Source organism: Thermobia domestica, chromosome 9 (assembly GCF_964235325.1).
Source record: "Thermobia domestica chromosome 9, izTheDome1.hap1.1, whole genome shotgun sequence".
NCBI lineage: Eukaryota > Metazoa > Arthropoda > Insecta > Zygentoma > Lepismatidae > Thermobia > Thermobia domestica.
The window spans coordinates 260,986,840-261,101,867 of NC_137462.1; the positions used below are offsets into that span (position 1 = coordinate 260,986,840).

At 36.1% G+C, this 115,028-nt stretch overlaps 1 protein-coding gene and 1 long non-coding RNA gene across 2 annotated transcripts; one reads left to right on the forward strand and one right to left on the reverse strand.

The window, feature by feature from the left end:
• Positions 1-51,379: 51,379 nt before the first annotated feature.
• On the reverse strand, positions 51,380-62,421 carry LOC145694256 (uncharacterized). The gene is made up of 2 exons (XR_014132982.1): positions 62,256-62,421; positions 51,380-52,481 (listed from the first exon to the last, which is right to left on the reverse strand). It is a non-coding gene; the product is annotated as an uncharacterized LOC145694256 (long non-coding RNA).
• Positions 62,422-66,585: 4,164 nt separating this feature from the next.
• Positions 66,586-114,420, forward strand: LOC145660666 (damage-control phosphatase 1-like). The gene is made up of 6 exons (XM_081725987.1): positions 66,586-66,900; positions 72,836-72,941; positions 79,757-79,995; positions 86,643-86,808; positions 92,577-92,754; positions 110,244-114,420. The coding sequence occupies exons 1-6, from the start codon at positions 66,830-66,832 to the stop codon at positions 110,834-110,836; spliced, it is 1,353 nt and encodes a 450-aa protein (XP_081582113.1). The 5' UTR covers positions 66,586-66,829; the 3' UTR covers positions 110,837-114,420.
• The last annotated feature ends 608 nt before the right edge of the window (positions 114,421-115,028 follow it).

Here is a 115,028-nt window from a genome sequence, read left to right on the forward strand (position 1 = left end):
TATTCAACTTCTGTATCCCTACACTTGAACAAAGGCGAAATGTAACAGAATGTGATTTTTCTCCATAAAATAGTACAAAACGAGTTTAATTGTACGGATCTCATATCAACACTAAATTTTCATGTCCCGACACTTAAAACTCATGTTGAAAACTCTGGCCTGTTCTATTGCAAAAAAGCAAGGACCAATGTATTATTGAAATCACCAATCTCGAGAATGAGCTCTACTTATAACAAAATATGTATCAAACACAAAGAAATTGACATATGTAATATGAACTCTATGTTTAAGAAAACTATTGTAAATATACTATGTACTACACCATCACTATAATTGGATTTATACCTCTTGTGTTGATGGCAAATAAATAAATAAATACAACATTTTAAACAGTATATCAAATTTTGTCATTTTTTTATATTTATAAAGTTTTTTTCTGAACCCTTGGAAAAAGAAGTTTTCAATTCATTGAACGTTGTTTTTACTTGTTTAAACTACGTCATATGATTACCGCAGTATTCGACATTAAGGTACTTTGAGAGTCCATTACACTACCTGTATCACTTACGTTATTACTGTTATAGAACCGTACAAAACTTGGTTGTTCTTCGATGTTTGTGATACTGTAGTGTAATTAGTTTGCAAAACTATATGAGAAGTGAGGTATTTTCCTTTTAGTTCTAGATTTGAACACGATTAGTTACCAAGGAACGATTCATGCAAATTAAGTTTATCGACACTAACAATGTTGTTTCAATGATGATTCTAGGTGGTGAACTAGATGCAAATTCCCTTGCTGTGAAATCCTCCCCTGGGACATATTTCCTATTATACTCTGGTATGGATTACCAATATTTTCAAACTACTAGTTTTCACCTCCCAGTGTACCGAAAGTCTCCCCTAAGGCAATCATCTAAAAATTGATGCTCTCACTAATTACTAACAAGCTAAACATTGCTTCGAATTTAGGTTCACAAAATCCTGGAATCTACAAAATAAACAGAATTTCCAGTCAGCCAAATTTCCTGGAAGTATTATTCAAAAATTGGTGAAACTATAAATCACTATGGAAACTAGTGTCAATATGATCAGGGTAGTCATGCCTACTAGCGCATCGTTGCTTGCTAAAAAGAACTGTCTGCTAGAAATGATTTATGCGAATCAAGAAAGAAGGACTTCTTGATTTGATTTGAGTTTCAGTATAGTGTATCTTTCAGCAGCGAGGCTGTACGGGATGTGAACCTGCAGCTTAAAGTGGGGTCAAAACCTCGCACGCTAAGGGCACGTACGCCAACCACTTAGCTATGAGGAAGCTCAAAGAAATACTTTTTTATAAACTATTAGAATAAGGAACTTGAAAACTGTGAAAAAGCATTACGCAATTCTTAATATGTTTATTTGTTCCTAATATTTATTTGAGAACTCTATTTCCGATATTGTTCTTTCATTTTGAAGAACTAATATATGAATACTAATATTGAGAAATTACTTTGTTACGTTGCATTACGTCAACACTTCCACATATAGTACATATTAGAAAACAATCGTTTGTATGTCTTGTAACTTTTTATGCTAAAGTTATATGGTTATCAAAATAATGCCAACCCCTAGTTTGGGATAGGTCAGATGTATAGAGTGGCAACACTTGAATACATGTATAACGTATGGCCATTGTTAATTATATATTACGTGATCAATTATAGTACGTCAAGTGTAGTGGAATGTAGACATGTGCTGGAGCGGGAAGACAGTGACTGTGAAACTTACTCAACTAATATTGGAAGAGGCTATTATGGCAATCACAGACTATTGCAAACTGCATAATCGGAATATCCGCGGACGAGTATTAATTTAAAAACCCTTTATCATCAGCAAAAGGGCTTTGGTGTGACGAATCCTGACACTTCAATAATATTGATCACCAGCGATAAGATTTGGAGCTCAGTATGCAAAGCAGATATTCTTCTTCATACTTGCTAACAGAACTGTATGTTGTACTCTACGACGAATGATACAAGCTTCTGAAAACATTTATTCCTTAAATAACTCCATTCTACGACGAATCAGAACTGTTCTGTAGGTTAACGGTGATCCCTTGCAGACAAGTAGCATTTACTTCAGGTGTTTCCATTTTATTGATAACTATCTGTATGTGATAACTGAAACATAAAGTATACTCTAGTGGAGACGAAATGGTATTTCAATTCATATAAAAGTTGTATCACAGATTGTGTGTATACACACGGCATACTGATCTTTATATCGTCTCCGTATTCTACTAGTCTACGTTCGCTAGTAGGAAGAGCGTACTACCACTTGATTGATTGATTGATTGATTGATTTTAGTTTAGCGTCCCTTTCAGCAGCGAGGCTATATGAGACGTGGACCTACTGATTAACGTGGAATCCAAACCACATGAGCTCCCGCCGGGAATCGAACCCGGGTCTCCCACGCCAAAGGCGCGTACGCTAACCGCTTAGCCACGAGAGCGTACTACCACGCCTTGTAAATTATCGTACTATACAAATGTAGTTCACACGAGCGAACGTTTATTCTGTAACTTCGAGAGTGGAATATAGTAGAACAGGAAGCAGCCAACCTCTTTAAGAGGATTGTCAGTCACGAGATCGTGACGTGTCAGTGTTACGTAACATAATCTAGAAACTAAAGGAACCATAAAGTTTTCACAAGTCGTACGTCATGAATAGACTCGTAAAGCAAAACAAGTTTCTGGAAAAAATGATCATTTGGGCCAATCTGAAAAGGTGACAACTACCAGTTCAATCAGGACTATCTTGACTCCTATGTGAACGCAGGACACTAAACATAAACAATCGATTCTAGAAATTCATTCTCTTTTTCGGCTATTCTCTCCTGTGATTAATCCTGCTATCTGCTTATCTCAAAGAAAATCTATGGGCTTGGGGCAGACTTCAGTGGCGAGTCGTTGATATTCAGCGACAAGACGTGTTTGTGACTTTGACACAGTAGACGTGTAGATGAGAATGAAAGTCGACCGTTTGTTCATACTGCCCATACAGGACACATATTTGGGTTTCTTGTAAGGAAGCAATAAACTAAAAACTCTACTTGCCTCTAGTCTCCATTAAGCAAACTATGACTATTAGTACATTCATGGTGTTATCAATACTGTTCGCAGACCTTATGTGGATATATCTATTGAACCTCGTTTTTCAGTAACATGGTGCACGTTCCCATATATTCAGGGTAACCCGATATGTTCTACTCTGTGTATGCTTTATGCCTTAGACTCCTATGTTTCCAAATCCACACTATCGAGCCCTTGGCAAAACGATAGTGCGATGCCTGAGCGCCAATAGCTTTTCGGTAACAATAATCACATAACTACGTCACATAAGCGAGCATCAGAACTACACCAAACAGACATTTAGCATATGTGCAATTGGTTGCCTACTCGAACTTCTTTATGCATAATTAGGTATTAGAAACGTGTTATATATTAGCACATTATTAGTTCTCTTAGATGTAAACAGAGGTATAGTACATTTCAAATGAGGACATAACTACATTTATGTATATGTAGATCAGATCTAATGCCACGCCTGAAACGTTCGACCGTCAGGAGTGCAAGAAACCAGTTATTAAAATCTGCCAATGATAGCACAGCAGTAAGGATCAGTAAGGAACGTATAGTGACATTTTCATAGATCGACAATGTAATGACGTATCTCCGAAAGCAAGTCTCTGCTAACGAAGCTACAAATAATACAGATATGCAATTCAGCTACTGTTATGTACAACGAATAACAACTCCTTTGGAACCATGTCGAATTTTCCGATGAAAACTGATTTTGGTAATTCTCGCACAACGGTCGACAGTAGATATAGAAGTGATCAATAGGCTATAAATCACTCAAATGCAACCATTCTGGTGAGGTACAGTGCCGTGTCACGATGTGGAATGCAATTTGAAAGGGTTCCATAATAACCTATTTTATTGCGATAAATACACCAATGCTGGACTAGATATTGTGAGTTGGATTGCTAGGTCACAAGGCACCATGTCGTAGGAAAGATGTAAAACATTGTTCAAACTCTGTTGTGACTTGGAAGTGAATATTGAATAAAATATGTGGCGTCTTCTCAACAAAAATTTAAAAAATACAACACAGACCCGCGAAACATAATAATAAAAATAGTGTTTGAGACGTTGTGTTGAATGTTTCCACCTATAATAGGATGTTATCGATGACTTTCCGAATATTATGCCACGTAAAATTGAAGTGCTGCCAAATGTGACTCAAATCAAATGGTAACTCCAGCAGCATCAGTAATAGTTTCTCCTGTGCACTCATATGTAGCTATAGCCATAGGCTCGCTTTTGGTGTTGCTACGGCAGAATATCCTCTTTCACCTCTTTGTTGCGGCTCTTTATGACGCCCAAGAAGAATACTTGCAACATCAGTTTAAGTGGAATAAAAAATGTTATTAAAAAGTACAAGGGCAATACATGAGTATGGGTTTTTTGTCAATTTGTGTGGCAGTTGTGACTATTTCTGCATGTGGGAGTTTTGTCCATTTGTGTGGGGGTTTTGTCCATTTATGTGGGGATTGTGACCGTTTCTATGTGTGGCTGTTTTGTCCATTTGTGTGGGAGTTATGACCGTTGGAGGTTATGACCGACTACCAGTGTGGGGGTTTTGGCTGTGGGGGTTATGACCGTTCGTGTATTTGGGAGATTTGTCCATTTGTGTGGGGGTTATGACCGATCGTGTGGACGTTTTGACATTTCTTGAGTGTGGGAGTTTTGACCGTTTGTGCGTTTGGGAGATTTGTCCATTTGTGTGGGGGTTATGACCGTTTGTGTGGGCGTTTTGACATTTCTTGAGTGTGGGGGTTTTGGCTGTGGGGGTTTTGACCGGTTCCCTAGCGTACATATACATAAAATTTCCGATTTCTTACGTCTCATACCTCTTATGTCATGGATGGCACCTACTTCTTTTACAAAAGAACACGAACATAGATTTATTTTCTTCTCAAATGTACAAAGTAACCAAAAGATGTTCTTGCCGTTTCTGACTTCCCAATAATTATGCACTTACAGAGAAAACGAAATAACGCTCTTGCTTGCCAAGCTACCCGATTTTCAGCAATACAAGCATGTTGCACATATACAGCAGTCATAGCTCTTCAGTGTCGAAGAGAAATGGAGGTGTCGAAGCAGCTTGTTTGCGTATGCTTGTTGTACGACTAAAGTAGGCCTGACAGCTGCTACATCAAGTCTTCGCATATCCCAGGCATTTGTGTAGAATGCTGTGAATGAACGTACTGTCATACATTGGTTCCTGAAATTCCGTTTTGGAGATGTGAGCCTTTCGGATGATTGTCACAGTGGACGACCACATGTGTTGGATGACTAGACCTTGAAAGCAGCCACCGAGGAGAACAGTGATCTAACGTGTGATGAAATTGCAGAAAAGTTCCGTGTTTCCACTGAAACGGTCAGACTGCATCTGCATGGGATAGGGAAGTCATACAAATTAAGCAAATTGGTACCTCACACATTGTTGGCAGACAACAAGGAACAATGAGTTACAACCTATTTGTCTTGCTCGCTCGGAAGCTGAATATATCCATCTTCGATCATTTACTCATTGGTGACGAAAAGTACGTGCTCTGTGACACGTGTAAGTGTACCAGACATTGGTTTCCGCCACGTGACCCTGTTCTTCACAAATCAAGATACTTCTGAACCTATGAAAGGTTATGTTCTCTGGTGGATTGTCGGCAAATGGTGCATTACGAGCTTCTTCCAACTGGTCAGACCATTAATGTTGACCCTTACTCACATCAATTCTAAATGGTGCACCATGTATTGCGGTGAAAGAAACCAGAATTGGCAATTTGCAAGAGTATGTTGTTTCTGCACGACAATGTCAAGCCACATATGGCAAATAGGATCAGAGAAACCCTTCAGTAACTTATCCGGGAGACCCTGTGGCATGCACCATATTCATCGAATCTTATGCTAAAAGATTACCATATGTTTCGTTCTCTCAATAACCAAATGAGGGAGAGAACCAAATGAGATCCTTCGCAAATGAGGGAGATCTACGGAATGCACTAACTGGCGTCGATGCATCAACGACCCTGAGTTTTATCACCAGAGTATTGTGCTATACGGAAACGTTGGCAAAAGGTGTTGGATGGTGATGGAGATTACTTCGAAACTTAAATATATGATGTCCACTGTATTGGAAAAGCTAGAACTTTTTCAGTTATCTTGTACTAAAGTTAATAGCAGGAGTTATCAAGAGCTATTCCCTGGAAACACCTTTTCATTTACACCGAAAGAATAAGGGAATAAACCGGTGGCTTTTCTAGTGTTGTACAATAGATAAGTCACATTAACAATGACGGTGAAACTGGTTTTGAACCCTCTCCTAGTCGCAAAATCTTCCCTGGTTCTAAAAGTGTTTCACTTTGATAGATTCTTTAAATTCTGATACGATATTTTAAATATTGCAGGGAGAAATTGAAACTGTAACCATATATCGAACGTATATCTTATACAGAACTACGATATTTTAAATATTGCAGGGAGAAATTGAAACTGTATAACCATATATCAAACGTATATCTTATACAGAACTATTTAACTTAACTTCAGCATAAAAAAATTCAAATAACTCAAGAAATGCAAAATTTCTGTTGCCAACCCTATTCGACCTTTTTAAATTGCATTTTCTCAATTGATTCTGTCTATGAAATGTAATTCACGGTTCATTCCACTACTCTATACGCTGAAACAGACCCAAGAATTAGTGAAAATGAATTATGAAATAGTTGGTGGAATGAAAATATGGGAGGAAGCGAGAGAGACCGGAGAGAAAACCAACACACACTATATTCTTCACCACAAACTCGCATGGGGGAGGACCAAACCAGGGCTTCGCGTGACAGAGATAACTGCTCTATCACTGAGCCACCGTGTCCCCTTTCCAATCAATTCTGTAAACCTTTTTCGGTTATATACCCAGTAACACAAATAGTAAGAGAGATACAGAGTTACATGGAAACTTAGTGGTGCTACAGACATTATCACACTTATAATTATTGCAATAGTCATACCACGTTAACGTCTTTTGGGAGCGTACATTAATGAAAGTTTTCACCTTATTTGTTATAAGAAGTCAGGGTAACCTGTGAGCAGTGGCGGCGGTTGGACGTTAAAAGTGAGGGGGCAAGACATGATCTGAATATTTGTATATAAATGTTAGTTTTCCTGGTTGTTTCTAACATTTTGTTTGACGAAAGGTTGTATAACTAATAGGATACTATATTTTCAGTTAAAATACCGTATATCGTATATAATAGTTTATTAAGTAAATTGAGAAGAACAACGCAAGTAGATACTAGCAGTTTGTACTCTTAAACAACGAAAGTGTAAGAAGAGATTTGATTCCTTGCTCATGAACATCTTAAAATTCTGTCTGGAAAATTGTGTGATCAGATTATTTAATAAATTTGCAAAACAAATAAATAGAAAGGATAATATTAATCATAGTAATGAATAATGATGCTTGTTTTGCAAAAGTTATATTGAAACTGAGGATTAATGAAAAACTTAATATTTAATTCCACACATGCTATTAAATGTATGTTATTACTCTTAGAAAATGAAAGACAGTAAATACTAGAAGCATATGCTACGACATTTAAAGAAATATTTGCTTTTGCAACTTCTTGAAATATGTTCGTTGCCATTAGGTTCAGATTTCACTTTCTTGGAACACATCAAAACACAACAATACTTACAATCCACACTTAAGTTATACAAAATAAACTTAAAACCTAGAATTATGTTCAATTTACTAAATTTTATTGTATATAAGTAGGGGAGATATGTATGTTTTGCCCCACTTTGCCCCCTCTACCCCCTAACTGCCCCCAAACATATATGAAGCCGCCACTGACCATTGAACTTTAACACAGAAGGATACCCCCAAGTGAGACTGAATATGCTTTTATGACATTTAAAATCATAAAAACTTACATCTAAAAACTTATAACTTATAGGGCTGTCTTTGATTGAAAAAATAGTTTTTGTTTGATCGAAATCGGTTCAGAAATAGCTGAATTATAAGAAGATAAAGGTTAGTATGTCGCATAGGCTTTTATGACATTTTAAATAAATTTTCAAAGTAAAAAGCAGCAAAACCTGTGCACAGGTGGACCTGAGAGGACTTACGCCTTTCTCTTATTTGTTTGTTCGGTTTGCTTTTGGCTGCCTCTCAGGCTCCTTTTTCTGTTTGTTTCTCTTTCTGCTGCTGCTTCTCTTGTGCCTCCGTTTTCTTTTTGTTGCTGCTTCTCTTGTGCCTCCGTTTTCTTTTCCCGACTAGCGCTAGTCTCCATTCACGTCAACTCAATCTGATTTGCTGCTTATAGATTAGAGAGTGAAAATCCTTCTTCTGGCTTGGAGGCGACTCGAACCTGCGACGTCCACGCCGATAACTACTTACAGCTGGCCAGACTGCAAGCGAGCGAGCTCGGCTAACACTACGCTCAAGAAATCAAGTGAAAATCGGGCCTTATATATGAACAAATACTTCTACAAGCAACGCCATCTATTAGCGAATTGATAAACTAAGTGATATGTAACGCCATCTATTGAGTAGGTGAGTAACTGCTTGAATATGTTCACCTGCCCGGCAAATTTAAAACGAAAAATTAGAAAATTGTGGATATCTTGGTTCCTATAAGAGATAGAGGGTTGATATTTAATTTTTGGCAATTAGTGTTTGGCTGACCCATAAGTGTTGCCAACCTATAAAATTAAAAAATCACTAAGTCTAGTAACAAATTTGGTCCTAAGTTTGCAACACTGCAAAAAATAAAATTCATAAATTTGAAAAATAAAAAATACTAGCATAATCTACATAAAATTCTAAGACTTTTTTAAAGAATGACATTTTCCCGAAAACTCAAAAATAAACCCGTAAAAAATTCCCGAAATTTTGAATTGGCTGTAACATTGTCAAATATTAACCGATTTTCAAAATTCAAACGTCAATCAATAGAGAAATAAATTGAAATTTTTTGAATGTGTTGTAGGTTGCATAACTCTAAGGATATAATTACAAAAAACTCAAATAAATCTCTTATTTATACATGTATCTTTAAAATTCGAATGACATTCAAAAGTACTGCTTCTCCTTACGCATTGTGTATATCCAAAGATCTCAGTTTTATGGCTTTATTACCATAAAACACTTAGAACATACCTAAAATTACAAGTTCGGATACTGATAATGGAATCTTCTGTTAACCTCGTTCTCAATAGGAAACAATGACTTCTTAAACTCTGTCCAAGCTGAATAGACAGCCGTTAATATCAAAAACTACTTGAACTTCGGTTTGCACATTTTTCACAATTACATTGAAGTTATTAGTAAGAATAAACTTCTTTTGGGGATCCATTTCTAAACCCTCCATTTTTTACTTCTGACAACATATTTTCGTTCATTTTCATTCACTTTTGGATTTACATACAGAACTCAACAGTTGGATAGTTTTCTTTTAGACCAGTGTATTTGATTTTTATTCCATCTTTAACGATCTCATCAATCATTTTATCTGTTAAGTGTTTTGTAAATCTAGGTGGAAGAAATATCTTAAACTCTTCACATTCAACTAAAATGCTCTTCCCAAACTTAGTTTTAATCTTTTCCATTTTCACAATCTTATATTCCGTATTTAATTCTAATTCTCTTAATCCAATAACCTTTTTTTGTTCAAGACTTCCAAGGTTGTTTAAAAAATCAACGTGTTTTGCCATCGTATTTATTATATAGAAAATCAATCTTCAATTTTTATCTTCATTAAAAAAATATTTAATCATTTTCGTCAATTTCGTTTGATGGAAAAACTTCCATAAAACAATCGTTAATGAAAACAGTTTGAGGGTATCTTTTCGATACCCTTTAAAGTCGCTTATGGTTAACTGATAAAGGGCCAGTGATACTGACTCTTAGATTCTTGAACCGTGGGGTGAGCAAAACGCTCACTCTTAACATCTCTATATGTCCGTTGATATTTTGCTAACTATCTAAAACTCTTCTACTACTTTCTCATTCTTAGGATCATATGTGAAGTTCTTTCGCCCAATTAAAATCGCATAACATATAGTATCAGCAGCCACAGCTTCTGCAAAGTCTACAACAATCTTTATGTTTGTTCTCTCATTTACCGATACATTCTTCCTCTTACTACAATTAATCACATACATTGGTCTGTTATCTATAAACTCTTTAGGGTCATAGTACATTTCGGTGTTGCCACATGTTATTCTCTTAAATGCAGTATAATCTTCATACATCTTGAAATAATCCTTGTTAGCAATATCTAAGTTTCTTGATTCTTTTGGAAATACCTCATTCCTCCCATTCTTAAGATAGATGTTCTTTACCTTACAATGATCGAACTTACTTGCATCTGCTGTTTGTTTACCACTTCTATCAGTTTGGAACATTACAACTACGAAATCAGGCATATCAAATTGTCTAGAATTAAATTGAGTAGTAACATCAAACTCCAAGAAAGAACCTACAAGTCTTCTGAACACATTGATAAGTATGGAATGAAAACATGATTTTAGGTTCTTTAAGAATATTCAACCTTAACTTGTTTTCATAATTAGACTCGTATTCAACAATAGGCATTCTTATCTCCATACTTTTTATTGTCATTTTTCCATCATGAGGAGCTGCTCCCGATCCAGTCCATTTGTACAAAACATCATTATTGTTGTTAGCTTTCGTAAATGTTATTCTCAATCCACCTTTCCACATAACCTCTTTGTAATCACTTAAGAAGCCTGGAATTAATCTTAATGGGTACAAAACACTAAAGTCCTTTCTTAGACCAAGTTTATCATCTGTTTCAAATCCTGCTTGTTTTAAATATTCAACTTCTGGCTTGGAAATCTTTAATGTTCCGACAGCTGTAGATGTTATCCCTGGTAGTTCGATCTTATCTATAACAACTCCATGCTTTCTAACCTCAATTTGAGAAAAGAAGAATGGGAAGAAGTTATCTACAAGTTTTATAGTATCGTTTGCACCAAATGTTCCTCCAACTGATGCACCAACAACTTCAAAAGTCATATGACCATCTGCTTTGTGTGGATGTACGAACCCATCGCCCACGTTGAAATCAAACTCAATATCTTTGTTAGCTTCATTCAAATTATTACATGTTCTTGTGTTAGCTTTAAAACTCTGTAACTCGTAACTTTCAACACTATCCATTTATTATAAAGAAAATCTTGAAACAACGCTTTGATGGGATATACCCATAAAAGACTCATACATAATAACAATCAAAAAAACTTATAATCCCCATCCCAACTTAACCTTAGCATTCATAGCAGTACCAACTCCAAAAGCAGCTAATCGTTCACCAATTGGCGCATCACTACTAAATGCTCTTTTCCATGCTTTAGTTTCCAGTTCCTTATCTGCAATATGTCTCGATTCTGTATCTTTATTGTCTCTGTAGTATATATCGTGTTCTTTACAAGCCTCATCTAATGGGTTAATACCTTCATCACCTCTCTCTAACCTTTCTTGAAGCTTAGTCCCAGGCCCGCAAAATCTGAAACCTGGAATATGTAATTCAAATGGGAGCTTATTAATCAAATCATTTACTAATCCTTTTCCAAGCTTCTCATCATTCCAGAATCGTGGTGGTAACGTATTTAAGATCTTAATCAAATACCCTATGCCTTTTGGATAATTAGGATTAAATTGTGAAAGCTTATTATTAATCATACTCACTATACCTACTTTCTCATTGTAAAAGTTATGATTACCAGCCCTTTCTTCTCCATCTTTAACAATTAGCCTATCTATAAGCTTTCTCACGTCATCCATCCATACATATTCTTTAGGTATCTCTGTATATTGTTTAATTCCTTCACCAGTCCTTTTAGGTGTCGTGTTCTTTTTAGGAGTTGGGGGTAAAGTTGGTTTAATATAATTATCCCAAATAGGCTTGATAATATTAATGTACTTTGAACCTCTACTAGATGCTACCTTTTTATCTCGATTATATTTTTGGAAGGCAGCATCTGAGTCTATTATTATTTCCTTGTACTGTTCAAAATCATCATCATCATAATCTTCAATGGTTTTACTAGTATTCGTCGTTAACAATTCCCATAGACCTTCTGTTCCTTTATAAATTTTACCATTAATTATCAAATCATCACCATTCACTTTAACTTCCAAATTTCCTATCTTGTTTATTATTTTTCCATCTTCTACAGTTCTTATTCCAAACACAGTATCATTTCTTTTACTATAATTTTTCGTTGCAATCTTACCAAATGACTGTGCTGTTGTTAAAGGTTCTACTCCTTCCACTTTGTCTTTAATTTGTTTTCTCATTTGTTTTATTTCTCCCGTTATAGGCGTATCACTACTACTTGGGGAACTATCATAAGCTATCTTTTTAGGTGTTTCTAGTAGACTGGGATCTATTGAAGCCGTCTTATGTGCAACTGGAACAAGTTCAGTTATTAGATTATTATTTTGTTCTGCTACTTCTTTGATCTCACTTCCCAAGTTTTGAATAGCATCAATTACAGGTTGCTCTTGTGTCTTAAATTTATCGTATATACCTGCTCTTTCTTTCTTCCAAGATTTGAATCCCTTTATCAAGAACTCCTTCAGCTTAATATTCTTATCAATTTCTTTCTCATCCATTTATTGTATAGCAAACGAACGAACGTCAATAATCGTCAAAGAACGTCAATAAACGTCAATAAACGTCAAGGAACGTCAAACGTTAAAACGTCAAACGTCAATAAACATCAAACGTTCAAGAAGTGTTTTATCTTGTTCCTATACTTACCATTGTTTACCTTCCTTGTCATATCAATTACTATGAAACCATAATCTTCTTGCCAACATTTTGAACACATCTCTTTAAATTTATCATAAGACATATCTCCTCCAACAAACTCATTATACACATGCTTAAGATTAGTATCATCTTGTCTGAATATGCATAGGAAGTTGACGTTATCTCTTATAAGCTGTTTAGGTATTTTTGAATATGTTTGTGCAAGATAGATACAGTCTAAATGTCTATGCCTACCTCTTGTAAAGTAATTTCTAACAGTATCTTGATTCTCCAAAATGTAATCATCAAACACAACAACAGAGTATTTTTCACATTCATCAATAGGCACAATAGAATCATTACCGCTTAAGAACGTTGCTATTTGCTTCTTAAACTTTAGTTCTGCTTTCTCAAATCGATCTTTTAACTGCTCATACTTTGGCTGATTCATGCTTTTAGAATATATGTAGAAGTAATTATTGTTTAACCAACCTGGCTGTAATAAGAAGTTAAATAGCAAAAACGTTTTACCACACGCCGAGGGACCCACGATAAGACAACGAACATCATCAGGTATAAGCTCTCCATTTCTTTTCTTAGCTGTTGTTTCTTTTATCATCTCTTTTACATCCCAATTAATAGTTTTCTTACTCATTTATTATAGAGAAAATCAGGGTCCACCAGTACTGGACCCCCTTTCAAACAGTTTGAGGATGAACTGTAAGGCGAGCGTTTTGCTCACACTTTCAGGCCCTACACATGTGAAGGGCCAAGGATTAGAGTTCTTTATACAAACACGAAACATTTTGGACCTCCGAATATAGCGGGGCAAATTTTATGATCTTATATCTTTAAGTTGTTCTCTGATCTTAAGCAACGTATCTTTTATATATTCGCCATCCACTTCGCCATTTAATGTTATTATCATCTCTAACTGTTCTTTAAATGAGTTAATACAAGTGACAATGGTTTTATATTCGTCTTTTCTTTTGCTTATGTTTAACTTCGAAGACAAACCTGTTATTATAGCACTTCCAGTTGCAAGAGACGTTGTTAATATTGAGTAAATTGTTACAGGTATAAAAATATTAATAAACCCAGTTGTTGCAGAAAGAATAACCGACAACGTGATCAAAGTGTAGTATGCATATTTAACAATTCGTAGTTTTCTCTTTTTCTTCTTTAAACTGCATTCTAACTTTCGAATGACATCTTCTATTAACTTGATTACTTTCTCTCTTGGAATATCTCTAGGTAAATCAAACTCGTTCATTTATTATATAATAAATGGCTAAGGTATTTAAGCTAACGAGTGATACTTCTGTTTTAAAGAAGAAGCTCCATTACGAATTAGACAACAGGAGCAACTATTTAAGTATAGGACTAGTTGGGTTTTACAGTACATATCTAACTCCGAACATAACAACAGAAAAAAACAGTTTCTCATATGGTGATAGACAAGTTTTTATACCAGAAGGGCAATACAGCTTAAACAGTCTTAATGAATATTTAAAATCTCAATCCATTAACATAACATTATCAGAAGATCATTTAAGAAATAGAGTTAAAATTGAAACTGATAGTAATGATATTACAATTGGGAGTATAGGCACTGTCCTCGGGTTTAATGTTTTTGAAGTTTTAGAAAAGAACAAAACACATATTGGAAGTAAGTTGCCAAAGTTTCATCCGTTTGATACTATAAATGTTCACTGTAATATAGCAGATGGCATGTTTGTTAAAGATACAGAATACACACATAGAGAAACAGGGATCATAGCATCATTCAAAACAGATGCCGAGTTCAAACATAGTATTATTTACGAGCCTACTTATCCATTATTTTTCCCTGTATCCAAAGACAAGGTTGATAATTTTGAGATAAGGATAACAGATGAGAATGATTCCTTAATTGATTTTGGTGGAGCAACAACAACTGTACTTTTGCAAACCAAGATTTTCTCTTAAATAAATAGGAAGATGTGTTCTATTAAAGGTTGTATGTTTAGTGTTCCTTATAACGAACTAAAGGATCTAAATATTGATCATGTATTAACAAAGAAACAACTTAACGATAAAGCCAAGAAAATTAAAGAAGGTAAAGAAATGGATTTAACTTTAACTACTGCACAAATGAAAAAGATTAAGAAAGAGCATATTGGCGGTTTTATCTTTACAATTCCAGCCATTCTAGCAGCTTTAGGAGCAGTTGGCTCATTAGCAGGTGGTGCAGCAGCGATTACTAAAACTGTATTGGATGCTAAGAAGAATAAACAAGAACTTGAAGAACAAAAAAGACACAATATGGCTATGGAAGAAAAGCAGGGAGCAGGTAAACCAAAGAAGTCAAAAAACTAAAACCATTGACCAACTTCGATATAGAGAGGTTGGCTAAAGAATTAAAGATAAAACGATTTAGAGGTGTATTTATGAGTGATGAACTTCCACAAAAACCTTATATAAATGAGTGTGGTATAGTTAACCTTGATAAATCAGAAAACATTGGTACTCATTGGATATGCTATTGGAAAGATAACAACATAAAGTACGTGTTTGATTCTTATGGTGGTGTTCCTCCTAAACAACTGGTACAATATCTTGGTACTGAAAACTTACTTTACAATGACGAACGAATACAAGACTTTAACTCAGTTATATGTGGTCATCTTTGTGTTAAGGTTTTAAATCTTCTAAATCAAGGGTATTCTTTTAGCGACGTTATGTATATGATTAAAAATGATTAAATGCTTTTATGGTTTTGTATCTATAAAAGTTTTGCTTTAAGATAAATATGGAAGCTATACACAATAGATTTTTAGATTATTTTGAGAAGCATGAGGATGAACTAGATGCGCTAGATAGATATAATTTTTATCAGTATTTTCAGGATGTTAGCGAGATAGACTTAAAAGATAGAAACAACGTATACAATGTTATTGATTTTTGGAGAATGTTTATACCAAAAGTTTTGTACACAGAAGAAGAGTTGGAAAAGTTACGTCCAATAACTACCTTAAAGGACTTGATGTCGAATTATAGCTCTAGACCATTACAATGCAGTTATTGTGGTAGTAAGTCATTAACAAAAGGTATGAGTGGATACATTTGTGACGATTGTTCTGTAGAGAGTGGTTGGGTTTACAGTACTTGTGAAGAAACGAAAGCTGCTTGCGTACGAAAACCATGGTATGATACTATAAAAAGATTTAAGTTACAGTTATCTCGTTTGCAAGCTTTACAGGATAGAATTATTCCCGAAGAGGTGCTCAAGATGTTAAATGATGAACTTAGAGATATACCAAGAGATTTAATATCAACAAAAGATGTTCTAGAAGTACTAAAGAAAAACAAATACACAAAATATTATGATGATGTCTATTTAATACACTATCACCTTACCGATCAAAAACCATTAAAATTACAACATATGCAGGAAACACTTATAAACGACTTCGAAAACTTACACGAGGTCTTTAGGGAGCTGTATCCGGAAAGAGCATTGTTTATTAACTTGAAATGTGTATTGTACCATCTGTTGAAAAAGCACGATGTTCATGTTGATATTGATTTTAAACGGTCACCTAGACAAATAGAGATGTTAAAGAAATGTTTTGAAAAATTAGGATGGGCATTTTCTGTATATTAAATGAGTATGGATATATTTGGTAATGTTAAAGATAGAAAAGGTGATGTCGATATTAGTGAAGAAAAATTAAAATTGTTGGAGAATTTAAATGATGTTGTTAGCGTAAGTCAACTTAGATCAATAGAAGCCCAATTAGAGAACGATAGAAAACGATTTGCATTAGAAACGTTACAAGACACATACATAAAGAAAGAAGATTTTCAAAAGATTAGGATGGATACTACTAAACTGGTTATGCAGAAAGAAACCATGCCTCTACTATATCGATTAAGAGCTAAAAACGTTAAGGAGCCAATCTTTAGAATATTTAATCTCTCTAACGGTTACAAATTTCTCTATAATGGGAAAATAATGCACATGGACTTAAGTTTGGATAAATACTTTCTAGATATATATTTGGGTGATACTTTGATTAAAGAGATACCTTTTGACTTTAAGAAGAACGATATAATTACGATTAAACCAAATAAAAATTCTGCTATGGAAGAAGGACAATTATTGTTTGTTGTAATGTACATAGAGAGAGAGCTTTCCTAAAGACGTTTGCTATATAATAAATATGGATATCTTTGGTAGTGTTAAAATGATATCAGAGTTAGATAATACAGTTGTGAGAAAAGATATTGCTATGTTGAAAGAAGAGCTTAACTTCATCAAACGGAGTTATGTTATAGAGCTTCATAGTCGATTGATATCAGAAAATGTTAAAACTCCGCTCTTTTTAATACATAATCTCTCTATCACATACAAATTTCTTTATAAAGGTAGGATAATGCATATAGAGTCATCTTACAATACGTATTATATAGATCTATATTTAAATGATTCTCTAGTTGAAACTTTTCCATTGCACTTTAATACAAATGATAATTTGGCAATTAGACCTTCTAAAGATTCTGGCCTGAAACATGGTAAATTACTATTGCTTCTTATGCATGTAGAAAGAGAAGACAAAGATAGTGATGATGATGGTGAGAATGTTGATAGCGTAATATTAAACAGCGATAGTTATTGATTTTCTATATAATAAACAGGATGTATTGTGTTAAGTGTAAGAAATCGACAGATACGAAGAAAGATACTATTAGAATTGAACAAACAAAGAATGGACGATATCTAAAGAAAGGTATTTGTTCTGTATGTGGTGTTACTAAAACCCAATTCGTTAAAAAGCCTGATTGACTAGAAGAAGGTAAAGGTGTTAGAGAAGACATTGTAGAAGAAATTCACAAACCATCTAGAAAAAACTTTGACAGATTAAGCGTAGTTATAAAAGGTATCGATGATCTTTGGCAGGCTGATCTTGTAGAAATGGATAGCGGAGTATTAAAAGGCGTTTTCAAAATCAATAAAGGTTATAAGTATTTGCTAACGATTATAGATGTGTTCTCGAAATATGCGTTTGCTGTTCCTGTTAAAGATAAGAGTGGGAAAAATGTTACAGAAGCATTCGAATCCATATTAAGAACGAGAAAACCTAGTAACTTACAAACAGATCAAGGTAAAGAGTTTTACAATAAAGAGTTTAAGAAGTTGATGGATGAAAATAAGATTAATCACTACTCAACCTATAGTGGCAAGAAAGCTTCTGTGGTTGAAAGATTCAATAGAACGCTTAAGCAGAACATGTGGAAAAGGTTCACGACACAAGGGAATTACAAATGGATAGAGATATTACCAACACTAGTTAAAGAGTATAATCATCAAATTCATAGAACAATTGGTTTAAAACCCATAGAAGTTAGCAAGAAGAATGAGCAAACAATATTGGAGAAAGTGTATCAAAAAGAATATAAGCGTGTTAAGCCCAAATACAAGTTAGGTGATCATGTTCGTATAAGTAAGTCGAAAGGGTTATTTGAGAAGGGATATACACCTAATTGGTCAACAGAAGTATTTGTTATTAGTGAAGTTATTCCATCCAATCCACCTACATATAGAATTAAAGATTTGGAAGAAGAGGATGTGCAAGGTAGATTTTACGAACCAGAACTATTAAAGACGAGGCATAAAGATGAATACTTGGTGGAAAAGGTGTTGAGAAAGAAAGGTGACAAAGTATATGTTAAATGGCTAGGGTTTGATGATTCGCATAATAGTTGGATAGATAAGAGTAATGTTGTAGTGTAAATATAAATGTTTGTCTTTTATGGTTATTATGCCATAAAAGGTTGGTTTAAATGAGATAAGGGGTAACGAAACGATACCCCCATAACATATATTTCCAGCGCTCGTATTCCAGCTGTGGAAATTATCAAAAAAATAAGCGACTCATATACGAGGGGTCGCTCCAAGACAAAGTTACATACAAACGAATATAAAGTCATCACAACGAATTCGTGGGGATGACTTTAAGATTAGTAAGAAGTAAGAAAATACTTGAATATTATGATAACAATTAGCTAGCCTACATCCAAGCTAGCAAAACTAATTCGGGGGAGCAATGGAGCACCCGCGTTTAACAAAGAAACATAAACAAACTCCCGAACGGAAGATTTTCCGGTTGCAAAATACACCATCATGACACAAGACCACTTCAAAGAAACGACGTATGCATGTTTGAAAGGGGTCCAGTGCTGGTGGACCCCACGAAAATGAAGTTAAAAATAAAGATTTTCTATATAATAAATATGGGTACTATGGATAGTCCTCTTAGTTTAAATGATATTTACTATGAACAGATCAAAGATAACTATTGGTATGGCATCTTCGGTGATTTCAAGTTGATTATAGATAAGAGTACAGGATACTTCAATGCGACCAAGATGTGTAAGGCTGGCGGAAAAGAACTTAAGCATTGGTTAGAAAACACTAGATCTAAGAGGCGAATGGAGTACTACAAGAAAAAAATTAACGGTCGGCTTCCCGACCGTTTCAAACAAGCATCATATGAAGTCAAACTAGCAGGCAGCAAGATCAATAACACCATATCAGGTACATACGTTTACAAGAAGATAATACTAGACATCGCCAATTGGTTATCAGATGATTTTTACGACAAGTGCTATGACATTATCGAAAGTTACTTCCTTCAAGACTTTCAACAATATCGTGACAACAACGAATTACTCCAAATACAAATGCAAAAAATACAACAACAAATGGATGAATTACGTTTGGACAATCAAGAACTAGAAAATGAGGTTGAGTATTTTAAAACAATTGCAGCACCGTATACAGAAGATCCAGGAAAGATACATAGGCTATTCATTATCAAGAAAAACCTTAGTAAAGAACAACTTGAGAATATACTCTTTTACTATGACGAAGAAGAACGAGATCAAAAAGAAAGAATAGAACGATACAAGTATTGGGTCGGAAGAGTACAAACATGCAATTACGAAAGTAGGATTAAACAACTCAAACTTAAGTATCCAAATATGAGTATTCTGCTTAACGTCGACGATCCAAACTCTGTCAACTTATACAACAGAGCTAAAGAAAGATATGATGATAGAATAACTTGGCACTGTTCGCATATGAACACAGATTTAAGCGATATAGATCTTGTTGACAGGTTTATTCAGTTAAGAGACATTTAAGTACGAGAAACTGAATATACCATTGCTTTTATGGCTTAAACCATCAAAGTACAATTTAAGTGTTATGCATTAACCCTCTGCTGCAACAGCGAATGCTACATTCAACATATCGCCTAAATTGGGATTATTATGATATTTTCTTATTATAGTTCTCCAATCTACGTAATGTCTAAATGAATATATAAAGTCTATAGATAGGTCTTGATAAGTTGAAATGTTACGCCAATGAACTCTACCTTCGAACTCTGCAATAAATTCTTCTGTTAAATTTTGAGTCATTGAAATCATTTCCCAATCTACTTTGTCAGCGTAATCTCTTATAAGGTTTTCTGATAATTGTTTAGTTCCAGATATGTACCACCAATTAACTCTATCTGCATGTTCTCGTATAAAGGCTTCAGAGAGTTCGTTTTTGTAAGATATAGCATCAAAATCAACTTTATCTATAAACTCATTAATAAATTCTTCAGATAGCTTTTGGTGATACGATACTTCTTTCCAATCAACTCTATCTGCAAATTCTCTGATAAAGTCTTCTGATAAGTCTCTTCCTGAAATAATCTCCCAGTCAACTTTATCAGCTAATTCTCTTATAAACTCTTCCGATAAATTTTTCCATAAACATATTTCACTCAAATTAACTTTCTGCAGATATTTACGTATGAAGTCTTCTGTAATGTGATCATAGTTATATTCCTCCTCATAATCATCATGGCCTATAGATAGCCATTGTTCATCAGTCAGTGAATCTAATATTTCATCTGACAAGTTCATAACGTTCGCATAGAGAATGTTTTGTGTAAGAAATGAGTTGTTTTCTTTAGTGGCTTTCTTGAACAAATGATCTAACATACCTATGGACACGCTAAAATTTATTTTGTCTTCATCGTTATAACCACCAATATCTAAATATTTACATACACAATCAAATATAGGTTTGTAGGATAATATTTCCTTAGCACTAGTCATGTTTGTTTTTATTCTTAGATTTTTAAAATTTATTTCATTTTTGTTGGTATATTTTTGGTAGCATCGATCAGAGCTCCCTATCTGTTAAGTATTTTTTCACATCTAAAGGGGAGCGTTGAATCAATGCCCCCGCGTTAATCCACAACCACATTTTTGTTGGTTTTCTATATAACAAATATGGAAGCACATTTTGATTTATTACATGATAGACTTGAACTAATTCATCAAGATCTTAAACTCTTAGCAACACTACTAGAGAAGCAAATACTGTTAAAGGAAAAAGAGTTATTAGTAATGCAACAAAAAACATCTGATTTGAGTAGTGATGATGAATACAAATGTGGTAGTGATGATTATGATTATGATGATGATGATGATGATGATGATGATGATGAGTAAGCTTACAAAAATGATTCAGTTTTAAATGTGTATATGTGACTTTGATGGGTTAATCCCATAAAAGCCGTGTTCTAATACAACGCGTAATATGTAGACAATAGCAGGGGTGTACAATGTTAAGCGTTGTGCTAGGACAAATGAAAATGAACTGAAATAACCCGGTGAAAAGTACTAACGAAGATTTTCTATATAATAAATAGGATGAGTAATTACAATAAGTTTACTGTAATAGAGTTAAGACGACAATGTAAAGAGCGGGGAATCAGAAGATATTCCCGATTAAGAAAAGCAGAATTGATAGACCTTCTTAAACAACATGACGATGAACAAAGCAGAAGGCAGATTAGAGATATATTCCCATTTAAACAAGAAGTAATTGAAGAGCCGAAGCCAGCACGTATACCCATCAAAGTTGAATTAGAAGAAACAGCACTCAAGAAGCGTTTACAAACCATTAAAGTCGAAAACACAGGCGGATATAAAGACCCAATAAAATTTTTAGATACAAGTGGAAGAGTTGCTATTAACAAAATCAAAGAGGAATTAAAATTTCACCCTGTTAAAGTTAACCTTGTTTTCATTTGTGACTATATTAAAGATAAAGAAATACAAGAGCACAATTTCAAAACATCAAACGAGAGAATATTAGAATCAACTGACTTAAGTGAATATATACATCATGCAAAACAAAAACTTCGTAGAGAAATGGAAGAGTTTGAAGGTAGAGGATCAGGTTGGACATTACACCAAATTAAATACTTACAAATCAGATTAAACAAGTATGTGCCATTAAGAGCTTCTTCCTATATAGAACTTCCAAAGCAAATTAAAGATAAGAAAGCAGTAATAAATATTCAAAATAAAGATAATAAATGTTTCTTATATTCTATTGCAAGTTATTTAAAACCTATTGATAGAACCGTTTCAAAAAATCCTCAAAGATCCTCTCATTATAAACAACTTGTTAATGAACTACAAAAGAAATATTGTGATGGTATTGAGTTTCCTGTACAGTTAAAAGATATTCCAAAATTTGAAAGAAGAAGTAATATCTCCATCAATGTTTACGGCTATGACAAGAACTATAATGTATATCCACTTCAAATCACAAAAAATAAGCAGGAAACTCATATCAATTTATTATATATAAAAGATGAAAAGAACAGTCATTTTTGCTGGATAAAAGACTTATCGCGATTAATAAGAAGTCAAGTGACAAAACATACTGAGAAGTTATACTTTTGTGATAGATGTTTAACAAGACACTTTCGAAATGAGAAGCAGTTGCAAAACCATGAGCTGTATTGTAAAGAGCATGAGGCTGTTAGAATAGAACTTCCTAAACCATATGACAATCAAATAAAGTTTCAAAACTATAATCGATCATTAAGAGTTCCATTTACGATAATTGCTGACTTTGAATGTATCTTATGTAAGTTAAAAATAGAGCACAATTGTAGTAAAACAGTAAAATATCAAAAGCATAAACCAATGAGTTTTTGTTACTATGTCAAGTATTCAAATGGAGACTACAAAGCCCCTGTTAGTTATATAGGTCCAGATGCTGCGAAAGTATTTATTGAAATGTTACAAAAAGAAGCAATAGAAATTATGAAAATATATAAAAGGGTAGTTAATATGATCCCGCTTAGTGAGGAGGAAATAGAAGTTTATAACAGTTCGGATACTTGTCATATATGTGAGAAAAACTTGAATGACTTACCACCAGCTGTTGAGAAAAAAATAAATATATTGAAGAAAAAAATACAGTTCTACAAGGATAAAGATGATATGAGTGAAAAAGTAGAAGAATGGAAGCATGAGTTAAGAAAATGTCTATATAAGATAACTAAAAACAAAGCTAAGGTGAGAGATCATGATCATTTAACTGGAAAGTTTAGAGGTGCAGCTCACAGTTATTGCAATTTAAACTATAAAAATCCCAACTTTGTTCCTGTATTTCTTCACAACTTAACTGGCTATGATACGCATTTGTTTATTAAGGAGTTAACTTATGATACACAGAAAATTAAACTGATCGCTAATAATGAGGAAAGGTACATAACATATGAAAAATATGTAAAAGCAGGATCAGAAAAAGATGGAATAAATTTAAGATTTGTTGATTCATTTAGATTTATGTCAAAGAGTTTAGCAGAGCTAACAAAGAATTTAAAGCCAGAACAATTTCGAGAAACATTAAAGTTTTTTCCAATTGATAAGCTTGATCTAGTTACTACAAAGGGCGATTATCCATTTGATTATGTTGATTCATTTGAAAAATTGAAAGAACCTGTTCCATTATCTCCAGACAAATTTACAAACAGATTAACAGGAGAAAAAATGAGCCCTGAACGTCATAAGCTTCATGTGCGAGTTTGTAAAGAATTCAATCTAGAGTTATTGGAGGACTTAACTGAACATTATAACAAAACAGATGTCCTTCAATTAACAGATATATTTGAAAACTTTAGAGATGTGTGTTTAAAGGCATATGGATTAGATCCTGCTTGGTATTATACAGCACCAGGTCTATCGTGGGATGCAATGTTAAAGATGACTAAGATTAATTTGGAATTGTTAACTGATTATGATAAAATACTAATGTTAGAAAAGGGTATAAGAGGAGGAATCTCACAGTGTAGTAAAAGATATGTAAAAGCTAACAACAAATATATGCAAGATTATAATAAAGATGAGTGTTCAACATACCTAGCGTATCTAGACGCAAACAACTTATATGGATGGGCGATGAGTCAATACATGCCTTATAAAGACTTTAAGTGGGTTAAACCATACATAGATATAAAGAACATTCCAGATGACTCAGAAACTGGCTACATATTAGAAGTAGATTTAGAATATCCAAAGCATTTACATAACAAGCATTCTGATTTACCATTAGCTCCAGAGAACATGTGTCCACCCGGCTCAAAACAATCGAAATTATTAACAACGCTTTATAATAAGGAAAGATATGTAATTCACTATAGAAACTTAAAACTTTATATGTCACTCGGAATGAGGTTGAAGAAAGTGCATAGAGTATTAGAGTTTAAACAATCAAACTGGCTAAAGAAATACATTGATTTAAATACCGAGATGAGAACACAAGCTAAAAATGAGTTCGAAAAAGATTTTTATAAGCTCATGAATAACTCGGTATTCGGAAAAACAATGGAAAATATTAGAAAGAGACAGCCCATACAATTAGAATGTGATCCTAAGAGGGTAGAAGCATTAATTGCTAAACCTAACTTTGATTACAGAACAATATTTAGTGAGAATTTGTGTGCTATACATATGAAAAAAGAGCGATTAACGTTTAATAAGCCAATATATGTTGGTATGAGTGTATTAGAACTATCAAAACTGCTAATGTATGATTTTCATTATAACACGATGAAGCCGAAATATGGAAACAATATAGATTTATGTTATATGGACACCGATAGCTTTATATATGAGATTGAGACTGAAGACTTTTACAAAGATATAGCAGAAATAATTGACCAGTTTGACACGAGTGAATACAAGGAAAATAACATATATGGACTACCACTAATAAACAAAAAAGTATTAGGTAAGATGAAAGATGAGAATAAAGGTAAGATAATGACAGAGTTTATTGGATTGAGATCAAAGATGTATGCTTATAGAGTAGAAAATAAAGAAAAGAAAAAAGCTAAAGGAGTAACTAAATGCGTAGTTGTCAAGGAGTTGCAGTTTGATGATTATAAAGAAAGCTTATTTAAAAATGTTAAAACGTATAAGGATATAAACCTCATTAGAAGTTATAAGCACGATATATATAGCATAACCGTTCATAAGCTGGCACTAGATTCCTCGGACGATAAAAGATATATAGCGCGAGATGGCGTAAATACGCTAGCTTGGGGACATTATAAGATAGAAGAGGAGTAGATGTAATTATATGTAGTGTAGTTTTAGTTATAAGTTTTTAGATGTAAGTTTTTATGATTTTAAATGTCATAAAAGCATATTCAGTCTCACTTGGGGGTATCCTTCTGTGTTAAAGTTCAATGGTCAGTGGCGGCTTCATATATGTTTGGGGGCAGTTAGGGGGTAGAGGGGGCAAAGTGGGGCAAAACATACATATCTCCCCTACTTATATACACTCGTACATCCTTAAACACAACACTTCACTCGTATATTACACTACAAAACAATGGAAAAGGTAGAAGTTGTTTCTTATCACGCTCTTTTTAATCGATATTCCTTACTTTAGAAAGAAGAAAAGACATTTTAGGAACTGTCAATTTTTGTGTAATTAAAGAATAACTTCTGAAATAGGCCCTACTTTTTTGCATAATGTTCTTTCGATTAGCTTCAAAGCGGCTCACTAACATATAGAGCCCTTGTAAGAAGAAATGAAAGTATGCTGAAATTGTGCTCCAATAGGTTATTTTTTGGGGTTAATTTCTGTGGCGATTAAAACGCAATTACTGTAGCTTTCTTTACTCCACGGGAAGACAACCAATACGTATTCACGCAACAGCAAATATTATATGGCAGCATTTTTTCCTATTAATCAGTAACACATACAAAATCGTTACCTTTCCAAATGAAACTATATACATTAATTGGTTCCTTAAAAAAGTGCGGGGGCAACTGCCCCCCTTTGCCCCCCTAATCGCCGCCCATGCCTGTGAGACTTAACTGCGACTAGAATCAATATAGTAGAAGTACTACCAATAAGCCAGGTAACAGCATTATTTCGTTTTGGAGGAAAACCAATGATAATCAGATAAAATAATAACTCTGGTCAGCATGGGTTCGGTTGTCTCGAAGGTAATAGCTGTTTCCTTATAATTTTGACATGCTCATTCCGAAAATGAAGACTGTTTGTTTCTATCACGTACAGTTTTTGTATAAAGCTACAGTTTATTACTTTCCTTAATTTAAGAGAAGTATGTGTTTTTTTTTTCAGATGTAGTCAATAGATGGTACCATGTAAACGTATACAAAATACATGTACTCTTATGCTACAAATAGTTAATTTTGTAACTGAATATGAGTAAAAAATAATATAAACACTTCTTTTGTACTGTGTTGAAATGCTGTTGTTAAACTATTTTGACTTTGGGTACTTAACGCCTATTTATTTATAAATATCCATAGTAGTACTGAAAATATGTTGTTTTATATAAGTTATCGCGGTGCATGTAGTTCGAAGCACACAATTCTCAGATCATATAACCACTCACACCACTGGCATTCTACACATTCCTCCGACTCCTACTAGACCTGTATCAAATACCACCCCTGACATTGCTATCACTTCAAATACACGTGCTGCTAAGATCGCCCTTACAGTCCTGGACCTACTCGGTAGTGATCATGCCCCGATCAAGCTCTCATATCGTATGGACAATGCTCGACCTCACGATGCACCTCCGCCAATTCGAACTCCACGTTTCGACAAAGCTGATTGGGATCATTACCGCGACTATCTTACCACTGCCGTAGCTCATTTGCAACCTCCCACTACATCAGACGAGCTTTACACACATATTGAAACGATCACCTCAGAAATCACCCATGCATCCGAACTGTATATTCCTACCACCAGTTCCACCAATTATCAGCCTAAATTACCTCCGCATTACCTCACACACATCAAACTTTCCCGGCAAGCTTATCGAGAATACATAAGAACACAAAACCCCGAAGCTCTTCAACTTCACCATCAACTGCAACGTTCAGTCAAAAACTACATTCAAGCATACAAACGCCGTAAATGGATCAAAGCCTATAATAACCTTGCTGACACCGCACACCCTTCACGTTATTGGAAACGTCTCAACGCACTCTGTGGCAAGTACAGCAAAACCCCATACCCTCTCATCATCGACAACAATCACGCACCATCTGATCAAGCTAAAACAAACGCCTTTGCTGACTATCTACAAGACATCTTCACACCATCCCGTCATGACCACATTTTTGCTCATCCAGTCGATCATGTCAACACCGCACATCCTATCCTTCAACCAAATCTCAATCATATTTTGCCGCAGCATGAACTCACAGCTCGAATCACTGTTACAGACATCACAACAGTCGTGCAACATAAACGAAACTCTGCTCCTGGTTTTGATTCCATCACATACCGTCATATCAAAGAAAGTCCTATTTCTCTGCTTCTTCTTCCAACCACTATTTACACTTTTATTCTCAGAACTGGCTTTTTCCCCGCTGAATGGAAGATGCCCAAAACCCTCATGTTTCCGAAACCAAACAAACCTCCTAGCGCAGCCTCTTCCTACCGACCTATACAACTTACTTCCACTTTCAGCAAAATTCTTGAGCGCATCCTTGTCAACAGACTTCATCCATACCTCCACACACGTCATCTCATTCCTTCTTTTCAAGCCGGATTCCGCCCGTCTTATTCCATTAACGATCAGCTTCAACGTCTAACCACTCTCATTACAAATCACTATAATTCCGTTCGTCCATCCTGCCTTGTTCTGTTCGACCTAGAAAAAGCATTCGATAAAGTCTGGCACCTTGCACTTATTTTCAAACTCATCAAGCTTAAATTACCCATGTCTTACATTCGCTTAATTTTTCACTTTTTGGCATTCCGTATCACATATGTTCATATCAACAATCATCTCTCACATCCTATCTTCCTAAATTCTGGTGTCCCACAAAGCTCAGCTCTGTCCCCTTTGCTGTATTTACTGTTTGTTTCCGATTTTCCTTCTCTTCCAGACGACGTGTATACTTTCCAGTATGCAGATGATACAGCCTTCCTTGCCCTTGGTCGCACCATCAGCCATATCAACCTCATCTATGAATCGCTTTTCGCGCTGGTGTCATAAATGGCACCTCACCATAAATGCTTTGAAAACACAGGCCATAGTATTTCTGCCGCCACGCAAACGCTCCAAGACCCACAGAAATCCATCACTTCTTTCTCTAAAAATTCAAGATACAGCGCTCCGTCCATCAAAAACTGTTACTTACCTTGGTATTGTTTTCGACCACCATCTCACCTGGCTTCCTCATCTTAACTACATCAAAACCAAAGTATATAATCGTCTGAATCTCCTTAAACGTCTCACTGGCACTACCTGGGGCCCCACCTCAACCATGGTTCTCAACACATATAAAGCATTTCTCCGCCCTGTCCTTACATACGCTTTCACCGCTTGGCTATCAGCTCCTGCCTCGTACTACTACAAACTTGCAACATTTGAACGTTATGCCTTCCGCATTGCCTACCGCATTTCTCTTCCCAGTCCGACTAGATACATATATTCACTCATTACTTTCCCTACATTACTTTACCACCTCGAATCTCTTCGCCTCAAGTTCATCACTGTCCGATATATGCAGCAGCAACCACTTCTACTCGCCACTATGCACTACCTTGCCAATTCATCTGCTCGCCCTCGATATTACCATCTCCCTCTAAATTTGCTGTTTACATTGTACTGTTATACCTTGCCGCCAAACCATACCGACCTAGAACTATTTCAAGATCATCGATTGCATGTCCATCTTCCACATATTTTTCCATCGCATCAAGCACAGTGATTATCTTCTGTATCTAACAGGGCTTCCCTTGTCTTCATTGGCCTAGCGTCGCCCCTAGGCAGAAGATAACCCGCATTTGTTCTGCTAACATTCCCTACGTGTTGTGGCGTCATCTGCACTCATTCCATCCCTCATGATCATCTCTCCAAATAAAATACTTTTAATCAACTTGTTCTGTAATATATAATGTATGTATGGTATGTATTTTCCTATGTCTTGTGTACCCTTGCCTCACTGATGATTATGGTCGCAAAGACCATAATTTCCTGACATCTGTTGTAATTGTTAAATAAAGAGTCTCATAGCCCAACGCCCGTCATTCCACATTCGTATAATTCCTATGCAACCCTTCCCTTAAAGAGGGTGTAGCCCTCTACAGGGTAGCTAGCCTGCGGGCTAGCATTAAATAAAAAAAACATGTAGTTCGAACTGGCCACCTGGAATCTCTAACCAGGTAAAAAAAATAGGGTATCCGTAGCTGGCGGAGACAAATAAGCAAGTCCCTTAGTGTGTCCATCCCCACTAGTGAACTGAAATTGCGATCTTCTCATATACGGCTGGATTACTTGCCTCTTTGAGGTTGAGAAAACAACCGTCGAATTGATTATAATCCTCCACGGAGGTAAACAGACGTACTTGATTCTGAGTTGACGACCTTGCTATTTCTTTGGTTTTTCGATTTACTTGATTCTCTCCTCTTAGGAGGCGGAGCTACTAGAAATCAGTTTTGTGCTGTTTATCGCTTTATCTTCTAACCGCTTATTATTACTCAATTTTCGACAAGGCAGTACTTAAGTAGTTTCTTTAATGCCGGGTTCTGATCTGCCGGACCGTCGAGTTGAAAGACATAAACTACCACCAACTGTTATGGGTCCACCAATAGACCGCCCACGGGTGCGTGCACGTACAGCATCTCACTCATCTACCTCTAGCCTCTCACCAACTCGCGAACCAAACAGAGACCGTTCACGCTCACCTAAAAAGCTTAGATATACTGATGCTTTGCGCAGTCCTCCTAGAACCAGTACAGTCAGCATCCAACTTCAATCTACGCCATCTACTTCAGAAGATACTATGGACATTGTTCCTACTCTAATTTTTACAATTCTATTTACTAATCTTCCTGCTGAGCTCATGGACATCAAAAAGTTTTATCAAAAACTAATTCGATACTGTTCTAGACTGGATCTCCAACAATTAAACAAGAACTCTAACGGAATCATCCTAAAAACCAAAAAACCCCGATCTTTATAAGCATCTCATCTATAAAGTGGGACCAGCAATGTTTGGCGTTAACACGAAAATTCAACTCCTTAAAACTCCTCATATCAAAACACCACCTCCGCCTCGGCGTACTCCATTACTCTCTGTAGTTATCCGGGCAGTTGATCCTACCTATACCGAACAAGACACTAGAGGAACTAAAGCAAGATGGGATTCAACCTACTAGAGCTCTCCGTATTAAGAATGCTAATGGCCCTACATTCATGTCAGACTACTAACAGATGATCCAGCACTGGTAGACAATCTTCTAAATATCGGTGTCTACATCTACCGTTGCCACCATCGGGTGGAGCCTTCGCGCACACCCCTGCCTCTCTCATTACGGTGAGAAAATTGCTTAACTTATAATGCGCATCCAACGAACAAATGCACAAATCCTTCCGTCTGCTCCCACTGCAAAGGAGATCATAAAATAAAGGAGTGTCCTAAGCTCAACGAACCCTCCAGATGCAACACTTGCGACGGGGAACATCCAACTTACTCCTACAAGTATAAAGGCAAACCTAAACCACTTCCAGATAAGCCCGAGACTGTTGTACCTCCACGCATCCATGTGTCATCACGTCCGACTAGTACCACAGCGACCACACAAACATCTTACTTATCACCACCTACTGTGGAAAGTATTTTGAAGTTCATCACTATCGTTCTTCAAAATGCCTTTCCCTTCCAGCGTGAGGCTATTCTACATCATGCAACAAAAGCCGCCTTCGATATATTCCAGCTCCACATGGCAGCTACATATTCCGGCCTGTCTACCTACTTCCATTTTCATACAGACACCCATCATGAATAGTACAGGTCAGAGAAGGAAAACTATTACATTGCTATTCTGCAATATTCGTTCGCTACCTACCAACCGAGTTCTCCTAGAAACTTTAGCAACTCAGCACAATGCAGATAGCATCCTTCTTAATTAAACCTTTCTAAAACAATCTGACCGCTTCTATCTTCCACGTTATCATCTTATACGCTCTGATCTGCCACAAAACATCGCACATGGTGGTGCAGCAATAGCCGTTAAGCATTCTATTCCACGGCGACATATCATACCATCTTCTCCCGAGCAATATCCCGAACACGTCATACAGACGCTCTATTTTCCAGCTACTACTATTACCATCGCCATCATCTATGTTCGATCTACACAGCCACTTCCGTATCGTTTTCTGACGTACTTAGATCTCAACTTTAAAACATACATCTTCTTAGCAGACATCAACTACAATTCTCGTACTGCAGCTCAGAAACAACGCTTTCATGATTTCCTCCAAACTACTCATAGTTCTTCACTGCAGCTTCCGCATCCTACTCGTCCGGAAAGCGACACTAGTCCCGACGTGGCAACCATCTCCAATAATCTGTTACCACTTACTACTATAGATGTCCTTGGTTCCATAGGTAGTGATCATCTCCCAATACTTCTCTCTATAACTCCACGTCCGAAATACACTGCATCTGCATCACCACGCACACCCAGGTATAACTTTAGCAAAGCTCGGTGGGATCAGTACAGCACTTATATTACCGAAAATCTGCCGGCTCCTGCACCTACTCTCACAACAGTTGCATCTATTGAAACACTCGCACATACTCTGACTGACATAGTCTCTCACGCTACGGATTCCGCAGTTCCAAAATGTGCCAACAAATTCTCTAGACCTCGTTTACCAGCACGCGCCCTCGATCTTCTTCGGCGCTCACACGAGTATTTAACAGAGTTTCGTCGCACACATGACCGCCGATTTCTTCTTCTGCATCGTCAATTCCAACGAACGGTACAGAGCTACATAGTAGCCCGCAAACGACTAAACTGGCGTGCCTCATGTAATGCTTTGCGCCAAGAAACAAATCCTACTAAATTCTGGAATACCTTTAAACGTCTAACATTTCAGAAACGGGGCCCACAATACCCCATCATTTGTGCTGGCCAAGTACGAACGACGGATGCAGAAAAGGCAACTGCTTTAGCAACATATCTTGAGGGAGTCTTCACACTACACCCTTGTTCACTTGTCCTACAGATACTTATATCTCACACGCTGGTTCTCTAGTGCAGCCATCATTTCAACCTGAATTCAACTACCACCTTGATCCCACAAATCAACTCAATGTTCCAATAACATCAGATGATATTACAGCTGTTCTTAAATGCCGTCGCAACACAGCTCCGGGGGCAGACTCAATTACATATCAACTGCTTAGGGCACCTGTGGCGTTTCTAGTCTTACTTGCTCCTTTGTATACAACTATTTTATCTACAGGCTACTTTCCAACTACATGGAAACTTGCTAAAATTGTGGTGTTTCTAAAACCTCGCAAAGATCCAACTGCTGTGTCATCCTACCGACTCATTAGCCTTACTAACGTGTTTAGCATTATGGTAAAACGGCTACATCACTATCTACACCTCACGAACAAACTATCAACTATTCAAGCTGGATTCCGTCCACTCTATAGCACTGCTGACCAATTACTCAAACTTTCTACACCACTAGTCAACCATTTTAATAAGCGTTTACCATCTGTTTTGATCTCCTTTGATATTGAACGGGCTTTCGATACTGTTTGGCATGAGGGGTTAATTTATAAACTCAAACGTCTGCTTCCTCACAGCTATGTCCGATTAATAGCCAATTTTCTACATCACTGCCAGGCTTTCGTTCAGATCAACAGGGCAAAATCACACATCTTTCAACTCCGCGCCGGTGTGCCCCAAGGATCTGTTTTATCTCCTCTATTATATATTCTTTATGTAGCCGACATGCCTCAACCTCAACCCCTACTATATGCCTTACAATTTGCTGATGATACCGCTTATGTAGCATTGGGATCTTCTGTGGATCGCATTAATCAACTCCTACAACCAGCTTTGGACAAACTAGTTACATGGTGCCTGAAATGGAAGCTCAAGCTGAATTGAACTAAGACTCAAATGACTCTCTTTGGGCTTAAACGCAATAAATACTGTAACAGTCGCAACCCGGAACGTCTACATTTAATCCTTTTTAACTCTCCAATCCCAATTCAAAACAGTCTCAAATATTTGGGTGTAATATTCGACAAACATCTCACTTGGAAGCCACATCTGAAACAATTAGAAGCTAATATCCGGCGCCGTTTGAACCTTTTACGAAACCTTAAAGGCACCAATTGGGGTCTTAATACAAAACTACTACTGCTAACATATAAAGTCTTTGTACGCAAAGCACTCACGTATGGACATCTTGCCTGGTTATCAGCAGCACCAACTTACTATGAGCGTCTGAAAGTTCTCGAAAGACATGCCTTACGTCTGGCCTACTCTCTCGCTTTGGATACTCCCACTGCTGAAATATATCGTCGTGCGCAATTTCCAACCATTTTGCCACACCTCCACCATCTACGCCAACGCTATATAGCGACACGAATCCAATGGGCACATCCCATCGTCCATGAGCTCTTAGACCAAGTTCCTGCTGTACCACGCTATGCCTACCCACCACTGGATCATCTCTTAGCAATATACGAAAGTACCGAAGCCATAGATCAGTATAATCCTGACCGCCGTATCTACCACGAAAATCAACATATATATTGCCCATAACCTCCGTACATGTGCTCAAGAAACATTTTACCACAATAGCCAACTCTGACACATTCTCATCAACTTGATTTTGCTATTAGTTCCCTACTTCAATCCACATTGATATATAGCCTGAAATCATTCTCCATGTCCTATAAATCAAAAAGTTGAAAATATCTCTGGCCACAGAGAAGGTGTTGCCTTCTACGGCCCGCCCATCCTTTGGATGGCAATGAAACTCTTGTTTAAAAAAAACATGTAGTTATCATCATCATGCTTAACCAAGAAGCCTAGCCTCTCTTGTGTTTGTTACTGTGTCAGCAAGGACGAAGTATTGCAAAACTTACTTGCGAGCATAACACAATTACGGGATTGACGAAAGTTTTCACTTTCGGAGGGCGCTTGTTTTTTGAATTTCATCTATCATCCTTCTTTTCATTTTCATCTTCATTTGGGCTTCGGCCCTAGGATCCTTACATATCATGACGGATCTTTGCAACGCTTCTGGCTCATCGCATCTTGGTCTACAAACTCCAGCCAGTATAGGGCCAAACGGTCGGCAGAAGACTCAACCCCGGATTGTAACCGGAACGCTACGGTCAGGACTTACCACCACTGTCTCTGCTAGTTACGCTGACTGCATCAGTAAAGGGCAGCGCATTCGCTCTCGATCTCTCTCGAATTGTGAACAATCCATAGATCCGAAAAAACAGCAAGTTACACCTATCATTGATCCAAGTATGAGCAACACCATGGACTGGGCGTCTAATTCAGTCGATAACTCCAATACACATCACCAACCAGAACCTACATATAACTTCCTGCTGACGGATTATGATCAAAAGTATAACACCGTTAGAGTAGTTTTTAATTAGTTGATTAAATATGTGCCTCGTCCTGAGACACACAAAATCGTCAGAACTCGCAGAGGCATTATACTAAAGTCTACCAACTCAAATTTTCAATCGCATGTGCGAAACAAGACCACTTTTGAGATTTTTGGACCAAAGGTTAAACTATCCGCCCTCACTCCAAGTGCACGCAAAACTCCTCCTCCTAGGCGATTGCCAATGCTATCCGTTTTTATACGCGGAGTAGAACCAGATCTCACCGATGAAGAAATCTATGAGGAATTACATCAGGAAGAATTTCCTGTAAAGCGATGTATCCGGATAAAGAACAATAACGGTGCAATATATCTTGTACGGGTACTCACCGATCAACCACAGTTGGTAGTCCAACGTTTGGCCACTGGTGCTTACATTTACCGACGACGTTATACAGTCGAACCCTCTCGCACACCTCCTCCTACACCGTTACGATGCGAGCGATGTCAACTATATAATGTACATCCAACATCCGAGTGTACTAATGATATTAAATGTGGGTATTGTTCATTACAACATGCTACGAAGGATTGCCCCAATCAAAAGTTGCCACCTCAGTGTAGTACGTGTCCTGACAAGGAAACTTTCCGAAAATGATAGTTGCAGTGAAAGATGTGACCTATGCCAATTGAAAGAGCTGTAACAGAGATGAGCATTCCCAAAAAAATTAGCTGCCCATAGCAATAGGTTCAAGAAATATAAGGGGTGGAAGTTCGGGAAACAGCAAGGTTGGACAAGGGGGAAAAGTGCAAATTCCGCATAAAAGGGGGGCACGGCAAAATACAATGCTGACAAGTAATGTATAGTAAGAGACTTGCCACAATAGGGAACAAACGAAGGCCACCAGTGGGGTTAACATTGTTGCCAACTGCAATGAAAAGTACATGTTTTGCAAAGAGCACTATATGAAGTGAGTGCAATATTCAGTGTCAACCTGTCATGTAGAACATAAGATATGACGTGTATAATCAGTGGTACAATCTAACAAAAGAAAATAGAAAAACAAAAGTACGAAAAATACGGAAAAGACGGAGTTGGTCATAATGCGCCACATTTGATCACAAGCTGTGCATATTAGAATGAACAAAACAAGAAAGCACCAACTATGAAGGAAACCGGCGTACCTAGAGTCGAAAAGAAAGAGTTCCAAAGTCGGCAACACTGGCCATGAAAATCCAAACAATTCTAATATAAAGAGGACACTCGCTTCACAAAAGGAAAATTCCGGCAACAGGCATTAGCCTTCGCATCATTTGTGCATGCTCGTCAACATTGTACGTGCAATTGTTCGATGAGACAATGGTCCAAACAGAAGATATATTTGCAGTGAGCACAGCGGAATACTGCCAATCCGTCACACATGGTACAATGATCGCCTGTGAATGTCTCGAAACAGTACTTTAGAGGAGTCGGAACCTTTGGTGGTCTTTCTATCACATATCCACACCTATAGAAACCAAACATAATCAAAGGCTTGAATAAACATGCCGTAAACTGGTAATGGGTTAAGGCTTTCAAGTTTCAGAAAATTCTCTCGGGACGTTATAGAGCTTCTGTTATCAGATACTCATTTTAACATTTGGTCCCGCAAGAATTTTCTGAAACTTGAAGCCTTAACCCATTACCAGTTTACGGCATGTTTATTCAAGCCTTTGATTATGTTTGGTTTCTACAGGTGTGGATATGTGATAGAAAGACCACCAAAGGTTCCGACACCTCTAGAGTACTGTTTGAAGACATTCACAGGCGATCATTGTACCATGTGTGACGGATTGGCAGTATTCCGCTGTACTCACTGCAAATATATCTTCTGTTTGGACCATTGTCTCATCGAACAATTGCACGTGCAATGTTGACGAGCATGCACAAATGATGCGAAGGCTAATGCCTGTTGCCGGAATTTTCCTTTTGTGAAGCGAGTGTCCTAATTATATTAGAATTGTCTGGATTTTCATGTCCAGTGTTGCCAACTTTGGAACTCTTTCTTTTCGACTCTAGGTACATTGGTTTCCTTCATAGTTGGTACTTTCTTGTTTTGTTCATTCTAATATGCACAGCTCGTGATCAAATGTGGCGCATTATGGCCAACTCCGTCTTTTCCGTATTTTTCGTACTTTTGTTTTTCTATTTTCTTTTGTTAGATTGTACCACTGATTATACACGTCATATCTTATGTTCTACATGACAGGTTGACACTGAATATTGCACTCACTTCATATAGTGCTCTTTGCAAAACATGTACTTTTCGTTGCAGTTGGCAACAATGTTAACCCCACGGTGGCCTTCATTTGTTCCTTATTGTGGCAAGTCTCTTTCTATACATTACTTGTCAGCATTGTATTTTGCCGTGCCCCCCTTTTATGCGGAATTTGCACTTTTCCCCCTTGTCCAACCTTGCTGTTTCCCGAACTTCCACCCCTTATATTTCTTGAACCTATTGCTATGGGCAGCTAATTTTTTTGGGAATGCTCATCTCTGTTACAGCTCTTTCAATTGGCATAGGTCACATCTTTCACTGCAACTATCATTTTCGGAAGGTTCCCTTGTGAGAAACATCCAACATATAGTTACAGGTGCAAAGCCAAGCCACAACCTGAACCTTCGAAACCAGAACTTCTTGCACCCATATGGTCTGCTGACCGTTCCACTCCACCTGCTAATTCTTTACTGCACTCTGTTACTGTTGAAGATTTGCTCCGCTTCCTCACGATTAGTTTACAGAATATTCATCCGTTTCTTCGCACTCACACTCTCAACCAAATCATTCATGCAGCTAAAATCCTATTCAATCTTCAGCTCCATGCAACCTATTCTGGGCCTACAGTTAATTTCCTTTCCAACTATCTATGTTCGTCCAGGAAAGATTCTCAACCATGACTTCTTTCGTTTCATTGATACACAATCTCGGCATTAAATTATCATGGCAGACTTGAATTTCCATAGAAGATCACAGCGCGAAAAACAACAATTTGTTGATTTTATACAAACTTTCACTACAGGAGAATTTCACATCTTGCCACAACCTACGAAAACAGCTAGCAACACAACGCCTGACATTGTAATAACCTCGTCTTCTCTACCTCCTTTTATCAACATTACTGTACTAGATTCAATCGGCAGCAAACATGTTCCTATTAAACTAGAACTGCAATGTACAGTGAAGTCGTCAAATCCCTTACCAGCTAAGGAAATTTATCTATATCATAAAGCTAATTGGGATCAGTATCGATCCACAATCGACAACGCCATTAGTACACTCACTATACCTACCTCGCAGTATAGTCTTTATCAAGTCATCACTGACCTTACTGCAGCAGTTCAAGGTGGCACGGAACATTGCATTCCTTCTACTCATGTCCAACAGCATACACCTATCTTACCACCATGATATCTAGCACTAATTTCTGCTTCACGCCGAGCTTATCATGAGTACCGAACCAGTGGCAACTTGGAGGCGCTACGCTTACATCGCCAATACCTCCGAATAACACATAACTACATTGTAGCATGCAAAAAAAGACAGTGGATTCTAACGTGTAATACACTTACTACAGAAACCTCATCCCAGCAAATATTGGCGTAGATTCAACCAACTTACTGGAAAAACGTCTCGTATCCCCTATCCTCTAATTCACAATCATCAAGCTCTTAATACTGACATCAACAAGGCGAACCTTTTTGCTACATTTTTCCAAGAAGTCTTCACTCCTCTTTCTGAACGGCACACACCGCACCACCTTCAATCTTCGATCAACTGTCACGCCGATCCGACCGCTCCTCATCTCCAGCCATCTGACCACCATATTATGGAACCTAATAATCCTCTTACTCAGGCTATAGATCCACTTGAGATCCGGGCTATTTTAGCAACCAAACGCAGTACGGCACCTGGATTCGACTCCATCTCTCATGCTCTCATCAAACAGGCACCTCCTTCTTTCATTCTGATTCTAAGCCATATTTATACTTTCATCCTGCCCATTGACTTCTTTCCGCTCGATTGGAAGTATTCTAAAGTTCTTTTATTTCCTAAGCCTAAGAAACCACCATCAGACGTAAAATCGTATCGCCCGATGCATTTAACAAGTCGTGTTTGCAAATTGTTAGAACGTATACTCGTTCGACGGCTTCACGCCCACCTCCTCATGCATTATTTTCTGCCGATTCATCAAGCTGGGTTCCGACCGCACTTCAGTACACTCGATCAACTCTTCAGACTCGCCATTGCTATTTATAACCAATACAACAAGGGATTTCCTTCTTGTTTAGTAACGTGTGATTTGGAAAAGGCATTTGATAAGGTTGATTTATAAATTACATAACTGTATGCTGCCCATATCTTACATACGATTAAACAATACTTTCTTAACAGGTCGTCTTGCACATGTTTCTATTAACAACGCTTTATCACACCCCATATTCTTACATTCTGGCGTAACTCAAGGTTCTTCTCTGTTTCCTTTGTTATATTTACTATATGTTGCTGATCTCAGAGTCACTCCTCACGTCCAAGTCTATCAGTCCGCTGACAACATAGCATTTCTCACAACAGCTCCCACTATCCAGCGTATTAATAGAATCATGCAGCCAGCGATCGACACATTTGTCCGTTGGTGTCAAGTCTGGAGACTCAGTATTAACTCAGCAAAAACACAATCTGTCGTCTTTCTACCACCACGCTGACGATCCAGAGTGTTTCGCAATCCGAACTTACATATTCACGTGGAAAACATGCCAGTTCCTCTTACATCGTCTCTTACTTACCTTGGGGTGATATTTGACACAAAGCTTACGTGGACTCCGCATTTTAAGAAAATTGTTACTCAAGCTAGGAACTGGTTAAATATCCTTAAACTTTAGTTGGCAACAGCTGGGGTTTACGACCACCTACTGCCCTTCACACCTACAAAGCTACTTGTGAGGACTACTTTAACCTATGGCCATACAGCTTGGGCCGCAGCTCCCGACAAATTTTATAAACAGTTGTTTATAATGGAACGCCATGCTTTTAGATTCGCCTTTCGAATTCAGTTACCAAGCCCAGCCAGACTTCTCTACGATCTCATCGACTTTCCACCATTGCTCACCCATCTAGAACAGCTTCGCATTCGTTACATTACGAAACGTTTTGTTTTACGACACCCCATGCTTCAGGATATACTGCGCTATGACTTAGACAATGATGCACCGCCACGATATGCCGACGCTCCGCTTCAACACTACCTCACACTGTACCACTTGCAAATGGATTCTGCCAATCGAGACCCAGAAGTATTTGCCATATATCATCAACGCCATCTGTCATCTTCCATCTATCCATCATATGCACAGTAATTACCCACTAACATGGGCCTCCTCTGTCTTCATCAGTTCCTGAGTAGTCCCAGGAACAGAAGATAACTGCATCTGTCCGCTAACAGAACCTCGTGTTGTGGCGTCCAGTACATTTCATCCTCATTTCATTTCCTGATCATTTAAATAATTTTTGCTTCGAATTATTATTCCTGTTAATGTTTCTTATTATTATGCTCAAGCACTTAGCCTTCATACACTAGCACATTCATTTTTGTTCTTGTTCCATATTTCTACTTGCCTCCATGCACACGCACATATTATCTTTGTTATTATTATTTTGTTAATTTATGTATGCCACTTGTTCTATCTTGTGTCTATTGTGTATATATGTTAATTATTTGAAAATGATGAATAAAGGAAAAGTCCCTTAGACCAACTACCAATTTTACAGCATCTGAAATAATGCTAAAACACTTTCCCGAAGAAAGGACGCAACCCTTTAAACGGCTAGACGACAAAAAAAGCATGTAGTTATTCCGAGGCCTTCCTTCCTGTTTAGTAACGTTTGACCACGAGAAAGCATTTGATAAAGTTTGGCATCCTGGACTTATTTATAAACTACATCAATATATGTTACCTATTTCCTACATACGCTTCATAAATTCCTTCTTAGCGGGACGTCTGGCATAAATATCCATAAACAGCGCTCTTTCTCATCCGACCTTCTTACAATCTGGAGTTCCTCAAGGTTTGTCTTTGTCGCTTCTTCTCTATCTCTTATACGTTGATGATCTGAGATTCCAAGACAACATCCAAATCTATCAGTTTGCTGACGACACAGCTTTTCTTGCAACAGCCCGTAATATTCAGCAAATTAATCGACTTATGCAACCTGCTATTGATAGATTTGTCGACTGGTGCAATGTATGGAGATTGAGTATTAACTCTGCGAAGACACATTCAATTGTATTTTTGCCACCAGGACGGCGCTCCAGAGTGTACCGAAACCCAAATTTACTTCGTCTCCATGTAGAACATACACCAGTTCCGGTTCATTAGACTCTGACTTACCTTGGCACCGTCTTTCACAGTAAACTATCTTGGATCCCACATCTTAAGAAGGTTGTCGCTCATGCCCAAAATAGACTCAATTTGCTTAAACGGCTAGTTGGTACAAGTTGGGGCTTAAATCCATCTACGGTCCTCCATACCTACAAAGCCTTCATGAGAGATACCTTAACTTATGGTCATACGGCTAGGATCTCTGCTTGTGACAAATATTATCAAAAGTTGTGTATCATGGAGAGTCATGCCTTACGGCTAGCATATCGAATCAGGTTACCAAGTCCAACTAGGCTCCTGTACAACCTTATTGATTTTCCGTCTTTACTCTTTACTCCCACATTTGGAACGACTTCGAATCCGCTACATCACTACACGTTTTGAGTTACACAATGGTAATGCTACAGGACATCCTACTCTACGATTGAGACAAAGATGCACCACCACGATACTTGGACTCTCCGCTGCAACATTACATTACACTGTATCACCTCTAGTTGGATGCTGCCAACAGAGATCCTGCTGTATTTGCCATTTATCATCCACGTCATCTATCACCTCATGTTTATCCATCATAGAAGATAACTTCATCTGTTTGCTAACAAAACCTAGTGATGTGGCGTCTAGTACAATTCATTCATTATCATTTTATCATGTCATTCTTTTCATTTTATATATTATGTTTTCTATTCGTTACTTGCATTCTTTCTGTTTATTAGCCTTCATGCACATATATTAGTATTGTTCTTTTCACTTATATACTCGTCTACGGCACATCTCACCTTTTGTTATTTTTGTTATTGTTCATTTATAGTTCCTTAGATTTATATTATTGTTGATTGTATGTTTGAATTATTTAATAATTAATGAATAAAGACAAATCACTCAGACCCACTACAATATTATGACATCGAAAATGTTCATGCATCACTCCCCCGAAGAAAGGGCAAAACCCTTTAACCGGGTAAACAAAAAGAAGCATGTAGTTATTTTGCGAGTGCTGTATTGTTCTTTGATGGGCTGAAAAAATAAAAAAAAAAGTATTTATTTGAGCACAGTTTGGTGTTTCTGGTTGATGGGCATTGACTGAAGCTAGCTAATTTAACAAGAAGTCCCTATTGTTCTTATTTTGCGTGTTGTATTGTTCTAATTAATGTGTAGTGACATAAACTAGTTAACAAATATATTTTAATGTGCTTATCTCAGCAATGTTGTGTCTTCTTGGATAACTTGCGGTGACCCAAGTTAGTATTTAAAAATATTTTAATGTGTTGGTACTTATTTTGGTGGTGTTGTTTCTTCCTGGTAAGTGCAGTGACACAATTGTTAGAAAATGACATCGCGTAAATGTTTGAATGACCCTGATATTTTCTGTTGTGTATGTGGCAGTTACACTGTGTTCAAACAGAGACTCCCTGTTACAAGATTCATAAAGAAAGATGTACTTGGCTTATTTTGGTATCAAATTAGGCGATCAAGATAAATCGTGAGCACCTCACAGTGTGTGAAGAATATGTGTAGAGACAGTGAGATCCTGGGCAAACGGTAAAACGAAAGGAATGCAGTTCGGAATATCTATGGTGTGGAGTTAGGTTCGAAACCATCATGATGACTGTTATTTATGTACAATAAATGTTAAAGGATACAATGGAAAGAACAAGAAGGGTATTCTGTATCTGGATAATATAGCTTCAGCAATTCGGTCCATTCCTTATGGTGAAAATCTACCGATTCCCAATCCGCCAGCCTCTATGGATGTTTTATATCATCTAGTAGTAGTAGAGCAGGTGTTCCAAGCGAGGATGATAGCAACTACCCTAGAACGATTCCGCTGCAGTTTACACAATCACAACTTAATGATCTTGTTCGAGATTTAAATCTACCAAAGGAGAGTGTAGAAGTTCTTGGGTCTAGACTTTGTTCAAAAAACCTTTTGGCCAGTGGGACGCATTACTCATGGTATAGACACCGAGAGAGAGAATGTCTTCCTTATTTCTCTGAAGAAGACGGGTTAGTGTTCTGCAACAATATTCCAGCTGTTGTGGATGCATTGGGTGCTTCTTATAACGCATCCGATTGGAGACTCTTTATAGATGCTTCGAAATCCAGCCTAAAAGGACTTCTTGTGCATAATGGAAACAAACTTGGATCAATTCCCGTAGCATACTCTATTACATGCACAGAAACGTACAATACCTTGAAATTAATACTTTCTAAGTTAAAATATGAAGAACGTGGTTGGTCTCTTTGCGGGGACTTGAAATTCATAAAACTTCTAATAGCAATGCAACCAGGATATGCAAAATACCAATGCTTTTTATGTGATTGGGATAGCAGGGCCAGAGAGAAGCACTGGAATGTGAGAGAGTGGCCTCAGCGCTGTGATTCGTCTGCAGGTAAGAAAAGTGTCATTCACACTACACTAATTGATTGCAATAAAGTGCTACTTTCACACTGAAGCTGTGACTTATGAAGCAATTTGTGAAAACTGTGGACAAGAATGAGCAGTGTTTTCTATATACATCTAAACCGTTTTCCTCACTGAATGCAGCAAACTTAGTGGAAGGTATTTTTACAGGGCCTCAAATTAGAAAGCTGTTAGTAGATGACACATTTGAAAATTCAATTACCGAATTGGAAAAAAACGCCTGGTTAAGTTTCAAAAATGTTATAGGTAACTTTCTCGGAAACAAGAAACACCCTGACTATTTAACAATTGTAGAAGATAAGTTGACCAATTTTCGCGCACTTGGATGTAACATGAACCTCAAGATACATTTTCTACATTTTCGACTCTACTTTTTCCCTGCCAATCTTGGTGAGGGCAGCGAAGAGGAAGGGGAAAGATTTCAGAAACATTTCTGAAATGGAGAGCAGATATCAAAGCAAATAGAATATCTCAATGTTGGCAGACTACTGTTGGATGATGAAGAGGGATCGTGACAGTTACGACATAAGTGGTAGGAAAACGAAGAGACGTGCATTAAAAAGGAATAAATAGCTTCTCAGTGAATTTGAGAACCAGCGCAAGTAAGTGTATTCAATATTATATCGTAGGAAATAAAGTTTATGATAGTATTATGTATGTATAACATTGTTTAGTGTAACCAAAGCAATCTGTTTATTTGTTTAAATTGTTTAACTGAATTGTTCTGCAATATTATTCGTGCCATCCGAAATTATGTTGTAAACCTTTATCCCATATAGGTATAGGTAGAGCGTTAATAGAAAGAGTGCCCGGAATCGACTCTCACTACCGACTTTTATTATAAAAATTCTCACTATAAAAGTATTCTTACGAAATACTGTACAAATAATTTCTCTAGTATACAAGGTTAGTTATAGGTAGTCTTTGATCTTAAGGTCGAAGACAGGATCTCTACAGAACCCCGTAGCAGGCTAAGCAGAAGGGTATCAAGGATCCAATGCTCCGTAGCAAGCAGAAGAGGGTTAAGTGGCCAACATAGCCCCGTAGCAGGCTAAGCGGCGGAGGTTAGGATTCCCAGACAGAGCCCCGTAGCATGTTAAGCCAGGAGATAGGATAGGCGTAGTCCCGTAGCAGACTAGAGGCCTGGAGTTAAGTTACTCCTAATGTTCCGAAGCAAACAATAGGAGGGTCACCAGAAAATTCGTATAGAATTGCCTTTGTCCATCCAATTTATAGCGTTCCTTGGGCGGCGGTGACGCTGCTGCTCCGATGTCGTATTCTGCTCCGTGGAAGGGGCCAGAAGCCGTCGTCTGCAAGTGATTCTAGATTCATGTGGTGTGAAATCCTCTTGCCAAACCACGTGGTGGTGTTGTAAACACTGACATGTGGGATTATTTGTTGTTTCACATCGCGCAGGACATTACAATATAATACTATATATGTATATTGAAATGATGATAGTGTTGGAAATAAAGAGTTCAAATTGTAAGAAAACCTGACGTGATAGGCATAAATGGATGTCATTTCTGTAATCAGCACCCAAAAAATAATTTGGGATCACCTATTACATTGTAAACAACCGAAACTTTTTTCAAAATGCTGACCAGGGTAATAGCAAGGGTAAAGTGGTATGGAGATCTCAAAAGTACGATAGGAAGAAGTGTACATAGTCTTAACCATACAGACAACATTAGTTGGAAAGTGGTGCATCGATGGAGAATGGTATCGGGTTGGCCATATTCAGAACACGCTTTTTGAGGTGGGTGATTGATGTCGTACAAAGGCTGGTTAGTACTAAACATATCATCAACAACACTAAAGCCTAAGCTACATACAGAAGTCGGAAGAAAGTTTCAGCGTGTACTACACTATATGTGATTCCAGTTAAAGTATTAAGTATTTACTTTATTCATATCGAAGTTGTACTAGAAGTCTTTTCAAAAAATATAGATAAAGCTACGCGAACAAATATCACTCACCTAGTGCTCTCAACGGGTCGGGTCGGGTCGGGTTGAAGACCGACCCGACCCATGACCCGAATTGACTGACCCGACCCGACCCGTGATCCGATCCGATTGACCTGACCCGACCCGACGCGGGGGATTTGTATATGCATCTTAATGAATATTTGGCACTTTTGAGGTTTGATTATTTCTTTTTATACCCGATGCCAATGTCCGACGTGGGAGAAATTTATTTTTTTATTTTATTTTATTTTATATTTATTTATTTATTTATTTATTGCTTTAGTTCTATGTGACGAAATTTTTATTCAAGGTCAGTGTTCTCACCTGTTCGGACGGCAGGGGGTCTTCTCGGAAGGCAGTAGCAAGAGTCTCTTCGCGGAGACAAAAGGAAATCGTTTAACTACAATGATAAGGGTTGAGGAAACGGGAGAACACCTGTGATTTTTTCCAACCCTTCAACTTTCATTTCAAAATAGGTTCTTATGATTCCGGGACCCGCGCCACTTTGACTTTTCTTTCTCGGTAATTAAAACGTATTTTACAGTATATATAGTTGCACGTAAGAATATACATAATATGAATTTTGTAATTTAAAATTTAAAAATACAGTATGATAATTAATTATAAAGTACTAATTTTATTTCATCACTTTCAGTTCAAGAAATGAAATTCAAACAATTCGCACTCTGGGTCTTGGTTATCAATACTACGTCTTATTCTTTGCCTTGCACAGTCAAGTCTTGGTCCTGCATTTCGTAGTCTTGGTGGTCTTTCATGCTATACAAGAATGCTCGCCTCATCGGCACAAATGAAGACCAAGTGTGATTTTGATTATGGTCTTTCGTACTAGACGGAAAGCAAGAAAATATGCTCATCGCTACTTCGTGATCACCAAAACAAGGCTAAAAGCAAGATTACTATACACTTCGTATTGCATATCCAATCTTTATCTTATTCTTGTATCGATGTTCTTGGGCTTGGTGAAATAACATGAAATATTCAGTTTAAGGTCCCTCAATTCTGCACCGTGGCTAAGGGATATGCTGACCATGAGAAATGAATGCAATGGTGGAATGAAGAAAGTGGGAGGAAACAGGAGAACCTCGAGAAAACCCACTACACGGCGTTTCTCCACCACAAAGCCCACTTAGCACAAGCTGAGATCGAGCCATGGACACCATGCACCAGAGATGAATTCTCTACCACTGAGCCACCGCGGGCCTGCTTGGGCTTGGTCGTCCATATCCAATCTTCCTTTTGGCTTTGCTTAAACAACTTCTAGTTTTGTTCTAAATCCAGACTCCATATTGACATAGATATTAATATTGCAGTAGATTGGTACAATCAACCTTCCCCATTTAAAAATTAAAGTACACACAAGTACAAAAATAAGCATTTACCATAAAAACGCTAGCTGCAAGTGTTCAAAATAGATTTATGGTTTCTATAAATCAATTGAAAATTGCTATTTTTAATTAGGCAGCTAGTGAAAAACAGCAGCTTTCGACTCCAGCCGAGTTTAAGCTCAACCTAAACTCAGTTGTCGAAAGTGAACTGAACCGACCCGAGCTAACCCAATTGACCCGACCCGACCCGAGTAGCCTGACCCACGGGTCGGGTCGGGTCATGGGTCGGGTCGGGTCAAACCGACCCTTTTGAGAGCACTACACTCACCACATCTGGTAAAGATACATAACTCCAGCCTATTAAAAATTCATGAGTATGCTTGCTGAAGGTAAGGAACATTGGGAGAATTTGGAGTAGGGAAGGCGTCAAACGATGTAGCCATTGATGGGTATTAGGATGGGCCGATTTTATGTTTTTTAAGTCGCTATAGCGCGGAAAAGTTGCCTTTGGTACTTATTAGAAAAATTACGAAAAAAATTGAAATTGGTTAACATCTTCCGTTCGCGCATCGCAGTTAAAGTTTACCAAAAATGACGAAAATCTTGTGATTTTAATTTCTTCTGTCTTATAAATAAATAATAGTTAATCGATTCTATGATTCATTTTCTGTGATATAAATTGTATTAAACTGTAAAAATAGTTATTGTATTTTTTAAACTCACAACGTAACTGAAAATTATTTTCGAAAAAATAACATTTTTTATTTGTATAACATAGTTTGGATTATTTCAGTTAAATGACTGGTTTAAAAAGCAAAATGAACATTGTAAAACCGTTCATACAACTTTTTTTTATTTTTTAAAATTCAACTTAAAATTTAAATAGTTTCATATGCAGCTCTTCGCCCATTCGTAAACAGGAATGACCCAGAACTCACTCCGAGGAGGTGACTGCAGTTCGAGTTCCACCCACACCCTTCCCAACCAACCATCCAATGCAAGTGTGTTTTACATATTTTTAGTTAATCCTCGATTTTTGTGGATTTTTTCACTTGTTTTAGCAATGAGGATTCATTTTGAAATGAGATTTGTGGCTGAATTGTGGCATAATAGCTCTGGATTGCAGAGTTGCCCTCATATATCCATCTCTTGACTGAATACCACATACTGTGCCAGCCGCTTCTCTTACCAGTTTTACATGTCTCTCGACAGCTTGTGTGTGGCAAGGGAATCCTCTTACAACTTCCCAGTCGGGTACCATGCCACTCTGTATAAGGAGTTTGATTTCATCATCATTAATTCGACGCAACAATAGAGGAGAAGATACTTTGCAGGTCGACCAGTCAATCATTTCAGTATCATCTTTACCACCAAATTTAAGATTGGGTGGTATGAAATTCCTGATTGTCTTTCCTTTAGTTTTTTTCCTGTCTTGCCTTTGTTATTCGACTAAGAGCAAGTTCTCTAATATATTTCCTTTCGTCCGTTATCATCGCCAAGAGTAAGTTTTCTGGATGGGCAAAAAATGCGTTTCTCTTAATTACAGGCTCTACCACTTGCCGAAGAGTTTCAGGGAGGTGTCTTGTTGTAGCAATTGCTTCAAAAAGATGTTTCGAACCATCTGAAAAAGAATGGCTTGTTTTGATTTTAAACCACAAAGGCACGTACGAATGCAATATAAAAAGTACCAATTCTTTAAGACCTTCTGAGGGATTTTCAGTACTGATGTACAACCTAAGAATTATGTTTGCGGTTGTTAGCCATCTTGGGTGCGACATAGGGCCAGGGTCTCGATAGGACAAATCTTTTTGACATTCTCCTGCATTTACTGATCTTGAAATATCCAAAAGTTACTGCTGGTCTTGGCTGAGAATTTGACGGTCTACTTCAGGGATTATGCAGTCAACTCTTTCAAATTCAACTACAGGTAATCTTTCACAGCCATTAAGCAGTTGACTGATCGGCCCACTAAAGGTTTTAGGACCTGTTGTTTCCCCATCAACGTCTTGAAATAAGTGGCGGAGAGGCAACTCATTAAAATGGAGAAGGCATATAGCCCACTGCAATGGTCTACCTATATGAAGTTCAATTTGCCGAATGACACCATTCCTCCACCCTGTATTGGTAACAGTACCATCACAGCCAACAATATCTAATTCGTCCAAAGAAATGTCAATTTAGTCAAGTAGGAAATTATGCTGGAAGCGATATCAGTAGAAGATCCCGATGATGGAGAAACGTGGCCAATATATGTCGACCCAGGTTCTTGAATGATAGTGTAGTGCTCCTCTTTTTGAAGTCTACGAAATAACTTAGAATCACGTTCTTCACTACCAAGGTATCATCTTTGCGCCCATCAAAGTATAGACCACGAAGCAAAGTATTAGGTTTACACTGCAAAGATCTCCTGATATTACTTTTCTCTCCGTATTTTATTTTTATCGACCGCGTGAGAAGATGTTAACCGATTTCATTTTTTTTTCTTAATTTTTCTAATCAGTACCAAAGGCAAAACCAAAGGCAACTTAAAAAAATAAAAAGTTTTTCTTGGCCCACCCTAGGGTACATAGTTACCACAAGCAGAAAAACAACAAATAGCTCTTATTGATTTTCCTCGCTCTCTAGATGATACTTTTCCAATAACTTTCTTACAGTGCGCAGGAACAACCTTGGGAATTTTATTAGGCACCGTTGTGATGCTAGTCTCGTCCACATTGAAAATATGACTTCTTGGATACTGACGCTCTCTCATAATAGTTTCCATGTTATCCAAAAAGATACTTGTTTGAACTTTATTAAACGCAGTCATTCGATCTAAACTTGTCTTCTGAGGTGCTCATAATGAAAGTCTGTGGTCGTGTCCAAAAGTGCATAGTGCATACTTCGTCAAATTAGCTTTTGATCCACACTTGTTTACAGCGCCTCATCGTGGTGGAATATGGAACATTGATAACAAAACAAAGGAGAATTTTTTTTTTTTTTTGGATGAATGACTTTCCAGTTATATTAAAGATAGATATATCGTACAGATTGACAATATGGGTAACCATAAAATGACTTGAGTTTCTTTCATGTATGCTAAGAGCTTCACCTTTGCCGTATCTGCAAATATTTATCACCATAAAAACCACTAAACTATTGGTGATGTTCTATTTTATTAGGCACGCTTGCGCGAGGGAATATTTATTAATCCCCCGGAAGAAAATATCACTGGTGATTAGGGCGCTGATGAAACTGTTGCGAAGTAGCTTAGGAATGTTATTGCAGGTGAAAGTAGGCAATTTGCAAGGGCGTTAGGACACCGAAGATACCGAAGGGAGCGCTATTTACAATAATGTGGCTCAAAACTACTTTGGGAGAGAGTTCATATTGGGTATAATTCCTTTATGTACGGTAGATACACAAGAATGACACTATAATTGCGTCAACCTACTGTATTCAGGCATACTGATTAGACTATTTCTACCATATTGTACTAATGTTGAAGTTCCTTATATGTTACTCTTTCTTTGTGAATCTATAGATTTTACCCGTAAATCTTCAAAATAGTGTCTCCATATTCTTAATCTACACCAAAAGTTAACACTTAGAAGAATGACAAGGAAAGAAGTGGTGGAATTGAACAACATGAGGACCAAAATTTACAGGGAAAAGCTATTATGTCACAATGAAATACCAATTTATGAGGATCACGTGTACTCAAGGTGGATAAACCTAATTAAAGTAATATGTTTAAAAATATATATAAGATTAACTTATAAGCCCGCTTAAATTGAGTTCTGTACATTGTATACACTTCAACATTTGTGTGCACTTCACTATGCTTTCGGCGCCCTACATCTTTCTTGAAATATACCAGCAGTCTTTCATACATGCTTCCCACTACGAAAAGGGTTACTCAGTAACGAAACGAATCCCCTCGTCCAAATATAATCATAAAAAGCTACTATTAATCTAATAAGAATTCTATGAAAATTAAGGGACGGTTTTATGAAAAAATACAGTATGCAATGTAGTTGCTCTCATTGTTCAACTATACGGAAGGAATTATATGTTCATAATCAATTCATAATGGGTACCGTAATGGGATTATATGAATTAAAAAGAAGGCTAGTCTTTACTTTGGCCATTTAATTCAGTGAATCGTTCAATGAACCGATTCGTAACCAAAACTGAAAAGAACGTGCCCTGCGAGCCTATAACTGCCTTCACTCGCTTACGCTCGCTCGGCAATAATATGTGAATTAAATATTAAACTTTGGTATAGAAAGGAACCAACTTAGTTACTAACTTATATATGTATGAGCTAACAGGCAAGTTCTCAAAACCGGAACCAAGATATCAAATCGCTGAATCGAAGAATTAAAAAAATGAAATGGACAAAGTGGACTTACCAAGAGGAATTTGTGAAATCTTTGATAAATGTGGAGAAAGAAATTTTTGATCTGTATTTTACTTTTGGGCAGCTGTCAAAAATGCAAAATGTATGGTAATTAGTATATTACAGGCTCTCAAGTGCAAGGAAATATGGTAGCTTTGAAAGGAATTTGTTTAAAATCAAAACTAAAAAATTAGGCCTATCTACCTACGAATTAACATTTGCAGCTGCAGCTGTAACTGTCGGTATAAAGAAATGGATAATCTAGGTATTCATTATTCCATGAGAGAGCTAAACGTTTTAATTCATATGCCATTAAAATTTGTCATTTACGTGCAAATAGCTCTATTACCGATAGTATTCCAATTAAGCTACATAGTATTCCAATTATTTCAATTTACCTACATAAACCATGTAATATTTAAACACAAATGCCTTTATAGCATTATTAAAGAAACTATTTGGTAGCTTTCTTATACAATTTTAAATTCCATTGCATACTCAAAGAACACAACGTAAATACGTTTGTTATTTGCGTAACATTTTTATATTCCACTTGCAAAACCACTAATTTGTATATTTATCAAGTAAACTATTATTAGATCAGCCCACAAATATATTCACCTCAACAAAAATATTAAAAATATGTCTTTTAAAATTTTATTAAGTCATTTTGACATTTTAGTTGTTCCTAACTTCGAAGAACTCCCATCTAAAGTACGCACTAACATAGTACTAACATAGTGTACATCCTCGAACACTACGTACTATGCACTCGCAGACTTGTGAACTTGTACCTTTTGACGCACACTAGATGACGTCAGTTCCGGAAATAAGCGTACTTCGAATGCATACTCGTACCTTTTGGACACGGCCTGTGTCTTTTCATGAATGAACGAGCCCAGTCAACTCCTGCTAGCTGTGTTTTGTCGTTGAATCTGTTTGGAATATTATTTCGTACAGCGAACACATAACCTAATCGACGCAATGCCTTCATTGTCAAACCATATTATCGCATGTCTAGTTCCCTGCAGTGATAAGCTAACTCCGCTTCATGTCCACTAGTAAAAACACTTTTGAATCGACCTAACTTATTCACACAGAACCTTTCTTCGGCATTTTCCTAAGGGATGATTCATCAACATTGAAATTGGCTGCTATTCTCCTGATAGAAAGTCCGCTTTCAATATCCGTTTTGGCTTGGCTTAACATTATCTCTGTGATTGGCTTCCTCGCCGTTTTTCTATTATAAACTCTGCGAAAGAAAAGAGTATTCGTGTCAGAACCCCGTAGTGAGAGTTCGAATTAAGTTTTTATCAGAGGGAGAGCATAAGATACTAGAATTCAATTTTGTTTTAAGGATAAATTTTTGAATAAAATCATTTACCAGAAAACGGATAATCATTTGTAAGAGAAAACTTCCATCGTTCATTCCTTAAATTTCCACTTAGAAGGTAACATCTAAATGTCAAACTATTCTTCGCCTAACTTCTTGAATATTTGTATTTTCACTTACAGTAATAATAATAATAATAATAATAAAGAATTTTATTGTCGTTAAGCTATACATAGCAATAGACAACGTCAAAATGAGGTACAATATTGATACGTAAGTATAAATAAATAATGATATATAACTAAATTAATGATGAGATGATATTACAAAATAAATTACAATAACAATATACATTTTAAATACAAGCTCAACACGAGATTACAAAATACGTTACACTTCTATTGAACAATTAAAATACTCCTGTAATGAATAAAAGGGCGTTGCAACTAACCAATTGTATAACTTACTTCTAAATCTATCTATATGTTCATCTTTTAGTGATGCAGGCAACTTGTTATACAGTTTTATTCCAACTGTCTCATAACTGTTCAATGATTTGGACAATCGTTGATATGGGACATTTATGAATTTACTGCTTCTAGTATTATACGAGTGGATGTCATGCCTGAGTTGTAAATTTTGGTGATTACTTTTTATATAGAGGAGTACTGTGTAAATGTATAGATTGATTATTGTCATAATTTTAAGATTGATAAACAAAGGTCTGCAATGAGCTAATTTGTCTACGTTTGAAATAATTCTGATCGCCTTTTTCTGTATTAAAAGAATGCTATTTACATGATAATTGTTACCCCAAAATAATATACCATACAAAATTATACTTTGAAAAAAAGCAAAGTAAGCCGATCTGACATAGTGATCAGGAACATGATTTTTTAGTTGTTTTAGCAGATATATTACTCTTGAGAGTCTTCCAGAAATATCCTAATGAGAGTTTCGTTTATATAATCATGAAAACAATGCATGAGTTGAATCAGAAAGAACAATAATCCAGGGGTAAATGAGGGAACTCCAATCTTGAAAAATAGAGATTGTATGCCAGCTTTTAGTACGCCTTGATACGTAGTAGTAAGGGCGTGATCTGAGGACACTTTTCGCCCCTGGGTACCTGCATCAGGACCCATGGTCCCTGGCCCGGGGTCAATGACCTAGGAGTACATAGGACCACCCCCTCTAAATTTTGGCAGGGGTACCATGGCCCACCTCCTAAATTTTGACAGGGGTACATAGAACCACCACCATTAAATTTTAGAAATTGCCAAATCTAAACATTTGGTGTGGTAGCATAGGACCACAGTATGTACCTCTATCACTATTGGGGGTTTATGTTGTTCTATTTCATGGGTAAAAAATTGCCAAAAATTCAAATTTCGGAGGTTTTTGACCTAGTTTATTCCCTTTTATGAGGTGTTATTATCCCACATGGTTATATGGGCGTATACAGGGATCCATTACCTTTCATAAGACATGGGTATATTAATGCACTTCTTGAAAAATTTGGGAGGGGTACCCTGGCCCACCCCTTAAATTTTGGAAATTGCCCAATTTAAACATTTGGTATTATAGTATAGGACCCTAGTATGTACCACTATAAATTTGGGTGGTCCACCTCGTTCCCTTTTAGGGGTACAAAATTTGCCAAAATATAAACGTAAGCAATACGTTGTACCACGTGTTTGGTCTTTTGGCCCAATTTATCCCCTTTGATGAGGTTCTATTACCTTATATGGATATATGGTTATGTATAGGGGTCTATTCCCTATCATAAGACATAGGTATATTTGTGCACCCCTTTAAAAACTTGCGACGGGTACCTTGGCCCACCCCTTAAATTTTAGAAATTGCTCATTTTATATATTTGGTATTATAGTACTGGACCCTAGCATGTATTATGATAAATTTGGGTGGTTCACCTCGTATTCTTTTAGGGGTACGAAATTGCCAAAATATAAACGTAAGCAATACGTTGTACCACGTGTTTGGTTTTGACCTAAGTTATTCCCTTGGATGAGGTCCTATTACCTTATATGGTTATATGGTTATGTATAGGGGTCTATTCCTTATCATAAGATAGGTACGTTTGTGCACCCCTTTAAAAATTTGCGAGGGGTACCTTGGCCCACCCCTTAAATTTTAGAAATTGCTCATTTTATATATTTGGTATTATAGTACTGGACCCTAACATGTATTATGATAAATTTGGGTGGTTCACCTCGTTCCTTTTCATGGGTACGAAATTGCCAAATTTTGGTACAACCACGTGTTTGTTTTTGGCTCAATTTATCCCCTTGGATGAGGTCCTATTACTTTATATGATTATATGGTTATGTATATTGGTCCATTCCCTGTTATAAGACATGGGTATATTGATGCACCCTTTAAAAATTTGGGAGGGGTACCTTGGCCCACCCCTTTAATTTTGGAAATTGCCCAATTTAAACATTTGGTATAATAGTATAAGACTCTAATATATATTACTATAAATTTGGGTGGTCCATCTCGTTCCCTTTCATGGGTACGAAATTGCCAAATTTTAGTACAACCACGTGTTTCGTTTTTTGACCTAATTTATTCCCTTGGATGAGGTCCTATTACCTTATATGATTATATGGTCTTGTATAGGGTTCATTTCCTATCATAAGACATAGGTACATTGATGCACCCCGGGAGGGGTACCATAGCCAATCCCTTAAATTTTGGAAATTGTCCAATTTAAGCATTCGCTATCATAGTACATGACCTCAATATGTATCATGATAAATTTGGGTGGTCCACCTTGTTCCCTTTCATGAGTAAAAAAATTGCCAAAATATAAACATAAGCAATATGTTGTACCACGTGTTTGGTTTTTGGGCCCAATTTATCCCGTTTGATGCGGTCTTATTACCGTATATGGTTATATGGTCATGTATATAGGTTCATTTCTTATCATAAGACATGGGTACATTGATGCACCCTTTAAAATTTGGGAGGGGTATCTTGGCTTATCCACTCACTTTTAGAAATTGTTTAATATAAGCATTTGGTATCTTCGTACAGGTCTTCAATATGTACCACTATAAATTTGGATGGTCCACATCGTTCCCTTTCATGGGTAAAAAACTACCAAAAATCAAATTTCGGAGGTTATTGACCCCTTTGATAAGTATTTAGCACGTTATATGGTTTATTACCTTTATATGTTTATGTTCCCTTTTAAATTTGAGAATTATCAAATAACATAATTTGGTAAACGTTTTCTAGGACCATTGTAGATGTTGGTGTTCCTCTAATGGCCAAATATTCAAAATTTAAAGGTTATTGACCTATTTTTTTGATACGGGTTTATTATTGAATAACTACAGGATTTATTACTTTTTCATAAGACACAGGTGTATTTGTGTACCAATTTTGAATTTTGGGAAGGGTACATTTCTTATTGTCGTATCAATAATTGGTAATTGTTCTTAAAATTGGGTAGTATCTCATTCATCGGGTAAATCATTGTCAAATATTAGTATGATTACGTGATCAGTTATTGACCTATGATGGGATTAGGAGTCCAGGACATTGGCACATTGAAATTTTGTAGGATAATTTGAGAATTGTCAAATGAAATTGCGTCATTGGTTTTGATACCAAATATAAACGTAAGCAATACGATGTACCACGTGATTGATCTTGATGTGGTAGTGTACAGGAATTTATTTCCTTTGTTGTGGTACTTCTTAAGTTTGAGTACACACTTGTAGAAAACAGTTGGTTCTACTCAGGTAAACAATTGACGTACATTATTGACGTTATTGAACATATAATGATATGATTAATTCTAAGACTTAGGTATATCGAGAGATGTATTCTTTATATTTGGGAATTGTGATAAACAGAACTTTAACATAAGGCGCGAAATTTGAAACAATGTTTTGAACTTTAGTCACAGCTCATAGTCTAAGATCATTTGTGGTGATTGATTTGACCTTGCGCCTTAGAAATCTGATAGCTAACCTTATTGAATCTGATGACTCATAGTCTTAAGGTAATACATGCTACAACACTGAAATTTAGTCACAAGGTGATGTAATCGGACACTGGCAAAGATATTGTTGATGCAATTTGATTGGTTGATCACTATCTATCGTGCAATCTGATTGGTTGATGATTTTCAAATCTTTGATGCATTCAGTTTTAAGTTTAGTTTAATATTTAAAAAGTTTTTGAAATTTTTGTTTGAAACTTTGGTTTGACATTTTTTCCTTTGATATTTTTAGTTTGAAAATGTTTGTTTGAAAATTTTTTTGAAATTTTTGTTTCAAATTTTTGTTTGAAACTTTGGTTTGAAATCTTTTCGTTTGAAAATTTTTGTTTGAATTTTTTTCAAAATTTTTGTTTGAAAATTTTTTGTTTGAAACTTTGGTTTGGCATTTTTTCGTTTGATATTTTTAGTTTGAAAATTTTTGTTTCGAAATTTTTGTTTGAAATTTTTGTTTCAAAATTTTTGTTTGAATATTTTTGTTTGAAACTTTGGCTTAAAATTTTTTCGTTTATTTTGTTTGAAAATTTTTGTTTCGAAATTTTTTTGATTTTTTTTGAAATTTTGTTTCAAAATTTTGTTTGAAACTTTGGTTTGAATTTTTTCGTTTGAAATTTTTAGTTTGAAAATTTTTGTTTCGAAATGTTTGTTTTGAAATTTTTGTTTCAAAGTTTGGTTTGACATTTTTAAAAGTTTGTGCACTCATTAGTAAAGAACCGGAACTGTTTAGAACAAAAACCTCTATCAACATTGTTTATCATGGTGCAATAGTCCACGTCAGAACATGGGGTTGTACTTGAAATGAAAAAACACAAATCATTGAAATGGATCATTTTATTACCCTGCACTGGTTAATTACATACATCCATACCAGATAGAGGATCTAGATATTGTCGATACAATGTATTTTGAACTTCTTGCACTAGTTTATCTTTAGCGTATAATTTTAATTCCAGTTGAAGTCTTTTAAGGTCTATTGCAATATCAATTGGTGGAAACTCAATGTCCATTTGATCACAAATGAACTGTTTATCAATACGGGTGTGCACCCACGAACGTTGTTGACAACCATCACAACATCTAGATACATGTTGTACAATATGCATGACACATTTTTCAAAATAGTACTTTTTCAGGAATATACTTGTTTTGTTGCACACTTCCACTGCATGTTTAACACACTGCAATACGTTGATGAATTTGTTCCATTCCGTTTGCGTTAGATAACCATGTTGCGAGGGACATGCAATGTACTCTGTTTACGTAACAGCACCATCTTCTCTTTGAGGACTGTACACAGCACCACTTCATGATTTGAGCCTAATGATTTGACTATGGTCACATTTAGCTCATCATGAAAATAATCATTCATTTGGTCGATTCGTGAACATAATATTTGCCATTCTTCACAGGTCAGTTGTACACCAAATTGTTGTGCTTTGCCCAATCGAATCACAGGTTCGAATGTTCTAGCACTGATACCAATCATCACATGTTTTGTTTGAAATATATTTATTGGATAATAGCTTCCGAAGATAAATTCTTTATCATTAGAAGTACACATCTTTCCTGTTGAAAGGCACTTGCTCAAATGATTTCATGGGACGACACTGTATTTGCTGATTTCGTAGAGTTATTGCTGACGTCATTGGAAAGGAATGTGCTGACGTTTGAATTCATGATTTCATCACAGTTGCTGACGTCATGCTGACCAACCAAATTCATAGATCGCATTCAGCATACAGCTGTCTGACGTCAAAGGAACGTGCTGACGTTTGAATTCATGATTTAATCACAATTGCTGACGAAACCGGCTGTATACTAAATTCAAATTGATGCCTTCGACCCAAGAATCCTTTGTAACATAAAGATACAGATCCAGTATTTAAGAAACGTAACAGTTCTTCTTGTTTCGGTGCTTCCATGGTTAAATATCTTGCTGGTAAAATTATATTCTTATCATTTTTAAGCTTCACTACGATTCCTAATCCAAACTTTGTAAGGATTTTTAGGCTAGCTAACATAATATAAGGTACATTTTGTTGTAAATCAGTAATCTTGGTCAATGATTTCCTCACATCACGTGTGTTTAGAAACTGCAGACAAGTAGCCATGATGACGTTATTAAGAATACTAACTCGAACGATACTTATATATGATGCAAAACTGATGACGTTGCATTATCATGTTCTGACGTGTAATCTTGCACCATGATAAACAATGTTGCCAGAGGTTTTTGTTCTAAACAGTTACGGTTCTTTACTAATGAGTGCACAAACTTTTAAAAATGTCAAACCAAACTTTGAAACAAAAATTTCAAACAAAAAATTTTCAAACAAAAATTTTGAAACAAAAATTTTAAAACAAAAATTTCGAAACAAAAGTTTTCAAACTAAAAAATTTCAAACCAGTTTCAAACAAAAAATTTTGAAAAACAAAAATTTCGAAAAAAAAATTTAAACAAAAATATCAAACGAAAAAATTTCAAACCAAAGTTTCAAACAAAAAATTTTCAAACAAAAATTTTGAAAAAAATTTCAAACAAAAATTTCGAAACAAAAATTTTCAAACTAAAAATATCAAACGAAAAAATGTGAAACCAAAGTTTCAAACAAAAAAATTTCAAACAAAAATTTTGAAACAAAAATTTCAAACAAAAATTTCGAAACAAAAATTTTCACACGAAAAAAATTCAAACCAAAGTTTCAAACAAAAAATTTTGAAAAAATTTCAAAACATCCAATATTGAGAACAATTACCACTTATTGATATGACAATAAGAAATGTACCCCTCCCAAAATTCAAGATTGGTACACAAACACACCTGTGTCTTATGAAAAAGTAATAAATCCTGTAGTTATTCAATAATAAACCCGTATCAAAAAATAGGTCAATAACCTTTAAATTTTGAATATTTGGCCATTAGAGGAACACCAACATCTACAATGGTCCTAGAAAACGTTTACCAAATTATGTTATTTGATAAATCCCAAATTTAAAAGGGAACATAAACATATAAAGGTAATAAACCATATAACGTGCTAAATACTTATCAAAGGGGTCAATAACCTCCGAAATTTGATTTTTGGTAGTTTTTTACCCATGAAAGGGAACGATGTGGACCATCCAAATTTATAGTGGTACATATTGAAGACCTGTACGACGATACCAAATGCTTATATTAAACAATTTCTAAAAGTGAGTGGATGAGCCAAGATACCCCTCCCAAATTTTAAAGGGTGCATCAATGTACCCATGTCTTATGATAGGAAATGAACCTATATACATGACCATATAACCATATACGGTAATAAGACCGCATCAAACGGGATAAATTGGGCCCAAAAACCAAACACGTGGTACAACATATTGCTTATGTTTATATTTTGGCAATTTTTTTACTCATGAAAGGGAACAAGGTGGACCACCCAAATTTATCATGATACATATTGAGGTCATGTACTATGATAGCGAATGCTTAAATTGGACAATTTCCAAAATTTAAGGGATTGGCTATGGTACCCCTCCCGGGGTGCATCAATGTACCTATGTCTTATGATAGGAAATGAACCCTATACAAGACCATATAATCATATAAGGTAATAGGACCTCATCCAAAGGAATAAATTAGGTCAAAAAACGAAACACGTGGTTGTACTAAAATTTGGCAATTTCGTACCCATGAAAGGGAACGAGATGGACCACCCAAATTTATAGTAATATATATTAGAGTCTTATACTATTATACCAAATGTTTAAATTGGGCAATTTCCAAAATTTAAGGGGTGGGCCAAGGTACCCTTCCCAAATTCTTAAAGGGTGCATCAATATACCCATGTCTTATAATAGGGAATGGACCAATATACATAACCATATAATCATGTAAGGTAATAGGACCTCATCCAAGGGAATAAATTGAGCCAAAAACAAACACGTGGTTGTACTAAAATTTGGCAATTTCGTACCCATGAAATGGAACAAGGTGAACCTCCCAAATTTATTATAATACATGTTAGGGTCCAGTACTATAATACCAAATATATAAAATGAGCAATTTCTAAAATTTAAGGGGTGGGCCAAGGTACCCGTCGCAAGTTTTTAAAGGGGTGCACAAATGTACCTATGTCTTATGATAGGGAATAGACCCCTATACATAACCATATAACCATATAAGGTAATAGAACCTCATCAAAGGGGATAAATTGGGCCAAAAGACCAAACACGTGGTACAACGTATTGCTTACGCTTATATTTTGGCAATTTTGTACCCTAAAAGGGAACGAGGTGGACCACCCAAATTTATAGTGATACATACTAGGGTCCTATGCTATAATACCAAATGTTTAAATTGGCAATTTCCAAAATTTAAGGGGTGGGCCAAGGTACCCCTCCCAAATTTTTCAAGGAGTGCATTAATATACCCATGTCTTATGAAAGGTAATGGACCCCTGTATATACGCCCATATAACCATATGGGATAACAACACCTCATAAAAGGGAATAAGTTAGGTCAAAAACCTCCGAAGTTTGAATTTTTGGCAATTTTTTACCCATGAAATGGAACAACATAAACCCCCAATAGTGATAGAGGTACATACTGTGGTCCTAGGCTACCATACCAAATTTTTAGATTTGGCAATTTCCAAAATTTTAGGGGGATGGTCTTAGGTACCCCTGTCAAAATTTAGGAGGTGGGCCATGGTACCCCTGCCAAAATTTAGAGGGGGTGGTCCTAAGTACTCTTTAGGTCATTGACCCCGGGCCACGGACCATGGGTTCTGAGGCAGGGACCCAGGGGCCAAAAGTGTCCTCAGGTCACGCCCTTACGACTTACGTACTTTCATCTAATGTGTCCTAAATTAAAAAGAAAGACAAAAGCTCATAATTAGCATACCTTGCTATAACCGTTTAAAAAGAAAAATTGAATGCAAGCATAAGATACATTCAACTTAAAACACATTGCTGAATAGTTGTTGTCAGTCCTCCCTTTTTCACTGGACTATTTTGTTAAAAACAATTATTGTAATATGTAAATCACAAATCACAAATAAACAAATATGTGGCAACCCAGCAACGCGATTGAGTAGTAAAATCCATTGTTAGCTGGATCACGGAAAAGAAAACTTTTGTCTGAGTACGTAGGGTATAAGTATTGTTTGCATTTTAGCCGCTTTCACACCTCCAAAACGAAAAAAAATATGCCTTACAATCCGTGGCTTTTTACTAGAGATTGTAATCGAAATTTTAGGGTGTGGTTTATAGTCGAGAATTGGTTTTCTAAATTTATAGTCCAAATTGTAGAGTGCGACTAATAGCGGTATTAAAACTGTGACACTCATATTATTCAATATAACACGCATCGAAAGAATTCATCCCGATTAGTTGTTTCTTGTTTCTTAAAAATAATGGGGGTTTAAAGTCCGCGTGCGGACATTTGCCCCCTACCTGTTTCGGACTTTTGCCCCAAATACGGATTACGACATTGTCATTTTTTTCTGCCATCTATCCACGGAAGTTTCAACAAAATATGCCTCACTTCAAATTGGTTACTAGTGATCAAACCGTTGTAACTGTCGCAATTTTCTGGTAGCAATTAATAACAAACTTATCACTGTTTTCCACCGATGTCGAAATTAGTAGCAAACTATCAAAAAATATCTTACCTCATTATTTCAGCTAATTTGCGTGCTCAGGAGATCCGTGCAGTTGGTGGCGTCGAGCGACCATGATACCTTTCCAGTGACGCAACAAGGTTGCCACCTCATATCATCTTCTCGACAAAATCCCCTCTGCGGACTTTTACCATCTGCGGGCCCTTGTTCCCGTCTCCTATACGGGTTTCTTAATGGTAGTGTAATAAAATGCCTTCAAAATGATCACAAAATAAAAAGTTAAATTTATCTATTAAATTTTGCAAAATTGAAGTCGATGGGGATTATAGGATCAGTCCAGGCCCGTATCCAGAGGGTCTAGGATTGGCCGCCCCCCCCAAATTTTTGCTGGCCCCCTAAACTATTTACGGTAAGCTTGCAAATGAACTATAATATGGTGATAAACTATAATATGGTTGGATCGGGCCCTCCCTAACTTCAGCCGGGTTCCCCTTACAGTTTTGGGCTGGCTACCGGCCTGGAACAGTCTACAATGATAACCGCATGTCATAAGCGTTGGTGGACCACTAGCAAGATCTCGCCAAAAATTGGCGGCCCCGCAGCTACGATCCACGGTGGCCCTTCTTCCGTTTTGAAAATTATACCACCAGCGGCCCACCAGAGACAGATGCAACAAAACGCCAATGAACCACAAAATTACTCCCCCCAAATATGTTAAATTGCCTATGTGTGATTTGTTTACATTAAGATGAGTCTCAAAAACACTTAAAAAGGGCCAAACCAGTAGACCGGAGGTGACTCGAACCACTAACCTTATGATTACTGGGCGGGTGTTCTTCCGACTTCGCTAGGGAGGCGATGAAGGGAATATCGCTTGTAAAGGGATAAATCGTTGAGATCTTTTTAATTTGGTCAATCAGAGTGCTCCTTTAACCATGTATATGAGACGATAACTGTTTGGGATAAGATAAAATGTGTTCGCCATATAATTTTATAACAAAATGACGCGTGTCTATTTAATTTATTTCATAGTTCTTCCATACTCATTTTCTAATGATCGACGACAGTTGCTACCTAAATTCATACAATTATCGCACTTATATCAAGATTTTTCACTTCATGATGTTAGGCAGAGGTTATTCTTGACCCCTGGAGCTCAATTTAGGAACAATTCGTCAGGAAAAAACATATAATAATAATCGCATGCACATAACTGGAGATAGTTCGTGTTGGTCTCTTCGCGATTTTCCGCGTCGAATCGAAGGAGCGCGGACCAAAAAGAAGTCCTCGCTGCTAAGCGGTGTTAACTTCAACACCCCGACTCGAGATATCTGCTTCGACTGGACGAAACCCTGTTGCCGGTGGGACACTAGCGGCAATCCTTCGACTCGTCGCTATATTGACGATCGACGTTTACCCGTAAGTTGGCCACGAGGTGTTTGCGACGTTTACGGCATGAGGAATATCTATATATATAAAAGAGAACGTACAAATCCTTTGTCCGCTCATCACGCTAATACGGCTGAACCAATTTCTTTTATTTTTGGGGGGTTATTAGGATTTGGACCCTAGATGGTTTTTATCATATCACTTTAATTTTCAATTACCAGTGTCTTGAGATAATTGACCATTCAGGTGTCCATTACGTACAAATCCTTTGTTAGTTCATCATAGGTATAAAAATAAACGTATTTATATGCAACCCGCATGACCGTGTCACTCGGCGGGTTAACATACATGACAGGCGTTATAATGGTTTTTATCATATCACTTGAAAGCGAAAAAGTAAAAATTATCTAAGTAACAAAGTTTATTGCGTTCGGGGGTGACCGCAGCGAAGCGGGGCGGGTTAACATAAATGACAGGCGATATAATGTTAACATTTACTGCAATCTTCTATGGTTTTTATCATATCACTTGAAAGCGAAAAAGTAAAAATTATCTAAGTAACAAAGTTTATTGCGTTCCGGGGTGACCGCAGCGAAGCGGGGTGAACGCTGCTAGTATGCATATAAATATTAATATACGCAACGCTTTCCGCTGGTAGCCACAAAGGTTCGGATGATGTTTGGTTTCTTATATATATATATTTGGTCTAGGAATTAATTCGTGCGGTTGGTACGCACACATTGAAGCTGTAGTACAAACACAAAATACATAAATACCTTAAGAAAAATATTGTCCATCGCTAGCCACCACTTTCGCCCATCTGTCAGGCAATGTACGGATTCCGTGGCGAAAGAAGTCCTCATCCTTGGAAGCGATCCAGTCAGAGACCCATGTTTCGATATCTTCTGAAGAAGTAAACCGCTGTCCAATCAAATCGTTGTTCATGCAATCGAACAAGTAGTAGTCCGAAGGAACAACGTCTGGTGAATACGGCGGGTGGGGTAAAACTTCCCATCCGACATTTTCTAAATAGGTTTTGACCGGTTTTGCGACATGTGGGCGAGCGTTATCATGTTGAACAATACGTTTATCATGTCTGTTCTCCCATTCTGGTCGTGTTCTGGCCAGAGCTTGCTTCAAACGCATTAATTGTCGTCGATAACGTTCTCCATTCATAGTTTCACCCAGTTGCAGCAGCTCATAGTACACCACACCTTTCATATCCCACCATATGCACAGCATAACCTTTGCACAGTGAATATCTCGTTTTGGTTGTGATGGACCTGGTTCACCTGGTTTCACCCAGGCCTTTTTTCGTTTAGGGTTCTCGTAATGGATCCACTTCTCATCACCCGTAATAATTCGATGCAGAAACCCCTTTCTGCTCTGTTGTTGAAGCAGCAATTCGCAAATGGTTTTTCGTCTTTCAACGTCTCTGTCTTTCAATTCATGTGGAACCCAATGTGACATCTTTTGAATCATTCCCATGGCTTTCAAGCGTTTGGAGACTGTTGTTTGATCAACGCCTAATGCTGCTGCAAGTTGTTCCTGCGTTTGACACGAATCCTGCTCGAGCAATGCTGTCAATTCTTCGTCTTGAAATTTTTTTGGCTGTCCAGCTCGCTCTTGGTCTGCCAAGCCGAAATCACCACTTCTAAACCGTGAAATCACCACTTCTGACACGTTCGCTCAGCTAGAGCATGATCACCATACACTTCCACCAAAATACGATGACTTTCAGGCGCACTTTTCTGCATGTTAAAGTAATGCAGCAGGACATCCCGCAAAAACACTTTATCAGGCACAAATTGCGCCACTTTTGTATGATTATATTTGTTAGAGTGGCTACTTTATCTTTACATATAAGATAGGCTACACTCCGCCGGTTTACATCAATGTTAAAAAGTCATCTTTCGTACACATTCACTCATTTTAACCCAGTTGCACTTATTGCTCACTTGTTATTGCCTGACATTGCAGTTTAATGCAGAGTCGTTTTGAAGTATGACAAGCGTCATACTAAACGCCTGACTACTGCAGGAGACCCATCTCTTTAGAGTGGCACTAATCACGTGGCAGAACGTCTCTGCATAAGGTAGTCTTACTGTATACCAATACTGTAGAAATTAATACAATGGCGGTGCTACAGGGGGCAAGTAGGGGAGAGATAAATAATGAGTTCGCCCCTCCTTCACCCACCCATTTTTGTATGTACAACCACTCCATAATATATTTTTAACCGATAATAATAATATTCAAAGCAGAACAAGTGTGGCTGTCTCGCCACCCCAATTTTTTTTGCCTCCCCTCTTGCCCCCCTAATATTACGAGCCTAGCGCCGCTACTGAATCAATATCTTAGACAGGCTTTTTTTTTTTTTTTTTTCATATGCACTCACTCATTTTAACCATTAAATTTCCATTGATACAACGACAAATTGTAATACTGAATACTGCCTCAATGCAACGCAAAATTTGTCGTAATCGTTACAGCAGATATAACCTAATGGGAGTCATGGGAGTCATTTTGGCCTATGTTTAGCAGAAGGGGTCCAGCTCTTTTCTCTCTATATATATATATATAAAAAAAAGTGTTACAATTTTGGTAATTTTTGTTCACATTCGGTTAGTTTAGGGTAGATTACGTTAGTTTAGTTTGCGTTATATTAGGGTAGGGGTCCCACATAATTGCCCCTCCCCCCAAAATGATAGAATTTCGCTTATTTCTACTAATATTAGGTTAATTTAGATTAGTTCAGGGTAGCTTAGTTTATGTTAGGTTAGATTTGGTTACGTTATGTTACGTCTAAGTACTTGCATCATTCATTTCTCCTGTAGGCCTAAATTTTGTGTTTTTACGTGCCTCTGGACCCCTTGTACTAAACATACTCCGTCATTTTGTATCAGTTTCTGCGAAATACTGCATGCAGAATCACTGCGATTATCGCAAAGTAAATTCCTAATTTTACGTTCCATTGGCTCAAATTGATACAGAATATGGTCATTGGTCCGTACAGCATAGAAAATTTCAGACCAAAAGTAAACTTTTTGCTTCCCGGTATGGAGTTTTATAGTACATTAGGCTGGTAGCAGTGCCGATGCCTTTTCGTCTGCAATACATGTGATATTGTTATGATTAAGATATTAAGTGAAATTAAGGTTATTTAGAATTTATTTCGTAAGGACGTTGCATCTCTTTTGTTATTTGATTGTTTAAAACTAACATAGGCTTTAATAATGATGGTGGATGATGTTTGTCTTGATATACCCACGCCTCCGGACATTCCCTTGTGTGGAAAGTATAAAAGGTAGGACATACTGAATTATGAAAGATGTATCCGGAATTGTGAAAGGTTTATTAACAGCTAAGGAGACCCGTAAAAGCACGGCTAGAAGTACTGTAAAATGATATATTTTAGATGCATGTTAAATTTAAGGGCTATTATTTAGCTTTGGGGGGCTAGGTTTTTAATCTACTTCTTGCGATATTCTATTCACATTCGGTTAGGATAGGTTAACATCATTTAATTTAGACAGTATTTCCGAACGAGCGTTAGCGAGTGAAGGAAGGTTAAAGCCCCGCAAGGCACGTTGCTTTCTGTCATTTTTGTGTTGGCCCCCCATTACTAAACAATTACCAATTTAAAAATGCTCCTGGCAAGTTTAAGCAAACCAAGTACAAATAAAATTCAGTACTCTGCATGGAAAAATAGGTTTCGGGCTAATTTTACAATGCCCGCTCCAGCTCGTATATGTGTACTCACTCAGATACGAGAAATTACATTCTATTATATTTATGAAAATGGATCGGAAACATACCTAGCCTTAAGCTAACCCGTTCCTACCCTACCCTACTTATCCCTATCTTCTATCCTACTCTACTCTACCCTTCTAAAGTGGCACTACTTATCGATGCGCAGCTGGAGCGTGTATTGTAATGTTTACCCCGTGTTTTAAGGTTCAAATTTCTGTATTCGGTAGCATTAAATAGTAAGTTATAGAACTGTATTTTATTTATAAGTCAAAGCCATTACAAGTACTTTAGGAATTCACATTACTCCAAAAAGCCAAGCACTAGCCTCGTATGCGCATCTGTTACTGACGCACCTGCTCCGTTCGGACACTGTCTCGCGTTGATCTACGAGCTTTGTTCTGCCTTAACTCGGTTAGATAGGATTCGTGTTTTTTACTTGGCCACAGCACAGGTTAATTTGTTATTTTTTGTGTTGTAGTTTGAATAGCACATATCTAGACGCTGTATTTGTACACAAATCTGAAAGAATTCAAATTTTTCAACAATTAGCCTACTTCTAGTGGCACCCTTGAATTTCATCTGTGCTAAGTGGCTTTGGTCATGTCGACCAAAGCAAATCTTTTGTAGGACAATAAGAAGGAAATTAGTGAAAAATTACAATTTTTAATAGTTATTTTGAGTAATGTGCTTAAACTTGACCTCAGGGAAAATATTTGGGGGAGTTTTTACGTTTGTTTGTGTTTATTATGAAATTTGCAATCTTAAAAATTATATTTCTGGAATTCTACAATATTAGCGTCTGACAAACAAGGATGAAATGAGACATGTATTATCCTATAGGATGTGTTAAGCAGAATGAAACAATATACGTCAGTATAAAATCTAAGTGCACAGTCTTCGAGAAAATGGAGAGAAACGATTATTTTTGTTACCTAAAAAATGATTCTGTGCGTGAACCATCCACTTCTTTGAGGGAGAACTGATACTGATACATACTCACATTAGGCTCTTCTTTCTGACACTGACACGACGATAATATATGGTAAGTTAATGAGAGTGTAATTAACACTTGAAGGGTTATTTCTGTTTAATTAAAATATTGTCCAAAGATAACATATATATCACTCACTAGATGTCATGAAGCTGAAGAAAAGAACATGCTTGCGGGTAACCTCTCATGCGTAGTTTTCGAAAAATAATAATGTAGTTTTGTGCGCTAAAACGTTTGTCGTTCGTAGTCAATGATCAATTACAGTTTTTATTGTCCTGGAAAGAATTATTATTTATGTAGTTTATAAGCAGCAAATAAATTGTTTCTACTGTTGATTTCGTTTATGTTAGTATTAAATGTTCATCGGTTTACTTTACAAAATTTTTAATTCTCACATAATAATCGAATTTTCAGTAATTTGTTCAAAATACTTATTTATTCCGAAGTCTCATTACTATTTATTTCAAAGACACAACAGGGGCATAAAAAGTCATTTCAGTAGTGTATAGGTACATGACCTACCTTCAAATAGCGTTTTGTGGCCCCGCGTAGTCTATAACTCTTTCGCCTTCGGTGCGAGCGGTCCCGGGTTCGATTCCCGGTAGGGGCACTCGGTCAAAAAAGTGTGAAAACGCTTTCTCAGGCCAGTCACCCTGAATGAGGTTTCCTTCATTCACACCAGCCAAATGCCGGGATAGTACCGGTACCTAACTTAATAGGTCCCAGGTCACTTCCTTCCTTCCTTCCCTTTCCCCTGATAGTGTGCTCGCCAAGGAACGTCATCCCTCATACTTGACCAGCTAAATGGCCATAGATGCCGAAAGCCCAGAAATCTAAATCCTTCAAATAGCGCTCTTTTTTAACCTTAGCATCGCACGATTGTGCTTCGCGGTTAAGGGGACAATCTTGAAATAGCGATCAAGCTAGCTTCATTAATGAGTGGTCTTAGATTTTATCCCAGGATAAAGTATTCAGAATCAAGAATCTTCTTTAGTTCCAACAAGAAACGATAGAACGGTAGCTATAAACAAGGCTCAGGGCGATATATTCCCAACGGTGTAATCCCAGCGTGCGAAGGCTAATATTCTTGTTTAATAATCATGAGGACCTGGATTAGAATTCGGTGACCTGCTCCTCGGATTTATCAGGAAGATGCTGGAATGGACTGTTAAACATAGGCCCAAGCTCATTTTCTCCCATCCTTTTCTTCTTGTTACTTGTTTCAGCTGTTAATTATTGCATTGTAAATTGACTTCGTATTCTGTATCGGGAAGCTTGTTAGATAAATAAATAGTACTTATCTTGTTCTTTCAAGCACATACCATTATTATCATTATGGTCCTAATCCTAAAATAACAAGTGCTTGTGATAAAGTATTCACATATCCATATATTTTATCTCTGCTTTGTTAACCGGGTGTAAACTAGTGCTGGGCACAAAAACCGGTTTTTTGGTTTCCGGATTTTAGGAAAACCGAAACCGTTTTTTTAATGTCCTAAAAAACGTTTTCACCGAAACCGGTTTTGGTTTTCTCCAAAACCGGTTCCGGATTTCTCCAAAACTGGTTCTATTTCTGACCAGAATAATGTTTCGTTGTTCTCCGGAAACCGATTCCGTTTGCACAGAAATAGATTTATGTGTTTTCTAAAACAGTTTTCACCGACACGGGTTTCGGTTAAAAACCGAAACGAGTTTTTGAAAAAAAACTAAAACAGTTTCGGTGGAAAATCAAACCGGATTTGAAGAAAACTGAAATATTGGTTTTTCGGATTTCAGTTTTCCTACAAACCGGTTTTGCAGATCCCTAGTTTAAACCAGGCAACTGTGCAAACACATGCAGCGCGAACCATGACACAAGTTGAAAAGACAAGTTCTCATTCATATAGCGTTCATTTGTTTTCGTATCAACGTCTGTACATTTATGAGTGCATTAGTCAAATGTAAACAAATATATTTTTTCCGTCATTTTATATAACTAAAGCCATTTATGGTGTTTTCATGTTTCAAGGAAGAAAATGTAAATTATAATTTAGTGTATTTTGGATGTCTGTTTTAGCAATAATAGTAATTGAAGCTCGTGCTTGACAAAGATAAGATAAAGAATGGTCTATGAAACTGTAACGTACTTAACACGAGTGAGTGTCAGTCATCAGCTCAGAAGTTAATTAAAACCATTTGATTGGCAATCATTGATAAATTCCTGTAAGAATGTTTTGATGTATTTGTATGGTTGAAAAACGTCTTTCTGGCCACGATTTCGTAATTTTCAGAATATTACTTATATTTTAGATCCAAAATACAACATGTTTATTTTCAAGCAATATTGTCTTAAAATAGTTAATCATGTGTTGCTAGTAGAGACCTGCACGGGCCGAATTTTTCGGCCCGAGGCCAATCCAGCCCGAATGTACTGTACCTAGGCCCGGCCCAGCGTGGGCCCGAAAAGTTTGGAGATTTTCGGCCCGACCCCTTTCCGGCCCGGTAAGTTTTTAAAAATTCTTGGCCCAAGGCCGGCCCGGGCCCCATAAATTTTAAAGTTTTTGGCCCGGCCCGATAAATTTTTAAAAAATTAGCTCGAGTCCCAATCTTTCTCAAAATTTAGTATTAAACTTGACCTAACTCTCAGAAACATTTTCTAAACTCTGGTTCACAACCTGACGCTTGCCTCCCGAATGGTACCTTTGCCTCCTAAAACTTTGCCTGTCATCGAGAGAACAAAAACTCATTCCCTGTAAAAAAAAATCTAACTTAATTGATTTTTAGCATAAAGTGAAGATTTTAATATTGTTTAGCGACAGGCAAAACTTTCCCACCCCTTCTTGTCATATTTTGGGTTCAGTGAAGGTCAAGGTCAGAGCTCAATTTAGCGCGCAATGCCTGCAATCCTCTGTAGTGAAAGTGTAGCCGCTAAGCAACACAAACTGTAAATAGCTATTACATTCTTTGTAACATTTTTCACGGGCACACTTCTTAAACGTTTGACTTTATTCCAATTATCGTTTAACGAAAGTAAATAATTATTAAAGAATTGCAATTAATCGGCCCCAGCCCGGCCCGGCCCAAAGAAATAACAGAGTCGGCCTATGCAGGTCTCTAGCTGCTAGTGACCAAGGTTGCTCGTAATATGTCAGTTATAATCAGAAATATTTCTCACAAGTGGTAATTAGCAGGAGTTTAGTTTAAATGTCTTCCTACAGATTAAGAAAGCAACCACAAAAGAAACTTTCGCTGAGCTCGGAAGATAAAGGCTCTGCAGTACTGTCCCTTGTTATACGTAGTAGATTACAAGTATCCAAACGAGTGATCCGCAAATCATGTATATAAATATTGTATGAAAGCAGTAATGCGAATCGCACAATAGCTCAGGTTATCATTCATCCGTACAACGGAATACAAAGTGACATCGCATGCAAGCCATACGGGCAAATAAAGGGTTAAGCAGCAACTATGAAAATGCGCTTTAGGGTTTGAAGTTCTTATCTGTAAACCTGATTCTTCTGGGAAGTGGTCTGGGTGGCGTAGTAGTTAACGCATTGGCACAGTATGACGAAGATCCCGGGAGCGAGTGTTGGTCCAGCCATTCAATTTTTCACTTTATGTGTTATTGAATTCGTGCCGACTGAGGATCTGGTGTTTTAAACAGGTCGGTTGATTCCTTTTTTCATTAATATATATGAAATTAGTTTTTTAATAAAGTACTTATAAGAAGTTTCTCACAGATTATTAGGGCAACCGAAAAGCATAACAGCATATTACACATGTGGTTGGTACCTTGAACATGGTTGTGGTTGTCTAAGAGTCCAGAAGAAACTAAATTTAAAAGCATAATAAAGCATAAAGCATAACTTAAAATACATAGCACAATTCTTAGAAAATTTTGTTTAATTGCAAGCTCAACATACTGTATTAATATTTTTTTAAAACCAATATTTACAATGCAAAATCATTGAGAACATAACAGTGCAACAATGAAAAGCTTATTTTTATTTCTGTAAACTTTTCGGTGTGGAAAAAGAAAAATTGAAAAGAAGAAGAAAACTTCTTCTTCTGCCAATAATGAATGGTACAAAAGAACTCCACACTATGTTGTTAGTTGTACTTCTTCAACTTGAGCACTTTTTGTATTTTTTGATGGCATCTTTTACTTCCCCTTTTTTTATATATTTGCACCTCTAAAAGGCGCCCACAAGTGATAAAAATACTGAATCGAGTAAAGCATATCTCTTTACAGTGCATTAGGTAGAAAGTTCATTAAATATGAAAAAAACTGGTTGCGTAAAATATTAATAAATAGATCAAAATATTTAGAATATTTAATGTATAGTAAATATTATACACTATACACGATTAATGTAAAACAATGATTGAAATTACCAATAAAGCATAATTAAACAAAAAATAAAGCATAATGTAGGTTGCTCTACAGATTATAAAATCTTGTATTGATTGGACTATCATGGAGGGAATATTCATCTTCTTGTTTATTTATTTTCATTAGGGGCTTTGCTTATGTGACAATCAAGGACCGATTGCCTGTAATTCTGACGAAAGTCGTTGATCAGCTATATCGGGATAAAGTTAAAATTTCTGAGGATTATGGAGAGGTACGTATATGATCAAAGTAATAGCCTATTTATGTTAATTAATTATAGAGAAATACACAGCGTAAATGCATTTTCTTGCCTCTTAAATTCACAGTAATATTTCATGATGTTTACTTTGTGGAAAATCAGAGAACGTGTATTTGACAGAAGAAACCCCAATCAATAGATCAGTAAACGTCAGGTAAAATTATGTTGAGTTTTTATGTTTCTTTTCATTCTTCAGTTCTGCACGTTGATGTGAAAATTTATTAATGATCTATCGTATTATGTCAAGTTAGTTGTGTGAATTTCTTAGTTTCTACTTGTCTTCTTTAGACATTTTGCTTCCGTTACCAAAGTTGCTTTTTCAAGCATCTGATTTCATTCTGTTTCTGAAAAATACCTTTACATTGTTTCTTTCAGTTTTAATTACTAAAATTCACTTTGGATGTGATATTTTGTTATTTTATTTTACTTTATATCTTTCGTATTTTACCTCCATTTCTTAATCAGAATTCTTGTAATTTAGATATTACCTCTAACTAAATTCTTCGCATTGTATGTATAAGGAAAATATGTTTGAATACCGTTATACTAAGAGAACAAAATTTCTACAAATTAATAAAGCCAAAATCAAATTTATTTTAAGTTGGAGTGTGATGTGTAGATGTCGATAAAGTGTTGGAAATTATAATTAAAAAGTCGGCTGAGGAGTACATAGTATTCCTTTAATGTATTATTTAGCCTATATTAGCCTATATTTCAAATGCTTCTCGCGGGCCTTTTGCTAAGAGCTTAGACTTAAATTTTCGTCTATGCATGACTTCACATAGTTTTGTAATAACAGAGCTGTATATATATATATATATATATATATATATATATATATATATATATATATACAGCGGACGCAGTGAGACAGTATGTGGTGGTATGCCATACCGCCTCTGGTTTTGCAGTGATGAAGGCATACCGCCTCCGGTTTTTCAATGATCAAGACATACCGTTATTAGAGAGAGATGATAAATACCTTTAATAAATCCATTTTTATACACAGTAATTGGCAAATAGCTTTGCACGTAAAAAAAATGTCTTATGTAGAAGTAATTTCTAAGTTGACAACACCGTCATTTTTATCTTTTTCCTACCTTTTTGTTTTTAAAATTGAGGGGTCTTCAAAGAGGTTCTAGTTTATATGTTGATGTGCCATATCGAATTGTTTCTTTCTTATGTATGTGTGTCTTCTTGCCTTAATACATATAAATGCCGTGTTTTGAGCATGGACGGATTTAGGGATTGTCTGCTTTGGCGGCAGACACTCTGGGGTTTGGAATATCCCACAGCCGAGTGGGGATCCGGGAGTTTTCCCGCAGGAAATTTTAATATAAAAACCTGATTTTTTAGGGTTTTCGTGTATAATTATCTATAATACAACATAAAGGGATTTTTTTTTTTTTTTTTTAAGAAAATTGTTGGCGGACGATCAAAGTCTCTCCGTGTCCGTCCCCGTAACTACAAAGAAGTTCTCCAATGATTTTCAGTCATTATCTAAATAGAAACGTGACTCTTTAGGCAACATACCCTCACTGTATTTCAATATTTAGATAGCTGGTATGTCGAGTCAAAATCGTAATAAAACATACCACCTCTGCTTTTTTTTCCACTTCGAATACTATATATATATATAGGGTGTTTCAAAACAATACAGACAACATTTGGGAGGTGATTCGTGACACCGAGATAAGACAGAAAGTATAGATCAACTTGGATGCACAAATGCTTCCTTTCGGACTTATAGGCTGCCGAAAACATGAAAAAATAAACTTTAAAGGTTCATAGCTCCAAAATTATGGACCTACCATAGTCTGGTCAAGACTTCACTTAGGAACTAGTATGTACTCTATCCAAAAATCCATTTCTGATATGTTCTTTACTTCCAGTGTTGAAATTTCTGTCATTCCAGTAAAAAGTTCTTATCCTTAATATTTTATTTCGTTCACCACCGATTTTTGTTTTTCATTTATAAGACAATTTCCAAATTTTGACAAAAGTTCTTCAGTGGTTATTGGTGGTTTTAGACCCTCTTTGAAACATACCACAACATTTATTTTATTTCATTTATTTATTTGTTTGTTTATTTCATTGCTGGTGTAATTATTGAAAAATTAGGTATACGAGTAACCACTCATTAACTTATTGCTATTATCGTCGATAGAATTGAAATTTTCAGTTGTATATTCATCCGTATCCTCTCCTGAACCAGTTTTTAAGCATAGAGTCAGCGTCTTTGTATAACTAATTAGAACCCATTTTCAAAGTCATTAATATTAGTTGCGTAAAGAAAAAACAAAGAAGTGAGTTTTTAATTATAATCAGATAATATTCTAAATTATTATGTACATATTGTTTTTAAATAATTACTATTTTTCTGACCAGAGTATGGATTTTTATTTTTTGTTAAATTAAACTTTAATAAAGAATAAAAATACATACTCTGGTCAGAAAAATAGTAATTATTTAAAAGTAATAATTCCAGAGTCAATATGGAAGGAGGTACATATTGTATATCAGTTCGTAAGGTATGGTTAACTTTGGTTACATACAGAGTGGCCCAAAAGTAGGTATACAGACCTGCATCGATCAAGTATGACATTTTAATTGATGAAAATAATTAATTTATTTGCTTCGGTTTATTCCGAGCTTAAGGTATAAGTGAAAATATATTAAGAACAAATAAGGAAGAAACTAAGTCAATACCTGTATGGATAACAATAAATAAATGATATAAAATTTCATGACTGATCAGTACAGGACTGTATATCTACTTTTGGGTCATTCTGTATTTTGAGAACGTCGAATATGCAAGTACAAAAATGTAAAAAAGCCTTCCTATTTTTTTCGGTAATTCAATTAAAAACATATATTGTAAAACTTTGTCTCGCATAGGTTTTAGTTAGAGCATTTAATAAAAAGAGTGTCCGGAATCGATCTCCCACTACCAATTTTATTATAAAATTTCTCTATAAAAGTATTTTCACAAATCTCTACAATCAAAGGTTAGTTATAGGTGGTCTTTGACTGTAAGGTCGCAGACAGGATCTCCAACAGAGCCCCGAAGCAGGCTAAGAGGAGTGGAATTAGGTGCCCAAAGCTCCGAAGCAAGCAGTGGGTAGGTTAGATGGCCAACAGAGCCCCGAAGCAGGCTAAGCCAGGAGAAAGGATAGGCGTAGTCTTGTAGCAGACTAGAGGAGGGTCACCAAAAAACTGGTACCGAATTCCCTTTGTTCATCCAATTTATAGGGTTCCTTGGGTGGCGGTAGCGCTGCTGCTCCGTGGGAGGGGCTAGAAGCCGTCGTCTGCATGTGACTGTAGATCCATCTGGTGGGAGATCCTCTTGCCGAACCACTTAATGGTGTTTGTAAACACTGACGCGTGGAATTGTTTGTTTACAACATCACATAGGATATTACAATATATATATATCTTATCTAAATTCAAGATAGATTTGGCCGTGGCAATTATATTCACTTCAACATCAGAAACTAATATCGGAAGACAATATATGTGTATGATTGTAAAATTAATGTAAATCTTTTTTGTTTTTCTATTGTAAACATATACCATCAAATTTTTCTTTTGTGTATCTCTGAAAAGCTAATATTGAAATTAAATTTATGTATTCCTTTTTTAAAAAAAAAAAAAAAAAAAAAAAAAAAAGTGAAATATATTTGAGTTTCTGTGTGTGCTATTGTGGATGAGTTATAATAACTGAACAACTCCGTTATTGGTGAAAATATTTTAGGGAAAAATTCTTCACATATTTGCACGTAATATTATCTTACCGTTTTTCTTTTACCTTGTAGGTATTATTACTTTTGTTCCATATACTGAAGTAATTGTGGCGCCACCTTTATGAAGATTTTAAAATTAGCTGTATCTGCAACTTCAGTACACAGTGTGAGATCTATCGTAACGGAATCACTTTCGTGAATAGCTCAATGTTAAACATTTTACAACGTCCTTCTAAACCCAAGTTCTATATATCGCTGTTAATGTGAATAATTAACCGGAAAGTTTACTTGTTAGAATATGGAAATGAGAATTTGATTAAACTAGCAGTTATCGAGTATGTTGCACAATTAATTGTACTTGGTTTCAGCGATAAAAAAAATATTAATATTTATGAAATTAATATATTTGTAACAAGACACAGAATATGCTCTTTTCATTTCTAAATGAGCAAAAGTCCATGTAGTTTATTTCGCAATAGCAATATACGTCGTACTAACTTTACGTAAGTAATTTTGTTTGTGTCAATCAGATAACAGTAGCTACTTTACACATGCACACGGTTTTGATAATTGTTTTAGTTGAAAAGGGGAAGATTCATTCCTCTTTGTCAAACATTCTATAGAAATTATTTATGATTTTCCAGTTTATTATTATTAATAATAATACGAGAGTCACATGGTTTCTGACCTGATAGGAAAGAGAACGTGATGATGAGCGTAAATTTTATATGTATTCTAGATAGTTCCATTGTGTTTAAATACACATTTCCAAGCGGTGCTTCAGTTTCTTTTGACCCACTTAAAAAAAAAAAAAAAAAAAAATCTGGAAGTGTAGCCAATCATTTTACTTTATTCATAACAGCCTCCTTTTGTGTGGAAATGTATTGACCTTCAAATTTGTCTTTATGTCAGGAAACAAATGACAATCTGAAGGTGCTACGTCGGGCTGATAGGGGCTGTTGGTTGAACTCAAAGCCACAGAGATACAGTTACTGGAGTATTTGGTGAGCAGTGTGGTATAGTGCGTTGCCATGAAGAAAAAGAATACTACGTTTCATTTTGTCAGGGCGCAGCAACAAGTTTAAGTAATAGTTTGCGTTAATAATCTGTCCTTCGCGCAGGAAATCGGTGATGAGAACGTTCTTTTCGTGCGAGAAAACTGACTCCGTTCTGTTATTATTCCTGTGAAAGTTTGGCAGCGAAACTTATTTGGCGGAAGAAATGTAAAATGTTTCCACTATGGTGACTGCTTTTCTATCTGTGGGTCGAAATGATGACACCATGGTTCATCCTGAGTTACAAGGCTGCTCAGAAAATCTTCATGGTCTGTACACGTGCGTTGCAAATTTTCATCTAAGAGAATTACTGGTTCGCGTTGTAGGTCAGCTGTTAAATTTGAAGGAACCCAGTGCGCAGCCATCTTTTACATGTCCAAATGGTTGCAAATAACAATATGCACGCGCTCCTTAGAAATACAAAAGACGTGTTGCAATAGTTTGTTGTGTCAATCGATGATCCGGTATGATCATGTCATGCACTTTGGTGATGTTGTCGGGGAAGCACTTCGCAGGCGCCTGGTTCGAGGTTCGGCACTAAGAGATTTTCATCCACGTTTCATTTTATTCGTCCAGCCCTTCTCTGTTGCATAGAATGAGGTCTCGCCTGTAAAATGTTGCGTGTCCTCACGTATCTGTTTGGTCGTTCAGTCCATCAGGAAGCGATACTGAATTTACGGTAAGATACTTATTTACAAAGAACAAACTGAATAGCATGAATCAGGAATGTTTCCTTCTACGTTAGGCTAGAAATTTTTCAACCGACGCTCATACTACTAATGATATTTTATACTTTTTTAGTGTATTTAGTTTAGTGGATTATTTTCTATAGCTTTAGTTAAAGTGTTCACTTTATTTAAAATTTACAACTGTAACTATCATCATGCTTACTTTGCTGAAGTCTAGGGCCTCTTTACACCACCAAGGCTATATGAGACGTGGACCTACAGTTTAAAGTGAAATCCGAATCATCATAATGCTTTAAAATTTGTGAACGATCTACCACCGGGAATCGACCTTGAGACTGCGTGCACCAAAAGCTCACGCGCTAATTACTAGACCAGGAAGGAGGGTGAATTATCATTCTTACTAAACACATATTAAGTTCCCATTCTGGTAACATCACGGGGGCCAACTTTTTCCAATGTATATACCCTAATTCTCTATCGTATCTCTACACTCTCACTTGCTGCACATGCCAGGAACATGATCCAAGACAAGCAAGCTAGTAGTTCTATTTCCTTCTCCGATTTTTTTTTTTTTTTTTTTTTTTTTTCAAGTTGTCTAGAAACATTTTGTTTTATATGCTGTTCATTTTCACTGTTTTTTCTTCTTTCTCTTCCGTCTGGCAAAATGAATCTTCTGTGCGCATCTCACTGTATCCTTTATGTATTTATTTAGTTAACTTTTACTTTTGAAATGAACTATCACAGGGTGTCTATCGGTCACGAAAGTCACGAAATCAGAAAACGGTCATGAAAGTCACGAAAAAGTCACGAAATTTAGCTTTTGGGTCACGATTTTTTTTTAATTGTACAAATGTAAGTACAGATTGGAAAATTTTGTTCTATAAAACGTCAAAATTCACCACCAAAAATGTCTATAGTCGGTTTTAGATGCTACCAAATGGCAAGCAAAGTACGTTTTTATCGCATGGATGAAAATTCGGCCTAATTCGTACCCAAATTCGCTCTTGAAAAGGTTAGGAAATTTTATGATTTGGTAAAGAAAAGGTCACGAAAAAGTCACGAAATTTCATTTTGAAATTTTAGTAGACACCCTGTATCATGATAGCTAACATATATAACATTTCTTTTAATTTTTCCTCTTTCCAAAAGAAAAAATAAATCTTCACATTAATTTATAATAGAAAATTTTCGTTCTTATGAAGTAGTTGTTTGTGCAGTATATCTCATTGGGAGTATAGCCCTAATAAAGAATTGCGTATTTTCTTAAGACATGTAGATAAAATATTTCTTTCTCATTATAGTGTGCTAAAGAAGAGGTGAAACTTATCATTGGATACTTCTCGAAGCTTCGAAATGAAATGCAAACAAATAAGATTATTGTTCCCCTTGTATCGGAATTAGAAGATACAGATCTGTGGAATGTATCGCTTGAAGAATTGAAAGAACTTCAAGGGACGACGGAACCCAAGTGGTTTGACTCTCCGTGGTTGTATGTTGAATGCTATTTCTACAGAAGAATTCGAGAAGGATTTTCATTACAGTAAGCATTATTCTAATTGTTTCGCTTTGTTTATTTATTTTCAAAGTAGAAAATCTACATACTATTATTTAAGTATTGTCAGCAAGATTAAGATTGTAGTAAGTCCAATTGACACAGAATCCTTAGGCAACACACTAGAGCTTGTATGGCTGCCTGCCAATAAACGGTGTATCCTTCTATGATATCATTTGTCTCTTATTTGTGGACCGAAAGGTTTGAGTCCAGATAAACAGAAGCACGTGGCTGTAAGTGGACTTCTTACTGTTGACTCCATGATGCGTTGTATCATACGACTCATGTTAAGTCTGCTAGAAATAGTTGAAATAGTACGAATATGAGACTCTAAAGTCATACGTTATATATATATCTTGAAAATTAAAGGTGTTTTATTATTTGATGTAACACATGTACTTGAAAAAAATTGGAAAACACAAATAAGCTTAAAATACTCTTACCTCTAGCACATACGCAGAAAGGCTGCATAAGAATGATACTGCCAATCAGTTTATTTGAAGCTAAATTTGGATCATAGTCAGAGGTGGAAAATGCATAATGACTTAAAATATTGTAATATCACTGTTGAAATACTGTGTTACGGGAATTACCCCGCATAATAACAGTTTGGTGCAAGCAGATCATTATGATTTATTGATCTCTTTTCCTGTTATAATATCTTACTTCATTTGAAGTATCCCTTTTGTTTGGATTGATAGGGGCCGGGGTGGCTCACTGATAGAGCGTTCATCTTTGGTGCATGGAGTCCCTGGTTCAATCCCAGCTCGCACCAAGTGGAATTTGTGGTGGAAAAACACCGTGTTCATGGGTTTCCTCGGGGTTGTCCCGTTTATTCCCTCTTTTATCTCATCATCAGCGTCTCCTTTAGATTACCCGGCATAACCGTGGGATGAAACCTGAAAAATTTCATTTGATTTTCATTTTTGTTTGCATTGATGCCCGTGGTCAGATGTAAAAAAAAAAAAAAAAAAAAAAAAAAAAAAAAAAAAAAAAAAAACTTCAAAAGAAAACCAGCAGAGATTTTTGGTTTTTATTTTTATTATTATTTTGTGTTTAGCTTCTAAGTTTTTAAAATCTTATTTATAAACGACCAGCGTTTCAATGCTTCACGCTAATTTCTAATAGTAAACAGCCACGCTAATGTCGTTACTTGTGGTGTCGCTTGCCAGCCTAGTAAACCAATAGATGTCGCTAACATACAAGCAATTAGCAGATTTAAAATTATTTTAACGATTTAATTGTAACTTAAAACTGTTTTGTTTTAATTTAGTTATTTCAGAATGAATAGAGATGATACTGAACAGGAACGTGTTTTGCTGCTTATTTTTAGGACAAGGCTCGTAGCCATGTTTAGATTTCAGCATTAGTATACAGTACAACCCCTCAAATCCGAAAACCCGGCAAATCCGAACACGTTCTCAGGAGAAAAAAAATAATAACTACAGCTGGAAAATGAAAAAAAAAAAAATTAATCACACAAATTTAGTTTTTTTAAGGTTTTAACATTTTTAGACTTAATGCTTATTCAAAATCATTATCTAATTATATTCTTACAAGAAGACAGTTATAGATATGCGACAATTATTTTGGACATTAGTGTACACCCGCCAGTCAAGGTCACTGCCCTTTCGACCACTGGGCCACCCTGTCTAACCTCAGTCGTTATTTTACCGCAAATTCAGTGACGAAATATGTACGTAATATTATTTCCCGGGTAATCCGAACACCCCCGAAATCCGAACAGGCTTCAGCCCCAATTAGTTCGGATTTGAGGGGTTGTACTGTATTGCTTACACGCACTTGTTTAATAACGTAAGTAAAAATAAGCTGCTTTTCTTTTATTATACTGCGTATTGTTTATTAATATGTCAATAATTTCAACGTTTTTCTGCATTTAGAAGCTTTTTACCGAGTTGCTGACTGTATTACCGATATATTTTCTTTTTCTGTTTCTCTTTCATCAAAGTAGACTATAATTTGAACTCCTTCTAAAACACTAGTAAATTCTCTTCTAGGTAACAGCTTTTAATTAAGCAGAATTTTAAGCTATAATGTACAGTGGGCTAAAGACTCGGACGCAACAATTAGTGTGTATTAACAAAACAAATGTTACACACATTGTTGAAACTAGTATTTGCACAGTATTCAACAGTGTATATTTAAATATATATGTTGTATATGAAAATGAAAGCATGACGATAACATAACGGAGAAATACATCAATAGGGAAAATAGAGAATAGGTATGGAGTGATTTAGTTTTTTTTTTTTTTTTGTATAAGCTTCTGATTTAGCAGAATTATTTGATTATAAGCCTACTCTCCGGAGATTAAAAACGGAAATTTTAAAAAGAAAAAGAAAATGAAATTGATTGAGGGCACATACAAAGCACAGACAATACATTTTCTTGCTAAATGCTAAAAGATTGCGAAATGATAATGAATTCTGCTACATTAATATATTTTTTTATGTAAATAAATTTATTATTTTTTCCTGTCAGTACATAAAATATTTGCTAAATCTAAACATAAGCAATATAAATTTTGCATTTAATTAAATGTCACTACAATTAGATGAAAATCTACTGACTTAGCAATATTGGGTCTGCACGATGACAAAAACATTTCGTTGCTTCTGGAGATATTTTTCAGAACTTTTTTTTTTTGCATCGATAAAGGATGTGGTCTGCTTTGCTGACTCTGTTAATGAGACCAATTCTAAACCAAGAGACATTTTGTAAACCAACAAGAAAGTAGAACACAATCATCCTAAGATCGGTGAGTACGGTATATGTTAAGTTAGTAACGTTGGGTGGTCGAATTACAGGGCAATCTCCATCTCGTGGTGTTAAAGGTAAGAGAATAAAGCTATTAACGAGCAGGGAAAAAATCATTTTAAATATATTCAATACATTTTGTCAGAAGCATCAAAAATTGACAACTGCTGATAAGTACATAGGCTAAAGCGTTGCTAAAGCGTTAATTTACTTATTAGCTGTAAATGACTTTCACTCCGATTATCATCATTTTTCTTCCCATAGTTCTTGTTTTCATGCCATAGAAGTCGTCTGGCTGCTGTCAAGTACATGCCTTCCCAAATGGATATTCGATTCGATGAATAGACTAGTTTACTTCGACTCTAGTTTCTAGATAGTACTGTATAGTTTAGTATCTTCATAATAAATTAATTCCCTAAAATATCTTAGTAGGACCTACAAATGGGACCCTGAATTTATACTGTATTTTTTTTAAAGTCCCGCGATTGTGCACCAAGAGGCTAAGGTAAACGATGAGGATGTGATGATGGTGGAATGACGAAAGTGAAAGAAAACGGGAGAACTCCGAGAAAACCCACGCACACGATTGTTTACTCACCACAAAATACACACGGCGGGATATGGAATCAGAATCAAGGACCCCACGCCCCAGAGGTGAGCGATTTTTGTTGTCATTGAATTCGCCCTGCAGAGGATTTGGTGTGTGAAAAGCCCGGTTGTTTACTCCCTTCATTAGTATATAATGATAATAGAACCGTCAAAGATGTTCTGCGTATGAATACTAGATTTTTGCAGCACAGCAGCTAGGTTGTGGTACGAGCCGTGTGATCTAAATAAAGATTACCGACTTCAAGAATGAGAGAGTGTGTAGCTGTTCTGGAAAGCGGACTGGGTAACATAATGTTTAATGCATCGGCACAGCATGCCAAAGATCCCGGTCCAGTTATCCACTTTTTCACTCTGAATTCCCACTTACAAAGGATTTGGTGTGTATAAAATCCAGTTGCTTCCTCCCTTCATTAATATATAGTTTCTCAATATTTGTTGCCACTTTGTCTCTGTGAGAAGCAATATTGAAACCGAAAAATGCAGTAGATTTCAGCCATTTCTGGTTTTAGTAGTGTGGTAAGGTCAGAGAAGGGGGGCTATTCCATATGGATCCCATAGGAAAGAAAAGAAACTGTTTCTCGTTATCTTGTTTTGCTTTTGCTCTGTTGCAGCTAACATTGAAACAGGAAACGAGAAATTTCTACTACAGCCTCCGGTTGGAATAGGATAATGACGTCAAAGACAGAACCTATTTTTGGAAAACTGAATTCATGTTAGAAAACCATTTCTTGTTATCTTTTACCGTTTTTTCCCACCAGTTCACGTTCTATAGTCCATAAATTGTCACGTTATCACTAGTTGAATTTGAAAAGTGCAATAATTCTTAAACAGAGACTTATTTCTTAATTGTCATGTGTCACCTACCACTTTAAACATGAAACCACGAAATAATACGCTTACAAATACTTTTAAGAAACACACAGAACTATTTCTTGTCAAGTGGTGGACAAACATCGTGCTCGTGGGTTTTCTCGGGGTTCTCCCGTTTCCTCCCACTTCTTTCATTCCACCATTTCATTCATTTCTCATCTTCACCGTCTTCTTTAGCTTAACCGGCATAAGCGTGGGACGTAAAACTTAAAGATTTCATTTCATTTATTTATTTCTTGTCAAATGGAAACGTGCTGATTTACGAATTTTATCTGGGGATAGAATCCTGTATTCATTCCTGTTTCATTAACCTCAAATTCTGTCGAAGGACTGAAGAGTATATTTGCTCTTTAGCGGCAGTCTCCCACTTTTGGTGCGTAGGCTATGGTTCGATCCCAGACTGTGTAAATTTATGGTGCACAGCATTGTGTTCTTGGGCTTTCTTGGGGTTCTTCCGTATCCTCTGATATTGGCGTTCCACCTGTTTTCCATGATCATCACTTTGATTAACCATCCGTTACCTTTAGCCTAAATGGCGTAACATGTGATATTAAACTAGATTTCATTTCATTATTCTGTCGTACGTCTGCGTAACCATTGATAGGAAGAATTTTCTGAATTTTTGTTTTCCTGCTCTTCTATAACAAGCGTGGTAATGTTTCCGTTTAAATCCTCGACCACGTTTGGGTGCATTGTTTCGTTCAATGTATCCTGCAAAGGCTAGTTTCTGGTACGTTGAAGGCGTTTTCCTCCTTTACATAGTCGATGCCGTCACCACGGAAGAAATCAGTTACAGTGTCACCATAATATGACATCATGTGTGGCCGAAACGAGTGTTTACAGAGTATAAAACTACGTGATAAAGGGGAATTAATTGTTTCCATCACACATTCTCTCAGATACGTTTCTGCATTTATAGTACCTTCAAATTGAATGACTTGGATACATTCCCTTTGCCAATGACTTGTAAAATAAAACAGTGCATGATAAGTTTGAACTTTTCGAATTTGTGATTGTATGATACACATGCAATACCTGATAAGTTGTAGCGTTTTCATCCTCGAATATCCCAGGTTCAGGGATAACGTATCTCTTGTCATCAATCACCAAAACTTTTCTGATACATTTCCTATAAATTACGCGATATATTTTCTAGACGTTCTTTTCTTGAATTTTCGTTTTCTTGAGTACACCTTTCTTTTTTTTTCTTTTTTTTTTTTTTTGTATACACACACATGTTTTCTTATTTCTTCTTTCTTTTTATTGCATTTTAATAAGATTAACACTGTATGTAGCTAATTCAAGCTGTGTAACAGTAGTGCATGCTAAAACTGCAGGATCTTCAATTAATTTCTACAGATTTAATTAAGAGTTACTTAAACTGATTTGAGTGTTAGTCATTCCATAATCGTTTCCCTTTCTTTGTATTAGTGTGTCTCGAAACATTCCTAACATTATGCGCATTATCTCTGGTAATTTTTCTTCCTTGACGAAGTTTGGTACGATATGTTTTTGGTTATAACCATTGTGTTCCTGTAGTACTTCACTACTACTTTTCGTTTGATGCAGGATTCATCATCATTGCCAGAGCTACTTTTCAGTTAACTTGCTTCTCTTCAATCTATCTAGTACCGAGCGCTTTCAGATGTTCCATTCAGCTGATAGGCTGGTCGATTGCAGTCTCAAACCGTGTTAGCAACAGAGCACCCTTATGTAATGTATATGAGCTGAAGATCAGGGATAGCGATTCTATCTCTAGACACCACTTAAGCCGAACATATTAATAAAGATTGTACCATACAGGTATACTTTTGTTTGTTTTCAATATGACCACCTCGAACTAGACGTAAACACTTCCATTACACAACCACTTCCAGCAGAATACATAAACAAGTAACAAATAATCTAACCAATTTCCAGGTGATCATCCTACTGTGATGTACCTGCGTGGCTAAGCGGTTAGCGTACGCGCCTTTGGCGTGGGGGACCCGAGTTTGATTCTCGGCGGGATCTCATATGGTTCGGATTCCACGTTAGTCAGTAGATCCCGTCTCGTATAGCCTCGGTGCTGAAAGAAATGTTAAACTCAAAATCAACTCAGCTCAACTTCTATCATGTAAAATAAATAAAACATGACAGAAGCAAATCTCACATTTATCACCCCAACAGTTTTGTGCAGTACATTCGAAAATGGATATGTTTTTGTGGTATCAATCGTACAATTTATTGTGGATTATCACGATCTTTCTGTTTTGTTTGTCGTTTCGTTAATTCTGTTATCACTCATTGCCATTCATTGTCTGTAATATTACGAATTTTATCGTAATAAGATATAATAACAAACGCTTAACTAAAGATTTAATATTTTCCACTTTCAGGAAAGCTCTAAAGGACTTTGACCCTTTTGCTCTACAGAAACAAAATGCTTTGACGTCTTCTTTGCCTGCCATTAGCCTACTTGCTCATCATTTGGTAAAGATTCTACAAGATGTAAATACTTTAAATACATCAGCCGTGAAACGGGAGTTCCTGCGCATACTAGAGGTAAGCTTTATATATATGAGTGAAAATGGCTTATAGCGAGTCACTCTTTTAACTAAAAGTTACTTTTTTTCATGTTGGTCACTAAAAGTTACTTTTTTTTGGTAGGTAAAGTGACTTTTCCGTGTGATTTATGTTTTGCATTGGCAGTTTTCTAAGAAAAATATTATAAAAATAAATGGAAAAAGGCAGGAACTTGTTGCTCATTACTCTTCTGAAATCTTCAGTACCTGCTGCCACACGTGAAAGAGTCAGCTTTATTCCCACTTCAGCTTTTAATCTCTCTAAAGCACAGTGGATGGTTGGTGGAAGTTCTCAAGGTGGAGTTGAGAACCCTTCTGTGTCTGTTCTTTCTTCTATCATAATAGTCTTTTAGTTTTCTCTCATAATAGTTAACACTCCGCTCAACGTTGTATGTGTGTGTGTTTATGTTTGTGTGGTTCATCATGTTCGTCTTGTGTTATGCTTCTTTTATGTTCTTAAGAGTAGGTGATGAATTTGAATATGTCATGGCTTTGAGAATTCTCAATGCTAAGTTAAATATAATGTCTGGGATGAAGAAATTCGGAAATAGGTCAGAACTGATTCCACTTACTCAGAAGCTTCTTACATTTGCTAAGTCTGCTTACCGTAACTACAAAGCATACTTAGAAAACCTAAGAAAGGAGGAAGCTCAAAAAGAAGAAATAAAGAAGAAAAAATGAAACAAAACAACAAAGAGAGAGGTGATGGAGAAATTGACAAAGGAAAAAAGGGGCATGATGAGTTTTTGGTCACTTTTTCGTGTGCTTTTGATCACTTTTCAACTATTTACAAGAGACCAGACCACTATGAGACCTGATGTACAGAAGAGAGTGGATTTCGGCTTCCTCCTACTCAACAGAATTCATTTCTTAAAAACATTTATTATTATTATTATTATTATTATTATTATTATTATTATTATTATTATTATTATTATTATTATTTATTAAATTCCGCGAAAAATTGTGAACAAGAAATAGAAAGAAACTAATACAATTTACAAAAATGGTGAGGTGCACAAATAAAATTGGAAAGTATCATAGTATTGCGAGTGATGATATTATTTAGCAAGAAATTAAGCAAAACCCTAGTACTCACTTCAAAAGAAAGCTAGTACTCACCTTTTTTTTTTTTTTCGATGAGTACTAATCTTTTGCTTATATTTCTTGCTAAAGTTGGAAATCGTGCAGAATGTTTTGAAAATGGCTGGTCGATTGGAATTTTTGGATTTTTAACTGAATTGTATGATTTAAAAGCTGTAGAAAATATAGTCTGTAAGGCTGTAAAAATTGTATACATGGTTTGCTCCAAAATTTTCGTATGGGTTTTCTTAGCCTTAGTATGATCAACAGAGGTATAAAATTTGGGGTGAGAAAATGTTAGATACCACCATGCATTATAAAGAAGACAAAAGAGAAGTCTTAAAACACAGTGGTAATTTACACCGAAAGGAACAGGAATTGCTACAAGCTAAAATATTGTCAATTAGATAGTTAAGGTAAATTGTTAAAAAGGAAATCCACAACAATTAGCATTTTTTGTAAATTATCTGTACTAGGAATTGTTATCGACGGGACATTTCGTGCCGCGCTTGCAAAATATCCAAAAGTGAGAAAACATGACAGATGATAATTCTGTCAACATGGTTAAAATAATAATACGGAAATGAAATCCAATTTTACAGATTTATTATAAGTCTTCTTGTAATTAACAAACTACAATTACTTGTTTTAATTTTTAGTAGTACCACCAACATTGATTTCTTTTAACCAATAATTTATGTTTGTGGTTTTGTTCATTATTATTATTATTATGATTATTTTACTGCAAAAGCGTTAATTAATACATTTCGTATTCTTTCGTTTTACTTACCTTAGTTTTTCATGTACAGTATCTCTCTTTCATGATATTGTCTGCTTTCCTGTAAAGGCCAATTTGTGGTGCTGTTATGACACATCCTCCCCTCTACTAGATTATTTTAATGTAGCAGGAATTTTTACCAATATAGAAAGAATAGGCTAACACTGTGTCAATATTTAATTCAATGAATTCATGAATGATTAAAAGCCTATTTTATCCCGTACACTAAATGTAGTAGAGTGGTGAATCTATTTAAAAGGTGAGTCAATTAATAGCTTAAATGCTAAATATTTTATAAAAACATAAGCTAATAAGTAACTAAATTATATATATATATATATATATATATATATATATATATATATATATACCCAGACAGCAATTTAAACTTTTCAGGCCAATTGGCTTGCCGCAAGCTTTATTATGCAAGCCAATTAGCTTGCTGCAAGCTTGTGGCAAGCTAGTTACATCAGGGCAAGGCTTGCGGCAAGTTTGTTTTCACAAGTGAAACACAAGTCAAATTATCTCAAACGCAAGCTGAGTATAAGCGTAACTCATCAATGGCAAGTTTTATCAAGCTTATTACAAGCTAAAGACAAGGTAAACAAGCCATATGCATGCTTGCGGGAAGTGAATTTAGAGAAAACATAAAACAGTACCGGTAAGAAATCCGTATATATTGATCGCCTGACTAAATCTATACTACAATCCTTGAGCACAACAAAACCATCTCTGACATATAAATGTTCCCTCACCCTTCCAATTATTAAAGCAAATGCACAGCCGCGAAAACATTCAAGACTCTGATTCACTTATCCAAAACATCAAAATAATCATAACGTATTTGTTGAGATAAGCAACGCGACGTTGCTTCTTGCCAATATCCAATATCTTGATATATTAACCGTGAGTACTTGAAATTTCTACCTTTTTATATAACAAGGCAGAAAAATGTTTATAGTTTAAACATAGCATTCAGATAAAGTTTATACTGTAAGTTAAACTTGAAGTTTATATTAACATATCTGGAACAGTTCTGTATTCTTTCGCAAAATAAGTAGGCTCAAATCTGCTGCCATCTATGCTCACATTTATGATTTATACATAAACCACAATTCCTTATGCCTAATGGTTATCGAAATATGAGGAAATAAAGAGCGACATTATAGGTACGTGGGACTAGAGTACCAGATGGCACAATTTAAAAAATAATTAAGTTCTGTCGTTTATTCAAGATGAGCGCTAAAAAGACGTTAACAACGCGAACACTACCTTGTCGCCGAAAGTTAAGAGGTCAGCGTCATGGGGTTTTTGAGAACAACTGAAAATCGAACGCGTGCTGGCTTTTTACTTCAAGTTAAAGAAAAGCGTCTCGCAAGTGAAGCTTGGGTTGCCCTCACTAAAGCTTGCGCTAAGCAAAAATAAGCTTTTGTGTATAAGCGAAAGCGAAATAAAAGCGACAGGGAAGCTTGCGGCAAGCAAGCATGCTGTCTGGGTATATATATATATATATATATATATATATATATATATATATATATATATATATATATATATATACACTGCTCCACAAAACTTAAGCAACCCGAGAGAACCTGGTATAAGTGACGTGTGGGGCCCATTCAACACTGGTTAGTGGCATGCACATACACAGAGACACACAGGCAAGGCGAGCACCCACTTTGTCGCATAAGCAGCACCGTTGCAAGCGCGGTGAACAACTTATGCCAAGAGGCGTACACCACAGCCCAGTAGTGTCCGAGGCTCCAAGCATTGAGTTAGTGGTTCTTGTGTGGGGTACACACCTTGAAATGGCTGGTAGACGACATTTGAGAGACTTTGACTGCGGGCGAATAATTGGGCGGTTGGAATTGGGCCGATCGCAAGTGGAAGTGTCACAGGAATTCAACGTGAACAAAAGTGTTGTGTCGAGGCTGTGGAGTCGCTTCCAAAATGGAGGTGAAGTCAGTAGACGTCATGGAGGAGGCCGTCCGAAGATGTCGACCGTCGAGGACCGATTTCTCAGAATTCTGCCAAACGTTACCGTCAAGTTTCATGCTCTCAACTGGCCAATGAGTTGTTTCAGGCTACAGGACAACGCGTGAGTCGTGAAACTGTTCGTCGGCGGCTCAGTAGAGCAGGACTGTATGCAAGAAGGCCTGTGCTGTGTGTGCCATTGAAACTGCAGCACAAACATGCGCGTTATACATGGTGTCAGGAACATGCTGCATGGGGGAACATCAGTAGGCGCGTGTCATGTTCTCCGATGAGTCGAGATTCAGCCTGTCGTCATATTCTGGTCTGACTTTAGTGTGGAGAGAGCCAGGAACACGCTATCATTCAAACTTCATTGCAGAACGGCCGTCCTTTGGCGGTGGTTCCATTATAGTGTGGGGTAAAATTATGCTGGATGGGAGAACGGACCTCCACATTGTGCAACATGGCACTTTAACAGCACAACGATACCGGGATGAAATTCTCAATACACATGTGCGCAATTTCCGAGGAACATTTGGCCCAGACTTCCTGTTCATGGATGACAATGCCCGCCCACACCGTGCACATGTTGTGTCCGAGTATCTGGAGAGCGAAGACCTGCATATTCGCCGGACTTAAATCCCATCGAGCATTGTGGGATGCTCTTGGGCGGCGAATAGCGCAGCGCAGTCCACCAGCACGCACTCTCCCTGACCTGCAAACAGCTCTCCTCGAGGAGTGGCGCCATCTGCCGCAAGACTTGATCAACACTCAGATTTGCAGCATGGAGGCCAGATGTCGTGCCTGTATGGCTGTTCGTGGTGGTTACACGCCATATTGACTGCCTATGCCCTCGCACAATCCAGCTTCACCTGTTGAGGTATTGTTGTGCTGAACTTTTTGGTCACTGAACATCCTAACTGTATTGTTCGTCTTGTGTTGCATTGTGCATCTGGACCGTCTGTTTGTTCATTATACTTGGTGCTGTGATCGTGTCGTTTTATTTTCTGCCACTCTCTTCGAATTGCTTAAGTTTTGTGAAGCAGGATATATATATATATATACAGGCGCGGATATATACAGACCCCCCTCCTTGATGCTCAGGTATACATTTAATAAAATAGGCTTCCATCCTGCTTTACATTGGATAAAGCGGCAAACTATGATCTAGCCCCTCCCTTGATCATATCCTGGATCCGCCATTATATATATATATAAAAAGGGTAAAGCATTTTTACTTAGAGTAAATGTCCGACCATCCATCTTTGCCTTTGCCTGACTAACTATTCAATTCGTATTTTAGTCGAACCATAAACACAAAAGTAGGTTACTCTATCTATCCTACGTATTCTATCATAAATGGCAGAATCATGTGTCTGCCCCAAATAAAGCTAAATGTGATGACCACATCATTGTTGCTGAGCGTTAGATCGTAGAGTGAGAGTCAGAATGAGATAAACAGTTAAAAAACCGCCAGTGTTTATAGGTTTTATTGTAATTGTGATAATACTCAGGTCACGTAGACCTTTTTATTTAAGCTCTTTGAAAGTAGAATATTTGTTTCGGGTATATTTCCGTCTCTAAACGTGCCTTTCTTACAAATAACTTCGTGAAGGATAAATGCTTACGGTTATAATAGATTTCATTATTGGAAATTATATTTTTAAACTTTTCCCACATTTTTGCAATAAAAAATAAAATAACATTACAGTTATTTACAAGATAGCGTTACCGTACGGTCAGTTACAGGTAAGAGGATGGCAGAATCTTCAGAATTGGGTTCTTTACACATCTTTACTTAATAGTTACTTGGTTTCATTTCTATTGCAGTGAGTTCTTAAGGTAACATTTGTACTTAACTCGTAATTTTTATTAAAAGCTAATAATAAAATGCTCCAATTCGTTTTCAGATTAATCTTTGGGGAAATAAGTGTGATTTGTCCATTTCGAGTGGCGCAGAAAACAGTCAGAAAATCGATCCATTACAAGAGTTAGGTCAACTAGAGAAGTATATCTTAGTTAATGATGCCGAAAAAGCATGGGAAGTTTTAAGTGTATCACGTAATGATAACCATGAGAAAATTGTCGGTATGTATGTCTTCGCTTTATACTTCTATTCGTATGTTCCAATAAAAGAGATAATAAAAACTCTTGCAATACTTGTGTATTCAGAAAACGTATTAAAGCTTTTTTTCTAACCTTAGTGGTTACACTTTAATAAGTCTAATTAAATAAGGGTTTCCTTATGTTACCCTAGGTTTTTTTTTTTTTTTTTTTTTTTTTTTTTTTTTTTTTTTTTAAACTTAAACTGATTGTTAGTGTCATATGTTAACATATTACAGATGAGAATGTTCATAAAATTAAATTAGGTCTTAAGTAAGTTCTTGAGATCTTTATTTTTAAATTATGCCACACAGATAATTTAGAACCTTAAGGTTTTATGATCTTCCAGTATTAACAAATAATTGAATATCGTTACATAATATGTATACCTACCAACCCGTGCATTGATCCTTTTATGTAAGGGACAATAGGTTTTGCTGCTTAACTGTAGTCATAAGTAAGTTCCTCCTAGGTGCTAGTTTGTGTCCAAAATTCTCATCGTATTTGCTTAAAAACAGCTGTCCTTTTGCTTTAACATCGTAGATTTTAATTATATGAAGTTTCTATTCACTTTAAAACTTACTCATCCACTAAACTAAGAAAAATTAAACTAAATAATTATTTCTAACAGGTGTATGAACAGGGAACCCTCTTCACTGAATTAAGACCACTTTTTTAAGTATTAAGGTTTTGCTGAATATCCCACCATGTTAATTTTGAAAATTTCTACTTCATTTTAAATGATTCTGTTGAACTTTCTGCTGTGAAGTCAATTCAAAGATTTTTTTTTCTTTTCATTTTCAATGTTTATGAATTGAATTATTATTTGCCCAAATTACCTTTCTCCAAATTTAACTTAGGAAGCTTCGTTGTGAAGTAATGCAGTTCAAATACTTATCCTTCCACGGCTGAAGATGCTTTGGAACGCGCGATAGCCCCAATATCGGTGAACTACTATTATTATTATTATTATTATTATTATTTTTTTTTTTTTTTTTTTTTTTTTTTTTTTTTTTTGCGTTACTGTGTTCCTTAATTCAAGTTTCCATATATTTCTTAGTCATACCGATGTATACTTGATTCCAATCACATTTCCTTTTGTAAACATGGGAATTCACTATTCCATGTACAGAGTAATTTAACATCCAGTAAGTGACGTCTCTACGTTTCCTGAGATGCTTGAATCCTACATAATGCACAGTCTTCTGAAATAAAAAATAAACCATGCGAGAAGAGGAACAATGTCCATTTTTCGACATACTTACTTTCAGCGTTATTAATATTGCGACTGTACCATATATTGCTAAAGCCTGTTTTATTCATATGTTCTGAACCGTTTTTAGTGATTCTGCATTATATATCTGTTAGAAGTTATGGTAGACAGATTTGGCGAGAAATGTTACACCAAGACACAAGTAGGTTCATCCCTTAGCGGAGGTGGGCGAGTATTACACTGTGCGAACAGATTCTAATGAAACGTTAAGCAAATTTGGGAGTTAATATTTGACTTACAGACGATACTAATCCTGTGTGAATAGATTCAATGAAGTTGCTGGTAGTTCAGGAAACTAAGAAAATATATATGATCTATGAGAAGTTATTCTGTGTGGATAGGGAAGGAATTAGCAAGTAAGAGGAATGTTAACCAGTAAGCTTGAAGTACTTGTGTAGGATGGTAAAACTTCACACAATTCGAGCTTCATTTTCTAGTATGGTTCTAGCACCCTACGTTAAAGTTCACCAAACTGAAGTATTGTAGCAGATTTGACGTAGCCTAAAAACCAGTGTTAGACTATAGAACACATCTATACCCTTAATGTATCCATACCTTGGTTTTAACCATTAAAAAGCGCTAATTATTTCATAGATGTAGTAGTTGCATAGATTTGTTTCTTAAAAATTTGAAAATAAATTTATTTCTACTTCTATTAATCGTCATATCGAAAATATTTGTTCTAGTGTCTGTTTTGAATGTTGTACTAAATTTAATTGTACTAGAAATACGTGTGTATCTTCTTCTAAAGGTAATTCGGACAAACAATGAAATCACATAGTAAATAATCCTATTTGTAAGCATTGGTATTGAAAAAAAAAAATCTTTAAATTCCCTTTGCACTGAAAAATATAAGAACATTTTTTAAACGAAGCTAGGAATTTTCAAACTAACATGGTAGTACAGTTCGGTAGCATTGGTGCTTTTGGAAACAAAACACAACATATGGCGATCTTAATGTCAGTGAAGGAGATCGTTTGTTCCTGTAAATTTGTGCAAATAATTCTTTCAGTTCTGTTTATAGTTTAGTGAATGCAGAATCTTAAGAGTAGACAGAAACTTCATAGAATTAAAATCTATGGTGTTAAATCAAGGTTATATATTATGTAAGGATAGCTGTTTTGATTTGATTTTAGGGTCTCTTTTAGCATCGAGGCTATATGAGACTTGGGCCTACAGTTTAATATGAGCTTCCGCCGAGAATCGAACCCGAGTCTTCCATACCAAAGGCACCTACCCTAACCGCTTAGCCAGGAGCTGAATAACTGTTCCCAAAGAAATAGAATAGTATCCAGTAAGGACCAACTGATGGTCAGTGTTAAATGGCCGAAATTATTGTGCTTTATTCAGATTTGTGAATGCATATCCTTTTATTTATATAAAGATTACGAACTTTAACTTACACTGCATATCACTTTGGGTATATAAATTGACGAACTCATAAAGAAGAAATTAAAATAACTGTTTTCAGCTTCTTTTACATTATACAACGTGGAAATTAGGAAGTGCATGATTCTCAAATTTATTTTAAACTATATTGCAAAGTAGTGGAAAACTCATTCATTAATGTTGTCCCTACTTGCTTCTAGAGTGAGTAAAGAATAAATCTTCCGCTGGTAAAATGAGGTATCGTGGACTAAATTAGTATTAAATCAGACGTGCGGACATCAATATCAGTTAGTTGTTGGGCTCAAAATCTCCATAATTATGAAAACTATAGTTATTCTAGTGCTGCAATTGTTATAGTAGAATTTTAAGATTAAGCATATTACATTGATTCTTTGTTCTCCCCTCTCGAAACAATGTGAAAGGAAGTGGAAAGATAAGTGGTAGAGCGTGTATTTAAAAATATCTTCCCGTCATTCGCCTAGTGGAACAGAACAACCTCTGCGGAACTTCAGTGACGATAGCCGGCCACCAAATTCGAACCTTGCGAAGGAAGGTACTTCTCCGTCCACTTGGTATAAATATATATATATAAAGATATATGGTTGCAACAGAAGAATCGTAAAGCGGGAATTGGAAGAAACTGTATTATTGTATATTGAGCGAAAAGTAGTTAAGCTTGAGACAAGGGAAAAAATAAATAATAAGAATATAACAATAAAAAAATTACGGAAAGAAGGAGTGAAACGGTTCAAAGACAATGATCTTCAGTTGGCCCTTCCAGTTGAAAGTAAACAATATGAGCTGGCACATAGTATTTTCAGTCCATTAATGGACGTAGGAATTCATGAATAGGTATCATTATAGGTATTCAGCCATATTGATGGATCACTTGCCACAACTGAGAAGCTTCCATGCACCACGGTGTTTATCTACTTCGTCTTTACGTACGACTTTTCTGTTCTGATACTTCCATCAACTATAGTCTCCTTCGCCCCTCCCTCTCTTTCCTGTCACCATATTCTCAAGCATGTCTCTCATGATACAATATTTCGCAGCCAATGTCTCAACCAGTTTCGCTTCCTCTTTTCAGTTACATCTAAAATTGTTATCCCCCCCAACCATTTCTAACAATCTCTCATTCGTTTCCTGTTCGACTCAGCTAATTGTCTCCATTCTTCTCCATACTCACATTTCGAAAACTTTCAGTCTTTACAAAATATCAATGGATCAAATTTCGTGTAGGTCGACACTAAGATGATCACCAAATATCAAACTTGTGAAGCAGTCTATACAACACCTATATGAGTGATGAAAAACAGTTGAATATGGCGGCTTTGGCTCGTATCAACAAAAGATAATATCGAAAATATTTATGAATTTCTGCTTTTCCAAATACATATTTCACATTTTAGAGATTACTTCTAATTTCTTCATATACTAGTATATGTTATTTTTTATATTATTCTGACGCCGAAATAATAATAAAAGGCACTATAACATGAGATAATATTGGAGCATTAAATACGGGTTTCATTTTGTATGACATCTTGTCACAAACTTATGAACAAACATAGCAAATAGAAGTGTTTGAAATATTTTTTCCCAGGTGAGACAATTAAAAACATTTAAATTAAACAGCTTTTCTATTCTGCTCCTATGCAAAAGAAATAGTATTTAAAAAAAAATGAAAAAAGAATGAATGTCATCACGTTGGACCAAACGAAAGATAATTCCCAAGAGGATAGCAATAATAAATGATCTTATCTTGAATTTCAACTATAAGGAGAATTTATAAAATAAAGGCTCGAAAATTTCGAAATATAGCCTAAGAAGTATCGTATTCTTTAGCAACGATATTAATGTAGGGACCAAAATAAGGTTTTATGTTGTTAGGAAATTGAGTTGATTTTGAGTTTAACGTCCCTTTCAGCAGTGAGGCTATATGAGACGAGATCTACTGATTAACGTGGAATCTGAACCGCATGAGCTTCCGCCAGGAAACAAACCTGGGTCTCCCACGCCAAAGGCGCGTGCGCTAACCCCTTAGTCACGAAGGAGCTCAGTTAGGAAATTGATTTTAGATTGTAACGTAATAGTCCCAATAAATGTTTTTTGTATGCATTTTGTATAAGAACATTTGTAAGAGCGCAAAGATAAAAACCTACATAGAGGGAGAGATAGTCTAGCATTGATAGGCCTATGTCTGAAGTGAGCTACCATCTGGTGGGCAATTTCGGTACCAGGTCGAGAACTAAGCCGGGCCGTTACGAATTTGACTCACTTTGGATCTAGCAGGTAAGACGTAGAGATGTAGTTTAGCTCGCGTCTATAATAGGTTATAATTTATATAATGTAAGAAATCATATTCTTTTAAAATCGATGTAAATGGGAAAGGAAGTCTTATGGTATCATCCCGGTATAAAAAGGCTTCATTTAAATATAATTTTGGTGATTTAAACCTTCTAAATTGTAAACCTGCAACGAGGCCATTTGCATACGAATCATTTGTGCTCACTTCTATCTTTTTTACAAAGTTGTTACTAGTATTGAGTATTCAAGGATTTTATGGTAAAGGAATATTTGAAGAAACCTATATTTAAATTATTATTTCGGTCTTGCACAAAAATATATATATGACTTGTTGTTACTCGTTACGAATTCACTATTTGTTACTCAACGTGTAAAAAAAAAGTAAAATTTTTCTTGTTAATAAATTTGTTAATTTTCAAATCGTATATACTTCACACGATATTAACTATATAACCTGTGCTGGCTTCCGTCAATTTTACGAAATTACTAGAAGCCAAGCATGTTACAAGATACATGAAGTATAAATTTCTGCTTTGGAAATTATGTTATATTAGAATATCTTAAAATAAATGAAGTCTTTGGAAAGTCTTTTGGCAGTGACAACATAGAACTTTACTGTAAACCTCGATAGTAATGAACAAACTCGGAAAAGTAAATTGGAAAACAACATTAATAATTCAGGCCTCAGGTTTAAATGGATCTAAGTTAATATGGAGCGAAAGAATATCGCTACAAGCTTGATACTTTATATGGTAGTATATCGAAAACGTTGTTAAGAGATACCATTGTTGTTCTCGTTCACGTTCGTAAAGATATCATTGTTGACGCTGTTTCTATGTAAAATAGATGTTGTACATTATGAAAATACGTACAATGTATATTCTGACTTTGTATATGATGCCTCTTATTGCTTAGCGATAAAAATTAACGTTTCCATTATTCTATGGATTTTGGAACTGCTTGTTAATAATATTGGCGCAGAGATGCCGCTTTCGAACCTACAAAGTTTTAGAAGCCAACGGAGAATCAAACATTCAAGAAGACATTAAAAGTTGAAGTAACGTGTGATAATATATAACCTGTGCTGGCTTCCGTCAATTTTACGAAATTACTAGAAGCCAAGCATGTTACATAATATATAAAGCTGCTAGATCCAAAGTCCATCAAGTGGGCAAGCATAAAAATTACAGCTGTCTTCTTGATGAGATATCGTGTGGGAAAAAAAAAGAATCATTGAAAGTTGTGAGCACTTTAGAGATTATATTAAGTGTAAAACATGAGTGAACATAACCTAATTTCTTTCTCAGATAATGAAGAGGTAACTGAGAGTAATGAAAGTGATAAAGGTGAATTTAATCAAACTATTGAAACTGAAAGTGAAGTTGGTGTGGGTTACCCAAACGCTGAGGTTTTTAGAGAGCCACTAAATGTTGAGTTGAATGCACGAGGTTCACGGGAGCCATTTCGTGCTGAACAAACTGCACACACAGCCAGTGGGTTATATGGTGCAGAATTCAATGCACACTCATTTAGAGAACAATACTGTTCTGAACAAAATGTACAAGCTCCGTGTGAGCCCTTTAATAGTGAACATTTTTCACAGACAATTAGGTACCCATGTCCACGTTGTGGCAATATTAGTGGTGCAGGTAAACCTTATGTAGGCCAATCAAAGGTATCTTGGACTAAGGTTCCGATGCGACGCGGTGTGAATGTACAATCTGTAGGTCAAAATAATCTTGGACAAGGCACAGATGTACATCAGCGTAACATTTATTTTTCAAAACACAATACTAAAGGTACTCCCAATGTACAGGGTAGGCAGGATCAGTTCATGAAAAATGAACGAACTGTGTCTTATAGGAATGAAAATGAAACGCAGTGTAAACAGTACATTAATAATGAAAGTAGAATGCCGTCTTCATTGGCACAGATGAATTTAATGCAGCCAAATATGGCACGTCCTGCTATTCAAAGCAATTTTGATAAATTGCTAGGACAAAGTGTTTTCCGTTCATTGGAACAGCAAATTAAGTCATTACCGATAGTTGATGGCACAGATAGCCATTCTTGCTTTATCTTTCTGGTTAGGTTAGATGAGCTTATAAGGAGGTATGACTTAGAATTAGAAGCTATTTTGGTAGCAAGTTTAACCCAAACTAGGGGTGAATTTAACAGAACCTTTCATTCTTTCCTTACACGTTGTAATGATTGGGAGGAAATTTGTACTAATTTGTTATGTAAATATATATCCACAGTAGGTCGTACACAATATGTACGAAAATTCTTCTACCGATTAATGAATGATGGGGAAGAACTTGGAACATTTTTCCAAGAGAAAATCAGTGTTGCCAATGTTCTTGGTATGACATACACTGAACAAATATTTTGTAATATTGTAACCAGTCTGGTTTTACCAGAAGTATATCAAAATTGTTTTGGGGAAGCCATACCATCTTCAGTTTCTGAATTGTTGACCATAGCGCAAACTTACGATCATTTTGTTAAATATCAAAGAGATTATGTGTCACTGAAAACAATGCCACCTGCTATAAATATACCGAACATTTTTGAAGAATCACAAAATCATTCTAAATTTCAAAAACAAGTTTCTGGCTTACAAAAGGAAAAACGTAATCTTATTAGATGCTATAAATGTGCTGGTTATGGACATACTCAGCGGTTCTGTGTTAGTGGAAAAACTATGCGTACACAAGTGCCACCTTCAAAAACACTAATTAATATGCAGCGTGATAAACAAATATTATTCATTATTGTGCTAATTGCGGGCATCACAAACTCTTGTTTATTGGACACAGCTTCTAGTATCAATTTGATAAGCAGAAAATATTTACGACAAATTAAGTGTCGTGTTCCTATAAAACCTACTTCAGCAGAATTAGTGACTACCACTGTTGATGGTCATTTGGTTGAACTTCATGAAAACACAGAAATTAAATTTTCAATTCAAGGTTGTGAATTCAGTGAAACATTTTACATCATAAACTCTCCACATTTTGATTTGTTGTTAGGAAATAACTTTCTTTTAAAATGGAAAGCTGATATCAAATTGAGTGCCAAACAATTTATAATTGAACAGAAGAATCTTACTGTTCCTCTATTTTGGAGGGATTATTTATCTCCAATGGAAACTACTCGTCCTATATCTCATTCCAGCGTCTCCGATGCGGTCCGGAGTCACTCTAGAGAGAGGTGCAATGGACAAAGGATCGTTCGGGAAGGACACTGGAAACCAAAAACAAATAAACAAGGTGCCCAGCAGAAACAGCACTGTACCTTTCTGGCAGCAGATTCCGGTGGACCGGAGGACCAGGCCACAACAAAGAAACCAGGTAGTGAATACCTTGTTTATTATCATAATGAAACGAATAGCATTAATGACATATATGATGAATGTGATTCTGACAATTGTAATTTTGATAATACTTCCTCTCTTTCAGTTAAACTTGTAGAACAATACCCAGATTTACCATGTTATGTTGAAAATCTTTGTGAGAAATATAGTGATGTTATCACTGAACAACTAGGGACAATAAAGGGGTTCACTTATGAAATAGAAATGGAGGATGAAACTCCAGTACGTCTCCCCCCATATCAAATTACAGGCCCTAAACTTAAAGCTCTTGATGATTATATAAATCAGCTTATTGATAAGGGAGTGGTTCGTGAGGTTGATTTCTCTCCTTATTCGTCTCCGTGTTTTTTAGTCCACAATAAGGACGGTACTCCTAGACTTGTTATAGCATATTCAGAAATCAATAGGAAAGTAAGGGTTAACAGTTATCCATCCCCGCATGTAGAGGCAACTATAGCGAATTTAGGAAAGGATACCATCTTCGGAAGATTAGATATAAAGCAAAGTTTCTATCAGTTCTCTATCTCTGAGAGTAGTAGAAAATACACTACATTTTGTACACCTAATCGTTTACTAGAACATTTAGTTCTTCCAATGGGATTTCGTTTGAGCCCATATGTTCTTACCAGTTTCATGTATAAAATCTTTGGGGATTTAGTCGGTAAAAATCTTGAAATTTTTCAAGATGATTTCCTTATTCATGCCTCAGATATTGAAACATACAAAAGGGTATTAGAGGAAATTCTTGAACGTTTTCGAAAATGGGGAATTACAGTTTCCAAAAGGAAAACACAACTTTTCCAAACTAAAATCAAATTCCTAGGTTATGAATTTGAAGCGGGAGAAACTAGAATTGATCCGGATAGGATTGACACAATTCTTAAATTACCTAAACCCAAAAACAAAAAAGGAGTAAATCGTATTTGTGGTTTTTTTAATTATTTCCGAAAATATGTGAAAGATTATGCGGAAATCATGGAACCTCTTCACCGTTTAAGATCCAATAAAATTAAATTTCACTGGGGTGAGAGGGAAGATGAAGCCTATAATAATATTAAGCAAGCATTTGTTGAACATGCTGTATTACAATTACCAGACATGAATAAATCCTTTGTCATTCATGTGGATAGTACTTACAAGAAACATTCAGCTATACTTTCTCAATATGATGATGATGGCCTTCTTAGACCAGTATCATTTTTCTCTAAGAATATTTCATCAGTAGATTGGTCAAAAAGCATATACGAACTTGAACTACGTTCTCTTCTCCTAGCTATAGAAAAATTTGAAATGTATCTTATAAAACCCTTTACTGTTTTTTGTGATAATTCATCAGTCACGTGGTTGTTACGGAATCATAAGCGTCAACGTAAGTATGGTACATTAATTGAAAAACTATCTAAATATTCCTTCAAGGTTGTTTATCTCCGCAGTAATCAGAACTTTTTATCTGATTTTATTTCGCGCACGAACAATGGTGTGGAATTCTATACTAATGATCCTTCAGTTAATGAAATTGAAGAATTTGAAGGGAAACCAGTCAACCTTAGTTTCGCCAATTTTTGGAGTTCACCCTTGTTTAGTAAACCGTTAAAAGAACATCAAATGGAAGATCCTGAAGTACGGAATATTATCCAAGAAGTGCGGCGAGGTGAAAGGGCAGATGAATACTGTCTTAAGGACGGAATCTTAATGAAGAAGACCCGAGGCAGAAGAGACCATGGCTGGAGGATAGTCATCCCTAAGGGAATGGTATATCCTATCATGAAATATTTTCACTGTGATGAGATGGGCGGATTTCATGCTGGATATTCCAAGACGATAGCGAAAATAGCCTCAAGATGTACCTGGAAGACCTTATACCGTGACGTCAGAGAATACGTGAAAGGATGTCAGCGATGTCAACTCTGCAAGGACACCAACAGAAAAAAACAAGGAGTTTACTACAGTAGGAAAGTTACTACGCCGAACAACAGTTGGTATTTGGACACTGTTGGCCAGCTTCCGAATTCTGGACCTTATCGTCATATTCTCGTCATTACTGACGCAGCATCACGATTCGTCATGCTTCAACCTCTGCGTTCCCTGAATTCCAAGGTTATATGCAAACATTTAATGAAGTTGTTCATGTTAGTTGGACAACCTCAGAAAATCATTCATGATCGTGCTCAAGTGTTCTGTAGTCATCATATGAAGCAATTTCTCTTTAGTTTAGGTATCCAGGATGTGAGTACAGCTCCGTACAATCCTAGCAGTAACCTTTGTGAAAGAGTGAATAGAGTGCTTAAGAACATGCTCCGTGTTTATTGTAATGAACACCAAAATAATTGGGCTGAACTGTTGGACAGAATCCAATTCACCTTAAACTGCAGTAAGAGTGAGAGTACGGGATACGAGCCATCTGAATTGTTTCTTGGCAGAAAACTATATACACCTCTGGACGTGTTGTGGGAAATAGACTTCGACGAGTTAACTAAGGCGCCGGATAAAGAAGAAAGGTTGAGGAGAGTCATCATCAACATCGAGAAAGCCTGGCGTAGAAAGGAGAAATGTTATAATAAAAATAGAGAACCTAGTAATTACTCGGAAGGTCAGAAAGTATTGGTTAGGAAGTTTCAAAAGGCTTCATTACTTAAACATTATACTCCTAAATTATCCCCCTTATTTTATGGGCCATTTGAGATCATTAATAAACCTACGTTAAACACCTTATGGTTAAGAAAATGTGATCAACCTAATGTTATCATTAAGAGACACATAAATCATATTAAACCTTATGTTGATAACAATAATGAATCTTAATATGTATATGTTACCTTGTAATCATTGTTAGATATTTTCTGTGGGTTTATTATTTTTTTCTTTCCAGAGAGAAGTATTCCATATCCTTCTAATCCTTTGTAAAGCAGGCTTGGCAATAAGATGTAATATGTAAGAGAGTAGTTTATTATAAGATTCTGGAAAACTGTAAGTAAAGAATTTATTTCTTGGTCAACAATTCATATTCCATTTATTGTGGACTATTCCTTTTGTAATAAGGTTAGTATCCTATATAGAGAGAGGGGTAGGATATATTATGTAACGTAATAGTCCCAATAAATGTTTTTTGTATGCATTTTGTATAAGAACATTTGTAAGAGCGCAAAGATAAAAACCTACATAGAGGGAGAGATAGTCTAGCATTGATAGGCCTATGTCTGAAGTGAGCTACCATCTGGTGGGCAATTTCGGTACCAGGTCGAGAACTAAGCCGGGCCGTTACGAATTTGACTCACTTTGGATCTAGCAGGTAAGACGTAGAGATGTAGTTTAGCTCGCGTCTATAATAGGTTATAATTTATATAATGTAAGAAATCATATTCTTTTAAAATCGATGTAAATGGGAAAGGAAGTCTTATGGTATCATCCCGGTATAAAAAGGCTTCATTTAAATATAATTTTGGTGATTTAAACCTTCTAAATTGTAAACCTGCAACGAGGCCATTTGCATACGAATCATTTGTGCTCACTTCTATCTTTTTTACAAAGTTGTTACTAGTATTGAGTATTCAAGGATTTTATGGTAAAGGAATATTTGAAGAAACCTATATTTAAATTATTATTTCGGTCTTGCACAAAAATATATATATGACTTGTTGTTACTCGTTACGAATTCACTATTTGTTACTCAACGTGTAAAAAAAAAGTAAAATTTTTCTTGTTAATAAATTTGTTAATTTTCAAATCGTATATACTTCACACGATATTAACTATATAACCTGTGCTGGCTTCCGTCAATTTTACGAAATTACTAGAAGCCAAGCATGTTACAAGATACATGAAGTATAAATTTCTGCTTTGGAAATTATGTTATATTAGAATATCTTAAAATAAATGAAGTCTTTGGAAAGTCTTTTGGCAGTGACAACATAGAACTTTACTGTAAACCTCGATAGTAATGAACAAACTCGGAAAAGTAAATTGGAAAACAACATTAATAATTCAGGCCTCAGGTTTAAATGGATCTAAGTTAATATGGAGCGAAAGAATATCGCTACAAGCTTGATACTTTATATGGTAGTATATCGAAAACGTTGTTAAGAGATACCATTGTTGTTCTCGTTCACGTTCGTAAAGATATCATTGTTGACGCTGTTTCTATGTAAAATAGATGTTGTACATTATGAAAATACGTACAATGTATATTCTGACTTTGTATATGATGCCTCTTATTGCTTAGCGATAAAAATTAACGTTTCCATTATTCTATGGATTTTGGAACTGCTTGTTAATAATATTGGCGCAGAGATGCCGCTTTCGAACCTACAAAGTTTTAGAAGCCAACGGAGAATCAAACATTCAAGAAGACATTAAAAGTTGAAGTAACGTGTGATAATACAATTTGTTGTTTTACTTTATACAAGTGCTGTTGTGCCGGCCATTGCTGCTAATCAGTTATAAGGTTGTCATGGTTAATTACACAGTGCATATACTACTGTTATATCAATTAAGATACAAATAGTTAAATAGTTGTAGGTGTAAATTTTAATGAAACCTGTACTCAGGTACCTGTGTGCAGTCTAAATGGAGAATATGTCAGTAGCTATGGTAGGAAGACAATAGATTCATGCTACTTCCTGGGTGAAAGCTAGAATGTATAAACGAATTTCGTCCACACAGCTAAATTTTAGCGATGAAAATACATATGAGTAAAAGCGATATAAATCTATTTTCCAAAATGATATTAATGAACCAGTGCTGCCAATCAAAATATCAATTTCACTACCGAAAATGGCAACACCCATATTTAGGAAACCCTGTGATATACGATATGCATTAAGAGAGAATCAGCAAAAGCAAATGTAGAGAACTTAAGTAACGCAAATATTTTGCACAAATATATTGTTAATGAGCCACCCAATTGTTGTTCTTAGACTGATAAATGGGGATTGAAGACTCTATTTTGATTTCAATCAGTCAGTTAATAGGTTCACGAAAAAATCCCCATCCTCTACCCACAATAACTGATATTTTGAACGAATTACAAGGGACCAGCTATTTCGTTTTTCTTGATATACGACAGGCCAACTTACAGTAGCAGGTAACGAGAAAATCTTCCTCCTGCCTCTGCAAGCCTCCATTTACTTTCAGATGAAGATAGGAATAAGAATAAACATAAAGCTTCATTTGCTAGGAGAGGTAAAAGATGATCAAAAGTGCATTCCGAAAATCTAACTCACATTTTGATAGGTCAATTAGACGACATTAATAATAGATTCCAAGGAAACGCAACTAGTGTTAATTATGACATACGTTGGTGTTAACAGGTGACAAATTAAAAGGCAATATACAGTATTATAAAGGTAAAAAGAACAGACCCAACTTAATCTAACTTAACCGTCAGGCAGATGGAGCTCTCAATTAGAGCACCTCCTCCCCCGCTCCATAGACGTGAACATCTAGAAACACAGAAATTGGTCAAGAATTGAACCAATCTCCAGATTTCATCAAAATTCAAAGACTTTTTAAATGATTCGAATTTAGCGTATGTTCGGAATTGTTAATAACTTACCTAAATTTATCTCACTTCCCTAAATTTTTCTCTTCGGTAGAGAAAGCAGTTTATGTATTTTTAATTGAAGATTCCTATGAAATAGAAAAATTCATAAACAATGGTCGTACACTTTTAGACTATAAAGAGCATAAAATTAGACGCATTTGAAGAATCTTCTCATGGGTGTGAAGGATTGGCTTTCTAGAAGCAACCTTTGGTGTATCAAATCTGATAAGGGCAGAAAGTTCACTATCGTTAACAAAGCGGAGTATAGAACAAAGCTACTAACCAAAATCAACCGTGAATCCTTTAAGTGAAGTAATTAGAAAAGTAACATCATATTAGGGGAATTTTCTATTACTGACAATATCAACAGTTAAATATCTGAAAATGGTTGCGCCATCTTTACCTTTCATATTTGGTTTTCCTTGAACCCTCAAAGATGTTCCGCTTAAACCCGTTATTTCGTGTAGAAACTACCGTACTTAAGAATGTCTGGACATCCACATACAACCTATAAATAATAAATTTTGCACGTATGTATACAGGAAAGAAATAGCTTCCGAATGCTTGTTCACAAGTATTCAGCACATTCTTATTTCATTTAGGTCAAGAACTGTTTGAGAGCAATCAGGTGCACACACAAGAAATGGATCCTCAGGATCACATTCAAAAGATAAAATAATAAAATAAAATTAAATAAATAAATAGAAAATAAACATTTTAGAAAAGAAGAACTGATTCGAGTACTTAAAAAAATGGGAAAAATTGGCTTTAGGAATATTATACCTGTCCGGTTAATATGGCTACAGTAGACAACATGAGTAAGTTTCGTTAGCTCTTTTTCCAAGAGTCTCAAATGGAAGAAAAAAATCGGGAACTGCCTTGGAGTCAAATTTTTAATTAAATCAGTAACAACTTGTGAAATTTTCCTTTCGAATTACAAAAGTTATTGTAGAGAAAAATTATCATTACCTGGAATTTTGTTCCGCATCTTGTTCGTGCATTGAAATCTACATAGAGATGACAAAAAAAAAAAAAAAAAAAAATATCTCGGTGAGGGTGAAAGAATACATCAGAGTCGCAAGAGGTGAGGAACCCCCATGTCTGGCCCATCTAAGCATTTACATCAGTCAGGACATAACAGTAATCGAGTTCTTACACCTATGTTCCAACAACACGGAAAGAAATATGTTTGAATTTTTCTTTATTAGCCCGAAGTTCATTTAGACAACGGGAACTTTGATCACATATGGGACTGCATAACCAAAGAAAAGACTAATTAAGACACAATATAATTTCATTTTTTAGTTTGTACATATGTTTATTTAGTGCTTTTATAAAATTTGTAAAAAGTCTTTTACAGTTTCTTCTAGGAACATAGATTTAGGCATGTATTGTACACCTGCAGTTCTTTTAGTAACAATTTGTGTAACGGACACACACAAAATATTACTTCAGTTGATCACAATTAAATTTTTTGAAATAAGAACAGACAAAATTAAATAAATCTTACGTGACAAAATTACGTGCAGTATGAAGTATTTAGTGGAAAGTAATTTTGGTATGTGTTTAACAAAATCAAACGAGGGGTGTAGATGCAAAAGTGGCAATCTCCACTTGGCCGAATTTTTCAAGGCGAGTGATTAATTGATATTTCGTAAACTTCATAAGATTTTAACGTACAGATTTTTTGGCATAGTAGATCGTAGCAATATTAGAGGGTTGAACATAAATTTTCCCCAGAGAAAGACCCTCATTTTTTGTAATTACTGTCTCAAAATTGGAGATTGCAAGTTTTGAAAATTAACGTGGAGATTTGTTCACAAACATTTCCCTTTTGGGAGAATTTTCTACCCTCAGATGCTCGATAGCGATATGCACGTTGTACCGTTCGAAAGGCCAATTCATGCCGAAGAGAACGAGGTACGTTGCCTGATTTTAGGATATATAGTGATAATACTGTAGATACTTTACTAAACTCATTGACTAAAAATGTGTAAATAAAGCAAAAATTCAAACATTGGAAAAGTTCCTGGCACATTTCTGTATACTCTAGGATCATGATTTGTATCTCGCTTTGTTCCAAATAAGAGTAGGGTTCCAACGGTACCACTTCTATATATCTATAAATGTCCCTGAGGGGTGAAATTTAGAACAAACGGGCAATTTTCTTCTGCAAAAAGAAAACCTTTTTTTTCGATTTGGGTGGGATTTTCCTGCTTCTGGTACATAATAAGGAAATTTGAGTGCTACATTTGGAAACTCTGCTTTATAACGAAACCAACGAGGTACAAACTATGTTTCTACGATTAATAGGGATGCATCACGTGATATTCGCCTTCAGTTTTTGCTGGGAGGATGTAGGTTTTGATCCAAACAGACTTCACCGCTCGGTCGGGGACACTTAAAACAATACAGTCCCACCTCTAACTCAATTTCTCAAAAATTTGGAGATTGCCACTTTTGCATCTACACGCCTCAAATCATCCTAGTAAGATTACTCCAATTTTTTAAACCAGAATGGACATAATTCCATCCTTCAAGTGTCAAGCATAAAGAAGTGGCTTTTAGAATACTTTTTTTATAGGACAAAAGATAACAAAGAATGCTTAGTTACTACCTTCTGGTTTACGGACGAATTGATCGTGACTAAAGCCTAAGCGTGAACTTAAATATCGAATATATGTTCTCATAAACAAAAGGCAGTAGCAGCGGGTGCAAGGTGAATTCATTTTTCCACCCCTCTGGTTTGTTTTAGCAAAACCATTTAAACTGTGCGCCCCAGATTTTCTTGAAGTTCGTTGACCAAATGCTTAGTGATTCTGACGGCACAAATGCTTATGGATAGCTGGGTGATGTAATAATCTGGGATGCGTCCGTTGAAGAATGCTTTCGATGAACAAAGAAAGTTCTCAATAAATATTTGAGGTTGAGCTAATTACAAAGTTCATGGAGAGAAAAGCTGCTTTTTTAAAGCAAGAAATTTTCTATTTCTGTTTTTACATTGAAGAAGTTGTTTTAACATTGTTTCTACATAAAATTTTATGATCGGAAAGTTTATAAAAATAAGTCTTACTAATCGCACAATCAAAATAAAGTACACCCGGTGACAATGAAACTCACCCAAGTCGAAGTCCCAAGGCGCGGTGGCTGGCAAGTTTAGTGAAATAATTAAACTTGTCGTTCTTCAATCTTACGAGATCAACTGTACATAGGAGAAAGGGGAGAACACGACAAAATTGGAATTTCTTTTGATAAATGTTTTCTGTTATTTGCATATTTTCAAGATTTGACAACGAAAGTTACGGCTTATTCACGATTGGGTTGGAACCCTGAAGGATGTGTTTGTGCCTGTCATTATGTGCAGTAGTTATTACAATTAAAATTTCCTGCAAACTTGCATATTTACATTTTCTGATCGGAAATATGTGTCGAGAACTTTCTAAATATTCTTTGGGAAAAAAAGTATTGTATTATTTTGTCTTAAGAGAACACTTGAAATTTTATTCTTAGTTTCAAATATTAAATGTCATTTAAATTATTTAAGTAGGTGATAGTTGTTTATTAATCGCTTGACATCTCTATTTCAGATATGATCTTGGATAATGCTGGATTTGAACTCTATACAGACTTTTGTTTAGCAGATTTTTTGTGCACGTTTGGTTTAGCGGACAAAATACGATTTTATGTAAAAGCTATTCCCTGGTTTATTTCCGATACCCTTGTATCAGATTTTCATTGGGTTATTCATACTCTTCTAACCTCCAGTGAAGTGAGTGAGGAATCTGTTCGCTTGCTTGCTGAGAAATGGAAGTCTTACGTAGATTCAGGAAAGTGGATTGTGGTGGAAGAAATATTCTGGACTCTTCCGTATGACTATAGTAGAATGAAGACTGTAGACAGAAATTTATACAATAAGCTTAGTGAGGCAACGCTTGCAATATTTAAAGGAGATTTAAATTACAGAAAGTTGGTAGGTGATATGAGCTGGAACACAACGAAGAGTTTCGCTGAATCTTTGCGAGGATTTCATCCGACAAAATTGATTGCACTTCGAACGTTGAAAGCCGATGTGGTTGTTGGACTGACGATTGGCAAAGCCGATGAACTTACGAAGTCGCATCCTAATTGGATGGTGTCAGGTGAATTTGCTGTGGTACAGTTCTGTGATCGCATTCAATAAATGTCAGGTTTATGAGTGGAATTATGATGCTTTTATTCAGTGGAAATGAGGGGAACAATCTGTCAGCTTCATTAAAAAAAGAAAAAAAAAAGAAAAAGAAAGAAAGAAAGAAAAAAAATGAAATAAAAAAAACCTAAACTGTGTAAGCAGATTTTGTAATACTACGCACGACATATTTTTATAACAAAAATTTAAGTTTACTTCAAGAACCTTTATGCTGCTTTTTTGGGGGCCGCGGTGGCTCAGTGGTAGAGCGTTCACCTCTGGTGCATGGGGTTCCGGGTTCAATCCCAGCTCCCACCAAGTAAACTTTGTGGTGGGCAAACACCGTGTGCGTGAGTTTCCTCGGGTTCTCCCGTCTCCTCCCACTTTCTTAATTCTACCATTTCATTCATTGCTCATCATCATCGTCTCCTTTAGCCCATCTGGCATAACCGTGGGTCGTAAAACTCAAAAATTTCATTTCATTTCCTGTATGCTGCTTTGTGGGTAACATTTCGACTCAAAGGAACCTGCTATATGAATAAATATTAAGAGGCCTCATCACTGCGAAATTAAAATACCGCTAATTTTACAGTAATTATGTGATATCTTCAAATAGATAAAAGATAATCAAAAAGTGGAACAAGACCTCCCTAGACAATATTATTTTGCGTGAGATACCGTTATCATGACTCATTTATCTGCTTTCGATTTCCAGCCAGTTAGAAAATCGGCATTTATTTTCGCGTTTCTAAATAACTGCAAACGGAAAGCTACTAGGTGACTCGTGATAACGGTACCTCATGCAAAATAACATCACCCAGGGAGGTCTTGATTCACTTTTCGATTATGTTTTATCTATTTGAAGATACCACATAATTACTGTAAATATAGCGGTATTTTAGTTTCGCGGTGATAGGGACTTAAAATTAAATAGAATTGCTTAAGATATGTATTCACAAAAATTACACAACATCCAAAAAAATTTCAGTATCCTGCATACCTACCTAGATACTCAACGAACTTAAGAAGATCGTTACTGAATTCTCTATGCCTGTGTGTCTGTCTGTTATTTGCGAATTTTTCAGTTTTGAGCCCTCCATTCGATAGAACATCGAAAACTATCTGAAAGAGTGATTCCTCCATTCGATAGAGTATCGAAAACTATGTGAAAGAGTGAAGGAGTTTTTCGCGTCACTCTCACCGTTCCCAACATATTGGCCAAAAAAGTTCCGATTTCCAGAGGTTTAAGGAGTCATATCTCGGGAACCGTAAGTCATAGAGAGATGATATTGGTGTTGATCAATACCTAAGAGGATAGTGAACATTTTGGTATCAAATAGTAACCGGTGGCCACTGGTTATATCTGCATTTTCAATATATATACGGTGATAAAATGTGACAGCTCAATATAGCTAATTCAATGGATCCCCTAATACGCAGGTTCCAAATATGTAAGTGTATTATCTATTGAATTTAATCAAATAAATTTAATGTACAATTTCATATAGATTTCGAAAAAGATAATTCTTTTTAAGTTCGTTCTGGCAATACTCTTGGAGCATTTTCAATTGGTTTTATGTTGGGTTTTCGTTACGTAAAGCAACCGAACAATGTTAAAACACAATCAGAAGAGTTTCTTATACATTCGGAACGATCAACTCACAGGCAAATTTAAGCCTCACACATGTAATAACCGTAAAACATTCCTAATTCTCTTCCATTCCAAAGTTTTGGTACAGAATACTACAGGTTCTCAGCAGTATAACATTAGCCATTGAACTACATAAAGGACAATGAAGTAAGCTTAAATCTTTGTGTAAACAGAATACACTGATACCTGAGTTTTATATGTGTAAAGAAGTGGTTTAGGAAGGAGAAAAATTTAATAAACAGGGTAGAATTTTGCGATTGTTTCTGACTGTGGAACTTATTTTTTTGTGCAAGGTGCTTAAGTTTTTTTGTTTACTTTATTTACTTGTTTATTTTGTTTATTTAATTTGTTTACTTTATTAAAATGTGATTGGTTAGGTGCTACAGTGACTCAGTAACGTTTCTCTAAATACTTTTGTTTTCTCTAGATGTGTATAATGCCATTAAATATTTTTTCATTCATTGCCAACAGAATATTATAGTAAATATAAACAATAAGTATAACCCCTATATGTATTATCTATACTACTAATTTAAATTCAGTGGTGAGTGTTATATTGGGTTGTTGGAAAAGTCATGATGTATTTTTTTTTTTTTTTTCTGGTTTTCGAAGATCGGTTATTTATATAGAGAACAAACATCAGTTATACGTAGTGTTCGAAGTGGAAAAAAGCAGAGGCGGTATGTTTTATTATGATTTTGGCTCAACATACCGGCTATTTAAATATTGTCTTGATCACTGAAAAACCAAAGACGCTATGTCCTCATTACTGAAAAACCAGAGGCGGTATGGCATACCACCGCATACCGTCTCACTTCGACCACTGGTTATACGTATATTACCCGTTTTGTTGAATAACATTTGTTGGGTTTCATAATTCCTAATTCATAAAAGGACCTTTTATTTATTGGCGAAACTGAATAACATGTTGACTTAGGCTGCTTTCACGTTAGGATTTTGTAAGCCGCTCATATGAACGTGTAGTGTGAAGGCATTGAATACCTGAGCCACTCAAAAGATCGTGAAATGACAGCCACGCTAGAGCCAGAAGAAGCTGCAGCTTTAATGTTGGCCATAAATTGCAAGAAAAAAAGGAAAAGAAAATACAAAACAATATGGATTAACTTGCACTGAAGCGTATGCGTGAAGGTGTACATTTAAGACAATATAAATCAGCAGCCGAGGCTCACGCGAGCTGCTCACAGTATCCTATTGTGAAGGCTATCTTACAGTCTTATTTGAATTGAATGTTATACCACGTGAGGAGGTTTGAACAGAGTGTAACAAGTGCAAGTCTGACGGCGCAAGATTAAATGAGTATAGTCGGTTTGGCAAACATTGTTATACAAGCTTCTGTAATTTCTGACGGGTGGTCAAACTTGGGTAACATGAGTATGCTTTCGCGCTATCATGATAGAATACAAATTCTTTTAACGAACTCTAGCTGTTTTTGAATAATGGACCAGCTATCCAATCCCCGACAGTATACATTCTAAATGATTGTTTAGTTCCTTGGTAGAAACTCGAAAATCTCCACTACACCTTTAAAATCCCACCACACTGAGATCATAAATGTCTTCTGATAAATGCCTTGTGGGGGGCACAATGGATCAGGTGAAGCACTTATCTCTGGTCCATGGGATCTCTGGTTCGATACCCGGCCAAGTAAATTTGTGGTGGGCAACATCGTGCCCGTGGGTTTTCTCAGTGCTCGCTTTTCCCTCCTCCATTCTCATTCCACTAATTATTTCATTATCATTCACTTGCTTTAATCATCCATCTCTTTCAGCGTAAAGAGCATAATCGTGGGACGTTAAACTGAAAGATTTCATTTTTATTATTTTATAAATGTCTTGTTTTCGATGTCATTTGAGACGAATAATCACGTCGTGACCAAGGTCGTTTGCAGACCACATTATGTTGTATACAATCCACTTTTCACCAACAATCTCTTCAAAAGAAAGGTCGTTTTCTTCTTGCTTAATGCACACATCGGAGATGTTTATATGAACTTTTTTGACTTCATGAGGAGCCCAAGCGTCGAACTTCGTTACGTACCTCCACTTCTTCAGATGGTTGCAAAATGTTGAATTATTGATATCCAATGTTTGTGCAATCTCTTGTATCGCGTAACGTGGTTTTGATTCAATCAGCGCTTTTATTTTGTCGTCATCGACCGCAGTGGACCTTCCTAACCAAGGAGCGTTGTTGATATCAAAATCACCAACACAGAATTTACAGAACCATCATTGGCACTGGCATTCTTGTTGAGCATTGTCTTCGTAAACGTCACGCAACTTCACTTGAGCCTGACACGCGTTTTTCACTTAATGGAAGTAAAGCAGCAAAATATGGCAAAAATGTAGTTTGGATTGCCATCTTCAACTTTTTGTAAAATGTATTATACTTGACCAAATTGGTTTTTATTATTATTACAGTGAATCTAGTTAAAATGAAATATTTAAGTTCTTACGTCCCATGGTTATGCCGTTTAGGCTGAAGGAGACGGTGATAATGAGAAATTAGAGAAATGGTGGAATGAAGAAAGCGGTAGGA

What these genes read in the sequence shown, in the direction of transcription:
- LOC145660666 (XM_081725987.1), top strand. Translation starts at nt 66,830, where the DNA reads ATGATGGTGGATGATGTTTGTCTTGATATACCCACGCCTCCGGACATT. An exon ending in TTGTGTGGAAAGTATAAAAG is followed by an intron (nt 66,901 to 72,835) that starts GTAGGACATACT and finishes TATTTTCATTAG; the next exon opens with GGGCTTTGCTTATGTGACAA. An exon ending in TTTCTGAGGATTATGGAGAG is followed by an intron (nt 72,942 to 79,756) that starts GTACGTATATGA and finishes TTCTCATTATAG; the next exon opens with TGTGCTAAAGAAGAGGTGAA.